The 144179-nt window shown below is 43.4% G+C and overlaps 1 protein-coding gene across 1 annotated transcript; it reads left to right on the top strand.

Annotated features, from left to right (window-relative positions):
- Positions 1-53369: 53369 nt before the first annotated feature.
- LOC124794167 (peptidoglycan-recognition protein SA-like) lies at positions 53370-124183 on the top strand. Its single transcript, XM_047258077.1, has 4 exons — positions 53370-53474; positions 79926-80133; positions 90450-90568; positions 122626-124183. The coding sequence occupies exons 1-4, from the start codon at positions 53423-53425 to the stop codon at positions 122808-122810; spliced, it is 564 nt and encodes a 187-aa protein (XP_047114033.1). The 5' UTR covers positions 53370-53422; the 3' UTR covers positions 122811-124183.
- Positions 124184-144179: the final 19996 nt, after the last annotated feature.

Raw genomic sequence — 144179 nt, 5'->3', positions numbered from 1 at the left:
GCGATGTGAGCGTAAAATCACGTGCGCATCCAAGAGTTGTTTCAAAAATATCTCATTTTACAAATCCGACAGCGCATCAAGGTCAGGAAAAAGAACTGTTTTAGACGATAAATTGACATGGTCCACTGCTTTGACACCGAAACTGTTAAAGGCCTGTATGCTGAAAATGTTAACAGCAGTAGAGGAGTGCACAACAAAGAGGGTTAGTGCACATTCGACGTTTTTGCACTGTCAGCGACAGTCCTCCAATGAGAAGGGTGGCCTTGCGGCAGTGAGGCACAACCTGGGTCTGTGCCCTTCGCAGCGATGGAGAGCTGAGCGGCCAGCGGGTGTCCTCGCTAATTAATGAGACGGCAGCGCCAGTGTCTGGCTGTAATTTCACGGACCGGCTGTTAAGTGTGAGTTCCAATGTAAGGTTCCGCAGCGGCGAGCAAGTCGCCTGCTGTGCAGTCGTGACGATGTGGACCGATGTGCTTGCCGCAGGCGCAACAGTCCGCTGCACGGTCCGGAATGCCGGCCGCCGCAGTCATGGCAGGACTGGAGTTTCTTCGACTTGAGTGAAGCGCGTCACAAGCCGAGAGGGAGGACGTTCCTGAAGCGTCCGGTTAACATTATACAAAATTTCACTCGATGCTGAGGGGGAGCAGAATGATTGATTACTTAAATCTCTCACAAGATGACAGCGATCCGGAGGGCTGTAAACTTGGATGAGACCGAGGCAGAAAAAGAAGATGATGAGTCATAATCATCCCCGATAGCTAAATGGTAGCCGGCACGGTAACTCAGCGTGTTCCGTCAGAGGGTTAGCTGCCGTCTGTAATTAAAAAAAAATGAGTTAATGGATCAACGACGAACTGAAACGGATGTCTTGCGACGTCCGCCCCGAGCAGATACAACGAACGAAAATGGGATAAAAAAAATCAGCGTAACGAACTCCGTCCTAAGGGGCCCGAGTTCGATTCCCGGCTGGGTCGGGCATTTTCTCCGCTCAGGGACTGGGTGTTGTCTTGTCTTCATCACTTCATCATCATTTTATACGCCGGCCAGGGTGGCCGAGCGGTTCTAGACGCTACAGTCTAGAACCGCGTGACAGCTACGGTCGCAGGTTCGAATCCTGCCGCGGGCATGGATGTGTGTGCTGTCCTTAGGTTAGTTAGGTTTAAGCAGTTCTAAGTTCTAGGGGACTGCTGACCTCAGATGTTAAGTCCCATAGTGCTCAGAGCCATTTGAACCATCATTTTATACCCATCCGGCGCGCAGGTCGCCCAATGTGACGTCGAATGTAATAAGACCTGCACCAAGGCGGCCGAACCTGCCCCGTAAGGGGCCTCATGGCCAATGACGCCAAACGTTCATTTCCATTTCCATCAGTTGACTGCTGCTTGTGATAGCGAAAAGCTATCTTCGAGCCCTGAACATCACTTGTGAAAGCACGTTAAGCTTCAGAAGCAACTCTGAAAGATTTAGCAGTTTTCATCGCTTCACTAAGACTAGGATCGGAAGTGGCCAAAACTTTCCCTGTCGGGGGCAAGGCACAAAATCACATTCTAAATCTATGATGCCGTATATAGCTCTGACCCTCCAAGTCGTCAGTCTCTTCTGCTGAAGACTATTTGTGCATGTTGTTTATGACACTGATTAAATTGGAGCTTAGTAGCAACAATGTGTGACTGAAGACCGCAGTGCCGGTAACTGTGGCCGAGCGGTTCCAGGCGCTTCAGTCCGGAACCGCGCTGCTGCTACGGTCGCAGGTTCGAATCCTGCCTCGGGCATGGATGTGTGTGATAGGTTTAAGTAGCTCTAAGTATAGGCGACTGATGAGCTCAGATGTTAAGTCCCATAGTGCTTAGAGCCTTCTTTTTTTTTTTTTTTTTTAAGACCGCAGTTTCGGTTATCAGAGCACATACTTCAAACAACTGGTGTTTGAGAGGGGTCGTAACTTTTGAAACACTTAGTACAAACACTACTAGGAGAGAAGAGTTGCTGCTTTGCAGAAATGCTATAAGCAAGACAGTCTAGTTCAAAACGTTGAATGTACACGTCGCAACTCTTTGAAGCCTCGGCAACACAAGTGAACGGCGGTAGAGGCGCAGCCGTGTCCTCTGATGACATTGTTGCTGCTGTTAATGTAAGAGACGCAGAAGAACGGCGTGTTTTCCCTGGTATTGCTACTGTTGCAGTGACAGCTGTCACTGGTACTGTACCTCTTGAGCTGAAGACTGTTGCTGTTGTTGTTGGAGGTACTACTGTCTAAGTTGCTGAAACTTGAGACACTGACGCTGAGTGCGAATGTCTCGCCAAAGCACAACAGAGTAAGACCTCCTCGCCACTTTTCTGTTGGTGCCTGATGCTAACATGTAACCCATCAACAAAATCAAGATCGTCGAGAGCAGAACACTGAATGAACACAATAACGAGAACAAGAAAGTCCAAGTAAAATTCACGGTCGAAATTCAATACGCAGAACGGCGTGGTTGATAGTAGCTCCTGCACAGATTGTACTAGACTTAATCACGGCTGGCTGCCTGACCCCCGCCTGCCCGTCTGCCTGCCTGGCTGACCCCTGAGCCTCGGCCCATGTGACACGCTGCGTACGCCTCTGCTCGCGAACGTCAGTCGCGATTTGTAGTGCCTCCGAGCTGCGATCGGTATCAGCCATTGATTGGGATATTAACGCCTTCATGTCGTTTTCTTACAGCTTTTGGTAGCAGCGTAACTGATAGGTCTTCAAAAGAAACATAGAACATTCAGGCATAAGGCAGCTGCCGGTACGATGGAAATAGGAAAACCAGGAAGAAGTGCATGTCGCCAGCTTCAGCTCTTGCAGATATCAGAAATGGGTCTTCCCTCTCCAAGGCACTGTTAATTCTACACAACGTAGTTGCATGATGTCTCAAATGTGTAATTTTGGTGGATGAATTCTAAGAGAATGTAGCTCATCTGTAAAGGAGACCACATGTAGAACACTCTTGCTAACGATTCTTGAGTACTGCTCGAGTGTCTGGGATCCTCACAGGGTCGTACTAAAGGAAAACATCCAAGCAATTCACAGGCGTGCAGCTACATTTCGGAAATCCTCCACGGACTCAAGTGGGAACCTATGGAGGGACGACGGCGTTTTTTCCGCGAAACGTTAGTGAGAATATTTAGAGAACCTGTATTTTCTACTGACTGTAGAATCGTTTTTCTGCTACCACCCTACATCTAGCTTAAGGAGCGCGAAGATGAGAGAAATCAGGGCTCGTACGGAGGCATATAGACCTTTGTCTTTCCCTCGCTCCATTTGCCAGTGGAACAGGTAAGGAAACGACCAGTACTGCCGCAAGGTACCATCCGCCAAGCACAGTATGACTGCCTGCAGGTATGTGTATATACGAGGTGCTGCAATAAAGTAAGAGACTGATGTGAAAAAAATGATGCTTACCGTTTTAGTCAAGTTCAGTGTTGTCTCCTTCAAAGTAGTTCCCTTCTGATTGCACGCACTTTTTCCAGCGCTTCTGCCATTGATGGTAACATTTCTTGAACTCATCTTCTGTAATATCCTCCAAGACCCTCGTCACAGCTTTTAGAACATCTTGTGTTGTTTGAAAATGGTGTCCCTTGACCACCGTTTTGACTCTCGGAAATAGAAAAAAGTCGCACGGAGCGATATCTGGTGAATAAGGTGGCTGTGGCAGTACTGAAATTTGTTTTGAGGTTAAAAATTGCTGTACTGACAGAGCAGTATGGGAAGACGCTTTATCGTGATGCAAAATCCAATTATCAGCATTGATGGCACGGACATGAACTCTTTTACGAAGTCTTTCTAAAATTTCTTTGTAGTAATATTGGTTAATTGTTTGTCCAGGAGGCACCCAATCTATATTGACAATTCCCTTGGTATCAAAGAAGCACACAAGCATGCATTTCACTTTCGACTTTGACATTCGAGCTTTTTTTTTTGTCTGGGTGATCCCTTTGATCACCATTGCCGACTTTGGCGTTTTGTCTCTGGATCGTACTGAAAAAAACAACTTTCACCACCAGTGATAACACGGCTCAACAATTCTGGATTGATTTCCGTTTGCTCTAATAGATCGGCTGCCACATTTTTCCGTGTTTCTCTTGTGGTGTGAGATTTTTGGGGACCATTTTTGCACAAATCTTTCTCATACCAAGATCATCAGTTATTATTAGACGAACCGTTTCTCAATTGATGTTTAGTTCTTCTGCAATCATTTCCATGGATAATCTTCGATCAGATCGAGTTCACGCACCCAGGCCAAGTTGACATCCGTCTGTGAGGTTGATGGTCGTCCAATGCGGTCTTCATCTTCAGCATTCGTTCTGCCTTCACTAAACATTTTATGCCAATGAAAAACTTGAGCTCTTGACATAACCTCCTCTCCAAAAATCTTCTGAAGCTTACCATAAGTTGTCTCGTTTTCACCAAATTTAACGCAAAAAGAAATGGCATACCGTTGCGCAATATTATGCGGTTCCATTTCCGTGACAAGAGACACAAACACGTGTTAACTTATTACAGCACAATTCACGACTGAGCAGTTGCATCGATGTGCCGCTTGAACTAGAAGCTGTTTATAGACCAAGGTCAAAGATATTGTGCCTCCGCAAGCCTGCAGGGTTGACACATCTTGCAAAGAAAATCAGTCTCATTACTTTATTGTCGCACCTCGTATGTAAATGCAGACTTAAAACTATGAGTAATGCTAACGATCGCAAGTAACTTAGCTAGACGAAAACTGTCATTCTGATATTGTCCTTAAACTTTTATTCAGAAAATAAGCATTATTGCATTTTTCCCACTCACGCATGTTCGCATCCGTTCAGACCTCTAACTTAGAATGAAAGCAGGCATGTGCGCTTCACAGATGAATCTCGTCTTGACTTGCGCAATGAATCTCTTACCACAGTCATCTAGAACAGAAGTAGTAACCATTACAACTTTAGCAACGCTGTGAAACGAGACTAGTTTTGTGAACTTTATTTGGGGAGTTATAGCGACTGATAGGCACGGGGAGCTTAACTTCACTGTTAGTGTTTGGGGGAATATTACGTATGCGTAGAGGGGGAGAGAGAGAGAGAGAGAGAGAGAGAGAGATATGAGTCACCACTACTTCTTACATAGAGGTACAACAGAATCCTTCATGGACGATAATGTACGTCTGTATTAAGATGAAGTGATCGATAAATTTCTCCTAGCTCAAAACATCTTCCGATAGACAGGCCAACAAGATCTTCAGATCAGAATTGTGTAGACCATATCTGGCAAATATTGAAGAGACGGCTCCATTCCGTAATTGGCAATTCATGATTTCTACAGATGTCCATATAGCCATTTTTATCAAAAACGGAATCGACTTCCAGTGAAGATCTTGAACAGTTATAGAAAGCATCATACATTGCTGCCAATCTTTTATGCTAACTTGGGAAATTATACCCCTGTTAACTGGTTTGCGATTATGTAAGAGAATTTGTACAAGGTTGTAAAAAGTGTCGACCATTTTGAGAGGTGGTATTACAAATAACAAATAATGTATGGGTACAGTCGTTACCACGGTGATCCGTCAACGGGGTTCATCACCGTATATGTCTCTCTGTGCCAACTTGTTCTCCTGTAAACGTCAGTCTGACCATTGAGTATGAACAAACAGTTGTGTTGTGTATGTTGTGTTGGAGGTACAGTAGTTCAGTCTTGTTAGTGTATGCTGCTGTGCAGTAAATTATTTACAGCGCGGGGTATGTATCGCTGTATCGCATTTACTTACAAGAATTGGTTAATTGTTAAGTTTACCGTTATTAAGATGTGTGTACTGCCCTGTGCGCGAACGGTTTGGTATATTTCCTTTTCTCTTCCTCATGTTAGCAGTGGAAGTGTACAACTCCACAAGTGATATGGCGGATAGGAAATGGAAGTAGCCTGGGAGCCCACGCCCTCTACTCGGAAAAAAAAAATCCTCATCACAGAAACCACCCGATAAGCTGTTCGGCAGACTTTCTCAGCGTCTTAAGGACACAAGTTCTCTAGCAACCCACAAGATGAACAGTGGACGGCCTATGTCAGTCGAAGAGCGTGTGCTACATTTACTGGTCGAAAGACTGGAACCAGTGTGCGGCCATTGACAGCAGCAGAAAGGGTGTCATCCTCATGTATGGGCGGTACTACGCGAACAACTTCACTATCCACATCATTTTCAGCGAGTCAAGCCACCTGTGCCAGAAGACAAAGAAGCAGACTGCAGTTCTGTCAATGATTCTTGCAGAAGTGTACCGCAGATCCACATTTTTGGTCGAAGATTTTATTTGCCGACGAGGCAGGATTCACAAGAGATAGCGTTGTGAACTTTCATAACCAGCATGTGAGGGCTGATGAAAATCCCTATGCAGTTGCAGAAGGAGGGCATTAGCAACGTTTCTACGTCAACGTGTGGTAGATGATAAATTACTAGGGCCATAATACGTCTTACCACAAACATTAAATGGAGGTCATTGTCCTGGATTTCTTGCTAACGTATTGCTTACCTTATTGGAGGATGTGTCATGTCAACAAAGACTACATAGGTGGTTTATGGACGATGGCGCACTAGCACATTTCCCCTGCCATGTGTGTGAACATCTGACGCTGACATTCCAGGACCGGTGGATTTTTTGTGAAGGTCCCATGCCTTGGCCTCCCCATTCCCCAGACTTCAATCCCATAGAATTTTAGACATTATTCTATGCCATCCCAATCAACGATATCCAGACACTACAGGATCGGGTCTTCAGTGCACGCCAACACTTACAACAACAACAATAACAACCGGCTGTATTTCAAAGAGTGCGTGATTCATTACGATGAAGAGCAGAGGAATACATTGCCATGGACGGATGTCACGTTGAGCACCTCCTACAGCAAGTGTCATGAATGTAAGTCGCCTTGGGCCTCTGCTGTGAATAAGTATACGGGTTGCAGAAAGTATGTGTTTCCCGACCCATGTTTTTTTCTTGATAAGTACTACCACCTCTCAAAATTGTCGACTCTTTTTTTTTGACAGCCTGTATCTTTGCTACTTTTTTTCAAATCTATGGCTTCGGTTGTAAAACATCTCCCTTGGATACTTCAGCATGTAATATATCTTGTGATGAAGCTGTATCTAGTTTTTCAACTCTTCCCATTGGTTGTCATTCACATTTCTTGGCGAAGCTTAACTTTTCGACACTAACTAGTGCAGAGATGTTTCTTCCGTAACCCTCCACGAAGTGACATCCTATCATAGTATGTTTGCTCGAATGATGTTGCTGTTTGTCATTGAGCTGGCTAAAGGCTGGATGCCCTATGTCGTGTCTATGATCTAAGGGGGAAAACGGCGCATCACAAAGGAATTATCCGAATGAGACTAATATCGGTAGATGAAATGTACATGTAGAAACAATAAAATAATTACAATTTCAGAAAAATTGGATCATTTATTCAAGAGTGATTGAGGAAGTCAGTAACGTGTTGACCCACCTCTGGCCCTTATGCAAGCAGATATTCGGGTTGGCATTCATTGACAGGGTCGTTGGACGTGCTCCTGAGGGATATCGTGCCAAATTCTGACCAATTTGCGCGTTAGATCGCCAAATGCACGATCTGGTTGAAGGGCACTGTCTATAATTTGTCAAAATTTTCAATCGGGGAGAGATCCTGCGACCTTGCTAGCCAATGTCATATTTGGAAAGCACGAAGACACGCATTAGAAACTCTCGCTATGTGTGGGTGGGCATTATCTGCTGAAATGTAGGCCCAGGACGGCTTGCCATGAAGGACAACAAAACGGGCATTACAGTATGGTCGAGGTACCGTTGTGACGTAAGGGTGTCGCGGATGACAGTCAAGGCGGTCCTGCTACGAAAAGAAATGCAACCCCATGCCATCGCTCGTGGTTGTCGGGCTTTGGGGACGGCGACACTCAGTTTGGTTCAAAAAATGGTTCATATGGCTCTGAGCACTATGGGACTCAACTGCTGAGGTCATTAGTCCCCTAGAACTTAGAACTAGTTAAACCTAACTAACCTAAGGACATCACAAACATCCATGCCCGAGGCAGGATTCGAACCTGCGACTGTAGTGGCCATGCGGTTCCAGACTGCAGCGCCTTTAACCGCACGGCCACTTCGGCCGGCACTCAGTTTGGTATCCCATCCCCGTCTGGGGCGTCTCCAGAGACGCCTTCGGCCTGAAATCTCATTGACTGGAGTAGAGTTGTCTTCACTGATGAGTCGCGCTCTGAACTAAGCCTCGATGATCAGCAAAGACATGTCTGGAGACGCCCCGGTCAACATGGGATACCAACCTGACTGTCGCCCGCCATACAGCCCCACAACAGGGAGTGATGGTCGGGGTTGCCATTTCTGTTCATAGCAGGACCCGTTTGGTTGTCATCCGCGGCACTCTTACAGCACAGCGGTATGTCGACGATATTCTACGCCCCATTTTGTTCCCTTCGCGGTAAGCCATCTTGGGCTTACATTTCAGCAAGGTAATGCCCGACTTCGCACGAGGAGAGTTTCTACTGATTGTCTTCGTGTGTGTCAAGTTCTACCGTGGGCAACAAGGTCGCCGGATCTCTCCCCGATTGAGAACGTTTGGAGGATATGGCAGGGCCGTCCAACAATCTCAGGATTCTGACACTCTAGCGCGCCAACTGGGCAGAATTTGGCACGACATCCCTCAGAAGGACTCTATCAATCAATGTCAAACGGAATAACTGCTTGCATAAGAGCCAGAGGTGGACCACACGTTATTGACTTGTTTAATTTATTAAGTTTTTTCTCTTGAATAAATCATCCCATATTTCTGAAATTGTAAGCCACTGTTTGTCTGTACACGTTACACGTACGTCACATTTACCGATTTCCGTCTCAATCGTTTTCTTTTTTGTCTTAGAGAATATTTGCTGCTGCACACTGAGCTGCGGGCAACGGCCTTGCCGCAATGGATGCACCAGTTCCCGTAAGATCACCGAAGTTTAAGCGCTGTCGGGCGTGGCCGGCACTTGGATGGGTGACCATCTGGGCTGCCATGCGTTGTTGCCATTTTTCGGGGTGCACTCAGCCTCGTGATGCCAACTGAGGAGCTACTCGACCGAATAGTAGCGGCTTCGGTCAAAGAAAACCATCAAAACAACCGGGAGTGCGCTGTGCTGACCACACGCCCACACGGCGGTCGGATGGTCCCGATGGGCCACTTGTGGCCTGAAGACGGAGTGTACACTGAGCTGCACCACGACAATCCCCTATTGTTCGCCATGCACCATGCTGTTAACTTCACCATAGGTAGCTTAGAAGTGGAGGTATGTGAGTACGGCTACAGACAATGATATAATCCCTGCGTCACAATGTAACGTCATACTCCGTCCAAGTCATTCGGGCAATTGAATGTAGTAAATTCAAGCTGGTATCTATAATGTGTCAAAATAAGGTCCGGCCTTCTCCCACTCACCCCTCTAGAGCAATTGAGCCACTAAAATTGGTGGTAAAATAAAGGTCACCCATTCACTCTGCCGGTATGAGCCCATTTTGAAGGTCATCCTCCGACTCCAAATGAGCTAGGCCAATAAGATGACTTAAAATAGCGAGAAAACTGTCCCTCCCTCCCCCTGCCACGACAAAGCTTCCTCTCTGCATAGGCCAATTGCGTGAGTTTCGTCACTCGAGATGTGTATGCCATAGCAAAAGTATCACCATGAAATGCCAGCAGCAGAGACCAGCCACCGCATCTGGCCAGAATAAGAAACAGCAGTTAAGTGGTTCCTTCCATTCACACCTCTAGGTGAACTGTAAGACAGAGTATTGTCCTACTTAAAAAAACAGTGGCAAATGTTGTATTAATTACCATAGTTAATAATCGAAAACGTCACCTTCAAGTTTTTATGTATTTATTTACATGTCAAGTTCTGTAGGACCAAACTGAGGAGCAAACCTCCAAGGTCATGGAACATGTCAGTACATAAAATTACACACATCAAAAAAAGTTCTGCATCACGTCGATTCCGAGAGTTCCGGAACCTGTACAGCAAACTGGACTAGAGATCAACATAAACATCATTTCCGCCCTTTTAATTGCTCATGAAAACCACACATTGCATGTTGTACCAGCATACAGCGAGACCTTCAGGGGCGGTGATCCAGACTGCTGTACACACCGGTACCTCTAATACCCAGTAGCACGTCCTCTTGCATTGATGCATGCCTGTATTCGTCGTAACATACTATCCACAAGTTCATGAAGGCACTGTTGGTCCAGATTGTCCCACTCCTCAACGGCGATTCGGCACAGATCCCTCAGAGTGGTTGGTGGGTCACGTCGTCCATAAACGGGCCTTTTCAATCTATCCCAGTCATGCTGGATAGGGTTCATGTCTGAACAACATGCTGGCCACTCTGGTCGAGCGATGTCGTTAACCTGAAGGAAGTAATTCACAAGATGTGCACGATAGGGACGCGAATTGTCGTCCATGAAGACGATGCGTCACCAATATGCTGCCAATATAGTGGCACTATCGGTCGGAGGATGGCATTCACGTATCGTACAGTGGTTAGGACGCCTTCCATGACCACCAGCGGCGTACATCGGCCCCATATAATGCCACTCCAAAACAACAGGGAAACTGCATATTGCTGCACTCACTGGACACTGTCTAAGGCGTTCAGCCTGACTGGGTTGCCTCCAAACACGTCTCCGACGATTCTCTGGTTGAAGGCATATGCGACACTCATCGCTGCAGAGCACGTGATGCCAGTCCTGAGCGGCCCAATCGGCATGTTGTTGGGCCCATCTGTACCGTGCAGCATGGTGTCGCGATTGCAAAGATGAACCTCGCCATGGACGTCGGGAGTAAAGTTGCGCATCATGCAGCCTATTGCACACAGTTTGAGTCGTAATACGACGTCCTGTGGCTGCACGAAAAGCGTTATTTAACATGGTGGCGTTGCTGTCAGGGTTCCTCCGAGCCGTAATCCGTAGGTAGCGGTCATCCGCTGCAGTAGTAACCCTTGGGCAGCCTGAACGAGGAATGTCATCGACAGTTCCTGTCTCTTTGTATCTCCTCCATGTCCGAACAACATCGCTTTGGGTCACTCCGAGACGTCTGGATACTTCCCTTGTTGAGAAACCTATCTGGCACAAAGTAAGAATGCGGACGCGATTGAACTGCGGTTTTGACCGTCTAGGCACAGTTGAACTACAGACAACACGAGCCGTGTACCTCCTTCCTGGTGGAATGATTGGAACTGATCGGCTGTCGGACCCCCTCCATCTAATAGGCGCCGCTAATGCATGGTGTTTACATCTTTGGGCGGGTTTAGTGACATCTCTGAACAGTCAAAAAGGGACTGTGTCTGTGATACAATATCCACAGCCAACTTCTATCTTCAGGAGTTCTGGGAACGGAGTGATGCAAAACTTTTTTGATGTGTGTACAACATAAAAGTAGTAACAGATAAAAATAAAATGTTTATGAGCCCGAAAAAAGTCACTTCATAAGTTTATGTAAACGCAATGAACAGTACAACAAGAATCAGCTTAACTTTTCAATTTCAGAATAGAAGGAGTGACCCATGAGAAAACTCTTCAGTTTTGATTTGAAAGCGCGTGGATTGCTGCTAAGATTTTTGAATTCGAGCGGTAGCTTATTGAAAATGGATGCAGCAGTATACAGCACACCTTTCTGCATAAAACTTAAGGAAGTCCGATCCAAATGCAGGTTTGATTTCTGCCGATTATTAACTGAGTGAAAGCTTCTTATTCTTGGGAATAAGCTAATATTGTTAACAAGGAATGACAGAAAGTAATATATGTATTGAGAGGTCAATGTAAAAATACCCAGACTCGCGAACAGGGTTCGACAAGAGGTTCGTGAACTGATACAACTTTATCGCCCGAACCATCCGTTTCTGAGCCAAAAATATCCTTTTAGAACGGGAAGAGTTACCCCAAAATATATCATCATACGATATAAGTGAATTAAAATAAGCAAAGTAGATTAATTTTCGTGTCGAACGATCGCTCACTTCAGATTCCGTTCGAATAGTAAAAATGGCAGCATTAAATCTTTGAACTAGATCCTGAACGTGGGCTTTCCATGACAGTTTACTATCTATCTCAACACCTAGAAATTTGAATTGTTCAGTTTCAGTAATCATATGCCCATTCTGTGAAATTAAACGTCGGATTTTGTTGAATTGTGTGTTAGTAACTGTAAAAATTGAGTCTTACGGTGATTTAGCGTTAGTTTATTTTCTACGAGCCATAAAGTTAGGTCATGAACTGCACTATTTGAAACTGGGCCAATGTTGCACACTACATCCTTTACTACCAAGCTAGTGTCGTCAGGAAACAGAAATATTTTAAAACTACTCATAAGGAATAGGATTGGTCCCAACATTGATCCCTGGGGCACCCCCCACTTGTCTGTACCCCACTCAGACCCCACATCACAGCCATTCTCAACATTGTGAATAATTACCTTTTGCTTTCTGTTGCTAAAGTAAGAGGTGAACCAGTTGTGAGCTACTCCCCGTATTCCATAATAGTCCAACTTCTGGAACAATATTTTGTTATCTTAAGTAGTATAATTAGCAGCAGCGTAATGGGTATTTTCCGTAACCACTCCAATGATGGCCAACTCCCATTGTTATTTAGAATTTTGGGAAAATTTGTTAATTTTTCCACCAATTTTGTCCCGTGTTTAAAGATTGTCAACCAAAGTCTCATGTAAATATCAGGCTTTAAGTGTTTAACAATTATCGTAGTGCACCATTGAAACAAATAGACCTAAGCTACATATCAAGTCTACATTTCACTATAAGGAAAATGCCAATACATTATTAATGTGTGATGTCTAAGTGTGTTAAAAACAATGGCATTTTCTGTAAGGACCCAAAGTATGACCACCTTCTATTGCTATTTACCGTTTTTAGTCGATTTTTTAAGTTTTTTGACCAAATATCAACGCTACATTCTAATGAACTTGCTCCTGTGTTATTAACGTATGATGTCATACATGTTAAAAAAATAATGTCACTACAAGACTGCCTTCGAGGAGTCTAACACTATAGGATTATAACAGACTTGTAAATAACCGTGGAAAATCAAATTATGTACACACACACGCACACACACCAAATTTACACTGTAAATAAATAACCCCAACCGTCATTTGATGCTAACCGATCACCACTGGCATAAAAATGGCTTCACAGCGCGTTAAAAACAACGATGTCGTTAGCAGGATGCGTTAGAGGAATCGGACACAATAGAATTATAGTATACTTGAAAATAACGGCGGGAAACTCCGAGTAGGAGCGTTTCTACAGACAAGAATTTTACCTTGAAAGAAGAAGATATTGCTAAACAGCACTGCAAACAATTTCTCCTGCTTTCTGTTACTGCCGTCATTGGCACTTGGTAGAAATGGTGTGAGCGTGGGATTGATCTGACATGTTATTCTGTGCAACGGATTAATCTGATATGTAACCTTTACCCTGTGGCTCCTGCAAGGTGCAATTTCCACCCCCACACTACTACAGAAGTCAGACAGACGCTCCTAACGTTCTAAAGAGAAATGCCTGAAAAACTTTCAGCAATAAATATCTTCTGGAGTCGTCCGCTGTAAGGAAATGACACAAAAATTCACAAAATTTCTTACGTAACTTATGGGATACTAGGGTACTGGAGCAATGCTAGTTAGTGTAAGAAAAACATGAAACTAACGCAAATTATTATTTATTTTGCAAAAATTCTGAGAAATCACAATGGCACTTTTAGTTACGAATTGAACAAGTTATATCCTGGTTCTTTTCGGAATGTGAAGTTACCTCTCAAGGATAAGATTCGCTAATGAAATTTCTTTACAAAGTTTAAGATTGTTATTGACTTGGCAGAATGGCTGAGAGCCACGCCTACTCAACTTGAATAATTATCCATTAGAATGTTGCTAAGTACGGTTGAGACTGTCGCGTGTGAAATGCAGTGAAGGGTACTGCTGTGGAGGAAATATGGGGCTTGTAATCACTGTAGCGCACAATACTGTAAGCTGCGATGACTGCTGTCTGCGCCGCTCGCTGCTGACAAATAAGATAACTCTCATTCTATCTGTATTTACCTTCGCAATCAAACTCTCCCTACACCTTGATGAAGTCAAGGACTTCTATTCGCCTCTAGTCTAACTATTGGCGTGGTACACTGGTCAGATAACCAGTCCACCGTGATGCCACTCAAAAATTCGCTCGCAGGCGTTTAATTATAACTCTGTCCATTCATACCACACAATAAGTGTAGCGGCCAACACGGTGAACAACGCTTAATCGCAAGGACTCAATATAGAGTCGCACTTCGATTTGCTCTCGACAGAGGTGCTCTCCCAGTGAAGTACAGAGGAGAGACTTGTTGCTCGCTGTTTGAGTACACGTACCAGCGCGCACGCTCTCGTTATGTATTCTCGCTCCAAGGGCAACAACGGAATGGCCCCTCTCCACGCCAGACGTGAAAGGGTATATCTTTCGGTCTCTTCCATTACTCCTTCAGCTCAAGGAGTCAGAAATATTGTCTACCAATCAATATTGCTCTTCTAAAACGGGAGAATGACGTTTCGTTTAAGGTGACCAATCCGGAAATCCGTAGCATGGCGTTTGGAGTTTGGTGTCTCCCTGTGAAAATGAGTGAAACTGCATGCTACGTGTAAAGAATGCATAAGCTGGTCGCTCCCACACAGCCGAACACAGGGTCGTTCCCCCTTTTCACTCAGGCCCACGCTGTCCACTCCACGGGCGGTCTGGAATGTATGTGTGTACGCCATTCTCGAGTTTTTCAACCCCGGTGCGCTTACTTGTTATTTGCATATCGTTTACATGAATTCATACAACATTGACTTTATCTTATCGAGTTTGGGTTCGAATGAAGCGTCTTGATGTGGGGAATATGATTGTGAGGGCGGAATATGTAAGCAATGAAGGTCAGGAGATCACGACGTCTTTCAACGGTAGCAGAGTGCTCTTTCTTTAAAACAAAAAATATCTTTCATTATCTGCTCCATAAGCGGGTGCAGCCTCTGCACTTTCTATTTGCACCGTTCTGCCAGGCTCGCGGTCTTTCGCTACAATGCTAGTTACGCTACTGGAGTGTGAATGGTCTGCCCTCTCTGTTACACAAGCAAAAGTGTCACACACACCTGCTAGATGATGGTGTTATAAAGTGAGAGAGGTGGATAATGGCTTCTTGGCTACTCTCTGTCATACTGACAAACGCATCTGAGACAGGCAACAGTCAAGATCTCAGTCACGTCAGGAGCCACCGAGCTGTAACTCACGCCTAAGCTGACCGGCCAGCAACGGACATACAAGCAAGCGTCCCACAAAACTTAGTTGATATATCTACTGGAGAGAGCGAGTGAGATGGTCTCCTGAGTGATCTCTGTCGCACCTACCATCAAAAACCATCCCTCATGATAGATAACAGCCAGTAGATTGTAACCCGAAAAGCAGCAGTAATCATGCTCCACTGCCCATATCAGAGAATACTGGCTGAGCCGTGATAAGAACAGCAACATGAGGATATACCACACAGCCAGTCTTAAAACGATCTATATGTTTTTGTTAGACGTCTTTCTAATCGATGAGATTAATTTCAGTAATGACTCGCTATTGACATTCTACTTACCAACGTAGTTGTCTAGTACATTAAACATTTTTTATGTTAACTGTGCTAAAAAAATTCTGGAACACTGGCAAAGACAGCTATGCTTATAATTTAGACTGGTTCAGATGGGTGTCCTAGGTACTGTTTGGCTGCTACCATTTCCAGCAGCTTATTGCCAATAGCGTAGTGAGACTGCAACATATTTCCACATATACCGCTGTGTATTTATTGTGTTAGATCAGTGAGGACTCTCACATACTCGTAGGTGTTTTAAGGCTGATAATATTTCTGATGGCTTATTGCCAGTAGCATAGCGGGACTACAGGACGTTTCCGCATATACTGTTGTGCAGTTCGCCTCGTTGGAGCAGTACGGATGCTGACGTATGAGTGAAGGTAGCATCTTACACACAAAAAAACCATCATGAATCAATCAATCATGTAATGTGATTTTATTAATGATGTCAATATATATGTTCTACATTTAGGAGTCATAACAGGAACTGACGCCATTATCATGTGACATTCTTAAGCCATTCATCATACAAATGTATTGAACAACTAGCTGAAAAACCAAGAAGAATCGCAAAAGTGCACAAACAGCGAAACAGGAAGAAGGCATGGTTTTATCTGTATGTGATTCAGGGGTATATAGGGTTTGCTTATGAAAACATACATTTAAAACTATTTATATCTGACTGTCGTTTATAGTATTTGATTATTTAGGCATTTAACTGCAGTATAATGTCTTGCGCAGAATTCGAGCAACCAAAATTAACTGGACAATGTCGTTCCTCACATACTTGTTCGTTTGACAGACGCTGGCGTCAACGGGGACGCAACTTGATCTTTTTCAATTTTGCTTTGAAATCTGAATTTTTACATTGAAATAGGTTTTCTAGCGGTTTGTGTCTAATAGCGAACTGCAGAAGATGGATGATTGCGAAAGGGATCTTGATGCAGACAAATGTAACGCATTGCGTATAAATAGGCAAAAAGGCCCACTATTGTTCTATTTTACTATTTACGATAAATCACAGGATATTTATAGGTGGAACTTTCCTACTCATGTTGTACACGCACACATACCACTTTTCTCCTCTCACACCCCACATCACTCCATTAGCAGACCTGTCATTATTTATCATTAGTAATGTTTATATATGATGCGTGTATATCGCTTTTTCCTTACCTTTCGTTTTAGGGAATCATTCCACTTTAGGTTGATTCGGATGATTGCTTAGAAATATTTACGGTTGCAAATACATACGGCTCACGGCTTTTAGGTACAAGGAAAGAATACCACAGCATCCAGAATTCGATCAGAGAATAAGTCACAAATCACACTTTGGTAATCTAACATCAGTAAAAAAAAACGACTCCAGGGAAGAGGACGTAGCACATGTCAGCAACTTTTCTGCCGTATTATTATCCAGAGAACTAGAATTTCTAGCACCTTAGCGAACAAATGGATGCTTACCAATTTATAGCACCACAGTAGAAGGATATAGCTAGGTACACATGGTAAATATTGCTGGGAGTTACGAAAAATCATAACATAACTTTTATATAATACTTGCATCGTCTTTGTTAACAATCTTTTGTTTCATGGGTATATAATTAAAACCATAAACAGACCTAGAATAATTTATAGCCTTTTCATGGTCTTATTTGCCTGAACGGTGTACTTCTATACCAAGCAGTTTTCGTGTGTCCTTATTACTCCACTAGACAAAATGCAGAATGATATCTTTAATAGTGAATGGTTTAAGTCTGCTTGACACTTTCTTTAAGCGTTGTGTGTCTCGATAGAGAATTTCGATGCATGCTCTATCACTAATGAAAAATATGACTCCCATCTTTAATAGAGTATTCATGTACTGTATAACACCTATGTCGTCTTCGCTGAAGACAGTGTTAGCAAAGATCTGCAGTATGCGCGTCAGCCCTTTGTTTTAGCAGAGTACCCTACAAGTTGAATTAGGTACCACTGTCAGTCCCCATTTTTTTTAGTAGAACACTGCTGTGTGGCATCGCCTACCATAATTAACAAATGCTCCATTAAAAACACAGTCTTCTAAGGCATAAACACTCCCAACTTCCATCCTCCTGATTTTGAAATGCAGTTTGCTTACGAAAAATATCCAATATTGCAACCGTAAATCGGATACGTAACACAGATTTCCATCAAGAGATAGCCTAAAATGTGGCTGTCTGTCCTCCGTTTGAGGTAGAGTATTGCTTTGTGGTGTTGCTTCCTGCCATTAAGAAAATGTTCCATTAAAAGTACAGTCTTTTGCTGCATGTACACCCACCAATGTCCATCCTCCTGATTTTGAAAAGCATTTTGCTTGCAAAAACAGTTGGTACTCTAGCAGAGCAACGGAATCAGATCTTTAACATAAATTTCCACAAAGTTAACAAACAAATAATTAAAACTATAGGCAGACGAAATGTCTCTCCACAAACAAGCTCCGCCGATGACGCATCACGGTCTGGATTGTGTACTATTTATAGGCCGCGAAGTACGAGGAGTAAGGACGTGGTCCAATTCGTATCGTAGCGCATTACCGCTGCTTTCAAGGAACAGTGCCAGTGCTCCACCATCCCGTTGCTGGCTGGTTGGTAAGTTGCGGTCAGATGATGTGCTGCGCCACAGAATTTGCCATCAGCGCGAAAAGTTCAGATTAAAACTGGCGCCCTCTGTCAGCTGTTACATGTAGCGAAAAACCAAATCGCGCGACCCATTTTGCCATAAATGCTGCTTCCATTGTCTCAGCAGAGGTATTATCGATCGGGACTGCTTCAGGCCAACGCGTGAATCTATCGATAATTGTTAAAAGGTATCGCTGTTCTTCTGATGGTGACAGGTGAATGTGGACGAATCAGTGATCTTCGGAAAGTCGCCGATGGGTGCATGCACGTGCCGCGTCATCTTGCTTCGTTGGCATGCTATGCAAGAGCGGGCCCACAAACGACAATCCTTTCGGATAACTGGCCAAACGTAACGGGAGGCGACGAGTTTCACCGACGCTCTGATGCCTGGGTGGCAGAGGTCGTGTAGGCTATGGAAAGTTAACTTGCGTACTCGCACTGACACGTATGGGCGGTTTCTTCCCGTGGAAGTGTCGCAACAGGTACACTGACAAGTTTCAGCTGTAGGCCAGTCTGTGTATCGTGCAGAAGGTTACGGAGTTCCTCATCGGTCTGTTGCGCGTCGCATGGATGTGAAAGATCGACAGTCTCTATAATTCCGCTAACCCGAGACAAGCAGTCAGCCACCATGTTTTGGCGCCTGAGACGTACTGTATGTCGGTCGAAAAGTGCGCTACGTATTTCAGCTGGCTACAATGCCTTGGCGAACACTTTTCGTTGTTTTGCCTGAGGGAATATCTGAACGGCTTGTTATGGGTGTATATGGTAAAGGTTCTTGCTTCCAGTTAGGTGCGGAAGTACTTTATTACTGCATACATGGCTAACAACTCGTGACGATACGCACTCCATCTTTACTGCGCTGGCGTCAGTTCACGCGAAAAGAATGCAAGAGGTTGCCATATGTCGCCGATATGTTGCTGAAATGTAGCTCCGGATGCTGTTTGACTGGCGTCAACTAATGCCACAGAGTTCAATATTGTGACTTCTTAGGCATGGAGTAAGAGTGCACGTCAGCGCCCCAGGTGGCGAGCGCGAACTTCTTTGGCGTAACTGGGCGATCAGCTGATCGCGCTGCAAAATACACGATGTCCGCCGTCACCACAAACCTTTTCCTGATCTTGATAACCTAGAAGGCGCACTTCTACACCAGTCAGTTTTCGTATGTTTGTATTTACTCAGTTGACTAATTACAGAACGTCAGTTGAGCTACAATAATGTTTTATACTGAAAGGTAGCCAGTCCTAATTCGGTAATATCCACATTTTTTATGGTATTGTGGAGAACAGTGTCCTGAACTAAGTTTTATTAATATGGCACTTGAGTCGTCTAAGGTGCTACTGATTTACTCATTTTAACATTGCCAGTTACACTTCGTAGCAAGAGCGTATTTGTTTTTACTTAAAGCGCTGCAGTAATTGTTAAACATTAAACCACAGGACGCCGACATATGCTCGCTGGCTGTCAGATGCATTGATGCCCTACCGAGTTAGTGACAGGAGCCTGACCCGTCACACAAGGGCATGACTGGGAAAGAGCAGTTGTTAATGATGTGCTATGGCGGGATTTAGATGGACCGTGGAGGAGACACCCAGCATTGTTGGCGTCTGCAAAGAAGTGACTTTAGGATTTGCAAATGTACTTGTCAATATAGTGTAAGCTGTGCAGAATATCCAAAACATCAACTTATCTTCTATATCCCTCATGTCCAATGTATCATGTAAACTAGTGTGCATATAGTAAACAGCATTGAATTTATAATTTTTACGCAAGTTTGCCAATGTGCGTTAACTTTCCTCCAAAATCAGTCCGTTTTATGTCAAAAGCAATATTGATACTGTCAAAGATACCAAGCAAAATATGACATTATGATAACTGACTTAAAATTAAGCAAACCCTGACCTACAGCTTTAGTTACTAATCCAAGTCATCGAGATGAATGTGGGCAACATGTGTGCAGTCATTGCAACCTAGCCAGTTAGGGGTAGTATCTATATTTTGTGTCAATTCATTTCCATCTGTTACCGTTTGATGCGTTATTTACGTAATAGGCGTACCCTTTTTCTTTTTGTATAATCTAGCACCGTACCAGCTGCCTCACAATTTCCGTAAATTTTTACAGCCCTTATGAGTGCATTTCATCTCCCCACTTGTGGGTAATACTCTAAGAGGAAAGTGACTACAATGTGCTTATCAGTATCAAGTTGTGTGAGTCACCCATCAGCCAAATTTCGCATATTTATCATATTTTCCATGTTTTTATATAATTTCTATATTTTTCATATTTTTCCATATCATATGTGTAAATGTGCAAGTCAATCAGTGCAAATCAATCAGTCAAATCTAAAGGCCGTAAATTCAACTAAATACCTAGGTATTACAATTACGAACAACTTAAATTGGAAGGAACACACAGAAAATATTGTGGGGAAGGCTAACCAAAGGCTGCGTTTAATTGCCACGACACTTAGAAAATATAACAGATCTCCTAAGGAGACTGCCTACACTACGCTTGTCCGTCCTATTTTAGAGTACTGCAGCGTGATGTGGAATTCTTACCACATAGGATTGATGGAGTACATCGAAAAAGTTTAAAAAAGGGCAGCACGTTTTGTATTATCGTGAAACAGGGGAGAGAGTGTCACTGCAATGATACAGGATTTGTGGTGGACATCGTTAAAACAAAGGCCTTTTTCGTTGCAACGGAATCTTCTCACGAAATTCCAATCACCAACTTTCTCCTCAGAATACAAATATATTTTGTTGACACGACATATATAGGGAGAAACGATCACCATGATTAAATAAGGAAAATCAGAGCTCGTACAGAAAGATATAGATGTTCGTTCTTACCGCGCGCTATACAAGATTGAAGGTCGTTCGATGAACACTCTGCCAGGCACTTAAATGTGATTTGCAGAGTATCCATGTAGATGTAGAAGAACATTCATGCTATTATTGTTTAACCTACCAAGTTTCTTTAGAATCAAACGGTGGTTCAGATTTATCACCACGCCAGAGACTCTCCAATGTGTCTGCAAGATCACTTCTTCCTCTTCTTCCAAATCCCCCCCCCCCTCCCCCCCCCCCTCCCCCCCAAGAAAAAAACTTTTGTCAATATACAATGTCAACTGCTAAATCCAATCCTTATATACGCTAAAACAAACATGGTTTGTGATGGAGTGCTGACTTTAGATATCTTAAATACAGCTTTCTGCCGACTGATTCTTAGAAAATCTCACTCTATGACCAGCTGGCAACGATGATATCAATTTGTATTTGTATTGTATTATATGGAACTGGGGACCCAGAAACGACGTAGGGGCTTCGTCCCCGCCGTAGCCCGCAATGGTACACAGCCCAACAACAGGCTACAGCAGTCCACTCACCCCACCGCCGCCCCACACCGTACCCAGGGTTACTGCGCGGTTCGGCCCTAGTGGACCCCACTCGGAACGTCTCACACCAGACGAGTGTAACCTCAATGTTTGTGTGGTAGAGTAATGATGGTGTACGTGAAGAAAGTGTTTGCGTAGCAATCGCCGACACAGTGTAACTGAGGCGGAATAAGGGGAACCTGCCCGCATTCGCCGAGGCAGACGGAAAACCGCCTTAAAAACTATCCACAGACTGGCCGGCACACCGGACCTCGACCTTAATCCGCCGGGCTGATTCGTGTCGGGGACCGGCACGCCTTCCCACCCGGAAAGCAATGCGTTAGACCGCACGGCTAACCGGGCGGGCCAATCTGTATTTAGTTGTATGTTAATAACACAGAATACAGTCCAGCTATGGCTGTGAAAGTTTAGTATATACTCTAAACAAACAAGATGTATGTAGCACACACAAATACGCATGTTATGGATCCAGGATGGACGTATCGGACCCCGGCAGTATGGAGCAAACGGGCAATGCAGAAGCCGCGTGCAGCCATGTAGCGAATAATGAAAGATATTTTTTGTTCGTTTTAATCCAGTGCATTCCTCTACCATTCCTACCGTCTGCTAATGGTGACGGTAAAAGCGCAAATGAGTAACTTTTTAAATGAAGTTTAGTGATGTTATATTTTTTTTAATGTAATATACTTGCCTGTACAAAAGTCCGTACTTAAATTTTCCCGCCATTATTTACAAGTATACTACAGTTTAATAGTGTCAGATTCCTCTAAGGCATCCTGCTAATGACATTGTTTTTAATCATTTTTATGCCGGTGGTGGTGGTTAGCAGCACAGCTGGGTTGGGGGTAATTGTTTACTAAATCGGTGGTATATATATATATATATATATATATATATATATATATATATATATATATATAGTGTGTGTGTGGACATACTTTGATTTACCACCGTTATTTACAAGTCTACTATAATCCTCTATTATCAGACTCCTCTAAGGCAGTCTTATAGTGACATAATTGTTTTTCTTACTTATTATGACATCACACATTAATAATGTAGGACAAATTCCTTACAGTATAATGTAGAGTTGGTATGTAGTAAGAGTTTATTTGCTTAAGTAACGCGCTGTGCAAATTGTTAAACAGCGCAAGTCTCAACTTTATATGCGTCTTTGGTTGACATTCTTGAAACGTAGGAGAAAACTGGTCGAGACATTTAACAGATTTCTCCAAATTGTAAATAGAAATTGGGGGAGGGGGGTTGGTCATACTTTGGGGTGCTTACAGAAAATGCCATTGGTGTAAAACAATAGAGTGTCATACATTAATAATGCAGGGATGTTTTCCTTACAGTGAAATGTAAACTGGGTTTGTAGCAATAATTTATTTGTTTCCATTGCATTGTGGTAATTGTTAAACACAAATTGTCCTGATCTTGAGAAGTGTGTATTTGGAACATTGAGGGGACAATTGCCTAAAAAAATTGACAAATTACCAAAAAATTATATAACGATGGGGCGTGGTCATACACCGGAGAGCTTACAAAAATGCTCATATCTTTTTTGCTAAATTGTAGTAATTAAGATAACATACTTGCAGGTGGCCATTTATGATCATAAATTAGGTTAATTAATATAATATTTGCCACCAATTTTTAAAGTGGGAATCCATCCTGTTACAAAATTCGGTTAGAAGAGTGGCTGGAGGGAACCACTTAACTACAGCTCTTTATTCCGTCTAGAGATAGTGGCTGAACTCTGCTGCTGGAAGTTCATGATGATCCTTTCACTACAGTGTACAGACATTGAATAATGATACAAAATTGACCTACAGAGAGAAGGTGAGGGAGAGGGAAGGGAGAGGTGGGACAATTTACCGTCTATATTAAGTCATCTTATTGGCCTAGCTTAATTGGAGAGGGAGGCTACCTTCAAAGTTGCTCGTACTGGCACAGTGAATAGACGACCTCGATTTTCACACCATTTTTAGTTGCACAATTCCCCTAGAGGCATGAACGGTGGAAGGAGAGACCTTATCTTACATGTGATAGCTATAATGTTACATAGTGATCCTGAATTTACCACGCTCAGTTGCCCGAGTGGCTCAACAGTGTATCAGGTTACATCGTGACCTTGAGGTTATATCGTTACCTGGTCCCGCACTTGCATTACCTCCACTACTCAACTTAACCCGAATAGAGTCACTCACAGATTGATGATTATATTATGATTATGATATTGGTTTCAGGGCACTTGGGCACATGGTTATCAGCACCCATGCAGATTACGAACTGGAAGCTTATGAGAATAAACTCTTTCCCCATAAGCTGTCTATTTGGGACAGTGTCCCATGGACAGTCTGACAATGAAAACACAGTGGTCGTTTATCAATAAATTAAAATGTATACCAAAAAAGATGTTCTGGCCGCCAGCAAATGAGTTAAGGTCTTTTACACTGCTTATTTTGTTTCTAATTGTAACACTATTACAAGCAAAAATATTAAGTTTTCAACTCTTTTCTTCAGCGAAAATTCGAAAACTGTGTGATAATTAAAATAAATAGATAAATGAAATTAAAATATTAAACTATAGATATATGAGAGGTTGGCTCACTCCCAACAAAATTGGAGCACGCCGTTGTGTGATATGTATTTTCATAAAGATGTATTTTGAATGAGAAAATGTAGAAATGGGTACGCTATCATTTGTAATACAGACAGATTTATTTCAGTAAGATATGCCGACGGCCAATAGGTACAACAGTATTCCTTAACGCTTTCAGTGACCAACTGTCCTACCTAGCATAACAATGAAATACATGTCAATACGTAGGCTTTGGGAATACTAATCACTGAAACTGCTGAATTTATTGTGTGTTTCTAAGTCATTCGTGAGTTATGGGCCGACGGTTAACTCAAAGACAGTGACAGTGAAACAATTACAATGTATAAAAACAGTAGCACATCTGTTTCTTAGTCCATCTCTTACATCGTAAGGAATAAAAACCCTGTTTACAAAGAGAAACTTCGCATCTCTGGAACACAATGTTGCTTCGGTTTTGTTTTTCTTTGGTGCTGTGGTAACCACACCTACACCATGTCCTACAATTAGAAACAATAGCCCCTTTTTGTATGGGTAGAGCAAATTAGTTGATCTAGTTTAGTTCTAAAATTCAAATGGGTAACAAGTTTTCGATTGCAAAGTTTGACTTTATGTGAATAAAAATGTAGCTGATGAGAGCTGAGGTATTCAGAAATTAATAAAATATGTTCATCCACGAGCATCTTGATCTCCAAGCTACTGATTATGAAGAATGCAGGTGGTCAAACAAATCAGTACCACCCATATATAGGTTGCAGCCTGTTATATTTTTGGGACACTGCACACATTCGCTTTGGCAATTTTATATCTTCTCAAGACATGACTTTTCTGTAGCATTACGCATGTTGTTGTCCACGTTCACGCACTTTGACCATCCGCTTTCCATTTTATGGCAGGGCTTAGTGAAGACATTCTTACAGACCTACAAGAAATATTCACGGATGACAGTATGATCCATCTAACTATAAAAATCAACTAAAAGTGAATGTGTAATATGCCTATTACATTCACGTGTCAGCATAAACTGTTTTCGTGTTGTTTATTTTCAGTAACCATCCTGTATGTGCACTGCCAGCGGAAATAATTTATATTATCTCAGTGGCAAACATTTTTTCGAGATCATTTGTGAAACAATATTATCTGAAATGTTCATTCTTCAAGAGAAGCAGCAAATCACAGCATATAATGTGTAAAATTGGATATAACTAGCAACTGTATTCACGACAATCAGTTTGTTTACACGTACGGCGCGGAAGAAAAATAGCTATAAATATGCACACACAAAACTTCCGTACTGATTTTGCACTTTAAACTATAGGAAATGTTACTATGAGTTAAACTTACCGTCGTATTTGTCAGAAGATGAGAAAATTGTAGCCCCACAGGCGACAAATGCTGGCGATGCTCAAAACCATCTCTAAAGACGAGTGCCTCAAAGGCCATTGGTAAATATTCGTACCATTACTCACTTGTTCGCTGTTATTTCAAGCCTACCAACATCGCACATGGCATTCGCACTTAGCACAGAAACTATTCACTGCATTTACACGCGTTATATTTTCCGAAAGACGAAAACCAAATTCGGGAAACCGTTTTTAGCTGTCGCGTTTACATGTTAAGGTTCGAAGCCGAGTTAAATATGGTGTCTGGAAAACAGCTGTTCCAATTTCCAGTTAGTCAACACAATCGCTGTTTCTCCTCACTTAATTTTTAGAAGTAGACCTTCATGCTCATTCACTGCACAAAAGTCACTCCAGCCATAACAGCCGAATATTTTGAGAACAAGATGTAACCTGACAACCCAAGTACACTTCAAAAACGATTATGCGTTTACGTGAGAGTGAAACTCGATTGCGGAATTGGAAACCCGACAACTAGAAGCGGATCTCCAGAATCGATTTTGAAGTGTTTAAATGACCACTCAGAAGCAGTAATGGAAATCGGTTTACGAAATCCGGTTGTGGGAGCCGCACGTAAAAAGGGTGGGTGTGAATATATTAACACAAATAAAGTCGACCGTTTTTAGTAAAGAAGGTAATAAACAGCATTTGAGACAAGCGGTATGTATATTTATCACTGACACTTAAGGGGTTAAATTTCAGCGCACAATAATATGAACTGCATCGCAAATGCTTTAAAATCACGTTTATAAAATACTGAATTTGCCACTGGTAAGTGCTCTGAGGAACTGTTGATTTATTCGTATTCTAAAAAGATTAAAAGATAAGAGGATTCGAACCTGCGACCGTAGCGATCGCGCGGTTCCAGACTGTAGCGCCTAGAACCGCTTTTTTTTTTTTTTTTTTTTTTTTTATTCACTAGAAACAGTAACAAAAATGACTACAATGAAACGACATAAATAAGGTGACAGATAATTGCAGTCATGAATTACAGCATTCAAAAAATGAGTCTTTAGTAGTAGCACAATTTAGCACCTTCACTGTCTCCTTCAACTGGTGGCAGTTCAGTACGCACATTTTCTTCTTCTGCAGCCGGTTCCTCATCATCATTTCCCAGACCCAAATTAATCATTCAGTAAATCCTTGATATGTGTTCTTTCCTGGGTAAATTACATGGACAGAAGAGAAGTCCCGAACAGCGACATCGCAAAATATTTCACTGCCTTGTTATTTTTGTCAGTTCCAGCCTTCTAAACGCATCTATAGAGAGTTCAAGATCTTCCTTTATATCAGACACCAGATGTTTCTCGCCATATTCTTGTATCTGCTGTACTGCTGATTTATTTTTCATGTGTGACTTGCAGGTGAGGTTAGGGTCGGGAACGTGACCCAATCCATTCCCTCTCTACTAGGAATCCAGTTCCTAACCTATACCCATTCGGTTGAAGACAATTCGGAGCATGTTACCATATTTCTTATTGTGATTCTGATATTTGAGTATTTTCTCGAATTCATTTTCCATATACCCCGGCCGGCTAACAAGACTTACTATAGAAGTAGCAAAAGCAAAATCACTTTCTGCACGGTGAATGCGTTACTATCTCCTACAAAAATGTTGTTAACGATTATAAATTACTTTATAGGAAGCTGCCATTGTGAATAATATGCATGCTTCTCAGCAGGGGTTGCTGAAACGTCATCGCCCAGATGTCGATAGAAGGGATCGTAAAGCAGCCTGGTTCAGATACTAATCGCCTTTTGGAAAGACGTTTTCCATTTCCATTTATTAAGCTGAATGGGTAGTTCTATTCTTCCTTTGCAATTACAAAACCGTCACAATTTAACGATGTACTCTCAGCTGTCAAGTTTTCTTCAGAATTTTAGGAGCGTTCATAAAGAGCGATATGCTGAAATACTCGGGAACCTGACCGTCTGTTACGCATACTGCTCACCGCACATCGTTAGAAAACGCTTTATCAATTCGAGGAATAAAATGGCATGCAATCATGAAGCTGATACTGCAAGTGTGAAACCACACAACTGTGGTCTCTCGCGAAAAGTTGCAACACATGAGCGACTGATAAATCTCTGCAATTTCCGTAGCTGCTAAACGATGACCTTTCGTGGTCAAAGTTGGGCTGTTTCGCAATAGTTTCTGTAATGCCACACTATTCACTCTTCCACGATTTTACCTTCTTCGAAGTCACTGCAGCCCCCTAGCGTTGTCTGCATATGGCTAATACATGTTGCGAGTTTTTTTCTCTTTTTAATGCGTGCGGTCAAACCTGTGGAAAAAGTTTCGACATTTTGCTGTAAACGGTACCTCTGCGGTAGAAGCGATACAACACACAACCATTACCTACCAGATTACAAATATGTTGGCTAAACCTAAATGAGATATAAATTACGCCTACTAGACAGAATATGATGTTTCCGGTCCGTGATCTTCACTATTCATGGCATAAAAGAGTCGAAATTTTAAGTGATGCCATGTGTATCAACAATGCAGAACAATAATCAAAAAAACTGTGAAACAAATGAATTCTCGAGAGATCTTATATTAAAAAGTATTATTAACAGACATGTAGGTATATTATACCTACATGTTAACAGACGTCCGTTCGCAGGCTACTTCGGATTTGGTCTGAAATTTCTGATAAGATTCAACGTCTCACTAATGTGAAGTCGTTAGACGTGCGTTGACTCATAACTCATCGTAATGTGATCTAAAACGGAGACGGGTTAATGTGCTAATGATCTCCACGTTTATGACGAACCTATTATGGAAATCACGAAATTAAAATTAGGCTATGTGAGCCATTATTCGCACATAATAAACATGTTAGTGTGTTTCCGTTAAGACAGCGAGCGGCTCAGTAATTTTTTTTCACGTTAATTCGAACGATATGTGGGAAGAGAAAACTACTGTCTCATCTTCCTTCTTCAATTGGATAATCAGAATTGCAGGACACTGGCTCTGTCAACGTTGTCTAAAGTTTCCTCTGAATCTACAAATGCTATTAACGTTTGTTTGTCTTCCTCTATTGTATCTACTACAATAAGCTGCTGGGTCAGTTTGGTCTCGCATGTTCCAACATTTCTCCGGAACCCAAACCGATGTTACCCGAGGTCAGTTTCTACCATTTTTCCATTCTTCTGTAAATACTTCCTGTAAGTATTTTGCAACCATGGAGAGACAGTTCAATACCTACGGTCTCTGGATCGGGAATTGTTACTTCTTTCTCGAAGTCTGACGGTATGGCCTGTCTAATATTTCTTGCATAGAAGGTGGAAGAGTTTTGTAATGGTTGGTTCTCCCAAGCACCTGATTATTTCTTAGGGAATGCCATCTACTGCAATGGACATGGTTCGACTTAGTTATTTCATTGCTTTATCAGATTCTTCTAGAGCATTATATACCCATCTAATTTTCATTTACTTCCTCTTATCATTGTAAAATACTGACTTCAAATTTGCTTCCCTTATTAATCGCTATGCCCGCAGAGAGACTGAGGCTCACCAATCAGATACGGTGATGTAAAAAGATAAAGCTGCCCTTAATGCGAACGATGGTTTCAACAATACAGCAGGTATCAAAACTACTAGAGACACCTATTGTTACGCCTTTGATTGCGAAATCCGGTTGTGTGACAAACTACTTACGATCAAATTATAAGAGCCGTACAGTCCAGAAACGGTATGCCTATCAGGCAAACTCACCGTGAGCCCATCGACATACCGGGTTGGAGTAGGCGTTTGGTATACCACCGTGTCCATGCTGCGTGAAGAAGTCCGTAACTGCCTTTTGCACATCCTCGTACAAGAGGAATCGTCGACTCTTCAAGGCCTGTTTTAAGGGACGGAACGCTTGATGATTGCATGGGGAGAGATCAGGGCTCTAGGGCAGGCGATCGAGTGCCTCCCACTTGATTTGCGTAACTTCTGCATTATGACATTTGTATTATGGGGACGTTCGTTATCATGACGCAGCTGCACCCCTTGTAACATCTTTCCACAGGGGTGGTGGTCGACAGACATGTTGCTACATACACATCCTTTATTCTTCGATGGATGTCTATCGGTGTTCGTCCTTCGGCAGCCTGGTCCTTTTTGGACGCATTTGATATTAACGTCGCCATAGTTTACAATTCCGCATTTACCGCACACACCTCGGAAAGCCACGAATGTACGAAGAAAACACTAATCCCTCGGCTACACGTCGGTGGTTATAGAGGGTGGTCCATTGATCGTGACCGGGCCAAATATCTCACGAAATAAGCGTCAAATGAAAAAACTACAAAGTACGAAACTTGTCTGGCTTGAAGGGGGAAACCAGATGGCGCTATGGTTGGCCCGCTAGATGGCGCTGCCATAGGTTAAACGGATACCAACTGCGGTTTTTTTTTAAAAATAGGAACCCCCATTTTTTATTACATATTCTTGTAGTACGTAAAGAAATATGAATGTTTTAGTTGGACCACTTTTTTCGCTTTGTGATAGATGGCGCTGTTATGGTCGCAAACATATGGCTCACAATTTTAGACGAACAGTTGGTAACAGGTAGGTTTTTTAAATTAAAATACAGAACGAAGGTACGTTTGAACATTTTATTTCGGTTGTTCCAATGTGATACATGTAGCTTTGTCGACTTGTCACTTCTGAGAACGCATGCTGTTAGAGCGTGATTACCTGTAAATACCACATTAATGCAATAAATGCTCAAAATGATCTCCGTCAACCTCAATGCATTTGGCAATACGTGTAACGACATTACTCCCAACAGCGAGTAGTTCGCGTTCCGTAATGTTCGCACATGCATTAACAATGCGCTGACGCATGTTGTCAGGCGTTGTAGGTGGATCACGATAGCAAATATCCTTCAACTTTCCTCACAGAAAGAAATCCGGGGACGTCAGATGCGGTGAACGTGCGGGCCACGGTATGGTGCTTCGACGACCAATTCACCTGTCATGAAATATGCTATTCAATACCGCTTCAACGGCACGCGAGCTATGTGCCGGACATCCATCATTTTGGAAGTACATCGCCATTCTGTCATGCAGAGAAACATCTTGTAGTAACATCGGTAGAAAATTACGTAGGAAATCATCATACATTGCACCATTTAGATTGCCATCTTTAAAATGGGGGTCAATTATCCTTCCCCCCATAATGCAGTGCCATACATTAACCCGCCAAAGTCGCCGATGTCCCACTTGTCGCAGCCATCGTGGATTTTCCGTTGCCCAATTGTGCATATTATGCCGATTTACGTTACCGCTGTTGGTGAATGACGCTTCGTCGCTAAACAGAACGCGTGCAAAAAAAAACTGTCATCGTCCCGTAAATTCTCTTGTGCCCAGTGGCAGAACTGTACACGACGTTCAAAGTCGTCGCCATGCAAATCCTGCTGCATAGAAATGTGGTACGGGTACAATCGACGTTGATGTAGCATTCTCAACACCGACGTTTTTGAGATTCCCGATTCTCGCGCAATTTATCTGCTACTGATGTGCGGATTAGCCGCGACAGCAACTAAAACACCTACTTGGGCATCATCATTTTTTGCAGGTTGACGTTTCACATATGGCTGAACACTTCCTGTTTTCTTCAATAACGTAACTATCCTGCGAACAGTCCGGACACTTGGATGATGTCGTCCAGGATACCGAGCAGCAGACATAGCACACGCCCGTTGGGCATTTTGATCACAGTAGCCATACATCAACACAATATCGACCTTTTCCACATTTTAAAGCGAGTAATATATCACGAAGCAAATACCGTCGGCACTGGCGGAATGTTACGTAATACCACGTACTTATACGTTTGTGGCTATTACAGCGCCATCTATCATAAAGCGAAAAAAGTGGTCCAATTAAACATTCATATTTCTTTAAGTGCTACACGAATATGTAATAAAAATGGGTGTTCCTATTTAAATAATGGAGTTGATATCTGTTTGACCTATGGCAGCACCATCTAGCGGGCCAACCATAGCGCCACCTGGTTTCCCCCTTGAAGCTAGACGATTTCGTCCTTTGTAGTTTTTTCGTATGATGTTTATTTCGTGAGATGTTTGGCCCGGTCACTATCAGTGGACCACCCTCTATACCTGCATCGGAGTCGCGCTTCGTTGCACATATACTTCGGCAACGCCCTAAAACGGAAATTTTTTGATAGCCCCCTTATATTACTATGCAAAGTTCTGAATGACTGAACTCATATTCAGTACAGAAAGTCTGTGGAAATGACGTCACAGCAGACAGTGCGCTAAAAGGTTATGGTTCAGACAATTTGAAGTGGCTGTGCTCCTTGCTGTAATCAAATTCAAGCAAAGCAAATGAAAATATCGTAACGAACGCTTAGTTTTTCACGCACCGTCAGGTAGCTTTCAGTATTTCTCGGAGAAACGCACGATGTAACAGTACTGTCGCTTTGTGGCAGGCGTTACTCTTGCTCAGACGCAGTCTCTTCTGCTGGCTATCACACAGTCTCTTTCGTTACGTTCTCTGTACAGTGACATAAAGGCTTTGTCTGAAATATTAGATAAGAACAGCTACTTAGCAGTAAAGAGGAGGGACAGTGGGTTCTTCCAAAGTAGCCCCTTTTCTGCTAACCATAGTCGCCCCACGGAGAGGAGAAGGGATGATGGAGAGAGGAAATTTGCGACTTCGTGAAAACTTGGTACATACTTTTCATTTAATACAGAATTATATCGAATTTCAAGAAATAAGTATCTACGACTCTGCTAAAGTGAAGGCATAGCAGTGCAGCGTAATTTAAGCCTCTTGTACATGAGCAACTTTCTTGCGTCGGTTGACAGCACGTGGCAAGCGAGTCTACTGCAGTGCCCCTGACACTTTATTCGTGTACCAAGTCACGCCTGTCACATGTGGACGTTTTGTTCACAAGTCAGCACCAAAACTATGAGGGCTGCCTCCAGCACAGTTCTACACCGGAAGAATGAAAGTGAGTTTATGAGAGACCATACTTTTTACGGAAAAATCGAAATACACTCCTGGAAATTGAAATAAGAACACCGTGAATTCATTGTCCCAGGAAGGGGAAACTTTATTGACACATTCCTGGGGTCAGATACATCACATGATCACACTGACAGAACCACAGGCACATAGACATTGGCAACAGAGCATGCACAATGTCGGCACTAGCACAGTGTATATCCACCTTTCGCAGCAATGCAGGCTGCTATTCTCCCATGGAGACGATCGTAGAGATGCTGGATGTAGTCCTGTGGAACGGCTTGCCATGCCATTTCCACCTGGCGCCTCAGTTGGACCAGCGTTCGTGCTGGACGTGCAGACCGCGTGAGACGACGCTTCATCCAGTCCCAAACATGCTCAATGGGGGACAGATCCGGAGATCTTGCTGGCCAGGGTAGTTGACTTACACCTTCTAGAGCACGTTGGGTGGCACGGGATACATGCGGACGTGCATTGTCCTGTTGGAACAGCAAGTTCCCTTGCCGGTCTAGGAATGGTAGAAAGATGGGTTCGATGACGGTTTGGATGTACCGTGCACTATTCAGTGTCCCCTCGACGATCACCAGTGGTGTACGGCCAGTGTAGGAGATCGCTCCCCACACCATGATGCCGGGTGTTGGCCCTGTGTGCCTCGGTCGTATGCAGTCCTGATTGTGGCGCTCACCTGCACGGCGCCAAACACGCATACGACCATCATTGGCACCAAGGCAGAAGCGACTCTCATCGCTGAAGACGACACGTCTCCATTCGTCCCTCCATTCACGCCTGTCGCGACACCACTGGAGGCGGGCTGCACGATGTTGGGGCGTGAGCGGAAGACGGCCTAACGGTGTGCGGGACCGTAGCCCAGCTTCATGGAGACGGTTGCGAATGGTCCTCGCCGATACCCCAGGAGCAACAGTGTCCCTAATTTGCTGGGAAGTGGCGCTGCGGTCCCCTACGGCACTGCGTAGGATCCTACGGTCTTGGCGTGCATCCGTGCGTCGCTGCGGTCCGGTCCCAGGTCGACGGGCACGTGCACCTTCCGCCGACCACTGGCGACAACATCGATGTACTGTGGAGACTTCACGCCCCACGTGTTGAGCAATTCGGCGGTACGTCCACCCGGCCTCCCGCATGCCCACTATACGCCCTCGCTCAAAGTCCGTCAACTGCACATACGGTTCACGTCCACGCTGTCGCGGCGTGCTACCAGTGTTAAAGACTGCGATGGAGCTCCGTATGCCACGGCAAACTGGCTGACACTGACGGCGGCGGTGCACAAATGCTGCGCAGCTAGCGCCATTCGACGGCCAACACCGCGGTTCCTGGCGTGTCCGCTGTGCCGTGCGTGTGATCATTGCTTGTACAGCCCTCTCGCAGTGTCCGGAGCAAGTATGGTGGGTCTGACACACCGGTGTCAATGTGTTCTTTTTTCCATTTCCAGGAGTGTATAATAACAAGACGTAGCAAAAACAACGATAATGGAGTTTATAGTGACCAAAGCAAAATTCGTAGTGGATGTTCTTGACATACGTCGCATGTTAAATTCTCCACACCTTTGAGAACTAGAAGAATAGAAAAATTCTCGTAGAAACCTGTCAAAACATGTAAAGTTACGTGCACGAGAAAATACGCTACTGGCCATTAAAATCGCTACACCACGAAAATACGTGCTATAGACGCGAAATTTAACCGACAGGAAGAAGTTGCTGTGATGTGCAAATGATTAGCTTTTCAGAGCATTCACACAAGGTTGGCGCCGGTGGCGACACCTACAACGTGCTGACATGAGCAAAGTTTCCAACCGATTTCTCATACACAAACAGCAGTTCACCGGCGTTGCCTGGTGAAACGTTGTTGTGATACCTCGTGTAAGGAGGAGAAATGCGTACCATCACGTTTCCGACTTTGATAAACGTCGGATTGTAGCCTATCGCGATTGCGGTTTATCGTATCGCGACATTGGTGCTCGCGTTGGTCGAGATCCAATGACTGTTAGCAGAATATGGAATCGGTGGGTTCAGGAGGGTAATACGGAACGCCGTTCTGGATCCCAACGGCCTCGTATCACTAGCAGTCGAGATGACAGGCACCTTATCCGCATGACTGTAACGGATGGTGCAGCCACGTCTCGATCCCCGAGTCAACAGATGGAGACGTTTGCAAGACAACAACCATCTGCACGAACAGTTCGACGACGTTTGCAGCAGCATGGACTATCAGCTAGGAGACCATGGCTGCGGTTACCCTTGACGCTGCATCACAGACAGGATCGCCTGCGATGGTGTACTCAACGACGAACCTAGGTGCACGAATGGCAGAACGTCATTTTTTCGGATGCATCCAGGTTCTGTTTACAGCAACATGACGGTCGCATCCGTGTATGGCGACATCGCAGTGAACGCACATTGGATGCGTGTATTCGTCATCACCATACTGGCGTACCACCCGGCGTGATGGTATGGGATGCCATTGGTTACACGTCTCGGTCACCTCTTGTTCGCATTGACGGCACATTGAACAGTGGACGTTACATTTCAGATGTGTTACGACCCGTGGCTCTACCCTTCATTCGATCCTTGCGAAACCCTACATTTCAGCAGGATAATGCACGACCGCATGTTGCAGGTCCTGTACGGGCCTTTCTGGATACAGAAAATGTTCGACTGCTGCCCTGGCTTGCACATTCTCCAGATATTTCATCAATTGAAAACGTCTGGTCAATGGTGGCCGAGCAACTGGCTCGTCACAATACACCAGTCACTACTCCTGATGAACTGTGGTATCGTGTTGAAGCTGCATGGGCAGCTGTACCTGTACACGCCATCCAAGCTCTGTTTGACTCAATGCCCAGGCGTATCAAGGCCGTTATTACGGCCAGAGGTGGTTGTTCTGGGTACTGATTTCTCAGTATCTATGCACCCAAATTGCGTGTAAATGTAATCACATGTCAGTTCTAGTATAATATATTTGTCCAATGAATACCAGTTTATCATCTGCATTTCTTCTTGGTGTAGCAATTTTAATGGCCAGTTTAAAAGAGATGGGGCCCTTCCACGCGCGCACCATCGTGGTGACCAAACCAAAAGTTCTACTGTCACCTCCGTAAACATGTTAGTTGTCTAGTAAGTGGATCACAGGATGCTGGGCTGTGATGTTGTCTGTGCGTCTGGGTAAGACTACGCATTAACACGGTCCATCAGGTGATAGATAGTGGACGAAACGCGAGTGATGGTAGCGATTTGAAGAGCAGAGGGAATAAAGTGCCATGGCTCGTTCCGTGGGAAAAAAACCTCTGCGACAGTGGGATGGGTAGTAAGAGCAGTAGTGGCTTACTAGCTGCGATAGCTCATGCAAAGTTGGATTTGTTAGTATAGGTATCATGCATCATTACCGTGACAAGCGATGGCGATGTGTCCCAGTTGCTGCAGCTGCTACATTCCTGGAACAATCAAGATTGTTATACAGTAGTGGGAGATCGGCCATAGATCATCTCACTGTGTGGGGGATGTGTGGAGCTTGTTTGCATGCAGTGTACGGTACGGCTTCCCTGTGTGGTGCCAGTTATTCGACAGTGTAATTCAGCTGGATATCCAGTAATGGCGTCTGATTAACAGGGGCTCGCCTGTGCCGTTATGTTTGCGTATGCTTGGCCATAGATGTTATGTCCTTACAAGTATGTCTTTTGGTCTTTTATGTTTCCATCTATGGTTGTGGTCGTAGTTCCCCAGATTCAGAATAAACGGGTTCTGCGAATGTCTGAGGTTTCTGTATAGTCTTGTGGTGAGTTTGTGGATTACCTCCGTGAGAGTCTCAAGTCGGTATTCCCGGTGAAGGTCCGCGATGCGTGTGGAGCATTGCTTATGATTTTGAGTACTTTGTTTTGTATGAGTTGCAGACGGCGCAGGCGTGTAGGCGCAGAGTATCCCCAGACAGGAGCTGCGTACGTCATCAGGGGTCGGATAAGTGTCATGTACATGGACCTCGACACCCTTCTGTTCAGTGTGCTACGCCTGTTGAGCATAGGATAGAGCTGTTTGAGCCTCGCGCTAGCTCGGTTGGTCATGTGTTGTATGTGGTCCCCCAAGAGTAATTTCCGGTCCAGCCAGACACCGAGGTATTTGACTTCCTCGCGGAAACGTATTGGACGTGCATGTAGAGTTATTGGTCTGCAGTAGCGGTGTTTGCGCAGTTGCTTCGGTCTTCTAGTGAACAGAACAGCTTCGCACTTGTCGATGTTTACTCTAACGCGCCATTTCTCCAACCAAGGCTCGGCCACTCTGAGTGCAGTCTGTAGGCGTGACGTAATGTTTGATGGTTTCCAATCTTGCGCAAGGATGGCTGTGTCATCCGCGTAGATTGCCATCATTGTGTTGTGTGTGGTTGGGAGATCGTTTATGTAGAGGTTAAACAGTAGGGGCCCTAGGATGCTTCCCTGGGGTACTCCCGCGTGTATATCGTGTAGTGTTGATTGTTTTCCCTGCACGTCAGTGTTGAAACTCCTGTCTGTGAGGTATGAGTGTATTAGACGCAGCAGCCCGTCGGGGAATCCCGCGTCGCTGAGTTTGCGGATGAGGCCGTTGTGCCATAGACGGTCGAAAGCCTTTTCGATGTCCAGGAACACTGCCCCTGTAGCTTTGTTTATGTTGAAGCCATGTGTTATATGTTCAACGACCCGTAGGAGTTGTTGTGTTGTGGAGTGGTGATTCCTGAAGCCGAATTGCTCCAGTCTCAGGATGTCATTTGTTATGCAGTGCCTAGTGATACGTTTGAGAATCACCTTCTCAACAATCTTACTGAACGAGCTCAGAAGGCTGATGGGTCGGTAATTTTGTGGGAGGCTGTGGTCTTTCCCAGGCTTCCTGAACATCAGGACCTTGGCCGTCTTCCAAAAGGCGGGGAAGTGTTGGTGTTTTAGTATGGCATTCGTTATGTGTGTTAGGTACTCAGTTGCTTTATCCGTGAACTCCTGGAGGACACGGTTTTGAATGCCATCATGACCAGGGGCTTTCCTAGCAGCGGAATGCATTATAAAATGGTTCAAATGGCTCTGAGCACTATGGGACTTAACATCTGTGGTCATCAGTCCCCTAGAACTTAGAACTACTTAAACCTAACTAACCTAAGGACATCACACACATCCATTCCCGAGGCAGGATTCGAACCTGCGACCGTAGCAGCCGCGCGGTTCCGGACTGCGCGCCTAGAACCGGTAGACCACCGCGGCCGGCGAATGCATTATAGCCCAGGAGACTTCGGCTGTGCTAGCATGTCGAATGTCGTCGCGCGATGGTTGGGCTAGAATGCGTGTAACCTCTTGGTCAGTAGCAAGTGTGAACACTGGATCTGATGGTACCAGGTTCGGTGTGAATGACGCTGCGAGTGTTCGAGCCATTAGTTCTGCTTTCTCTTCCGCTGAGTATGCAGGTCCGTCAGGCCCTTGAAGCCTTGGGGTGTATATTTTCTCCCTGGTGAAGTGTCGGGCTAGTTGCCACACGCCAGGTCGTGCGGTGTCCAGCCCTTCGAGTTTTTGATTCCACTGTTGTGTTCTATGTGTTTGTATTTTATCGTGTATGATGCCCTGTAGTCTGTTAATGTGCTGTTTGAAGTACGGACGCCTGGTGCGCTGCCATTGTCTCCTGAGGCGATTCCTCATTGAGATTAGGCCCAGGATTTCCTGGGGCAGGGCCGCACTGTGTTGTTGTGAGGTGCGATCAGGTATGGTGCCTGCCATTGCGTCCCGGACGGCGTTGGTGAGGGTTTCTACTGCCTCGTCAATTTGTCCTGTTTCGTTAATTTCGTGTATAGGTGGGATGTGACTATCAAGCGTTTGCTTGAACAATATCCAATTCGCACGCCCGCAGTCCAACATCTTGCGTTGTTCCATGTGCTGCAGTGTTTCCTCAATGTATAGTATTACAGGTTGGTGGTTTGAGGGCAGATCGTTTTCAACGGCAACGTTGAGTGTCGCTGTAATGCCCTTGATGAGGGCCATGTCTATCACGTCTGGCCTGTGTCCAGTAGTGTATAAACGGGCGCTGGACGAAAATGTGGGAACACTAAAAACACAACACATTATTATGCCTAACACCAGATAGCAAAACTATTGGCAATCAAAGCAGTTTCAAGTCGTCTCGGAATGGATAAAAACAGGTCCTGTGTGGCTTTCAAGGGAATCTTATACCTTTCTCCCAGCAAAATAGAGGCAAGTTTGGGTAACTATGATGGAGGTGGATAGCGGTCATGCACACTTCTGTCCAAATTATACCTCATACTGCGATCTGGTGACTGTGCTGACCATGGGGTATGCGACATTTGATCCTCAGAAGATGGAAACAATGTGAAATAAGACTCAAACGACCAAATGACCACCTTCTATTTCTCCTTAGTTCAAATTTTACAGCTTCGGCGCCACGTTTTCCTGTTGCGGGTATTCACATCCACGGTAGGCGATTTCGGAATTCCAGCTCGTCATGCAGTTCTCAGCTTGCGGAGCCCCTTTTATGTTGTTTTGCGTCTGACAGAGTTCGCGAGTGCGACATTCAGTTCTGCAGTGACTTTTGCAGCTGTCGTCCTCTAATTTTTCGTCACAATCCTCTTCAACGATCCTCCATCACCATCTCGCAAGACACACTTTCGTCCGCGTTGTGAGTTAAGGGATGATGTTCTCCAGCTTTCCCTGTATGTGGTAAAAGCCTTCAGTGCGGTGCCTTTTGGTATACCAAACGATTCGGGTACCTTGGTTATGGAAGCAACCACCATAAGAGCACCAACAATTTGCCCACGTTCGAATTCACTTAGGTCTGACATAATACACTCGCAACACACGGAACACTATTCTGACAACTGACACAGCAACGTATTAAAGACACTGCACAGGTGCCGTCTACAGTCAAGTACAACAGCGCAATATGCAGGCTTGGCTAGCACCTGCATTTATGTTCAGGCATCCATTTCTCGTGATATTTCCATATTTTGTCTCCCATCTGTACTTATAAAAACAGCAAACAAAATTCAGAAGGCAATGAACAACGCCTTTTGCTTTATCTTTCGTGTCTTGTCTACTTGTGCCAAACAACACCGAAGTGCACCCTGCCTGAGAAAAAATGTGAAGCAGCCAGAAGGGAGTAGAGGGTCAATAGGAGAGATGGCGCAAATTGCTGACTCACATCTGTCAGCACATTTTGATCAGTGTCATGTTGCTGAAGGTCATTGTCAACACAAGGCATGGTCACCCAAAGGACGAGAGTGGAGGGGGAGAAGAGGTGGTCATCCAATGTGAATCGAACTCCCTCCCGCCTCGCTCTCATCCTATAGGAACCATTTGGTGGTAAAAGGATCGTCACGAAGCACTGCTAGCAGAGATTAGTCAGAATGCAGTAGAAGAATGATTGTAAGTAATTACCCATCAGTTAGTAAAAATATTACGAGGGTAAGTCAAAAATTATCTACACTTTTGCCATAACATTTGTTACATTGTGCACATTGTCTTCCGTCCTCGCACATGTCATTGTTATACTGTTGTAGTAATTCTGTGACAGTTTTATCTTATTTCGGCCATTGTTCTTCCTTCTGTTGCAGATATGGCATGGCAAGCCCATTAGAAGTGTGCACCAAAGTGGAATAACGGGTGGCGATCCTATCCCTCTGGCTGGAGTGTGTCAGAGGGGCAGACATTCATCGCAGACTGTCATCGTAATATGGGAGAAGTGCACTATCATGTAAAACTGCGTTATTCTGGATAGAGAAGTTTAAAAGTGCTCGAACAAATATAACGCATGAAGAGGGAGCGGGAAGGCCATCAACCTCCACAACAGATGATATAATTCAGCAAGCTCGAGAGATGGTTCTGGCGAATAGGCGAATCACTGTCGATGAGGCAGCATCCACTTTGAACATCAGTCATAGCTCTGCCCATTACATCATCCACTACGAACTCAGTTTCCATAAGTCTGTGCATGGTGGATACCAAGAACGCTTACCGACGACTGCAAGATCACCAGTGTTAGGGTCTGTCAACGCTTACTCACTCGCTTCCGCAACGAAGGTGATGCATTTTTGAGCAGAATTGTCGCTGCGATGAAACATGGGTGCATAACTACGAGCCTGAGTCAAAGCGCCAGAGTATGCCGTGGAACCACCCTGGATCGCCGACGAGGACAGGGCCATCCGCAGAAAAGGTTATGCTAACGGTGTTTTGGGATTCACAGGGGCTCATACTGGCAGAGTTCATGGAAAAAGGAACAACTATCAGCAGTGCGGGATATAGTGAATTGATGGGAAAGGAGCTTCACACCAAACAACGAAGTTTTCTGTGGAAGAAACTGTTGTTGTTGCATGACAATGCACCGCCACACATGGCCCGTCACACTATTGAAACCATCAACAAGATAAAATTTGAGGTATTGGAACACCATCCCTACAGCCCAGATCTTGCTTCAAGTGACTTTCACTCGTCTGGGCTGCTTAGAGATGCTTTGCGTGGTCGCCGATTTATCTCAGATGTGGACGTGCGAAATGCGGTGCAAAGGTGGCTTCATGACCAACAGAAAACCTTGTATTTGGAAGAAATACGTAAGCTCGTTGATCGTTTGGCCAAGTGCGTTAGGAAGGAAGGAGATTAAGTAGAAAAATGATGTACGTTGTACACCCCTAGATTCATGTTAATAAACGGTATAATGGAAAGTGTAGATAATTTTTGACTCGTACAATTACTCATTTGCAAATATATTCATTTATACTTACTTTTCGTTTTTTTCATTTTTATTCCAGCAGCACAGCATGCACCAACGGAAGTGCTCGATGTGGGTACTCAAGTCTACAACATACCATCATCTATGCTGTCACAGCAGCAACAGCATCAGTTTGCAGTCGACTTTCCAGATTTACTGGACCTGCTATCATTCAACTATTCTGTATCATCACTGGAACTCCCTAACTCGTCAAGCCTCAGCTAAGTCCCACAAGTGTGCTATTATTCAGCAGTATATACCGTGTGATAGCTAGTGACTCTAAATGCGTGAATGACAGTGACTTTGGAATAGGTATGGAAGCAGAAAGCGTTCAACATGTTGGTGCTGAAGCTCAGTATACACAGTATGAGTGGGACGATATGTGTAGCATGAGAGAGTATGTAGAAAAGAAAATGATGACAGATTACTATTCGTTTTACACGCTTACTGATGTTCATACGTTTGGATAAAGTTTTCAGTAATTGATTTATATGGTGAAGCTGTCCTTGACTTAACTTCAGGAGACATGTACATTTACCTATAGCATTCAAATGTTCTGAATTTGTATGATTTATATGATACAGTAACAACTGCAGTGGATAGGCTAATACGGGATATCCATATATTAGAGCTTCATACTATGAGTTTGTACAGTATTTTTGTGTGAGTAGTGTAAATATAGTACAATAAGAACAGTAAACAAACACATGTATTCAACTGGTGACAAAGAACGTAAGTTTTGAGCTTGTAATTATAAATTCTATGGAGGCAGAATTTACTGACGGAAGACCTATGTATACAACTGCATCTGAAGACTAGAACACGATTCAGGCTGAATTCAAAGCGTATAGAAAACACTTATTTAAACAATATTGTAAAAACTGAATGATTTTGTGATGATGTGTATACAGATTATATGTGTGTGATAAATATAGAATAAAACGAAAATAAATTGTTTTTGTTGTTGCATATAAACATAGCACTGCTAGACAGATGATAGATTTCTTTTCTTTTTATTTACACCAACATAGAAAAGATGCACATTTGGAAAAATAATCACAGCTGTTTTTCAAATTAATTAGGGACTAGATTCTTTTACAAATAATAATAGAGATGTAACAAATGGTTTTTATTGACAATAATATTTTCATGCAGTTTTTATATATATATATATATATATATATATATATATATATATATATATATATTCATTTTTGGATATAAAAAGATGGTTTATAAATAGAAATGTTTTTAAAAAGAAGATGATCTATGTATACAATATCACAGAGGTGCATTTGTTGTTTTTTCATTAATAACGCTATAAATATTTTTCTGTATTTTTGTTGTACAAAGACTGAAAAAAATTGTTGTTCTGAGATGTGATGTTGTAATGATTATCGGGTGCATATCTAGATGTGTCGAATTTCTTGGGATTTATCTAATTAATTCATATGGATCAAGCCTTTCCCCCAGTAGATGAAACTATCTACATCCATATAAAGTAACTTATGCTTAGCAAAGTACTGCTGTACAAACGCCTAGTCTAACCAGTAGATGCGGAGGTTGGGGAGATCCAGAACATACTTATCAATATAGACAGGCTTAGTTAACTCCACTCAAACCTTAATCTTCTCCACAGCAACTAGTCTTTCATTGCTGATTGTGGCCCAGTTTAAATCTGGCCTGGATACGTAATCTCTTGTGCCATAACACCCATCCAAACAATAAACTAAATTAATTTCACGATGATTTCTAACATTTTCTATGGTTTTGCCAAAAACTGAATAATTGAAACTCACACTCACCGAGAGCCCTCTGTTCAGCATTAACATCAATGAATTCCTTCGAACCAGGTCACTGATCGAAGGACATGCCGAGGGTCATTCCAAGAAGTCACATTCCCGACCTGAGACAATGCTAGAGGTTTCTGTAGTGTAGAATGTATCTGTGCTTATTTTCCAGCGTTGTCGTCAATTTTGGGGCAGAACCACTTCGCAGGACTAGGCGCTCCGAACACAGCGATAAGTCACTGTGCTCGTCATGTAGTTCGGTGGAATATTCCAGGTTTGCCTCCAGGACGTATTCCATACTAGCATTAGCAGCCACATCAAGGATCTTATACTTCAATCCGATGGTTTCATCTTCGTACAGCCATCAGAACCCTCCAAATGGTACTCTTTGTTGCGTAGCATGTTCGTAGACATTACTTGCGTCCAAGTAAAAGATGTAATTTTTATCGTCAGATGGCTTGTAATCCTCCTCAGACTCACCGGCAAAGCCCTCGTGAATCCTTCTTTCAACATCTGTCGACATTGCGGAGAGTGGTTGTTAAAAATCGCATGTAGTCAGCGGAAGAAATCACTTGTCAGTTCCAAAGTAGTACCAGATATCCAACTACCAAAGTGACTGTGCACAGGGAGTCACACTGGTGGAGCAGCTCTACATAAGCGACACATATCTGTGATCGGTGCTAAGTGACATTTACTTCTATTTATGACGTTTATATCGTGTGTGTGTATGAGTGAGAGAGAGAGGGCCATAGAGCTGACGAGCTTTTTTTTTTTTTACTAGCTAACAGCTAGTACACCCGCCCCCTCCCCCCCCCCCAAAAAGTAAACTCGTCGGCTCTATCCCCCTCTCTCTCTACTGAATAAATTTATGTGCTTGACCATGTTTCTAAACTACATAGCTGAAGTAAACTAGGTAATTCCCATAATTATCAGTCTGATAGACTGATTATTTGTTGTTATTTATTTACGGAAGTGCCCAGTATTCACAATTTGTACAGAACCCAGACGGCAGTTATATGAGTCGAGGGGCAGAAAAGGGAAGCCTATCTCCTATGTTATTCTGTCTGTATATTGAGCAAGCAGTAGAGGAAACAAAAGACAAGTTTGGGTTAGCAATTAAAGCCCAGAGAGAAGAAATAAAAACTTTGAGTTTTGCCTGCGACATTCTAATTCTGTCAGACACAGCAAACGACTTTGAAGAGCAGTTGAATGGACAGTATCTTGAAAGGTGTATATAAAATGAACGTCAACAAAATCAAAAAGAATAACAGAATGTAATAGAATTATATCAGGTGATGCTGAGGGAATTAGATTATGAAATGAGATACTTAAAGCAGTAAATTAGTTTTGCTATTTGAGAAGCAAAATAACTGGTGATGGTCGAAGTAGGGAGGATATAAAATGTAGACTGGCAATGGCAAGAAAAGCGTTCCTGAGGGAGAGAGATTTATGTGTCAGGAAGTCCTTTCTGATAGTATTTGTCTGGTGCGTAGGCATGTATGGAAGTGAAACATGGACGATAAACAGTTAAGACGTGAAGAGAATAGAAGCTTTCGAAATGTGGTGCTACAGAAGAATGCTGAAGATTAGATGGGTAAATCACATAACTAATGAGGAGGTACTGAATAAAATTGGGGAGAAGAGAAATTTGTCGGGGAGATGCAGAGATCAACCTTATATGGTATGTATGTATCACACTTCACAAAATGGACATCGACGACATTCAAGAAATGTTCAAAACAAATCATTAACTTTCACCATGACCACCGAATGAAAAATGGCGCACCACTGTGATTACAAAGGTTCCCACCATTAGGATCGAAGGCGAACGCCTTGGGAGTTACAAATCACACAGGACGTTCAGCTAGGCTAGGTACCCACTCTTAGAGTGCGTATAGAATCATATTGGTGTAGCGGGGTGATGAGAACTGATGGAATTGACGGCTTGCAACAGAATACGAAACAGTCTATCTTGGAGCTTATCGTGAAACCGCGCATCCTTAAAAAAATTCGAAAGCTGAAATTGTCTGGTGGTTCCTGGTGGTCATACACTTTTCAGGAGGGATCGTTTGCTCTGAAGGAGTATGATTTTTATACGCAAACCGGAAATCAAACAAAAGCAAGTTATTTTGACCAGCTATTGGCCAAAAGCAGTACTCACACCGTAGTTGTAGTTCCCTGACGCTCATTTGCCGACTTTTGCTTGCTGTAAATATTCCCTACTGCCCTTGTAAGATCAGGTGCACGAGAAAGAATCATAGCGGACAGCGTACCTTCAACGTTTCGCAGAACAATAAATAACTTTCCATCCAGTTTATCATCCAGATTTACAGTCGGCATAATTGAATACGAATCCATTAAGGCATTGATGCTAGCTGATCTTGATACGACTCTCTTGGCATCTCTAACTTCCCTTTCAAATCCCAATTGCTCGGTGTTGAAAACAAATCCCTTACTGAATGATGGGATGAGTTTTTTTATCTTATCTACAAATTTTCTGGCCGGTTCCGTAGTTTTCTGTGCATCGTCGTCGTCGCTTTTCTTGAAATTTCGTTACCTTACGTCTTCCAAATCTGTAACATTGTTCGAGATTGAGCAACTACCCACTGTCTCCCTTGAAATCAGTGTAGTCTACGTCGCGCGGTTTGATGTGCATAACTTAGGTCACTTATATGCACATCTGTAAATTGTATCGAGCATTCTCGAAACACGCAAACACCAGTTTTTTGTAACAAGTGCGCGTTGTCCTCCCTTGAATATCGGTAGTTTTTCTTGTGAATTGCGCGGTCGTATTGGGACTCATTTGAAATCTGTTCATAGCTGTTTTTTTATGCTGCGGTTGGTCTACCATTTACGTAATTATGTTTAGGACCCTCTCCTTGTCCTTTAATACGTTTCACAGGAGATGGGGTTTGTGGCTCCCTGTCCGACAAAGATGGTGGACTACATGGCTCGACACCTGTTTCAGTATCACTTTCACTTGTTGATCACGTATCGTTATCAATGTGATTCTTATGTTCATTGCCCGCACAATCGAGCGTAAACGACACCCCACACTCCGCTGAGTCATCTTGCAATAACGCTGACATTTCATATCCGCTTCTTTCTCACTCTGCGAAATTCCTTGTGTTTCTTTCTGACGAAATGTCAACTTTGGCAACAGGTATTGTAGATATAACGCAATGTTTGCTTTGTTTATCGTTGGCATCGCTCTGCTTTGTTATCAGAACCACTAGCACTGTAGCACTGTTGTGAGTTACTCGTCGGCTAAGCAGTTCAACTACGCTCCATAACCTTATGCTGTGCTGACACGAGGATACCTCCAATCTCGTTCCCTATTGCCATTAGCAGACAATATTGTTGTTGCGTGGTAGACAGTATGTGGGGCGTCGAATGCCGTGAACATTATTGGTCTTTTGCGACTTCGCATTCAAGGTGTCCCCTGTGAGTATTTGGAAAGATAGTAACAAAAAAATGGTTCAAATGGCTCTGAGCAGTATGGGACATCTGAGGTCATCAGTCCCCTAGAACTTAGAATTACTTAAACCTAACTAACCTAAGGACATCACACACATCCATGCCCGAGGCAGGATTCGAATCTGCGACTGTAGCAGTTCCGGACTGAAGCGCCTAGAACCGCTCGGCCACAACGGCCGGCTAGTAACAAAAGCGACCAGAGATGAGGCATACTGTTATATCTTACCGGGAAGAAAAATGATTCATCATAATAATGAATCTGAAATTCATGGTTGGTTAGGAGACGGATAATGGCAAATCCACTTCATGATATAGAGAAAAACACAGAATATATCTGTGTTGTCTATTGGTAGTAAGAATGGTAGTGTGGCAACAGATGGTGAGTTGAAATATTCCTCTGCATCTTCTCGTGGTATGAAGACAGTAACTGTGGCACTCAACGCTTTTACACGTGAACTTTCGCTGTTGCTTGGTATGTGGTGAACTGTGCCTCAGTGCTCATCATAGATGGGTGCTATGTGGGGAACACGGGTTCGATTCCCGGTACTGCTAGGGAAGGACTGATACAAGGTGCAGTCAGCCTCGTGATGCAAGCGGAGGAGCTGCTTGATACAGCTCCAAGGTCTGGAAAGTCGGAAAAACGATCGGGAGAGCGGCGTACTGGCCACGTTGCTCTCCAAACTGAATCCGCATAACCCCTCGTGGCACAGGACGACACGGCGGACGGTCGATATTGTTTGAACCTTCAAGGCCTGTACGAGAAGCAGTTTCCTTCTTTCCTTTTTAGTACGTGATGATCTCAACTGCCCGAACAGATCACGCATGGGCATCTGTGCTTATGCAACAACGTTTAAACTCAATCGTGATGAAATGAAATGGAGCGGAACTCAAATTACGATCTTAATGGAAATCAAATGAAAGTGGATTGTATATGGACCAAGTATATGTATATACTATTGGCCATTAAAATTGCTACACCACTAAGGTGACGTGCTACAGACTCGAAATTTCACCGACAGGAAGAAGTGCTATGATATGCAAATGATTAGCTTTTCAGAGCATTCACACAAGGTTGGTGCCGGTGGCGACACCTACAACGTGCTGACATGAGGAAAGTTCCCAACCGATTTCTCATACACAAACAGCAGTTCGCCGGCGTCGCCTGGTGAAACGTTGTTGTGATGCCTCGTGTATGGAGGAGAAATGCGTACCATCACGTTTCCGACTTTGATAAACGTCGGATTGTAGCCTATCGCGATTGCGGTTTATAGTATCGCGACATTGCTGCTCGCGTTGGTCGAGATCCAATTACTGTTAGCAGAATATGGAATCGGTGGGTTCAGGAGGGTAATACGGAACGCCGTGCTGGATGCCAACGGCATCGTATCACTAGCAGTCGAGATGACAGGCATCTTATCCGCATGGCTGTAACGGATCATGCAGCCACGTCTCGATCTCTGAGTCAACGGATGGGGACGTTTGCAAGACGATAACCATCTCCACGAACAGTTCGACGACATTTGCAGCAGCATGGACTATCAGCTAGGAGGCCATGGCTGCGGTTACCCTTGTCGCTGCATCACAGACAGGAGCGCCTGCGATGGGGTGCAATTAACGACGAACCTGGGTGCACGAATGGCAAAATGTCATTTTTTCAGATGAATCCAGGTTCTGTTTACAACATCATGATGGTCGCATCCGTGTTTGGCGACATCACGGTGAGCGCACATTGGAAGCGTGTATTCGTCATCGCCATACTGGCGTATCACCCGGCGTGATGGTATGGGGTGCCATTGGTTACACATCTCGGTCGCCTCTTGTTTGTATTGACGGCACTTTGAACAGTGGACGTTACATTTCAGATGTGTTACGACCCGTGGCTCTACCCTTCATTCGATCCCTGCGAAACCCTACATTTCACCAGGATAATGCACGACCGCATGTTGCCGGTCATGCATTGGCCTTTCTGGATACAGAAAATGTTCGACTGCTGCCCTGGCCAGCACATTCTCCAGATCTCTCACCAACTGAAAATGTCTGGTCAATGGTGGCCGAGCAACTGGCTCGTCACAATACGCCAGTCACTACTCTTGATGAACTGTGGTATCTTGTTGAAGCTGCATGGGCAGCTGTACCTGTACACGCCGTCCAAGCTCTGTTTGAGTCAATGCCCAGGCGTATATATATATATATATATATAATTCTATGGATGAAAACTGCAACAAACGGAAAAGTCTAGTTGCGGCCGGTATTCAAAAATGAATATCAAATGGCAGATGATGGTGATGATTACAATGATGATAATGACGTATAACACATATGAAGATAAGTCAGGACTCCCACTGACGTGGCATATCAAGTGAGGTGTCCTGTGGCATGGCTCATACACGGCAGTGTCTTGGCATACGTGTGACTCAACACCAATAGAAGAGAGACGGCATTAGGAACGCGGCGCCACCTTTTCTTCAGACATGTTATTTTTGGTGTTCGAAAAGTTGCATGAGTACCTACCCCGAAAGATTTCAGTCATTTTACAGAATGAAGAGGGATAGGTTTGATTTATTGTGATGACAGAGTGGACTATCCTTTTCCATTGTTAGATGCTCAGTTAATGCAGAATCATTTGTACAGTACCATATAGACCGGATTGTTGCTACTCATTTGAACACTTTTTGACCCATTTTCGTTAGAAGATACCCCAGGTGTTTTCCTAAATTACACTGTAGGAAAATACTGCAACCAGCCACAAGCTTTCTTGAAATCATTTTATTATACCATTACTAGTTTAGAGCCTGAGTCCATCGTCAAATTATTGCGTTGACTTCTTGCAAGTCTGACATTTGTGTCTCCCTGAAAAGCCCTTCTTTACATAATACAAGACTGAGGTTTGGTTTTACGATCCATAATGATACATGAGTAGAACTCAGTTTAGTTCATTGACCAGTATCGATTGTAAAAGAAATCCGAACCTCTGTCTTATAGTGTGTAAAGGAGGGCTTCTCAGGAAGGCACAAATGTAAAACTTGTAAGAAGTCAACGCGACCATGTGACAGTAGGATCAGGCCTGAAACTAGTAATGATATAATACAATCGCTTCAAGAAAATTACGGCTGGTTGCAGTATTTCCTAAAGCGTAATTTGCTCATTTGAAATGCAGGAAACCAACAGAGACGTGCAAACAATACGATGGAGTTGAGATATCTATTTTGCAGTTTCTGTCTTAGCCCAGGTGGAAGTAATATCTTGTCAGAACAAATATATATAACTCCGTGTCGAAAGGACCTGATATTACACTACATTCAGCAAATTATTAAAAAGTTTCTCAGGCATGTTTTATAGAAAACCACATTGCATATATTTATTTAATTCTGTGTCTTCTTTGCATTTCGCAAATAATTTAAATGAATTTCCATTACCGTACGTGTCTGCGACATTTGACTAGTAATCTGTCCCACTGTGTGTCCTGAGCGTATTGAGCAGTACTGTGATCATGAATAGATGAATATTTCTGCGCAGTACAAAAAAAAAAAAAAAAGAAAAATAATGAATATTGCGTTCAGGATCGGTCTCATTTTTCTTGGTAAGAGAGAATAGCATAACACAGCAGAAGTATTAGTAAAGTGTCACTAGAACAGATGTGGGGCGTGCCTGTGGAATACGCAGCATTCACCCGGCAGTGGTGTGGCAGAGTATAAGACTCATATCACTTCAGTCCTGTAGGCGCTGCTCCATTCAGGCTGTGTTTGTTGCAAGTTGCAGACTGCATGCAAGTCTTTCGCCACAACACGCGTCACCTCACTTGCCACGCAACTTCGGTGGGCGCCCTGTCTGAAAAATGGTTCAAATGGCTGTAAGTACTATGGGACCTAACATCTGAGATCAGCAGTCCCCTAGACTTAGAACTACTTAAACGTAACTAACCCAAGGACATCACACACATCCACGCCCGAGGCAGGATTCGAACTTGCGACCGTAGCAGCAGCGCAGTTCCGGACTGAAGCGCGTAGAACCACTCGGCCACAGCGGCCGGCGCGCTGTCTGATAAAACTAAATTTTGATCTCTGCACTTTTCTGACCTATCAACGGAAAATTGTAAATAGAATCAAGAAAAGTTTTTTTTTCACGTGTCAAACCGACCGCTTAATGCTGCTGCAAACTAACAAATGTACGTTGTTTCGATTCGGGACTTCATAAACACATTACAATAATCCTGATAAACTACTCTGATGCTGTTTGACGTCTTTTCCCACTCTTAATTAAAAATCAACCATGATCTACCTGCATACAGCTGCAGCAGACAGAACCGCAATGCTTCGCTGTTGAGGATTTTTAAGTGGTATGGGCTACCTTGAATGATTTCAATTTGCTGCACTGGCTGTTCCGTTAGTATTAAACCATCCTTATATTCCACATTGTTCACTACTATGTAGTTTCGCCTGCCTGCATTACACATAAGGTATTACCTAATTAAAATACAAAGCATAAAGCAACCATTGGTTGTTTAGTTGACACAATAAAAAGGCAACTTACAGAATATAATCCTTTAAATGTATATAATTGGGCTTGAGTCAGTCCGTACTTATCTGCGTCACACAATTTTGGAAACAGAGCGTGGTGTGCCTCACATACGAGAAAGGTAACATAAATTAAGTAAAGTTAAATATGTTAAGTACACAGAAAGGGAAATACCGTCTCCTTCTTGCTTAGCGATTGTACCGATCTTATGCCTGATCTTGGTGCAGGCCTGAGATCTTGAGGTATGTGTGCAGGGCGTCAAGTCCCACCATCTCCTCGCTAACTAAAACCAACATTTGCCACTGTCGTTGGATATAAGAACTTGCCCATAGACGGCTTTCTTTCGTCTTGTCCGCTTTTTGTGCTACTCCATATGATTTACGAACTTCATCATTTGTGACTTGCTCTTCCAGTATTAATCCAGAGTCCACTTGAACATCTTTGTTTCCGTGACGCCAAGTCGTTGCTCCACTTCTTTTGTTGAACGGCAACATACAGTACAACTGAACGGATTACAGATCGCTATATTTTTGACATGAGCCTGCTTGGAATCTTTCGGTTCTAGAGTCCATCAGTTACCGAACGCCATTTCACCCGTGTGTGGCTCAGGCGGTTAGAGATTTCTGAGCCGAGAATTCCATCAGCAGCAGTTTTCGGGCTTAGGCAGTTACAAGTCCTTATTGTTGAGAGGTCAATCCATCGATCGATTTTGATTGTACGCGGGTCATTCAAATCTGTGATGAGACACTCCGTTTTCTTTGAGTCGTAGACCTACTTGAGCAAGGCTGTTGTTTCAGGCTTGGAATTAACACTGCAGGTCAGTGTTATCTTCAGAGGCTAACAGCACATCATCAGCATAGAGTAACGTCCAGGCTGCGGTTTTCTGCAGACCTCTTGTAACCTTATCTATGACTGTGATAAAGAGGGTCCGCAGCTCGTGGTCGTGCGGGAGCGTTCTCGCTTCCCATGCCCGGGTTCCCGGGTTCGATTCCCGGCGGGGTCAGGGATTTTCTCTGCCTCGTGGTGACTGGGTGTTGTGTGATGTCCTTAGGTTGGTTAGGTTTAAGTAGTTCTAAGTTCTAGGGGACTGATGACCATAGATGTTAAGTCCCATAGTGCTCAGAGCCATTTGAACCTTTGTGATAAAGAGGAGAGGCGAGAATGCAGATCCTTCATGTACTACTACAGAAAGAGCAAAATTGCCTTATAGTCCGGCACCTGGTTGCATCTGGCTCTTCGGCTCATGGCAGGACAGTCTGACTCGTCTTGTTTATTCTTCAGATTTTTAATAAGCAAGCGAGCAGCATGGATAGTTTCTATCATCCCACAGCCTTCACGGATCCACATTGACTGGTAGTAAGACATAACTGCCGGATCCCCTATCGATTATGAGCTCCAAGACGTGTGTGACGGAAGACATACTGGGCTACCCTTTTGCTTCCAAATTGGAACTGTTGTACTAGATATAATAAAATATTTAACTACGTAACTGGACATGAGAAATGTAGGTAAAACATAAAACATTACAGAAACAATAGTTACACAAATGCAAGGGAGTACTGAACTGTGCCAATGACATCTCGTGGCTGACTGGATGGATACGCTCTCTCTATAATCTTTGTTAACCACTGACATAGTAGTCTACTCGTTGCCACGCATACATTGTGCTTTCTTACTCATACAACATACTCTCTCAGGCTCGTGATCTGATGTATGCAGTGAGATACAGGGGGCTAATAGGCTGACGTGGACTCCACACATATTTCACAATTTGCCATTTTTCACGTCGAAAAGCCATTGCTAGAGGCGACAGAAGCGACAAGTGCAAAAGAGTCGTAGGTCTGACTAGATGTGCAACCCCCATACTTTAAATTTGTAGTCTGATTTTTTTTATTTTTTTATTTTATTTTATTTTTATTTTTTTTACCCACGTAGCCGTCGAACAGTACCTCAGAACCGTAAAAATTTGTAACAGCTGCCTACCAATGTTACCGCGAAATAGAGATGCCTACGTTTCTCAGATGCTTGCCTTGCCTTTATCTGCCAGGAAAAACTACAGAGCAAAGCGTCAGCAGATTTCTGCGAACGGCAGCATTGAGAAGCGACCGCAGCGCCGCGGCCGATGCAAGTGGAACTAGCTAACGGTGACATGAGGTCGCGCTGCGGGCTGGCGCTCAGTTTGGACGCGGAAACAGTGAGGCGAAAACATGGGTTACGTAGCGGCAATCCTCTTGGCTGTCTTCGCAGCGGCCAATGCCCGTGAGTACAAGCTCTTTACGCAGCGTCATGAGCAAAAGTGGTAACTAACTACTTTCTGATTAACAATCCAATGTTTATTTCAGTTATGCCGTGTTCTGTGGTATCAGTAGGCTGGCCGTACAAGTTCGATATTTTGATGTTAGTGTTGATTATTTTTGCATATGTCTGCAGCATTACAAACAAACCTAATTACCGCAGTACTTAAATAGAAACTAGAACTCTTTTGAAGAAGTAGTTATGTTTTTCATATCAATATTTTATTAAAAAAATAAAAAGTGACGCACTTGTAATGGTGCTCCGGTCCGTACTCAGAAAATGAAATAGCTCATTCTACGGCATGTTATGGGCAACGTTAATACGATTTACATTTAAATTTTTTAGTGCATTTTACCACATAGTTTCCAGTGAAATGCTTGCGGTGTCCTTACAAAATGTGCCTCTTCAGCATTTGAAAATTCATTGTTAAAGTTCCTAAAGAAGTCCAGGTATCGTCCATAGCCTGCTACAGCTTCGGATCTCAACTACACGTGGAGAAAGGCAAATTCTGAAAGCGTCCGAAAGGTTTTGTAAAATCTCTCAAGTCTTTTAGTAAACGATTTCTTTTACGCATACGCCACTGTTGGGGGAACTGTCCCCGGATCAACTGATTTTTATCCTTCTTGCATTTAACTTACTGTACTACGAAATAAGCAGGCTTATAGCATTTTCATCCACTAAACGAACCTGCGACGAAATTAGTACTTTGGTAGCGTGAAAGTAAATAAACCACACGAAAACGTTTTTACCACTTGCTTGTATGAGAACGGCTGTGTATTTACGATCAAGGGGAAGAGAAATGGAAGAACTAACATATGAAACGGAGAAAATAACTTCTGTGAAATAAAAACAAAACAATAACGATAAAAGCAGTCTATTCGAAAGTGCACATCTTTGCAGATCTGTGCTGGATAACATTGTTTCGTGTTGCTCCATAAAGTGCATTGTAACACGCCTCCATCTACCTCGGAGTGCTGTTCGCAATGTGATAGAGATGTTCCTACTGAAACCGGTCCTACGGTGGTGCTGTTCTGAAGTGTTGAGAATGCTGGTTTATGTTTAGCCCCATTACACAGGTGGCTTTATGTAGCGATTTCCTGCACACAAGAGTACTGAGAAAAAGATTTTAGCGAAAAAAAAGGCATACAAGAAATACGCAAGCCAAGAGGATAGTGAAATACTTTTTTGACGAGTTAATGTTGTTGTTACTAGAGCTCCTGTGTCAAAGAAACTTTTCATAATCTTCAAATCTTCAATTGACCAAACAAAACACTTGACTATATTACGGCTATCTCCTCGGCAGCAAAGTACGACCGAATATTTAGTTAGTTTGGATCTTGCGTGGATCATTTTGCACGATAACTAGTAAGGAAGTATATTACACTTATGGAAGTGTTTGTCTTGATAACTCATACGTGCATGATATAGTTTCGTACCGAGCAAAGTGATGTAGTAGTCAGCACACTGGATTCTCATTCCGGAGCGGGGATTTAAATCTCCGTTCAACTTTTGTAATTCAGGTTATTCATGATTTCCCTATTAAAAGTGAATGTCGGGATGGTTGATTTGGAAAGAACATGGCCGATTCCCTTCCACATTGTTCCGTTGTTGCGCGACCTAGACTAGTTGATCCTGGAAATGCTCGAAAAATTGTGTTGCGCCTATATTAGCTCCGTAATTTATTATGCATCTTTTTCAAGGACGTTTCGCCGAAGATATAATAGTACTGCAGGGTCGTACTTACAATTTCTCAGATAATGGGCACTATAAATCTTGCTATCTGATAATCTTCGTCTGAATTTTCTTTAGATGTTCATGTAATTGTTGATTGTGTTGCCACCTCGTGCAAAGACAATCATTAACTGCTTTGTCGCAATTTTCAGTAGTCTCTGAGACTCGAAATAGTTATTAATGAATTAAATTTCCACTTTCACTTAAGTTTCTCTCAAATTACTGATACTCGAACGTCGTATTTTTTGTAAAGTAAATCACGCAGATCTTTCTCACCAGACATTTCATTATTCGTTCAGAAACTCAGTTATAAGTTTCTAAGACCAGAGATACACTCTAGTAACATTTAGCTGTCGTATTTTGACTTCAGTTTTAACTTGTCTATTAAAGCTTCAGTGAGTATTTTGTTTTTAAGTTACTATGACTTCGTCCAGATGAAGTCTTCAATAAGAATTCAACACAAGACTACTGGGTAATGCTACACTTAATAAAATTTTACTGAATTATCACAATATACAGTCTACTGCCTCATAAGATTCTACATAATTGACAAATGTGCCTAAACAAGGGTGGGTAGAGAAGTACTGAACTAAACTCTTAAAACATTTTAGTAGCATGATACACACATATTTTTCTACAATAATAAACACCGGCGTCTTGACATAGCTGGAAGTATCTCCTCATGTCGCATGGCTGTCTTGGTCGCCCGTAAGTTGGTCCGGCGTTTCGAAGTCGACAAAACAGCTCCAGACAACCCCTCTACTGATGTGTGGTACATCGTACAAACATAAAACCAAACACATTTTGTAGCATTTGCGAAGTATGTTAATGTACTAAAAGATTGATAATTTATTGAACACAAGATGGTAAAATACTGTATCGTGTATTGCAATGGCAGCGTAATCTGTAGTGAAACAGCTTCAAAGTTGAACAGTAGAACACTTGTCCCATTCGGGCTTGTGTTAAATCTCAAATGACCCCGTCGTCAACCATAAGCTAAAACGTAACGTTCTTTCATGTCCTATGTATTTTCACACCCACAGTTCACCCAGTGAAAGTAGAACACTAAGTTATTTTCAGTATTAATGTGAGTGGGTGGCACGTTTTGTAACGAAGAGCAGGTAACAGTGACTTAAATGACAAGCAGTTACTGAAAGCAGGGATGCAGCACAGAATATGTGCAAACTCCTTTTCCGGCGTTCAGCCCATGATTGGCCAGGGCCTTGTCGACCACGTGTTCTCCCATCCTCTCCAGCCTTTCAAGTTCCGTACTCTCTGATCAGCCTCTACATCATCCAGCCATCACAGTCTTTGTTTCACCATTGAGCGGCTATCATCTGACTTTGCTGGTAACACCTTTGCTACTAGATATTCTTACATTCTCTGCACATAACCCAACCAATGTACACCTTCATACCTTTAGGTCTACGGTGTTTGATGGATTTTTATGAAGTTCATACAGTTCTGCATTGGCCCTAATCCTCCAAGCACCATTCTCATATACGGCATCATACCCAAGGCGGTCAGAAACAATCTGAAAAGCTCGTAAAGGTGTTGCGGATTAAGGTGCACTGAGAAATAAGTATTCAGAAAAAAATTCGGTAAGTTGCGCTGTTTCTGACTTAATTAGATTGAAGTTAGCGCTGAAGAAATTGCGCTCGCAGATTCAAGTGGCCCGCCAGATACATATACTGATGTTCTGTAGCGTAGATAATAGTGCAGGAGACTGCTCACCCTGTGGTTCCGTTTCAATCCTTGCTAGCGTCCCATGTCCAGTTTTTGTAACGCATCTCATTCGGATTCAGGAAACCAAGCGAAACACGCGTTTGGCAACACCGTTTCCAGACTAGTCGTCCTGTATCCTGCGCAGTACTTTGCATTCCCATGCATCCAAGGCATTTCTAACCTGTTGTCGTCGGGGTTTACGACTTGCGATCGGAGCGTTTTATACTAGTCCCGTTGAGCGTCTTCATGCTGACGCTGGTGAATTGCCACTCACCTACCGGCGCGATATACTGCTTTGTCGGTATGCCTGTCGGCTACTGGCAATGCCCGACCACCCGTCTTATCGTTCCTTTTTTGACGACTCTCTCGACCGTCAATACGGGTTGTATGTCTCTGCCCTGCTACCCCCTGGAGTTCGCTTTCGTCGCCTCCTTCAACACCTTAATTTTTCACTCCCTGCAACCTTTCGAGTGGGCGAGAGCCACACGCCACCTTGGCTCCAGGCTCACGTTCGCGTTCACCTTGACCTCAGCTCGCTCCCAAAGGAGGTTACCCCCGGTTCGGTCTACCACTCCCGTTTTGTCGAACTTCGTTCGAAGTTTATTAATATGACCTTCATTTATACAGATGGCTCTAAGACCAATGACGGGGTCGGATGTTCTTTTATTGTCGGGGCACAAAGTTTCAAATACCGGCTCCATGGCCATTGTTCGGTCTTCACAGCTGAGCTCTTTGCCCTCTACCAGGCTGTTCTTTACATCTGCCGCCACCGACATTCTGCTTATGTCATCTGCTCCGATTCCCTGAGCGCCATCCAGAGCCTCAGTGATCCGTACCCGGTTCACCCTTTCGTGCACCGGATCCAACGCTCTCTTCAGCAGCTGGTGGACGTCGGTTCTCCGGTTAGCTTTATGTGGGTTCCTGGCCATGTCGGTATCCCTGGGAACGAAGCTGCAGATGCTGCGGCCAAGGCTGCGGTCCTCCAGCCTCGGACAGCTTCTTGTTGTGTCCCTTCGTCAGATTGTAGCAGGGTCATTTGTCGGCGCATTTTATCGCTGTGGCATGCTGAATGGGCTGCACTTACAGACAACAAGCTTCGGGCCTTGAAACCACTTACCGCGGCTTGGACGTCCTCACGCCCTTCTCGGCGGGAGGAGGTAGTTTTGGCCCGGTTACGAATTGGACACTGCCGGTTCAGCCATCGCCATCTGCTGACGGCTGCGCCGGCGCCGTTCTGCCCATGTGGGCAATTGCTGACGGTCCGCCACATTTTAACGTCCTGTTCGGATTTTAACACACTGCGTCTTGATCTTGGCCTGCCATGTACTCTAGACGCCATTTTAGCGGATGACCCACGAGCAGCTGCTCGCGTTCTTCATTTTATCAACTTGACAAGGACATTTGATTATGCTGTTTTTTTAATCCTATGCCTGTCAGTCTGGCTTTTATCGTGTTTTCCGTTTCGTTGCTGTTTTAAACTTGACTCGCGGTGCATTCCTAACGTAGTCTGGGCGCTAATGACCGTTGAAGTAGTGCGCCCTAAAACCACAAAACCACAAAAAAAACCTGTTGTCGGTACTGCCCACGTTTAGGAGCCACATATAGCGACTGGTTTTTATATTCGTTTTGTAATCTGTCGTCTTCAGCTTTCTTGGATTGTGGGAGGATCGCAAAATAAGGAAATTGTAATAGCACGGATTACCTAGTCTTTATCTCTGTTCGGTACCATATTATCTTCCGTAACCACTCCCAAATATTTAAACTGATTTACTCTTTCAAACCCTTCAAACTGCCCAACGCCTCTCCACCTTGTTTTATTTCTGGTGTTGATCATATATCCTGTTTTTTCCCTTACTTATGACCAAGCCCAATGCAACAGCTTCGCGTTCCGAATCACATAGTTTTTCAACAAATATATTCTACTTCTCCCAAGCCTGGCAATGTCGTCAGCAAATGCCATATTCTGAACTATCCTGCTGAAAATAGTACCACCTGTTTTGCTTCGCAGTTTTCGCATGACAGCCTCCAAAGTCAAGTTCAATAACGTCGGAGATAGAGAAGCTTCTTGTTTGAGTTTTTTTGAAAGATCGGAAAATTGACATACTTGCCATTAGATTTTATTTTGCACTTGGGGTTGATTAGGGTCATTTTCACATGTCTCACGGCTTTGATGGTATACCCACGCTTACGTTACGCCTTAAAAAGATAGTTTCTGTTGACACCGTCTATGCACCGTCCATAAATGGACGTGGCCGTATGCAGGCACAGCCAACCAGATACAGCATGTGCTTGTCCAAAGATTTTAAGATCAGGACCACCATATGGCGATTGTCAACTAGAGGCAGAGGATATCAACAAAAATCTGTCAACATGTAGAAAGGGATGGAAAGTACAAAGGTATTCAGCTATCACCAATGAGTGGGAAAGAACAGGATTCGAGAGAAATGGGTGAAGGAATGTGAGAGATTGCCACTGAGGAGGACTGAAGCCCGAAGAGCAGTGGCAACTAATGGAAAGAACAAGACGACAGAAGTCAAATGGGAACTGGCAAACAGAGAAAAACGAAGTGAGTCGTATGATGAAAACTGAGAAAGATACTGAGGAATGAAATACCGCAAAGATGATGCTACATCTACATCTACATGAGTACTCCGCAAATCACATTTAAGTGCTTGGCAGAGGGTTCATCGAACCACAATCATACTATCTCTATCATTCCACTCCCGAACAGCGCGCGGGAAAAACGAACACCTAAACCTTTCTGTTCGAGCTCCAGCGAAATACACTGGCCGCCAGACAAAATTTTCAAGAAATGAGACGGAAAGTAAAAAACATTTGCAGAAAGAAAAAAAGCGAGAATTTGAGAAATATTTACTGAAAGACAGCAAGGAATGTAGAAGTGAAAAATACGTCAGGAGAGTGTTTACTGGAATAAGCGATAAAGCGAGGACGGCAGCTTCGGAAAACGATATGCGGGGATAACAAAGGAAAGTTAATTGGAGCGGAAACTAAAATCATAGAAATGTGTGAATAACGTTTTCAAGACTTATTGAAATAAAAGGAAATCCGGAAATTTGAAAGAGAAGCAAGTGGAGCAAACTGGTAGCAATGACGATGGACCAGTGCCGGAAGTGGTGACTGTAGCCGTTAAGGAGGTGAGGAACTACAGAGCTATGAAAGAAAATATGGTACCAAATGAAATGTTTGAGTACGGGTGGAGGAAAAAAACAAGCTGCAACACGTCCATAATTATACCAATACATAAGATGAGCGAAAAACTAAATTGATAATACCATAGAGGAATAGCACTGGAGAATGCTACCTTCAAAATATTTGCTAGGCTACTGAACAAGAAATTACGACCGTAAACAGAAGCCACTATTGGGGGATACCAGTGCGTCTTCAGTAAGGAAAGAGCAGAAACAGATCAGATGTTTGCACTTAGATTAATAATGGATTGGTTGGTTGATTCGGGGCAGGGAACCACACAGTGAGGTCATTAACCCTATCGGATTAGAGAAGGATGGGGAAAGAAGTCGACCGTGCCCTTTCATCCCGGCATTTACCTGAGCCGATTTAGGGAAATCACGGAAAACCTAAATCGGGATGGCTGGACGCGGGATTGAACCGCCATCCTCCCGAATGCGGGTCCAGTGTGCTAACCACTACGATTTATAATGGACAACTGTTAGTACACTACAACGAATTGTCACATCCGTTCATATTAACCCCGTCGGTTAAACTATACATCAACACCAAACAACAAAATTAGGTATCTCACGACAGGACATTAACGGAAAATAAATTGCGAATTTAATGAGATGTGTAATCACGTAGCAGATACTGTCATTGGTAAGCTGAAATGTCTTTGTGTAATGTTCTGAACAGTGCACGATTCGGGACGTTGTCCTGTGCGTATGTTGAGTAACATGTGTGTTGGGAGCTCTTCGCGTACCGCTATGCTGATGGCTGCCGTGTGACGTGTTGACACAAACAGATTCCGGTCGCGTGTCGTAAGTAGCGGCGAGCAAACAGCTGACTATGAGATGCGCAGTACGCTTGCAGAGAACTGCGAAATACGAACAGATGGACAGCCCAACTGTGAGGCAGGTTGCTGCAGCCAATTAGACCACTTTTAACCAAGAGTGTGTTTCGATGTGGAAGGTTTGTTGAAATCGTAAAAGGCGCGTGACTATTTAGTTTACGGAAGTGTGAGAAGGAATCATCCTCAGCCTGTTGATCTATTTCGCCTAAAGGATGAAATTTATTTATAACTAAAAGTGCGTTAAGCTAGTGCGAGGGTGGAAAGAATCCAGAGTCTTAACTGGTGCAACAACTTTTTCACACTGTGCTTGGACGACACTAGCCAAATCAAGCATATAGTACTCCGAAAACAGAAGTTAGAACTGAGAACTGAATGTTACAGGTAATACAGAGATTTGAACAGTAAACAATTATCACAATCTTCCATGACGCGATTCAAGCTTGTTACTGATCACGTGCGTATGTATTCTACATTCTTATTAAGTATTGTTAGCAGGATCGGAGTACTTGTGCGGTATGATTTTTGACAATGAAATTAGAAAAAAAACCGTGATTGTGCTAAGTCTGAATGGCAGGCATACCTCCAGCACCACGAAATTTCTGAAAAAGGTGCAGACGCGGAGAGACCACTTCCATGCTGAATGGTATACGCCGCACAGCGTAGTGTGACTTGCTCAGTACATAGAGGTAAGGAATCTGGAAATGCGTTGTAAAAAGAAGCGTTGTCACTTACTATTTATGGTTAGTATTTAACGATGTGGATGTTTATAAAGCAAGTACTAAGGAGTTCTTGACACTTATGATTGTGAAAATTGTGGAATGTTTCCAGTAAAGCTACGAAACTCGGAATTAGTCTTCCAAAATTTGTTGATGGGGTACACTACACGAATTTCTTCGTGCGTTAATAACCACTCAAAAATTAGACGCGTTCAAATAAACAATACTACAAGGTGTACAACTTTGCTTCCGCCGTTTCTTCCCCAACATTTGAGACTTTAATGAAACAAATTGGTTAAATATGTATCATTAAAAGTATTTTCCATCGCTGGCCACTACTTTCTACCATCTTTAGGGCAGTGTACGAATCCCAAGTCGAAAAAAATTGTTAGTCTTTTGAAGCGATCCACGAATCGATCCAATTTGTGACCTCTTCATGAGATCGGAAGTGTTGGTCAGCCAGGCCATGAGCCATTGATCTAAATAGGTGATAGTCAGAAGGGAACAATGTCTGGAGAATACGGCGGGTGGGGTAGGACTTCCCATTTTAACGTTTACAAGTACGTTTTGACCTTTTTTACAAAGTGAGGTCGATCGTTGTCGTGCTGCAAAATCACTTTATCGTGCCTCTCACTGTATTGCGGCCGTTTCTTTTAATGCTCTGCTCAAACGCTTTAATTGCGTTCGATAACGAGCACCTGTGATTGTTTCACTTGGTTTTAACACCTCATAATGCACGACGCCGAGCTGGTCCCACCAAATGCAGAGAGCCGTGAATATTCGGTTTGGCCGTTGACGTGGAAGCATGGCCGGGATATTCCCATGATTTTTTGCTGTTAGGATTATCGCAATGAACCCATTTTTCGTCCCCGGTCACAATGCGACGCAGGAATCCCTTCCGTTTTTGCCTCTGAAGCAACTGTTGAAACACACAAACGCCATTCAACGTCTCTTGGTTTTAGCTCACACTGGACCCAAGTTCCTTCTTTCAGAATCATGGCCATAGCCTTCAGACGTTTTGAAATGGCTTGCTGTGTCACTCCCACTAATCGTGCCAATTCTTCTTGAGGCTGATGCGAGTCGTCACTCAGCAATGTCTCCAATTCTGCATCTTCGAAAACATTCTCTTCCACCGCTATGCTGGTCCACGACGTTAAAATCACCGTTCTTGAAACTTTGAAACCACTCAAGACATGTTATTTCACCAATAGCGTCCTCAACACACGTACTTGAGAGCATTCGATGAGACTCAGCCGCTGTTTTCTTCATATTGAAACAGAACAGTAACACCTCGCGAAAATGACGAGAATTAGGCTCGTAGACTGACATTTTCAATCAAGAACAACTTTATGATGCAGACACAAATCGAATAATATTTGAATGAAGTTATGTTAACCGAGGTCCAAGTGAACTGCCTGACGTCTGCGATCTGTTACTTTCGACCGCTACTTCTCGTTGTCGCCACCTATCGGCAAATGGCGGAAGCAAAGTTGTACACCTTGTATGATAAGAAATATCAGAACCACACGCTAATAAAGCGCACTTCACAATTAATTCGTAGCTAATTACAAATAGTTCAAGCTGCTCTGAGCTGACATGTAAAATCCACGATTACTGCAAGGAGGTTATAACTAAGTGTCGATATAATTCTTTGTTCGCCTGAAAGTGAAAACTTAAAAGAAAATCATTCTCATAAAGTTGACTAATTGGGTTTTAAAACGTTTTACTTGCCCCGAGGGCTTATTTGGACGGCAAAAACAATAAACAGCCTGAGAGGCAATTAAAAAGTACGTGACAAAGCAACGTTGGAAGCCCAGTCGTGCCATTGTGTAATTCTGCGTCACAAACATACGCAAAGAAAAAATAGCATTGATTTACTCTCCACTCGATCCGTGATTAAATGTACAGAATACCTATGAAATAATGCTCATTTCGCGTCTTATATTCATGGATTTTTTTTCTTTAGTCTTCTGCAGGAACATGATTGAAGGTTCAGCGTTTCAAATGCTAAATGGCAACAGTTGTTGTAAGCATAATACACATTGGCTAAGGTTGCCATCTGTCCCGATATATCGGGACCATCACCGTTATGGACCTTCTTGCCCCAAAGGCTCGACAAGATCCAATTTTGTCCCGGTAGAGCTCGGCTCAAGGACTGCAGTAACGCCATCTGTTAGTGCAACATGTAAAGCCAGCATCTGTTTTATTTATGACAACAAGTTTATGTTGACAGGCTGTTTCACAGAAGACCTTGCGTGTTGCGTATCCTGTGTAGAGGATGCAAGCACCTTCTAGATCTAGTGCCATCATTCGAGAAAATGCCACACTTCTCCAGTAGCAGGGGCTGGAACTACTTTAGAAGCGCCACGCGGAAGAGTCGGGCAGTTTCCATTTGAATGGCGACCTGATAAGATGGTTCTTTCTAAAAGTAATACGAACGGAGATTCCGTGTCAGTAATTTCTGAAGTGGTTACTGAGAGTATGTAGGGTGTGAAGTGGACAGTGACTTGTACTTCGATGACTAAAGTCTTATTGTCTACTGATTATCGTTTAACAGACTTATCATAGCTTCGAAAATGCCTAAGGATGGAAAGATAGTCTCTTTTCGGATGATTGTGGTCTGTTGTCCAGAGAGGACGTAAGTTCAGAAAGCATTGCGAGGGATTTGTAGCAATATAAGCCACAAACACAACGCCACTGTGGAGAGTGATGTCGGCCCCGTGGGCTGATGAAAGAAATAGGCTGCTGCCAGGGACTGTGCCCCCCAGGGGGTCCACAACTCTTTCGTGGATACGTGCGTGGCGAGCACGGGGCCCCGAGCCATTGCAGCCTTCTTTCTCTCCCGGGCTGCATTTCCTTTCCCTTCCCCTCCTTTCCCCTCCATACCCGTTTCCCCTCGCCCTCTCCTCTCCCTCTATTGGTGTCCTTGCTTATGTTGGCCCCCGCTATCCTCCTGGTTCTGTTGGTTTTACACTCTGGCTTTGTTGCGTAATCATCTCCTCCTTTTGGCATTCCTTGGTCCCCCTCTGGGGTTTGACCTCCATTCCAAAATTTCTCTTCCGTAGTGTGAGCCATTTGGGGAAGAGCACCTTACCTAGTGTCTCCGACGTGTGCCCTCCTAGTATATTCCACCTTTTCTTCTACGTCGTTGTCTGATGCTAGGGTGCATAGCCAGCACGGTAGCCAGCCCGTGTGGTGGGGTCGCTATGTACCCTTTTGGTTGAGCCCCCTGAACACACAGGGATCACACTTCTGATACCTGAGCTGTGACCTCCTCATGCATGCCTTGGAGTGGTTGCTCGTCATCCTGGAGCATCGGAACTCCCGGCAATGGCCGCCGTGCCAGACGGCCCTTGCTGTGGCTGGGTGGCGCCCGTGAGGAGAGCCCCTGATCGGAGTGGGTGGTATCAGGGCGGACGCTATGCAGATGAAACGCATAAGGGTCCAAACCTCTGGCCGCTCTTCTGCGGCCGTCTCTCTGCGTGGTACTGATTCCTCAAGTGCTGCTTCTCTTGCCCCTTCGGCCTTCCCTTCCGTGGCTACCCCCTGGGAGGAGGGTCAGGCCCGTCGTCTAGGGGCAAAACCTTTCCCCCGTTATCTAGTTTGCACCAGGACTGATGGAGATACTTTCACCAGTGTCAAACCTTTATTCTTTGTGGAACACATTGAAGACAAGTTCGGCGAAGTGGACTCCCTGAGCAAGATGCGGTCGGGTTCGTTACTGATAAAAACTGCTTCGGCTGCCCAATCTGCGGCCCTTCGTGCCTGTACCCATCTTGGCACAATTCCCGTGTCCATTACCCCTCACCAGTCTCTAAATATGGTACAAGGTGTGATTTTTCACAGAGACCTCATCCTTCAAACTGATGAGGAACTTCGGGACAATCTCGGACGGCGGGGTGTTCACTTTGTTCGGCGTGTACAGAAGGGTCCTAAAGATAATCGTATTGATACTGGTGCCTTTATCCTGGCCTTTGAAGGGGATACCCTTCCTGAGAAAGTTAAGATTATGGTCTATCGCTGTGATGTGAAGCCGTACATCCCACCTCCTATGCGGTGTTTTAAGTGCTTGCGTTTTGGCCACATGTCTTCTCGCTGTACCCAGGACCCTCTCTGTGGTGACTGTGGACGTCCACTCCATGAGGGGAGTCCCTGTGTTCCCCCTCCTGTATGTGTAAATTGTCATGGTAGTCATTCTCCACGTTCAGCAGATTGCCCAGTCTATAAGAAAGAAAAAAAGATACAGGAGTATAAGTCCCTTGATCGTTTAAGCTACACAGAGGCCCGTAAGAAATATGCATGATTGCACCCTGTGTCCATGACATCTAGTTACGCCTTGGTTACATCTTCATCCCTTCCTCCCCCTTCCTTACCCCCGTCCCGGACCCCTCTCCTTCCCCCCTCCCCTGCGGCTCCCACACCTTCTCCTCTGGGCGCCGCTCCCCCTCCCCAGCCGGAGAAGTGTCCCACTCCTTCGGCGTCTGCCGGTCAAGGGCGCCTCTCCCGGGATGCCCCTTCCCGGCACCTTCCAGGTCAAAGGTCTGCTGCAGCGCGGCGACCGCGAGAGCCGCGGTCTATCGGCCCCTAGGTCGCCCGGTCTCTTTCTGTTCCTGATCTTGCTGCAGCTGGCTCCATTATGCCACACAGCCCTCCTCGATCTCAGCCTGAAAAGAAGAAGAAACATAAGTCCCGGGACAAAGTGCCTCTGGTGTCACCGGAGGTCCCTTCCCCGGCTTCACAACCGGATTCTGACCTGTCGTTTATGGATGTCGCCCCCTCCTTGTCGGTGACGGGTGGGGACCCGGCGGTATGACTGGATTTAGCGTGTTCAGCCCTCATTTAAACCATCGTTCTGTGGTTCTCCAATGGAATTGTAATGGCTACTATCGTCACCTTCCGGAATTGAAATCCCTTCTTTCGTCCTACTCAGCAGCTTGTGTGGTTCTCCAGGAATCTCATTTTACTGATGCTCACTCACCGACCCTCCGTGGGTTCCGTGTTTTCTGTCGAAATCGGGTCGGACCCTTGCGGGCTTCTGGTGGCGTTTGTACGTTGGTCCGTACAGACATTGCTAGCACGTGGATTCCTCTTCAAACTACATTGGAAGCAGTTGCTGTTAGGGTCCACTTAGACTCTGCAGTCACAGTATGCAATCTTTATCTCCCTCCTGACAGGACTCTTACACCTGCTGCTTTAACCACCCTTCTTCAGCAACTTCCTCCTCCCTTCCTCCTCCTTGGGGATTTTAATGCTCATCATCCTTTGTGGGGCAGTGCCTTTCCATCTAGACGAGGTCTTCTTATCGACCAATTTATTGCAGACCACGACCTGTGCCTTCTTAATGATGGCTCCCCTACTCATTTCAGTGCTGGTCATGGTACCTTTTCTGCCATTGATCTTTCTCTTTCTTCTCCCTCTCTCCTCCCTTCATTACACTGGTCGCCACACGACGACCTTTGTGATAGTGACCATTTCCCGTTGATTATCACGCTCCCTTCCCGCTCCCCGATGGAGAGGTTACCTCGTTGGTCTTTTCACCGCGCCGATTGGCCTCTATATACTGCACAGGTCGAGTTTTCTCCCTCTTTGTCGGGTTGTGTTGATGACGCCCTACGTGACGTGTCTGACGCGATTGTTCGCGCTGCTAACCTTGCTGTCCCGCGCTCATCTGGACAATTTCGTCGTCGGCAAGTCCCGTGGTGGAGTACGGCCATTGCCATTGCCATCCGTGATCGCCGTCGAGCTTTGCAACACTTTAAGAGGCACCCATCTGTAGCCAGCCTTTCTACCTTTAAGCGCCTTCGCGCTAAAGCCCGTTATTTAATCAAACAGAGCAAGCGGATATGTTGGGAACGATTCGTTTCTTCCCTTGGTTCCACTGTCCCTCTGTCACGGGTATGGGCTACACTTCGCTCTCTCCAAGGTTGCCATCGGCAGTCCACCCTCCCAGGCCTTCACCTCCCAGATGGCATTTGTACGGACCCATTAGTTCTTGCAGAACATCTTGCGACCCATTTTGCAGTGGCATCAGCGTCGGCCTCCTATCCAGCTGCTTTCCTTCATCAAAAACAGCAGGCTGAAGCTGTCACCTTATGTTTCACCACTTGTGAGTCAGAATCTTACAACGAACCTTTCACTGAATGGGAATTTCTTTCTGCTCTATCTGCTTCTCATGATACGGCTCCTGGCCCAGATTCCATTCATAACCAGCTGCTTCAACATCTCAGTGCTCCACAACGGCACCATCTTCTTCGGGTGTTTAACCGTATCTGGCTCCAGGGTGACTTCCCTTCTCAGTGGAGGGATAGCATTGTGGTTCCTGTCCTTAAGCCTGGTCAGAACCCCCTATCTGTTGACAGCTATCGGCCAATTAGTTTGACCAATGTTGGTTGTAAGTTACTTGAACGGCTGGTAGCCCGTCGGCTCACTTGGGTCCTCGAATCTCGGGATCTATTGTCCCCTTACCAGTGTGGCTTTCGAGAGGGACGATCTCCAATCGATCATTTGCTTCGCTTGGAATCCGCAGTTCGGCAGGCTTTTTCCCAGCGCCGCCATTTGGTTGCAGTGTTTTTTGACCTTCGCAAGGCCTATGACACGGCCTGGCGCCATCACATCTTACTAACCCTTCATCAGTGGGGTCTTCGGGGCCCACTCCCGATTTTTATCCGCCAGTTCCTGATCCATCGGTCATTCAGAGTTCGAGTTGGTACTGCTTTTAATTCTCCACGGACCCAGGAGACGGGCATCCCACAGGGTTCTGTCTTGAGTGTCCTTCTTTTCCTCATTGCTATCGATGGACTTGTGGCCTCTGTCGGTCCCTTGGTCGCCCCTGCCCTGTATGTGGATGATTTCTGCATTTGGGTTAGTTCCTCCTCGATGCCATCTGCAGAACGGCAGCTCCAGGTGGCTATACGGCGTGTCTCTGCATGGACCCTCTCCCACGGGTTTCAATTCTCTCCTTTAAAATCGCGGGTGGTCCACTTCTGTCGCCGTACTACGGTCCACCCTGATCCAGAGCTCTATCTCGCTGCACAAAGATTGCCTGTGGTTCCACAGTTTCGTTTCCTAGGTCTTCTTTTCGACAACAAGCTCACTTGGCTGCCCCATATCAGACTCCTGAAGGTAGGATGTTTCCGTAAACTCAATGTCCTTCGCTTCCTTGCCCACTCCTCCTGGGGTGCGGACCGTTCCCTCCTCCTCCGTCTTTATCGTGCTCTAGTTCTGTCACGTTTGGACTATGGTTGTCAAGTTTATGGTTCAGCTGCTCCTTCCACGCTGCACGTGCTGGATCCAGTCCACCATCGTGGTATCCGTTTGGCCACCGGTGCCTTCCCTACTAGCCCTGTTGATAGTCTCCTGGTTGAAGCTGGGATCCCCCCCCTTTCTGTTCGGCGGTCCCAGCTTCTGGTGTCTTATGCCCTTACTATCCGTTCTTCTCCCGCTCATCCTTCCTATTCTATCCTATTCCCAGACCATGGACGTCGCCCGCCTGACTCCCGCCCTCGGGCGGGTTTACCGGTTGGGCTGCGCCTTGCGTCTCTTACCCGTGATTTTCGGCTTCCTTCTTTGTCCTGTCTTCCTCGCTCCCTCCCCTCCACCCCTCCTTGGTTAGTTCCTCGGCCTCGACTTCGGATGGATCTCCGCCGCGGACCGAAAGATTCCATCCCCCCGGTGGTGTTCCGTACCTTTTTCCGCCAAATTTTATGGGAGTTTCGGGATGCTGTTATTTTTTACACTGATGGCTCTAAATCTGCTGATCATGTTGGGTATGCCTTCACATCCTCTGTTGGAACGGAAAATCATCTGCTGCCACCTACATGTGGGGTGTTTACTGCGGAATTGATGGCAATTTCCCGGGCCCTTACCTTTATTAAACAATCCCAACACAACCGCGTTTTGTTATGTACGGACTCGATGAGTGGCCTTCTTGCTATTGACCGGTGTTTTTCGCGCCATCCCTTGGTCTCTGCCATCCATGACCATCTCGCTGATCTTCACCGTGCTGCTTGTTCCATTGACTTCTTATGGGTCCCGGGCCATGTGGGTATCCCGGGTAATGAGCTCGCTGATCGTTTGGCTGGGGGAGCAGTTACTTACCCCCCGTTTTCCGTAACCCCTCCTGCAGCGGATTTACGGCTTCACATCAAATCCCACTTTGCACAGTCATGGGCCAATTCTTGGGAGGCTACTCCACTGTCTAATAAACTTCGTGCCATTAAGGTGAATACAGGCCCATGGCGTTCTTCCTTTAGCCTCTCCCGCAAGGACTCGACCACACTGTGTCGTCTCCGCATTGGCCATACCAGGCTGACCCATGGTTTCCTTTTGCGTGATGAGCCACCCCCGCTATGTGGTTGTGGAGCCTTCCAGTCAGTGGCCCACATTTTGGTTGAATGCCCCCTTCTTTTGGCTCTGCGTGCTAAGTACAGACTCCCCCACACTTTACCTTTGATGTTGGCTGACGATTCCCGGATGGTCTCTCTGGTTCTAGGTTTCCTCCGGGAGAGTGGTTTTTATTCTCAGTTTTAAAGTTTTTAATCTCCCTCTGGTGTTGGGGCAGGGCGGTGAGTGTTTGGGTGTCTCCCACTGTAGGCAGTGTTCAGAGATTCCCGATTCACCTCCCTGACCGGAATCCTCTTTTCTTTCCCTTTTACTCTGTTTTTACCCCTTCTTTTTAAGGCTTGGTTAGTTTTTCTATTCCCATACGTACTTTCTGCATTATAGCAGTTGTACCTTTTAAGTCCCAGGTGGTCTTGCCTATGCTGTTTCAGCATAGTGTTGGGTTCGTTCTCTTGCCAACTTCCCTCATTTGTTTTTACTAATGACAACGTGACTGCCCTTTTACGTTTCCCCTTTATCCGTTTTATTTTTCTGACTATACTGAGATGTCCCGTTAGCAGAATGGAGTCTATTTGAAACAAGGGACTGATGACCTTGCTGTTTGGTCCCTTTAACCTCAAACGACCAACCAACCAACCAACCAGGGACTGTGGAATCACAGTGAATGTTTTACAAGCTGACTTGCAGAGTGTTTCATAAATACGGAAAAGGGAAAAATGACTTGTTGAAAGACGTAAATCTTCTGAAAAATATGGTGAAGCAATTACTTCCGCCGCAACAAGTTCCATGTAATTGTGTTCTAAATAAAAAGTAATTAATTAAATTGTTTACTTCATTTCTTCACTCCCATCTGTGTGTCCCAACGGTGTCTCAGCTATATATAGAAACCCTGTCCTTGAGCCAACCGCGACCGGTCATATGAAGACGTATTCTAACTACCGTTATGTCTCCTTCGACGTAGCCAATATCTGACGATTTGTTTATTGACCTTTGTCTTGCGGTATAGGCACAGCCACTTGCCACCAGGTATAACAACGTGACAGACAAAAATTGGGTAATAAATCCACTCCTAGAGGAAATTTCCTAACGCTTTTGGAAAATAGCATAAATTTTGCTTTATATTTTAACACGTAAATGCAAAATCGCAAAGTACTTAAGCTATTTCACATGGCTGCGTATGCAAAATGTACTCCCTCGAAAAACATTGTGGTTGTTGGTAATTATTAACTAACCATGGGCTTCACCACTTGAAGTTATTTATGTAAGAACATGTACGGGCAGGCGTTAGGCCTACCCTAGCAGTACAAAACGGCTCGGAACTCTATTAATAAAAAAATTAAATTAGGTGGTTGTTTCGTTGCTTAAGGTGTTCTATATGTACTCTCCCCACTAGAGTACAATTTTTTAATATAGGATGGACCCCCTCCACGCTCACACCGACGTGGTGACCAAACCAAAAGTTCTACTGTCACCTCCGTATAACATGTTTTCGAATCAGGAGTCACAGGATGCGGGCTGTGATGTTGTCTATGCGTCTGGGTAGGATTACTCATTGACATGGTTCATCAGGAGACAAAGTGGACGAAAGCGATCGAAGGGTAGCGGTTTGTAAGGGCAGAGGGGGAAAAAAGTGCCAAGGCAAGCGCCAAGGGGAAAAACCTCTGAGACAGTAGGACGGGTAGTAAGGGCAGTAGTGGCTTGCTAGCTGCGACAGTGCATTGCAAGGTGACGTTATGTTAGTGCGTGGTATGGTGCATCGTTACCTTTGTCGCTGCGGGTGCAGATGGATCAGTCCGGGCGCTGCAGCTGGGCTCCTGTGAATTCTCCTGGACCTGCTGCAGCGGCTGCATCCCTGTAACAGTCAGAGGTCGTCATACATTAGTGGCCCATCGGCCACAGATCAGCTCACAGTGTAGGTGTGTGTGGCTGGTTTGTGTGTTGTGTACAGTACGGCTTCCCTACGACTGCCTGTTTTTCGGCGGGTCGAGAATCTGGGGTTGCCAGGAGTAGCTGTGTTGCAGCGGCTCGCCAGTACTGTTATGTTAGCATGCTGTCGGCCATAGATGTTTAGTTCCTTGCTAATAGTGTCTTTGGTCTATTGTTTCCACCTATGGTTGTGGTTGTAGTTCCCCAGAGAAAGAATAAACGGGTTACGCGAGTGTCTCGCGTTTCTGTGCAGTCGTGTGGAAAGTATCTGGAATACCTGCAAGAGGGTATCTAGCCGATATTCCTGGCGAAGATCCGCGGTGCGTGTGTAACGCGGAGCATTGCTTATGATTCTGAGTACTTTGTTCTGTATGAGTTGCAGACGGCGCAGGCGTGTGGGCGCAGCGTATCCCCAGACGGGAGCAGCATACTTCATCAGAGGTCTAATAAGTGTGGTGTACATGGACCTGGACACCCTCCTACTCAGTGTGCTACGCCTATTAAGAATAGGACAGAGTTGTTTGAGCCTCGCGTTTGCTTTGTTGGTCACGTGGTGAATGTGGTCCCACCAGAGTTGTTTCCGGTCCAGCCACAAACGGAGGTATCTGACCTTTTCACTGAAACATATTGGCCGTGCATGTACTGTTATTGGGTTGCAGCGTTGATGTTTGCGCAGTAGTTTTGGTCTTCTAGTGCACAGAACGGCTTCGTACTTGTCGACGTTTACTCTAACATGCCATTTCACCAATCAAGGCTCTGCCACTCTGAGTGCAGTCTGTAGTCGTTAGTTAGTGTTAGACGGTTTCCAATCTTGCACGAGGATGGCAGTGTCATCCGCGTAGATTGCTACCATCGTGTTGCGTGTAGCTGGAAGGTCATTAATGTAGAGGTTAAACAGTATGGACCCTAGGATGCTTCCTTGGGGTACTCCAGCCTGAATACCATGTCGTGTTGATTGATTGCCCTGCACGTCGGTGTTGAAACTCCTGTCCGTGAGATATGAGTGTATGAGACGTACGAACCCTTCGGGGAACCTTGCGTCGCTGAGTTTGCGTATGAGGCCGTTGTGCCACAGACGGTCGAAGGCCTTTTCGATTCTAGGAACACTGCCTCAGTTGCTTTGTTTGTGCTGTATCCGTGTTAAGTATTCAACGACGCGGAGGAGTTGTGTTGTCGAGTGGATAATCCTGAAGTCGAATTGGTCCGGCCTCAGGGTGTCGCTTGTAATGCAGTGCTAAGTGAGTCGTTTTAGTATTACCTTCTCAACTATCTTGCTGAGCGTGCTCATTAGGCTGATGGCTCGGTAATTTTGTGGGAGGGAGTGGTCTTTCTCCGGCCTCCTGAACATTAGGACCTTGGCCGTCTTCCAAAAGGCGGGGAAATGTTGGTGTTTAAGGAAGGCATTAGTGATGTCAGGAATTCTACTGCTTTATCCGTAAACTCCTGGAGGACACGGTTTTGAATGCCATCGTGACCAGAGGCCTTCCTAGCTGTGATATGCATGATGGCCCATTTGACTTCAGCTGTGCTAGCCTGTCGGATGTCGTTGCGCGATGGTTGGGCCAAGATGCGTGTAACCGCCTGGTCGGTCTCAAGTGTGAATGCTGGGTCTGAGGGATCCAGGTTCGGAGAGAATGACGCTGCAAGTGTGAGGGCCATCAGTTCCGCTTTTTCTTCCGCACAATATGCCGGTCCGCCGGGCTCTTGTAGCGTGGGTGTGCACAGTTTCTCCTTGAAGTGACTGGTCAGCTGCCACACGCCTGGTCGCGTGGTGTCCAGCCCTTCGAGTGTCTGGCTCCATTGTTGTGTTTTGAATGTTTGAATTTTGTCCCGGATTATTCCCTGGAGCCTGTTAATGTGCTGTTTGAAGTGCTTTCGCCAGGTACGCTGCCAGTGTCTCCTGAGGCGGTTCCTCATTGAGATAAGGCCCAGGATTTCCTGGGGCAGGGCTGCACTGTGATGTTGTGGTGTGCGAATTGGTATGGTGTCGGTTATTGCATCTTGGACCGCGCTAGTGAGGGTTTCGACAGCCTCATCAGTTTGAGCTGTCTCGTTAATCGCGTTGGTAGGTGGGATGCGACTGTCAAGCGCTTCCTTGAACAATGGTAAATTCGCGTGCCTGTAGTCTAACATCCTGCGTACTCGAGTACAACTGCGTACTCGAGTAAAACTCACAGGAAGTGCATATAACCATGTGAAACTGTCAGAGAAGTCCTTCTGCCTGATGTTCAACTCGCGAATCACATTCGCAATCTCTACGGTCTTGGCGATCCATCAGAGACCCAGTCTGCACTTTGTCCTTCTGTGGTAGGTTCTTACTGATAACATAGTCTTGTCAACCGGGACAATTTTTTCCAGAAAAGTGTCCGCGTTTTGGATTTCAATCAAGTCACGGCAGGCGTGCATAGGCAGTTTTTGTTGAGTGAAGTTGTGCGGGACAAACTTTACACATGCTTTTCTCTTCTTCATTCTGGAGAATGCTTTGAACACTTGATTTACAGATGTTGCTCCATTGCGATTAGTGACACAAATGCTTTGACACACTGCGGTCGCACGTCCACTACTTAACTCTAATGTGCCAACAATTTAAAGGAAATATAATTTTAAAAATTTTCGCAAAATTTGTCTTTATCATAGTAACTAATACCAGAAGAAATTGGAAAAAAGTAAAGTCAATTGTAAGGACGTGGTTTCACTTTGGAACTACCGGGGTGCACAGTTTTCAACCACCTGTCATCCTTGCATATGTTTGAAAGGAATTTCGCATTTTTTCCGAGGCACAGTCCTAACTCTCGAAACTTCCATGAACTCATAGTACCTAAAACAAATTTTAGTCCTAAATAACAAGCAAACAGGGCCGCAAAATTAAGAAATGTATGTCAAAAGTACACAATGTCTAAGTGGCTTCACTTCGAAATTACTCATACTAGTAGCACAAACTGGAAGTTACAAGAACGTACGATATGCTTTCACTGCCAATGTTCTCAATACGACCACTATAAAAAAACATGTCATAATTTCCTAGAATCAGCACAATACATTCGTAGAAACCTCAGTGTGCCACTAGGTGTCTGTTTTGCAGTAACATCGGTAGTTTCAAGCTAAAAGGAATGGTACTTCAAAACAAAAGGAATAAAATGTTTTGAGACGGAAACCACTGGGGGCTCAAAAGCCGCCTGATCAAAACTGATTGGTCGAATGCACATCTTTTGTTTACAGTAAGTTAGTTAAAGCTGGGTCTGTAGTTACTGCGCTGACGCCACTTATACGTCAAAAATCTGTCTCGTGACATTTTAGGCGAACGGAGGATTCGTAAGTCGAGCAGCGCGGGATTATCGAAGGTTAAACATATTACTTTGCATTTTATTGGTTAATAAACATTGTCAAGAATGGCTGAGTTCCCCATGAAAGTTGATAATTAACTGAAACGATGATGTTGACTACATTTCAAAGTTTCATTTTAATATGTGTACTATGTCAGTGACAGTTGTGGCTGCTCATACATGTTATAACTTAATTTTATAATCTGTAACATCATTAGTTCATTGCATTATTATGAATTAATAAAGGTTTAACAATGCCGATAAATAAATTAAATTTCAGAATAAAATTCAGTTGTCAGTCACTCAGTTATTTTTTTCACTTTACCTGTTTCAACAGAATGGTCTGTCGTTTTCAGAAGCCTACAATAGCTGGAATATTATAAATCATTCACACAAATGAATGGCAAGATCTAATGATTTATAATATTCTAAACTTTGTAGGCTCCTGAAGATGACATTAATCTGTTGAAACCGGTAGAGAGAAATAAAAATAATTGTGCAGTTGACGCCTGAATTTTATTCCGAAATATATACTAGTTGGGAAAATAACAGCTATGAATAAAATAATAAACATCTCGCAATTATTAAATATTTTACAGTGATTAAAACAGATTTAAAAATATCATAGTTCCCTAGTTTTTCGCAGCTACAAAATATACAATACAGCTCCAATTATGTTTCAAAGCATTAGTTTAATTATGACGATCAGAAAACGAATAAATTACTGCAGTGAAACCAAATCAAAATACCAAATTAACGGAACAAAGAAGAAAAATATTGCACAAGACGAGTTTCCGGAGAGGAGTGGTGGTTGAACAGTTTAGTGAGATGAGATCAAATAGATTTTTTATTATATTCATCGCCAGAGAGAAAATAATAGAATACAGGGACAAATAGATGCAACGCGTAGCTAAAATATATGAAGCTGGTATACCAAATTTACTTCCGAACTACAGACTAAAAGAAGGAAATCAGAAGGCTGGATAGCTTTATCGATGAGATATGATTTTTGTCGTCATAGCATAGATGCTTTGCTGATGAAAATATATGTATATATATTTTGAATGATCCTGAAGTTGAAGAAAGTATTGTATTTGCGTTGATAATGAGCAGAGTTCTATATCTGAAAAGAGGCCTAGGGATGCTAAAGACGCTAACTATTCCGAAGTTTTTCGCTAACAGCATGAGTATCAACAAGAAGTTACTGTAACCCAAATCCCTTTTTCCGATTTTCTAATAATTTTCCAAAAAGATCTGTAGCTTACAAAAACAAATGAGACCGATTGAACAGGTATTTAGACAGAATTTTCCTGCCAATCGACAACGAGAAACTTCAACCACAAAAAGATCTGTTGTGTGCAAATTTGGCTTATTGTAGACCTAAGAGGTTATCAGAGTTCTTTGTGAGACAGACCAGTAAGCATTAATATTTTCCAGGCTCTGACATTTCTATTTAGACGATTGACAAGTGTGTTTGAGTCGTTGAACAATTGTTCCGAAAAAATCCCTGGTAATTTCACAAAATTTTAAAGCGGTTAATTCCACAGCTCTAAAAATCTGTTAATTACTATATCATCATTGATAAACAAATTTTCACAACATATGAACCTCTTTTTATTTAAAGACTAACGGGAATCAACTGTTTTCCGTCGCCTTTCTCTCCAATGTATTGGTTATTCCCTCAGTATGTGTAAACGAGCTACTTCATTAGGCACAATCACCTAATAGTCAGGGGTATCCGCTTTCATTGCAACAGCCTTGGACATCGCGAGTTAAGAAAGGTCTGGGGACCATTAAGGCCGGCTATTTGACATTTCTGCAATCATAATGTTGATCATTAGCATTTAAGTGATTGGAACAGTAGTAAATCAAAAATAAATGTAGGAAAAAACTGTAGCTTCAGCCACGAAATGCATACAGTGACGTTTCGTTAAACGTATGCCTTCAGTTGCAACAATACCTAAATCATGAGTTTGTCGTTTTCCACAGACTAAAGCTTTCATCAGCAAAAGTTTCACTTACTGTATACATTGACGGAAATGGAATTATAGACAAAGAGCGATCGATTACAAATTTTGTACACAGTTATAAGAAGTACCAGAGCAACTTTTTTGGGAACGTGAAGGTGTGTGTTTTCATGAAATAGTTTAAGCTGCGGCGTACATAAATTGCCACAGATAGAAGTGAAGCGAAAGGAGCAAGCACATCCATCGTACAGAAGAATGGGACTTGCGCTCTGTGCTTCACACGTAATTCTGAAGATAATGGTAGGTGGTACCTGAATGTACCAAGAAATGCTCAATCATTCAACAAAAAAGTACACTGACTGTGAAAATTATAAACTTAAAAATACATAGCACTGAATTCTACCTACCACAAGTTAGGTAAGAATAGTTAGTAAATTTTGAGTGCAGCATATATAACATAAATATAGAGAAGACAGCGCAGAATTAAAGACCATTATGGCTTAATTTTAAATCTTATTTCATTCTGAGCCACGTCCATTTCAGGAAGCAGACACTTCTGCGATTCAGTCTGCTGCTGAATTGGGTCAGTGTTAAACTTCATTAGCGGCTGAATGAATTACCAAGTGATCAAAAGACAGTAACCTCAGATAGTGAGGGTGAAATGGTGGTACCGCAATAAATGGCATGTTATTGATGCGTCTGTACTCAATGTCAGCAATATCTACAGCGAAATTAATGCAGAAAATAGAATGCGCTTAAAAAAATTTACAGTTGCTGTCAGTACAACGTTTGTCGGGGCATCAATATGTCAGTCTCCACAAAGAAAATATGAGGTAGTGTTAGCCTCTGCATGAGCAGTAAAAAATGTTTTGAAGAGTACCAAAAAAGAAAAAAGAAATTAGAAATTGAACTATCCCCGTTTTATCTGTAATTCAATGTTTGATTGTCCCTGCGTTAAGCACATAATGCTGACAAAGATTTTACTCCTGGTAAATAAAGTATTAAACTGAGCAATATCTTTGGCCATTTCACTTACATTCTGTGTATTCGTCACATCGTGTTGCTCCTGAACATTTGCACAGTTTAGACTATTCAAATGTGTGTGAATTCCTACACCGAAGAGATGGCACGGCCGTAGCTCCGTTCATAGCATTCAACTTGATTACAGAGGATCACTACAGATGATTAATATGCTTCTTGGCTGTTAACAATGAGTATTCAAACGTATTTTAGAGAGGCCATTACTCTTTTCATTCATCACGAGGAATATCCTTGCGGAATGTGTACCACTTGTGCGTATTCAGTGACACTGAATAATGACACAAAACAGAAATAAAACATTGTTAAAATCAGTACTACTAACAACACGCACGTCTCTCTCCATGCACGTTCACCCTCGCACTGTCTAACCACCACTTACGTGTCACGCCGTATTAAAGAATTTATTCTCGAAAGGTGGCCAGTCAGAGGCCAGAAAATGGAATGCTTCTTCGGACGAGCGTGCTCTGGAAAGAAAAACTGGGGACTAGAAACGTATTTTTCAGTCGCTTCATATCTTTGAACACAAACCAGTGCGCGATCAGAGCGCAATAGTTGTAAAAATGAGGATACTTTGGAAATATAAATATTGTACGAAAGGTTCTAGACCTGTACCGTATTTATAGATCACATTGTGGGTAACATTGTGGTAATTTAAGATGTAAGGTATATTGTTTACAGCTACTTCATATCATCATAGGTGGTATTGTGTACATCATTCATACTTCCTTAATCTCATTCTTGGATACTCCGTGGCACCGTGCTGGATGATCTGTGGCGCTCTGTCAAAGTCGCAACATTGGTTTTCAGCTTGCTTCCAATTGTGAAACAAGAATTTTCACCTCCAAAGATTTGTCCTAATTTTATATGAAGAGGTCCATTCATTTTTTTGGCGAGTTAAAACCAGGCAGAGCCTTCCATGGGTTGTTGACACTGACGTTCTGCTATTCGTCCGGTAACTATTTTGTCATGAATTATGTCGGCAGAAGTTGAGGATACTGTATTTAGCAACTGTTGGCATAAGCCAATGTCTACTTTAGACTGACACAGATGCAGTGGTACTCATGAGTAGTTGATGTCCTCGAACCTGAACTAAGTGATCAGTGTTTGAAGAGGTCCATTCGTCAATTCCAGGTCTGCTCAACGTTGTAATTTGGTTTGATGACTTTCTCATCAAGCTTCAGTGATGGGTTCTTGGATTTGTCTCTTTTTTTTCTGGCGGCTGAAGTGCCCATATGAGGGCAGGTGAGTGTTACAGCGACGTTTCTACCATTGTGTTAGCAGAGTTCTTTTTGTCTTCGGCTGAGGAAGGTGGATGCTTGATAACACTGGCAACCATTTCAGAGGTGTCAATTTGGTGGTCCCTGGTACTGTCCTGGGTGTCATCTTTAGCAGTATGTACACTGTTGATCCACAGAGCACCGTAGTATTGCGCAACTGGGTAGAGCAAGGCAAGGGCTGATGCAACGACATTACGCTTCCCGTATAGTGCATTATTTGACTGAATGTCTCCCAATAGACTAACATCATGTTACAGAATTGGCAAGTCTTAGAATAGTGCCAGTTATCCTAAAATATTACAGTATGGCGTGTGTTTGTTGTAGAGAACAACTGCCCCAACATTGTGGCGCGGCGAGGCTGGGGAGCACGTCCGGCGAAGCAAGTGGAGTACATCATCAAGCCAGTGCAGTATGTCGTCATCCAGCACACCGTCTCGCCCATCTGCACCTCCATGAACGCCTGCGCCGAGCGCGTGCGCAGCATCCAGGCGCAGCACATGACCAACCTCAAGTTCGAGGACATCGGCTACTCGTGAGTACCATTGCAGCTATGCCATTCTAAAGTAGACACCGACTTCCGCCAACATTTGCTAAGCATGATATCTTCAACTCCTTCAGCCATAATTCATGACGAAATGGTATCAAACGACCGCAATTTTTCAGCAAGCGACCACATTGCTATCATAAAGTGTCGAGAACAACCACTTCAGGTCTCTCTTTCCTATACACCAGTAAAGTCACTTGGCGATGGGAACTGCTGCTAGTTTATTGGATCGTACCTTACGCTACGGCCCATTGGTGCGTGGCTCCTGGGCAATCACTTTGTCAGCGCACCTCATGATGGCAACGTGGTCGCTTTCCGAAATAATGTGGCCGGTGGGCGCTGACTTCGCGCTGTTCCCCTGTGAAACATTTCGTCTGTATGACAAGCTATCTAGCGGATTTGATAGACAGCTCTACAGATGTGCTCCATCTTGGCACCTATTTATGCATAAAATGAAGCAAAAAATGAATAAAATGTTGTCCGCTTTATTTGAACGCGCAATGGGTACAAATTCGGTAGAGGCTAATAATTTCATGCATGACGACAGCTTCAGGCTGGCTACGGTTACACAAAGAATGAACACTGTGATACACTGCAAATCAGTGAATAAAATTAAAGTCCATCGTATTGCTATTAGGAAGTCACCTGCTATCAAACGCCGAACACAGTCCAACCTCGCAGCATAGTTTATCAACAAGAGGGCAGTAAACGCGCATGTTGTCAGCATGTAGACTGACAAGAGAGCCTTGAAACTTTTTTATTTTAATGATTCTCTGTGCTTATATTGCTGAATGACTGAGAAGAAGAAACTTCTACTTTTTTTATGCTGAAGCTGGTGAGTGAAACTGAACGTGCTGAGCGTACTTTCTCTTTACTTGTTCTTATCCTGTCAACACTGACCTACAATATCCTGGCGCAACGCAATCTGACTGCTCAAAAAAAAAAAACCTTACTTCAAATAATTCAAAAGAATGGACCTGACTAAAAAGAAGTCCTAACAATAACCTATACATTCCATTAATCACTTACCTCACAAAAATCTTCATTACGCGAACTACTGCAATACAGCGAGTGCCAATACTGCCAGCTAAATAAGATTCCGACTACTGAAGTCACTAACTACTAATAGGCATACGGTTAGCAAAGAAAAGATTTTGTTGCAAACCAAATAATGTATTTTTTTACCTTAATGATGTCACATCCAGTTGAAACACGAATATGAATCGTCATTGACATCCAGTACAAAGGTATATAATCATGAATAATAGACAGTCTCCAAGTCAGATACTTCCAGATTGTTAGCTTACGCTAATACTTCAGACCTCTACCCTTCATCAATATAACTTCTCACATCTGACATCCATCACCGCTGGCTGTTCACCTCGAACTGCCCAACACTACTGGCCATTAACTTCCAACAGAGTCCAACCAGCCATAGTCTCTTACAAAGAAAGAGCAGTCAGAGATCCAAGGCAAAGCGATACACAGCGCTGCCAATACAGAAGCAGCCCACTTACAACCTTACGGTCTCGGAAATTCAGTGCAGGATGAGACTTCGCAGGTTAGTAGTACACCTCAAGGAGTTATCATGAAAGCTGTAAAGCGCACTAGTCAGTAGATTGAGAGGAAAAGACCTCTAAAGTTTTACGTGCAGCACGTATGCCAGTCAATATATAGGCTATGGCAGTACAGCAAAATCGCTGTCTCTCTAGCGACTCGCTTGCTAGAGGTTAGATCTTGCTGTCGGGTAACATTTTGTTCCTTTTAATTGTTTTGAAAATTAAAACTTTATTTAAAAGTTAATGACCTAAAATATTATTTTCGAAAGCTGGGAAGCTAACAACGGAACTGACAATCGACGTTCTCAACCGTTGCTTAAAGGCTCAAACAGGAAAAGAAATGATACATGTTTTGGGTGACACAAAGTCTTAGTCGCAAAATTCAGGAGACGTACGCTCCAAGAAGACTGAGAAAGATGATTTTCTCGTGCATATATATAAAAAATAACTAAGAACTTGATCTTACAAACTACCTTAAGCCTTGTCGAGCACTGACGGCGAGTGGAATGTAAAGAACGTAAAACGAATCTTACATCCTCCACCATCCAACTGTGGTAACTCGGGCCCTGCTGGTGTTGACGTAACTGTTCATGCAACTCTGACGACGCCGACAAAAGCAATCAATCAACCTCACGCATCCATTTGACCAGTAGTGGTTATAGACAGGCAATATCTGATCGGATGTTTCCAGACACGTGTTAGTGGACATTCAAATGGGGTGTATCCAACCTTCTCCTTTATGATGGGTTCAATTCTTCTGGAGATACTTTCAGTGAGGTGTCTGAATGTCCGTGGAGGAATGGCAGCCCACTCTTCCTGAAGAGCCGAAACGAGAGAGGGTATCTGTTTGGTGGGTCTGGAATAAAGTCTACATTTGGACTCATTCCAGAGCTGTTCCATTGGGTGCAGGTCCGGATTTTGGGCAAGCCAGTCCATTTCAGGGAAATTACAGTCCACAAAGCATTGCCTGCTGCTTTAACAGAGGGCATTGACATGCTGATGTGACCAGTCGTCGTCGTCTCCGAACTGTTCCTCTACTGTACGCAGCACACAATGCTGTAAAATGTGTTCAAACCTTTCTACATGCAGCGTTTCCTTAAGCGCAGAAAGAATACTACATCCTCTCCACGAGAAACAGCCTCATACATTAGAAACACCACATCTGTAGCTCACTGCTAGCACTACAAGTGATGGCAGGTAACATTCTCCAGGCTTTCGCCGAACTGAAACGCTTCCATCGGATTGCCACAGGCCTGAGTCATCACTTCTAGTCTTCCACTGTCCAGTGCGCGCCGCTCATTACACCACCTCAAGTGAAGCTTTAGCATTGTCTACAGGAATGGCTTATGACGAGCTCCTCGACCATTGTAGCCCATTTTTTAAAACTCCCTACGCACAGAAACTGTGCTAGATTGGACTGGCGGTGTCGCTTTGGAACACAAGAGGGCTTCCTTCAGTTGATTTCATGCGATTTACTTATAACCACATTTCGCCACAATGCTCGACGGTCCCTGTCCATAAGCACATGAGATCTGCTTGGGCTTGATGCAGGTAAGATTGGCCTTCACGTTTCCACTTCACAATTCCATCACCAACAGTCGACTTAGGCAGCTTAAGTTGATCCATAATGTCCCAGAGAATTATGTTACTCAGGTAGTATCCAATGAGTAGTTCACGTTAGAGGTCAATGGACACTCCTAATCGACCGATTATGCAGTTACATATGAGAAAAAGTACCATCACAGCTGTATCTTGAGAATGTATTTGTCTCAAACGACTATTTTCGACGGCACATTATCACCATCCCATGTGTGCTAGTAACAAGGACTCCACACTAAATGCGCCAAGGATATCTAATATTCTTTTGGCAGTGGTGGATCCTGAGAATGGCAACAATGTGCCTCCGAAAATAGTCGTGAGACAATAAAAACATTCTCAAGATACAGCTGTGGTGGCACTTTCTCTCATATATATCAGCTGAAGTCCCTCGTCCATGCAGTAGGCTGGATATACATAGATTCTGCTTCTACTGCTTCGCTACAGACAGCAAAATACTCCCCGGCTCCTGGGACATCTAATGGTAAATTACGCAACAAATATGGGTGTCCGCATCCATCTGATCAGATATGGTACACTGGTGATTAAGTGATAGGATATGGTTGTTTTCGTCTTAACGGCACTCTCGCGAGCACTGTTGGAAGTACAGCATTTTTTCATCCCTGCAACTTTTCAGATGAATGGATAGCGTTACATAGCTATCTGTCGAATCAAAATAAATACGTTCTCTTGATCCACTGGAAACAAATTTTATCCTGCATACGAACCAATATCCTGAGAACAAGCTATCTTTTGCGTTCTAATCTTCATTTCGGATGTGGTCTTCGAGGTTTTTACAAAAACAAAACAAAAACACTGCAAAATGAGTTGTACAAAAAGTATCTCGAAAAATTACGTTTAAAAATTATTCACTTTTGCGTACATCCACAACAATTACGGAAACAGTTTTTCCCGTTCTGATTTCAGCACTTCAATGAAACAGTTCTGGCAAAATTCTACTGCACCTTGAGGTGGTTATAATCGTTGCCCATGCATTTTTTGTTTGGCACAAGGGACAAACAGAAATCGTTAACAGGCAAATTAATGTCTTTCTCCGCCAAATACATTGCGATCAAAAGCATTCTGACAGCCCCAAAGACATGTTTTCATATTAGGTGCATTGTGCTGCCACCTACTGCCAGGTACTCCATATCAGTTACTCAGTCGTCATTAGACATCGTGAGAGAGCAGAATAGGACGCTCCGCGGAACTCACGGACCTCGAACTTGGCGGACCACATCAAACCAGTCAGAACACTGACTTAAAAAAGTCCTAAAGGCATGAAAGTGGCCTAAATTCATCGTCATATCAGTGAAGTGGATGGAGAAAACATAAAAAGTGATGATATGGTACGGAAAAGGGCGAAAGCGTTTAAAAATGGCCTTACGAATGTGCGTGATAAGGAACGAAGAGGGCGACCTTCATCTACATCTACGTGATTACTCTATTCACAATAAAGTGCCTGGAAGAGGATTCAATGTACCACCTTCAAGCTGTCTGTCTACCGTTCCACTCTCGAACGGCGCGCGGGAAATACGAGCTCTTAAATTTTTCTGTGCGAACCCTGATTTCTCTTATTTTATCGTAATCATCATTTCTCCCTATGTATGTGGGTGCCAACAATGTTTTTGCTATCGGAGGAGAAAGATGGTGATTGAAATTTCATGAGAAGATCCCGTCGCAACGAAAAACGCCTTTGCCACTCCAGTTGACGTATCATGTCTGTGGCACTATGTCCCTTATTTCGCGATAGTACAAAACGAGTTGCCCTTCTTTGAACTTATTGTCATCCGTCAGTCACACCTGATGCGGATCCCACACCGCTCAGCAGTACTCTAGAATAGGGCGGACAAGCGTAGTGTAAGCAGTCTCTTTAGTAGACCTGTTGCACCTTCTAAGTGTTCTGCCAATGAATCGCAGTTTTTGGTCGGCTCTACACACATCATCATCTGTGATCGTTCCAGTTTAGGGTATTTTTAATTGTAATCCCCAAGTATTTAGTTGAATTTAGAGCCTTCAGATTTGTGTGATTTGTCGCGTAATCGAAATTTAGAGGATTTCTTCTAGTACTCACGTGAATAACTTCACACTTTTCTTTATTCAGGGTCAACTGCCACTTTTTGCACCATACAGATATCTTGTCTAAATCATTTTGCAATTCGTGGATCATCTGATGAATTTACAAGACGGTAAATGACAGCATCATCTGCAAACAATCTAAGACGGCTACTAAGATTGTCTCCTATGCCGTTAATATAGATCAGGAACAGTGGTGGTGCTACGGAAGAGTGTCGAGGAGTAGATAGGTAGATCGATTAACTAATGGGCAGATAGTGAACCGAAGTGGGGAGAAAGAAATTTATGGCTCAATCCGACTAAAAGGAGGAGTCAGTCGATAGGACACACATCCTGCAGCATCAGATAATAAATTTGATAATGGAGAGAAGTGTGGGGGAAGGGAACAAAGGTTCAACTACAGTAAGGAGATTAAAATAGAAGTAGGTTGTAGCAGTTATGGAGAGCTAAAGAGGATTGCAAAGGATCCACTAACATGGAGGGCTGCAACAAGTCAATCATTTTCAAATAACTTCCGGGAATTCAGCCAGGTAACACTTTCAGCGACCGCCGATATTTCGGCGGGAGAACACCCCGCCATTTTCAAGGCAGTTTGCCTTGAAAATGGCGGGGTGTTCTCCCGCCGAAATATTGGCGGTCGCTGAAAGTGTTACCTGGCTGAATTCCCGGAAGTTATTTGAAAGTTGTATACGCCAGGAGAAACTCAGGTCTCAAGTCAATCATTGACTTGAAGATAACAATGACAGTTCGTAAAAACTTAAATGGGCGACAGTGGGTCAATATAACATAATAATTATCCGGCGACCACCAACTAACATTGTAAGGTTCAACGCGCTTCCGTAACTCACTAGACTTACATCTGTGTGGTTCCAGTACGGCAGATACCGCGCGGGTAACTGTAAATAAGCGGTTCTCGTCGTGTGCCGTACGCATCCACGTAAGTGAACGCCCACAGCGTTGCGTCTGCAGCAGCGGGAACTCCTGGTTCGGCAGCTGCCTTGACGGCACAAACATCCGGCTCCATTCAGCCTCTTGCAGCTCACTGGCCTAGCCACTTCCTGCTCTTCGTGTAAAAAGTATTTGTGTCTTGAGTCGCTTCTGTTGTGCTCTATAAATCTTTTTCTTCTACACCATCCATTAATCTATCTTCCTCTACCCTATGTAATACTTTTAAAGATTCCTCGATGCTGCTGTTGTTGTGACTGTAGTTTCGTAGATATGCACTAAATGAGAATTTAGTTCTAGTTTGTTTTTGTGCTCTCTGAATCTGGAGGAGAGACATCTACCTGTTTGTCCTACTTTGAAAGTTTCACATTCTCCATATTTGATTTTATAGATTCCTGATAGTGCAAATGGTTTTGTTTTGTGGCTGGTGTGTCTGACTGTTGTCCCTACTTTGCTGTTAGTGTGGAACCCGATTCGTACTTTTATTTTTACGATAATTGTAGGTTGTTCAGTCTGATATGGCATCATAATAAAGTACAGAAATGTATTTTGTTTTTTCTCGGTCTGCTCCTCGTGTTAATGTTATTTTTTATCTCTATTGTCGTTGTTGCTCGGTAATTTAGTGTACATTTTGTCTACCATTTTATTACTACCCTTTATTTGTTGCTACATGTTTTAGTATTCATAACTCCTCGGTAATTTTGTTCTGTTCTTATGGGTATTAATGCGCCTGAGTGACACGGACTGTTTTGGATTATGCTCTCATTAAAGTTTATAAGCTGCTTTGGGATGATAACGAATATTGCAAAGAAAATTGAAACTTAACTCTGGTTTTCGTTTGGCAGAGTTTATCTGTACAGGAAAACAAAATAAATTTATCATCAATGTGCATACGTCACCCTACTGGTAGTGAGCTTCTTTCGGCTCCAGTTGGGGATGCTGTTCACATGGAACAGACTTGCATAAAAATAAAATGTTGTTTTTGCCAGTTCACAACAAAATATAAAACAAACATTGTTGTGGAATCTTAATTCTGTGCAGTGTTACAAGTAACTCTGGCGTTCTAGAAGAGGACTGCTTGAAAACTAAGATGTGCACAAAGTAGCCACGTCAATGGCTGCGGCTACATATAAGTTTATAAGTAGCATTAAAGCTTTCAGTGTAGACACCACTTGTCACTACAGGGGGAAGAACATGTGTGTGCAATTTGCACTTTGGGAAATCTGTTGATTGGCATGCCTAGTGTGAGGTTTTGTTTGAGCTGTTTAGCATACCGCCTAAGAAGTTATAAGCCTGCCTGATCCCCGGCGTCCTACATGGAAAGGAAGCTCCCCATCAGATCACTCAAATTTTTAGAGAAACAATGCCACGCAACGGATAAAGTCTGAGTGAAAACTACTAAGGGTGGCCTAGTTAAGAATGGACATAAGAGTACCACACATCACAGATACATTAATGAAGGGGCTCATCTAACTACCAATGAAACTTGCAGTTCCTATAACAATTTCATTTATCATAAGACATCAAATAAAATTCTTTACCCGCCGAATCGAGCATATAAACATTTAATAAATGGACAATCTTGTAATCATGTACTATAGACTTGGCACAGGTGGATAGGCACATGAAAGCTTAAGGATGTGGTCAATGACCGCAGAAATGGTTAGTGAAGTGAAGAAAAATGGTTCAAATGGCTCTGAGCACTATGGGACTTAACAGCTGTGGTCATCAGTTCCCTAAACTTAGAACTACTTGAACCTAACTAACCTAAGGACATCACACACGTCCATGCTTGAGGCAGAATTCGAACCCAGCAGTGCGGTTCCGGACTTCAAGCGCCTCGAACCGCTCGGCCACAGCGGCCGGCTCTTGCGAAATCAGACCACTAATAATTTTATAAACAATTTTAACAAATTCCTATTCTTGGGTTTTTGTCATGGTTAACCAATAACGGTGTGATACAGGAAAGGAGATAAAAAGCTTTCCCACCATATCACAGGCTTCTAACCCCCAGCCAAGCCGAAACGTTTTCATGCAGACACGCACAGGAAAATGTGCATTCCGCCAAAATAATTACTGTGGGCCAGCTGGAGTCCTTCTCACTGGAATTTAAACGGACATTCCTTCATGGAAATACTGTGAACAATAGGGAGGTCACCTGGCTCTGATATCTTTCTTGTCAAAAAGGGCCCCTTTCAGCGTCTCATCCAATGCAGTTTTATGGAACGCAGGCTGCCCTCCTACACCTGCTGTGCAGAGATGGGACATCGTAACTTCCCCGTTCTTTACCTGCTCGGTGTTGCTTTAAGTGCTGAATATATTTGACACCTTGGTCCTTTTACGTTAACGTTCCTATCTTGAACCAGCTAAAGAAAGCACCCAGCACTACAGAAAAATCAATCCCCTTTACCATGATAAAAAGAAAGGAGAAACAGAGTAATTGACTGTGCACTCATTGGTAGCAGTGAATAATGTTTGCAGTTCTTATCCGACGTTAAAGACTAGATTACGACTATTGGTTTGTGCAGATTTAATTATCAAATAGGTTGCATGACAGTTTCGGTATAAACTGCTACGAAACACTATCTATAGGCACCATCAAATTCTATGCGAAAATACAAAACGGATCAGTCGTGTAAGTGTTCTGACACTGTAAGACGTGTATATTTCAATTGTCAAACCACAATTTATGAAAGATGTTTATATTTTATTAATAGGATTAAATAGGAATAATGAATATTTGTCATGTTGGAAATAATTGTGGTAGCAGGGAATGTCTGCACCAAAATATTGTTGGCAAGAGAGACCGCAAATTGATATAATTTTAAAAAGGGCGGGAGAGACAGCGTATGGATACATTTTAGAAAAGAGCGGGAAAGACCGCGCATTGATACATGTTGTAATGGTAGCAGGGATTGTCTGCACCGGAAAGCATTGTTGGCAGGAGAGACCGCACTTTAGCGTTCGTAGGAAGTCAGTAGTAAGCGAGATGTGAAGCGAGTTGGTAGCAGGTCTGAAGCGAGAGGTTGAGACGAGCAGTGTGCCTGCCAGCCACCAGCTATGATTTACAAGAGATTATAAACGGATGTACAAAGACATCAGCTAACTATTATCATAAGCGGAACTAATATTATTGAATTATTTTCTTTGCGAAACTCAAGACTACTGAAGGTATGTTTGCGCAATGCTAGTTGTAAGATTATTGTAAAAAGTAAGTCCCATTTGAACGTTTGTAAAATCATGTCATTACCAGCAGTAAATATTTGAAGAAACGTTTTCAGAATATAATTAATTTTTGCCAGCAATGTTGCATTACTGATTATAATCCATCCCAAAAACCATCAACGTAAAACTTTGCAAACATTTTATTGTTGTCAAGAAAAAGTGTAACTGTGAATTACGTAACTTCAGACAAATTAATTAAAGAATGTCAGCTCTGCTATTAAAGAATGTCAGCTTTGGTAATAAATACAGCCACTTATTATGACAGCCCACCAGCTGTTAATAGAGTATAGTAAACCAGAGTAAGTATATTCATGTCGCAGTTCGATGTAGCAGCCAGATGGCGATCCAGTAACAGTAAAAAAGGTAAGGAACAGTTTTGGGTTATTGCAGATAACGACTGAGGGCCACGACGACGACACATTCTATGTTTCGTCGAAATAATCAGAAAATCTCTTTTAATAATAGCAATTAAATTTATATGCGAAGATTGAGAAAGACAATAAATTTCAAAGGGAAGATTTCATTTGTTATTATTAAGCAAGAGATAGAAATGCTAAGGAAAGGTTTCATAGGTTATTGTAGAAGGGAAGGTTGAGTAACAAAAGAGACATATAGAGGAGACGGGAAGGTTTCAGCACACCTGTCCACTAGCGTAGCTGTGCCACAGTGCATATTACACATCGAAACTTGAGACGCTGTAGCCACTGGTACATGTTTTTCTGTACGTCTTAGTTTTCATGCAGTTGTCTTCTGAAAGCCTGGAGGTGCTCGCAAATAACCCTGTACTTCAGTTTTTAATATGCATTACAGCTTTTGCCTCTGTTTGTACAATAGCAGTTGTGGCATTAACTTGGCTCGCCGGCCAGTTGGCGCTTGGTACTGAGAGGTACGGCCGTGTTGCAGGTTCCTGGTGGGAGGCGACGGCAACGTGTACGAGGGGCGAGGCTGGCACAAGCAGGGCGCGCACACGCGCGGCTACAACAAGAACTCCATCGGCATCGCCGTCATCGGCGACTTCACAGGTGAGCCGGCGCGGCGCCTCCAGCTACTGTCTCCCGCTGCACCAAAAAATCAAATGTTCAAATGTGTGTGAAATTTTATGGGACTTAACTGCTAAGGTCATCAGTCCCTAAGCTTACACACTACTTTACCTAAATTATCCTAAGGACAAGCACACACACCCATGCCCGAGGGAGGACTCCAACCTCCGCCGGGACTAGCCGCACAGCCAATGACTGCAGCGCCTCAGACCGCTCGGCTAATGCCGCGCGGCCCCACTGTACCCTCGACTGCGTTGGTGCCGTGTGTTGACTCGAGGGAACGAACTTCTATGACCTCTGACGTGTTGAACACAAGTGCCATCACTCGCTTCCCCAGAAACCCCTCTCTTTGGAAGAGGAATCAAAATAAACGAGCATGTATCTCGGCTTGTTGGTAGATACTCAACTGTTTCTGAAAAAAAGTCGGTTTTTGAGGCATTTTCGAGGTACTTCATGTGCCCTTTGTCGAGCAATATCGTCAGACTAAGTTGTGGAGAGACATAGATTTTTCTTTAAATTTTGCCCATTATTAGGTTTATTTTGCTTTTAATTTTCCCTTTATTATCTTTTTGTTTTTCATTTATAAATGGTTCAAATGGCTCCTGACTAGGGAACCTCCCCATTGCACCCCCCTCAACTTTAGTTATAAGTTCGCACAGTGGATAGGCCTTGAAAAACTGAACACAGATCAATCGAGAAAATAGGAAGAAGTTATGTGGAACTATGAAAAAATAAGCAAAATATACAAACTGAGTAGTTTACGCGCAAGATAGGCAACATCAAGGATAGCGTCAATTCAGGAGCGCCGTGGTCCCGTGGTTAGCGTAGGTAGCTGCGGAACGAGAGGTCCTTGGTTCATATCTTCCCTCAAGTGAAAAGTTTAATTTTTTATTTTCAGACAATTATCAAAGTTCAAGCACTCACACATAATCATCTTCGCTCTCCAAAATTCCAGGACATGTTCAGATTTTCTTGGACATATGCAGGATTTGACGGTCTACACACGGAAAAATTTGAAAACGTTAAAAACATAAGTTTTGACAGAGCACAGGGAAAACTGTACGGCTGTGAAACTGTTGCATTCATTTGTTGCAGTTTGTGACACTCTTATGTTTTCATTACTTTTTTGGGAGTGATTATCACATCCACAAGAAAACCTAAATAGGGCAAGGTAGAAGAATCTTTCTACCCATTCGCCAAGTGTGCAAGTTAGGTGGGTCGACAACATATTCCTGTCATGTGACGCACATGCCGTTACCAGTGTCGTATAGAATATATCAGACGTGTTTTCCTGTGAAGGAATCGGTTGACCTATGACCTTGCGAGCAAATGTTTTCGGTTCCCATTGGAGGGGCACGTCCTTTCGTTTACTAATCGCACGATTTTGCGGTGCGGTCACAAAACAGACACTAAACTTATTACAGCGAACAGAAACGTCAATGAACGAACGGACAGATCATAACTTTGCGAAAAAAGGAAAGTAAACTTTACACTCCAGGGAAGACCTCTCGCTCCGCAGCTGCTCACGCTAACCACGAGACCACGGCACTCCTAAATTGACGCTATCCTTGATGTTGCCTATCTTGCGCATGGACTACTGTTTGTATATTTTATTTTTTTCATAGTTCCACACAACGTCTTCCTCCTTTCTCGATTGACATGTGTTCAGTTTTTCAAGGCCTATCCACTGTGCCAACTTATAGCTAAATCTGAGGGGGGTGTGATGGGGAGGGTCCCTTGTGAGCACTATGGGACTTAACATCTGAGGTCATCAGTCCCCTAAAACTTAGAACTACGTAAACCTAACTAACCTAAGGACATCACATATATCCATGCCCGAGGCAGGATCGAACTGCGACTGTAGCAGTCGCGTGGTTCCGGACTGAAGCGCCTAGAACGCACAGCCACACCGGCCGACCTATCATTTATACTGGGTGGTTATAATTAAACTTTCAAACCGCTGTAGAAACACCACTGGTCAAGATGACTTCAAATTTCAACGGAATATTATTGGAGAAGGGAAGAAACGTACGGCAGAAGAAAAATATAGTTACAAAATGTATCAATAGATGGCGCTGTAACCATCATAATTTAATAGTAGTCGACTACAAAGACAAACGAATTATACAACGATGCCTAAGGTGTAAGTTTGTACGTTTGACGTTGAACTAACTGTACTACTCAATGTGCATGGGTGTACAGGTGTCATCCTATTAGTTACGTAAGCCCATCCACGACTGCAACGTCCCGAGGCCAAAAACCGCATAAAGCATCACTCACATCGGTTTTTAATTGTCGTGCGGCCAGACACCGCATAAAAAGCATAAGTAAAAATGAAATCGGATTATTAATTTCCGGTGACTGGCGCAAAACATGTTAAATATCTTGTCCACAGTTTCCTGCAACAAGATGAAATCGAGAAACAGCATGTTCTACAATTAATCGAACTGTTTCCGGGGTCCGTTCAGAACCTTTTGCGCAATGTGTGCCTTCAATGCAGCTAACTTTGCAATCGGAACACTATATTTCAGATAGCACCACAACCAGAAGTCACACGGATTAAGATCAGGTGATCGGGAGGGCCAGGCTGTAGGGAAATGGCGGCTGATAATTCTAGCAGTTTCGAAATGGCGCTTCAGTAGCTGCTTAACTGGATTTGCAGGGTGCAGAGGTGCGCCATTTTGCATAAAAATGATCCCATCCACAAATCCACGCTGTTGGATAGCTTGGATGACGTGGTTGCGCAAAAGACACTCGTAGCGCTTACCAGTGACGGTAGAGGTAACAGGACCGGAAGCACCTGTCTCTTCGAAAAAATATGGCCCTGTGATAAATGATTCCGTAAACCTACACCACACAGTGACCTTTTCAGGATGAAGTGATACTGGTTATTTTCGAGTGGCTTTTCCGTTGCTCATTCGACAATTCTGTGTATTGCCATATCCTGTCAGATGGAAGTGGGCTTCGTCTGTCCACAAAATCTTCCACGTCCAATCATTGTCCACTTCCATGCGAGCAAGAAATACTAAATCAAAGGTCTCTCTTGCTGGCAGGTCAGCAGGAAGCAACTGGTGCACATGGGTAATTTTGAATGAATAGGAAAAAGCAGGATGTTTCGTAGGATTTTACGCATCGTGGTCACGGGTATGTCCAATGTTCGGGCAATTCTCCGTGCACTACACGTTTCCACACCACCACTCGTCTCCTCCTACACTGCTGTGGCCACTGCTGAATCAATTCGTTTCCTCCCTCTACCATGTTTCACACCAAAAGAACCCGTCTTTCCGAATTTCCGAATCATTTTCTCCAGACCCTTGGCAATCATCGGACCAACGCCTTTAATTCAAACCCTTCAGTGTGCGGAACTCCTGCAGAGTGGCTTGTGCACAGTCATCAATCTTGTAATACAGCTTTATACGTAGAGCGCGATCCTGCAATGAGACAGTCACGGCTAGAGGAGGAAAAGCCGTGTACCCAGCAAGTAATACCAACTTCAGTGGGTCGTGCCCATGACAGGTGTTTTCATTTAGATATTCTGACACATACAGCGCCGTCTATTGATCAATTTTCACACTATTTTTCTTCTTCTACCATACTGTTTCCCTCTTCTCCGATAATATTCCGTTGCAATTTGACGTCAATCTGACCAGTGGTATTATTTCCACAGCGTTTTGAAAGTAGAATTATAATCACCCAGTGTATCTGTCCGTGGAAGATTGCTGCACTAATGTTTTCCTGTATATACTGACATAACGGTGCCCTTACTCATCTACTAATGTCAGATGAATGAATTAAAAAAAAATTATTTCAAATTATTTTCGGTGAAATTCCTGTAGTGTATCTTGATTCATAATCAACTGCAAGCAACAGTTTTCAGAAAAGTGATCCGTTATGCATGGTTTGGCGCGAAATGCTCACCAGTGTTAAAGACGTTTCTTTCCCGATTGAGATTCGTGCGAGGAAATGTCCCTACGGCAAACCTGCTTTCACGCGATGGTTGTGGTGTTCGGAAAATCTGTGCTTCGAATGTTTCTATGGCCAGTATCATCCACGGAAATGCACCAGATCTTCCTGAAGAATAAACATATGAATAAACTGTAAGAATTAACATAAGAAATGATGCAAGGATCAAATAGCCGAGTATAAGAATTTCAAAAGATTGTAGCCCCCAACATACCACATACAAATATATTGTACAGTAAATGTCTGACACTGTGAAATGCAGTTGTAATTTTACAATTAATATAACGCCATTGTATCATCTATTTTGATAAGAAACATTCATGTAATAACCTTCTACGGACATGGGTACGTATAACAATAAAAATGAAATAAAATAAATGAAATTAATCGGTTTTCCAACACTGGTCACTAAATTAAGAATCCACGATGCTGATCACTGGCCCACCCTTTCGCCCGAGGATATCGCGCTGTATCTATGGATAAGCCGAGAAACGAATAAGCGTATTTTGGCTCCTCTTCCAATGAATGAACTTCCTGGGCGATCGGGTGATGGCACTTGGTGTGTTCTCATGAATGGCGGCGCAGTACTGTCTGCCCCAAGGAAGCGAAATAGGATCGCCAGTGCTTTAATTTCTCGTAAACGATTTGAGAGAGAGGATGAACAACACTACAGGATGCTGAGTATGTGTTGTGTGCAGAAAATTATTCTCGTTGGACGATATTAACGTATAGCAGAAACATAAAATTTTGATGCAGAGTAAATAATGGCAGCTCTCTTAGAGAGGCACCTAGATGAGAACAGGTACATTAATTATCTGATTAAATGCAGCCGAACACCTATTAGTGGACATTAATGTGGAGTGTGTCCACCCTTCACCTTTGTGACGGCTTTAACTCTGCTGGCGACACGTTTAGTGAGTTCGTTGAATGTCTGTGGAGGAATGGTAGTCCATTTTTCCTCAAGAGCCAAAAGCAGCGAAGGTTGGATGCTGTGGTCTAAAGTGAAGTCGACATTCGTACTAATCCCAAAGGTGACACATTGGGCTCTGGTCGGGATTCTTCTCAAGCCAGTCTATTTCATGAATGTTATATTCCACAAAGCATTGCTTGTTGCTTTATGGAAGGGTGCACTGACATGCTGATACGAACAATCATCCTCTACGAATTGTTCATCTCCTGTATGCAGTACACAATGCTAGAAACTGTGGTCGTATTTTTACGTATTTAGTGTTTCCTTTCGCTCAATAAGGTGAACACAGGCTAAACACGAAAACATGCCCATACAATAACACCCCAATCTGCAAACTTCAATATTTGCGTTATACATTACGGCAGGTAATTTTCTGAAGGCATTCGCCAGTGTCAAACAGTTCCAACGCATTGCCACAAGGTACAGCCTGATTTATCACTCAGTCAATCGCTTCCAGCCTTGCAGTGCCCAGTCTCCCTGGTCTTGATTTAGCTATGGTTGTTCCGTGGAACTTCCATTTCACAATTGTATCACAAACAGTCAATGTGGGTAGCTTTAAAAGGGTTGAAATGCCGCTGATGGAACTTTCACTGGGGTGACATCTAATAACTAGTCCAAGTTTGAATTCTCTGAACTCTCCTCGCCTACCCATTCTGGTCTTCCTGCTTTTGTACTGACAACACTATACTCTCCACCTCCTCTTACACTGGCGCCCGTGATGCCTAGTGGCCAGTTCTACATTGATAAGATTAGTATTTTCGCCCCATACTTTGAGAATACGTAACTCTCGATCTCTAGCTCCTAGGACGTGACAATTTTGTGTCATCACTGAGTAACGTTTGTTAAAGCAGTAATAGAATTTGCATTTATTTGTGATAGTTAAATCGTTAAAACTATTTGTCTACGACATGTATTTTGAATGCACATTTAGATTTCGATACTGTTAATTAGGGCATCATGCGCGTAATATTACTCATTGTTTCATGCGTCTTTCAAGATCCATGTAAACATTCAGAAGAGAAATGAGGTCCACGAAAGAATTGCTCTAGTGGGGCCGAAACCTATAGATATGTGACGTACGTATACAAACAAATGATTAAAGCTTCGGAAAAACTGAGTGATTTATTCAAGAGTAAGAACTTCATTAACTGAGCAAGCCAATAACGCGGTGGTCCACCTCTGGCCCCTATGTAAACAGTTATTCGGCTTGACGTTGACTGATTGAGCAACTGGAGGTCTTCCTGAGGAATAACATGCCAAACCCTGTGCAATTGGCGCGTTAGATCGTCATAAGCGACAGATGATTGGAGGCCGTGCCCATAATGCTCTGAACGTTCTAACAATACCACCACTTGCAAAGTAAGTTAGAAATCAGATTAATAATGTTGCTCACGCAGCATATGTTCGCTTTATCGGGCAACAACAAAGTTATTGACTGTGGCTGGTATCGTCAGAATGGAAATAATGAAGTCACTGTAAAAGTCATTAATTTTGGCACTTATCTTGAATGGATTCCCACGTAGATTTCGTCGAAGTTATGGCTCATCTTGTTGATTATAGGGTGACTCCACTTTGACTGCTAAAAGGTCCAGATATGTATTTTAGCACCGGAAAATGTCTGACACGCAGTGAAGTAAGGTTTAAACCTAATTTCAAATTATTTCTCCTGGACTCCTACTCCACTGGCGAATTTGTACGTAATAACCTGGTAATCAGTAGAAAAAGTTTAGTTTTCAAATTCAGTTGCATGAGTAGGAATAAAATGATAATGTTTGTTAATGTGAACACTAATCGTGCATATATATTATGGAAACTGACTCGTTCCATATAATTTCGATAAAAAAGTCGTTCAAATTATCTATGGAATATTTAACTAACTGCGGCACAACTTGACTGAAAGAAGGGATCGGTTGGTAGGACACACTCTGAGGCATGTAAAAATGGTCAGTTTGTGAATGGGCGAAGTGTGGGGACAGGCTCTAATACAGGAAGCGGGTTCAACAGGATAGTGTGGGCTGGAAAACTGCATCAAACCAGTCTCCGGACCGGAGACAACAACTACTGTGGAAAGGACATTGCTAGGTATTCTTGTTTTATGAGACGCTCTGCATCCTTGAGGATCTTCTCGTAATAAAACTGTGGATCAAAAAGTATGTCTAATCTACTCTGAATCTCGGCGCTGAGTCACGTGACGAATGGGAAACGTGGTATTTGTCACGGAAGGCTGCGCTGCCAGGCACGCAGCTGCGACCCGCGCCATCAGTAGTGTAACCAGCAGCCGTGGAATGCGAGACGCGAGACACCGTCGCTGCAGCCGGGACTTCACCCGGAGCGGGGTCTGCCTGACCTCAGCGGGAAACACGCCGGCGCGTCAGCGGCCGCTCGTTACAAGGACGCCGCGAGGCCCCTGACCGCTCCGCCGTTAAGGCCGCATCAGCTCCAATAACTACGGGCGCTAATGGCAGTGGCGTACCGCCGCCCTACCGTCGACGGAACGTTGGGCGCGCAACGTTGTGAAGCGACCAGCTACACGAGGACAGTCACCGTGAATAAATCACGCCTTTGACAATGTCTTCTTCAGTATATCTGATCAAAAAGATCCGGACACCTGTTAGTGGACATTGTGGGATGCGTCCACCCGTCGCCTTTTCCACGGTTTGAACTCCGATGGGGACACTTTCACTGAAGTGTCAATGTTTGCGGCGGAACGGCAACCCCCTCTTCCCCAAGAGCCGAAACCACACAATGTAGTGACATTGCACGCTGGGATCTCGACTGAAGTAGTCGTTCTGACTCGTCCCAAAATTGTTCCACTGGGTTCGGGTAGGGACTCTCGGGTAGGCCAATCCATTTCAGGAATGTTAATTTCAACGAAGCGTTACCTCGCAGCTGCTACTTTGACACAGTGCTTTGCCACACTGACACAATCATCGTCTGCAAACTGCTCCTTCACTCTATACTGTGCATAATGTTGCAAAATTTATTCATATCCGCTACGGTCGCAGGTTCGAATCCTGCCTCGGGCATGGATGTTTGTGATGTCCTTAGGTTAGTTAGGTTTAACTAGTTCTAAGTTCTAGGGGACTAATGACCTCAGCAGTTGAGTCCCATAGTGCTCAGAGCCATTTCAACCATTTCCATTTTATTCATATCCTTACGTATTTAGCGATTTCGTAAGCACAATAAGGGAACCACGCAACAATCTATAACGTTAATCCACCTTCTCCGTTGCTCTGTTGGCCTTTTCGGCAGGTGACGTTCTCCGGGCATTCACCAAATCCTAACGCTTCCATTGGATTGCCAAAAGATATTTCGTTATTCATCGCTTGAAATCACTCGTTTAGTCATCCACTGTCAAGTGCCGTCGCTCTTCACAACACCTCGCTGACTACAGAAATCTGTCGCTTAAGAGGAGCTACTCGGGCATTGTACCTCATTCATTTTAGTCCTCTGCAAGTGGTCTCGCTGTCGCATTCTCGCTTCCCGAGCACGGGGTCCTGGCTTCGATTCCCAGCGGGGTGAGGGATTTTCATCTGCCTCGAGATGACTGGGTGTTTGTGTTTCCCTCATCATTTAATCATGGTTCATGAAAGTGGCACGACTGAGCAAAGGTTAGGAGTTTGTACGGGCGCTGATAACGGCGCAGTTGAGCGCCCCACAAACCAATAATCATCATCATTCATTTTAACTCCCTATCCGCCCCATTCATTGCGCTAGCTAAGCTGTGGGTAGCGCTTTGGAACTCGCGAGTGATCCCTTCCGCTCATTTCATGCAACTTTTGTCCCACCCCCTGCAACCCTTCAACGCTCATTGGCTCCCCCTGTCCGTCAGTTGGAGGTCTCCCTGGCCTGGGTTTTCATCTGGTTATTCCTTTGCATTTACACCTCAGTCACGTCACCGACAGTCAACTTGGGTAGCTTTAGGGTTGACATGTCCCTAGTCGATTTGTTACTCAGGTGACATCCAATGAATACTCCACGTTCGAAGCCGCTGAGCGCTCTGCTGTTACTGCTTCTCTGACAACGCAGTGCTCCCTGCCTCCTTTCATAGTGCCGGGTCCGTCTCTCCTGACACCTAGTGCTCAGTTCCTCATAGTGTGTTCGCATCCCCGTATGCTTCCGTGCAGAGAGTTAATAAGAGATCGCAATTTTTTCCTTCCGACGAAACGATGTCACCTAAAGTGTAACTGTATAGTCGTTACCTCAAATTTGTTAGAGCCAATGGGTCATTTTCCTACCAACTCTAGTTTTTAGACAGAGGCGCAATCATATTCCAGTCGATTTGAAAACGCAACACTGGCAGGTGCAGAAGCACGCTGGTTTCGGAAGCGTGTCATGTACGTTTTGTCATGTACCACGATTAAGACCAAAGCCATGGGATTCATCCACAGACACTTAAAACATCTCCTCTTACTGCAATATGCGGAGTAAACACCATTTGCTACACATCCCCAAGGAACACAGATGCCATAGTTACACCAAGCACCATGACCATCGCCACCTTGAAAACTAAAACTTAACCACAGACTATTGATTCTACATTTTGCATCATAGCTGTTGTCATCTATTCGGGCACATGAATTACTTACATTTATGCTGTGAAGTGATGATAGTCTGTATCAGATCCTTACGAATCGAGCCATCAATGATTTATGTGCTTGAACATAAACTAAAAGGTTCCTGTAATAGTCACGAAGGAAGCCTGACGGTTGGTTTTTCAGAATTTGACGAACTGTCTCGGGATTTCTAGGTCTTCAAAATTAAGTTGTCTTTCACTTCACATTAACATTGATTGCAGTGGATCTGGGCACACCACTACTTGAACTTTCTTTCCAATACTGGTTCTCCCCAAGAACTGCTCTCTCCTTTGACTCGTCCTGACATTAACGAACCCTCTGTTGGTGTTACATTCCGTCTGTAAACATCTGCTTTCGAATTACTTTCCCAACCAGCACGTTCAGTAGTTGTCTAACAACGTTACACAACTTGTACTTAGACTTTTCTTCCTAGCTGTATCAAAGTTATTCTATTCCGGAGGCAGAGATCTTTGTTCAAATGCATAATGATAGAAATGGAAATGCCGTGTGGCTAGGGCCTCCCGTCGGGTAGACTGTTCGCCTGGTGCAAGTCTTTGGAATTGACGCCACTTCGGCGACTTGCGTGTCGATGGGGATGAAATAAGGACAACACAACACCCAGTCCCTGAGTAGAGAAAATCTCCGACGCAGACGGGATTCGAACCCGGCCCGTTAGGCATGACATTCCGTCGCGCTGACCACTCAGCTACCAGGGACGGACAATAATCAAGATCATCGTATATTTAGACGGTCGGAGACATCGTAGGAGAAGCATTTTTTTCTCTCATCAGCGATTGCTCATAGCCACCACCACCACCACCACCATCACCACCATCACCACCATCACCATCTTCTCCAGGTCGCTTCAGAGCCGTATGAGACTTCGGACGGCAAAAATAGTTTTGTTATCCATTTCATAATTTTAGATCAGTGGCTTAGTAATAAGGGGCCAGGTTATGCACAAAAAAGTCCTCGGCTCGAGCTCCAGTAATTTTGCACTGTTTCACCGGTAGCAATGTTCGTTAAAGTGAAAAATACAACGCTGCACCGTCGTTCGGAATCCGTGTTAACCTGTCGGTGACCCTTCAAATGACTGGGCAAGCTAGTTCAAAGAATGGACAAAGGCAACAGCATACCACATACAATAGGACGACGCTTATTAGAGCACTTATATTAGATCTACTATTTGTCGTATGCATCAATAGTGAGAACCCAAGGCTGTGTAACATGTCAGAAAATAGGAGTATAAAATATGTACACCGATGAGCCAAAACGATTATGGCCAACTTTTTAATAGTGCGCTGTTCCACTTTTCAAACACAGTACATCCCATGTTCTGCTTTGCATCGTGTCTACAGGTCCTTGAAAGGATTCAAGAAGAATGTGGCACTAGATGTTACACACAGATCAAGCAGTTCGCGCAGATTACGGGATGGTGGTTTACGGTCACGCAGCTGGCTCCCGATGTGTGTTCCAATGGGCGTAGATCAGGCTCATTTGCGGGCCAAGACATCAATGGGAGTTCACTGTAATAGACCCTCAAAACACTGCATCAGATTCTGACACTGCAACACGGAAAGTTATCATGCTGGAAAATGTCATCGCCGCAGGGATTGTGTTCAAGCATGAAGCTATGCAGGTGGTCCGAAATATGTTCATGTAGTCCACTGCTGTTATGATTCCTTCGATTACCACCACAGATGCCGTGGAAGCCCAACTCATTGTACCGCCATAGCATAATTCTGCCCTTACCGGCCTGCGTTTATGGCGCGGTGCATGTTTCGTACAGCGATTTGCCTGGATGACTGCCTCTGACAGTCATCGACCTGGTATAACAAGAAATGCGATTCATTCGACAGGCGACACGTTTCTATTGCTCCACGGTGGAAACTCAGTTATGCTGTGCCCACTGCAATCATAACTGACGATGTCGTCGGGTCAGTACAGGGACACGTAGGGGTCGCGTGTTGTGGAGCTCAGTGTTGAACAATGGCTTTGAACGGTGTGCTCAGGAACACTTGTGCCTTCACCAGCATTGTACTCTGTCGTCAGATCTGCCACAGATAGCTGCCTATCCTGGATTACACAGTGGGGATCCTCCGACCCGTACGTTTTGTGATGAAACCTTACGGCCTACTAGTGGTTTCACTGTCCTTCAACCACTTTCCATTGGTACTCACGCAATACAGCAGGCGTCCAGCTTCACCGTTTGAGATTCTCGTTACGAGCCGAAGCGCCACATCAATGTCCCCTTTGTCAAAACCGCTTGCATCAATGGATGTCTGCATTTGCGGCCCGTATCTTCGCTGTAATGACCGCCCATTCGTCTCCCTTCTGCTTGCTTTTTTCCTTACTGGGTCACGTGGCCGCACCACCACCAGGAGGCATTCAACCTCGGAGTGTTCATAATGTTTCGGCTTGTCAGTGCGCTTACAAAGAAAAAAAAGATAAGTTGTTGCACCCTCCGCAGATCCCAGGTGAAATATTCATCTTGCATGTGGGATACGTCAGGAAATCTTAACCATATTTGCATTTAAAAGGTAACAACAAACTTGCAAACCATTTAAATTTCCCAAAGGCGAATGAGATAATTTTTAAAGGAAAGTATGTTTCCAACACTTACGTTACTGCGCTGAACAAGTTCAAAAGTCGATTTTATGTGATACATTATGTGATACACCCCGAGCTGTGCTGTATGCGCCATGGCATAGTCGCTTGCTGACGTCCGCGGGTCCTCACTTCAAATCCGATCAACACCAAATATTTATTTATTACTTGCCATACCTGGAAAGTTCTCGAACTTTATGTTGTAATGATGCATATTCTCGAATGTTAATGTTTGCATGAATGGTAGCGCCTTCCTTCTGTACATCGTTTTCCGTGATGAAACGTGCTTGCAGTGCGAACAAGGGAACCATGCGAACTTCCCCTCACCGTTAGATTCATATTGACAGGGTGTGTAGGACATTACTAGGACTTAAACGTATCAAAACAGGAAGACACAACTCTCAACCGTTTTCGAAAAGATAGTTTCAAAATTGTAAGTGTGCTTATGTACTTTTGAGGACAGCTAGTACTCAGACAGCAGCCGACCGAGTAAATGTTTTATAAGCGCAGGGTCTCTGATTCGAATCGCGCTGTCGGCAGTTTCTTTTTTAATTCTCACGTACTTCTAACAGATTTATTGTGACCGTGCAAATTATCAATATTTAATTATTCATTTATTATTTTCCTAATCTTCGTCCTGAAAAAAAAAGGAATTGGACGTGAAAAAAGGATAAACAAAAATGTCCGATAAAATCACTATAATCATTTCATTCATATTATTATATCTAAATTTGTAACAAATATAATGTGTAACCTATGCAACACTGCACGAATCTGGATGAGACTGATCGCAGAAACTTGTAGAACAGTTTAAGAATTGCGACATACGGCACATGTAATCAGGCGAATTTTTGCAGGTGGATGCTTTTTTCATTGTTTCTATTATATAACAGACTTCGTTTACATTCGTACATAGTTCTCGGTCGCCACACATTTTAAGGGCGTATCACGCATGTCGAAGCATATTACAGAATATTGCTACAGACAGCTCACAAAAAATACACTCCTGGAAATTGAAATAAGAACTCCGTGAATTCATTGTCCCAGGAAGGGGAAACTTTATTGACACATTCCTGGGGTCAGATACATCACATGATCACACTGACAGAACCACAGGCACATAGACACAGGCAACAGAGCATGCACAATGTCGGCACTAGTACAGTGTATATCCACCTTTCGCAGCAATGCAGGCTGCTATTCTCCCATGGAGACGATCGTAGAGATGCTGGATGTAGTCCTGTGGAACGGCTTGCCATGCCATTTCCACCTGGCGCCTCAGTTGGACCAGCGTTCGTGCTGGACGTGCAGACCGCGTGAGACGACGCTTCATCCAGTCCCAAACATGCTCAATGGGGGACAGATCCGGAGATCTTGCTGGCCAGGGTAGTTGACTTACACCTTCTAGAGCACGTTGGGTGGCACGGGATACATGCGGACGTGCATTGTCCTGTTGGAACAGCAAGTTCCCTTGCCGGTCTAGGAATGGTAGAACGATGGGTTCGATGACGGTTTGGATGTACCGTGCACTATTCAGTGTCCCCTCGACGATCACCAGTGGTGTACGGCCAGTGTAGGAGATCGCTCCCCACACCATGATGCCGGGTGTTGGCCCTGTGTGCCTCGGTCGTATGCAGTCCTGATTGTGGCGCTCACCTGCACGGCGCCAAACACGCATACGACCATCATTGGCACCAAGGCAGAAGCGACTCTCATTGCTGAAGACGACACGTCTCCATTCGACCCCTCCATTCATGCCTGTCGCGACACCACTGGAGGCGGGCTGCACGATGTTGGGGCGTGAGCGGAAGACGGCCTAACGGTGTGCGGAACCGCAGCCCAGCTTCATGGAGACGGTTGCGAATGGTTCTCGCCGATACCCCAGGAGCAACAGTGTCCCTAATTTGCTGGGAAGTGACGGTGCGGTCCCCTACGGCACTGCGTAGGATCCTACGGTCTTGGCGTGCATCCGTGCGTCGCTGCGGTCCGGTCCCAGGTCGACGGGCACGTGCACCTTCCGCCGACCACTGGCGACAACATCGATGTACTGTGGAGACCTCACGCCCCACGTGTTGAGCAATTCGGCGGTACGTCCACCCGGCCTCCCGCATGCCCACTATACGCCCTCGCTCAAAGTCCGTCAACTGCACATACGGTTCACGTCCACGCTGTCGCGGCATGCTACCAGTGTTAAAGACTGCGATGGAGCTCCGTATGCCACGGCAAACTGGCTGACACTGACGGCGGCGGTGCACAAATGCTGCGCAGCTAGCGCCATTCGACGGCCAACACCGCGGTTCCTGGTGTGTCCGCTGTGCCGTGCGTGTGATCATTGCTTGTACAGCCCTCTCGCAGTGTCCGGAGCAAGTATGGTGGGTCTGACACACCGGTGTCAATGTGTTCTTTTTTCCATTTCCAGGAGTGTAGTAGTACCGCAAGCGAGATTCAATCGTGCTTATGAACTATGCGCTAACTTGCTCGGCTGCGGGCCCTTGTAGAACACGAACGAAATTTTCAAATTCGATTCTCTCGAAAATGATTAACTATTGCGTCTTCCCTTTTTACGCGCATTGAAATCCTAGTCATTCCCCACACACCCTGTCCATATGAATCAAATCGGCGATGGGAAGTTCTTACTGTCCCTAGTAAGTGTTGTGCTTCATCATCGATCCTGCTTTGGTATTTAATTCGTGTTTGTGTTTACAGCGTGAAATGTTGTTAACCCTTACATATTACAAATTCCTTCCCCGTGAACCATGCACTTAGCCGTACCGTAGGTGCAATCACAACGGCAGGGTATCTGTTGAGAGGCCAGACGAACGTATGGTTCCTGAAGAGGGGCAGCAGTCTTTTCAGTAGTTGCAAGGGCAGCAGTCGGGATAATTGACTGATGTGGCCATGTAAAACTAACCAAAACGGCCTTGCTGTGCTGGTACTGCGAGTGGCTGAAAGCAAGGGGGAAACGAAAACAGTAATTTTTCCCGAGGGCATGCAGCTCTACTATATGGTTAAATGATGGCATCCCGTTGGGTAAAATATTCTGGAGATAAAGTAGTCACCCATTCGGATCTCAAGGAGATGTCTACTCAAATTATTTAGAAAATTTTAAAAGGAAATGGATAGCTTTACAGCTAGATATTTTGGAAATTAGTGAAGTTTGGTGGTCAAGTGAATATAGTGTTATAAATACAAAAATACAAAATGCAGGCTTAGGTTTAACAATGCTTCAGAAAACAGGAATGCGGGCTGGATACCATGAACAGCATAGTGAACGCGTTATTGCAGCCAAGACAGACACGAAGGCCTCACCCACCAAGCAGTACCAGCTTATATGCTAACTAGCTCCGCAGATGAAGAGACTGAAGAGATGTATTAGGAGATAATTCAGATAGTTAACGGAGATGAAAATTTAATGTAATTGGTGACTGGAACTAGATAGTAGGAAAAGGAAGAGAAGGAAAAATAGATGAGTGTGGACTGGAGGAAAGGAATGAAAGAGGAAGCCACCTGGTAGAATATCGCACAGAGCACAATTTAACTATCGCTAACACCTGGTTTAAGAATCGTGGTAAAAGATTGTGTACTTGGAAGAGACCCGAAGGCACCGGAAGGTTTCAGATTGATTATTTAATGGTAAGGCAGTGATTTCTTCAGAACAATATCTTAAATTGTAAGATATTTCCAGTTGCATATGTGGTCTCTGACCACAATGTATTGGTTATGATCTGCAGATTTAAACTGAAGAAATTGGAAGAGGGTAGAAAATTAAAGAGAGGGGACATTGGGAAAGGAATACAGTGGAAGACGAATCGGTAGCTTTGAGATACGAAATAGTGAAAACAACAAAGGATCAAATAGGTAAAAAGACAAGCCAAGTAGAAATCTTTGAAAACACAGGAGAGATTGAAATTGACTGATGAAAGGAGAAAATATAAAAGTGCTCCTTATGAAGCAGGCGAAACGGAATACAAACGCCTACAAAATGAGATAGACAGGAAGTGCAAAATGGCTAAGCAGGAATGCCTAGAGGACAAATGTAACGGTTAAGAAGCATGTATCATCAGGGCGAAGACAGATACCGCCTACAGGAAAATTAGAGGCCTGTAGCGAAAAGAGAAGCTGCTGCATGAATATAAGCAGTTCGGGTGGAAAACCAGTACTAGGCAAAGAAGGGAAAGCTGAAAGCTAAAAGATGGAAGGAGTATTAAAGGGTATCTACAAGGGGGATAAAATTGAAGGCAATATAATAGAAAGGAAAGAAAACGTAGATGAATATGAAATGAAATGGGAGATACGATACTACGAGAAGAATTTGACATTGCATTGAAAGACCTAAGTTGAAATAAGACCCCTAGAGTAGATGAAATCCTGTCAGAGCTACTGTTTGCCTATGAGAACCAGTCACGACAAAACTCTTCCGTCTGGAGTGCAAGATGTAAGAGACAGGAGAAATACCTTCAGACTTCAAGAACAACATAACTCCAATTCCAAGAAAGCAGGTGGTGACCGAACTATGTTTAATAAGTCATGGTTGCTAAATAATAACACGAATTGTTTACAAAAGAATGGAAAGGCTGATAGAAGCCGACATCGTAGAAGATTAGTTTCGATACCGTAGAAATGTAGGAAGACGCGAAGCAATACTGACCCTACGATTTCTCTTAGAAGATCGGGTAAGGCAAGGCAAACCTACGTAAGCGTAAGTTTAAGTAGTTTGTAGGTTTAGGGACCGATGACCTAAGTAGTTTGGTCCCACAAGAACTTGCTACAAATTTCCAATTTGAACTGCTGGTTTGTAAAAGAGATTATTATGACAAATGCAATTAAGGAATAAATATATTTGGAAGCAGTAGTTAGTATTCTAAGTATCCTGAAGACGCTTCTGCACGTCGCTTTGAATTCACAACACATTGAAGTTCAAACGAGTCTTGGCCCTGATGAGCGCTTCACTTCCTTACCCGTAAATCAGTGTAGTTATAGATGGAGATAGATGTACAAACAGCAAGTCCCAGACACTACAGACTGCGGGAAAGTGCAAGCGTAGAGTTGCCGTCATAGCTTGTACTGGGTGTGGACGGCAGTGGGTGACGCAGCAATCTCCCCTGCTGCCACATGCACTCCGACGGCTACGTCATGGACACAGGCGAGAGTCCGGCAGCGCGGCAGTGGGCGCTAATGCAAGCGCGGAAGTTCTTGGTAGACGCCGGAAGACGCCGTCGACTGTACTCCACCGCCGCGGTTTCCGACGGGCGCTCTTTATCCGGGAAGTGCATGGCAAGTGGTTAAGGGGAGCCGGAGGTGCCTATGCTGCCCATGTTAAAATCATTAAGTTTGAGGAACATTTATGAATAGAAACATTTGAATTTTTTTTACATATAGAGTGGTTTAGTATTGCAGTTATGATAGAGGGATTTTGGAGTATCTTTTCTAGTTTCCTTCCAATTATTTTTTTTTATTAATGACCGAAATTTTTTTACAAATAATTTCTTTATAACTAAACTGAAATGAAACTACTGAACATATTGCCAAATGGCTGTGTTACAATGTAAGTTTGACCACTAGGAGTGCTGTATAAAAATTTCATCTCTCTAGCTTGAGTAGATTTTGAGAAAATGTTCCTTATATTCGAAAAATTCTAATTTACGGGGAATGGCTATCAAAGTTTCTCAATACATTCCTGCACTATAGGATGGATTATCAGGGTCTTCTTCTTCATCCTCCGAAAGCTTCCTCTTCTGTCTTCTTTTCTGGCCTGTTGTTCCATCATACTTCATATTCCTTTCTCTTCTTTCTGCTCCTCTTATCCTTTCTCTGTCAATATTTCCTAGTGGTCGTACAGTGTTCACCCCAGCTGTAAATCCTAATGCCTTCAGAACTTCACGCTTCACACTCTTCCCTTGGTTGTAGGTTGCTATTGCATCATAAATGCCAAAGTGCAGTGTTTTTATGCTTACAAACACCCTTTTAGGAATCACTTTCCAAATCAAATTGTTTACGGTCTCATTAGGATTCTGCGTCTTTCCGTGTAGACATTTGTGTAACAATTCTGGCTGTGCTAAGTCATGAAAAATGGGTTTTATTGTTCCCTCCTGATTCTTGTACATACTGCATATTACCCGCTTTACACAATAAGTATAATACTACCAACAACAGGCGCAACACTGAACTAATTCGAAACGGTAAACAGCAAAGAGACGATGTTCCGCGCTCTTATTCATTGCAGTATCGCAACTTGGTATTAGTGTAAATTTTTTCCCTACGTTCTTCCTCTTCTTATGTACACGGTTACTAAAACGTGGCATCGTAACCAGAACAAAAGTGTACGACAATATTAAATGGAGCAAGATATTCGAAATTCTGAGGAAAATAGGAGTACGCTGTAAGGAAATACGGGTAATATTTGTCACAGAAAACAATGTAGCCAACCTTGCACACTCGCTGCATGCGTAACATGAGGCGCTGTATGCGCAACAGGCCGAGAAAATCCCAAGCAGTTCGCCAGGAAGTCACGAGAGGGTTTTAGATGCATTCAGCGGCTGCCCATTTCCTCTGCAGGCGTGGGGGAAAATGGTAATAACTCCACTTCTATGGCGAGTAGAACAATAATTCAAAGTTTACATTAAAGAGGAATGTTCCAATTAATTTTCGGTAGCAAAAAATCGTAATTTTTTGGATTTGACCACCTCCGGCTCCCCTTAAGTGCAGCAGCCGGTAGCCAGAAACCGCAAAACCCATTTTCTCTCAGACGATAGCGTCAGCCGCGTGAGCGATTGACTGTGAGGGACGGGTGGAGATGCGACTATCTTCCACATGCTCACATATTTGTTTTCGTAGGCGAGACGAGTCGTGGAAGACTTAACATAGTTGTCTTAAGGGATGAAACTACCTGTTTCACTAGAGCAACGACATACTTGAGCATAAAGACCATTACATCTACACTCCGCAAGTCATCTTTCTGAGGAAGAGTACTTTGTGTACCAGTTCCACTTCGTGTTTGTCATCTATGGTTTACGGGAAGAAAGTATGCTGTCAAGTCTCCGTGTGAGCTCGATTCTTTCTAATTTTATCTTGGTGGTGTTTTCGCGAGATACAAGTAGGAGAAAGCAATATGTTGGTTGATTCATCTGGGAATGTACATTCCTACATTACCAGGAGACCACACCGTGATTAAGAACCCCTCTCTTGCAGCATCGGCCACGAGTTGGCTGTGGGTTCTCCAGGACGCTTTCGCGCTAACTAATTTAACCTGTGCTACTCTTCTTTAGATTTCTCTATTAATTCTGTCTGGAACGGATCCCAGACTGACGAACAATATTAAAGTATTCGTTGAACGAGTGTTCATAAAGCGCCCTTTTGTTGGTGGACAAGATTTCATGAGGATCCTTCCAGTGAATCTGTCTGATATCTGACCTACCCGCGGTTACTTTTATGTGATCGTTACAATTTAAATCGTTCTGTGAGCAAAAACCTAGATATTTTGTGGAAGTACTGCTTCCAGTGATTGTTCTCCATTCGTGTACTCGTGCAGTAAAGGGTTTGTCTGGCCATATATTCGTATTACGTTAAATTTGTCTCTGTTTAGGGTCAATTGCCACTCCCATCACCAAGCGTCTATCTGGTGCAGATCCTTTTGCATTTCGGTACAATTCTGCAGAGCGGCGACTTCTCTGTGTACAACAGCATCTGCGAAAACCTCGTGGTACTCCGATGTTATTTACTAGAGTGTTTATACACATTGTGAAAAGTCTCTTGGGACATGCCCGAAGTTACTTTTACTTCTGAAGACTTCTCTTCGTTCAAAATGATATGCTGTGTTGTGTTGGTAACTCTCTCTTCGATCTGGTCACACAGTGCGTCTGAAAATTCCGTGGCTCGTATTTTGTTGTTCAGGCGGAAGTGGTGACCTGCAGCGAACGTTTTACGGAAGTCAAGAAACACGGCATGTACGTGAGTGCGACATCTACTGCCTTCCGGGACTCGTGGACGAACAGAGCGGGCCGGGTTTCACACGATCGTTGTTTTCAGAACTCATACTTGGTTCCTACAGAGGAGATTTTTAGTCTTCAGAAATACCACAATATGCTAGCATAAAACGTGTTCCAAAATTCTACCATAGACCGCGGAGGAAATCTCCGACCTGGTCGGGAGTCGAACCCGGATCCGCTGCATGGCCGTCAGACGCGCTGACCACTCAGCCAATGCGCGGGCGAGAGACATACTCTGCACTGCTGCTAGGAGGCGGCGAAGTTGTTTCACATATTCTGTGTAGAATCGAATTGGTACCCCGACATGTCCAATAGCCTTTCCTCTGTTGAGCGATTTTCTCTTAGTCACTTACTTCGATATACTATTTTGTCATTCGTGCAACTGTTTAAAGGAGAAAGTACAAGGCGATATTCCTCTGTGCAACAGTTTTCCGAAAAGACGTTTACCATTTCAGCCTTTTCTGCGTCACCCTCTATTTCAACGCTTCGATCCGTTTACTGATTTAACGTAAGACCTAAATTTTTAGGATTTTCTGTCAAGTCGGTAGATAGAATTTTGTTTTAGAATTCGTTCAAAGTTTCACGCACAGTGCTGCTTCGGCTAATTCTGGCTTCGTTTAGATTTTTTTGTCTGTGAGGATTGGCTACGTTTAAATTTGCAGTGAAGCTGTCTTTATTTTCGTAGCATTTTCTTAACACTGTTGTCGAATCACAGTGGTCTTTCCAATCCCGCACAATTTTGTTCGCCACATACTTGTCTAAGTGTACTCTATGATGATCTTCAACTTTGACCATTGAGGCTCAACATTGTCAGCGCTGGAACTCAATTTTCATGTTGACCTGTCAGATATTCTGGACCTCTTTCTTGTCACTGTTGCTAAACAGAAATGTCTTTCTGCATTTCTTTGTATTCCTATTTACAGCCGTTTTCAGTTACGTTGTGACGGCCTTATGATCACTAATTCCATATTCTATGCCGAGTCGACAAGTTGGGTTATGTTTGTCACAAGCAGATTAAAGAATGTTATTTTCACGAGTCGGTTCTCTGATTAAATACTCAAAGTAATTATGGAATCACACACTTAGAACAATTCCACTCTATTCTTTATCCCTACCACCCATCCTAAATACACGAGTCTCCCTATCTGTGGCTGGTACAATCTCCACCTAAAATTACAACTTGACTAGGAAATTTACGCGAAATGTTCTCAAATTTTCCTCTCATATGTTCCGCCACTAAAACTGCTGCTGAGACGAGGGATCTGTAAAAGCGTAAGCACTTTTCACCAGATTTATTTCCACATTCTGAATATGTACTAATCTCACTAGATTTCATCGTATTTCTTATATACACACCTCCACTACCAGCGTTCAGCCTTTCTTTGCGATTTACATCCCGGAGGAAGAGGAAGAGATTAGTGTTTGACGCCCAGTCGACAGCGAAGTCATTAGAGATTAAGCACAAGCTCGGATTAGGGAAGGATGGAGAAGGAAATCGGCCGTGCCCTTTCGAAGGAACCATCCCGGCATTTGCCTGAAGCGATTTAGGGAAATCACGGAAAACCTAAATCAGGATGGCCGGACGCGGGTTTCAACTATTGTCCTCCCGGATGCAAATCCAGTATGCTAACCACTGCTCCGCCTCGCTCGGTGATAGACATTCCAGTCAGAATTTAGAATTTAACTGCTATTGAAATCTGCTTTCAGCCTGTTTTCTGTCACTAATACTATGTGGCCATTTTACCGTGTATAAGCGAGACATTTCCTGAGACGCTCCTGCAGTTAACTAATACTATATAAACATTTTCTTTCTCTGATCTCTTATGACCACTGCTACCCTGTCTGGACTCAGTATGCGTCTTATCGAGCCTGGGACTTCTCTATCCTAATAAATTAAATAAATGAAACTCACACATGTGCACGCCTCACGTATTCTGCTACCCTAGTAGCTGTTTCCTATGTAGCGCCCACCTGACATGTTAAGTGGGTTTCCCACATTTCTCCACCTGATAGTGGACGTCGAAAAAATCTGCATCCGGGACAGTCGCAGAATCGTCTGGGCCTCTGGTTAGGCCTTCCATTCTGCTGGAAACCAGAGAACCACGATCGATTGTGGGAACGACGCTGCAAAACGACGGCTCTGCTCCCACCCTGCGCGAGGCGAGCTGTATTCAGCCCATCAGCCAGCTGCTCATAGGAACCGAGGACGGCCTCTGAATCCAGGCGGCGGGCGTCATTCGTGCCGGCATGAGCCACGATTTGCAGCCGGGTCTACCCAGTGCTCTCGGTCGCTGCCTCCACATCTTAGAGACGACTTCTCCTCCCATCCCCTCCCCCCTCCCACTCTCCCCCCTCCCACACTCCCCTCCCATACTCCCCTCCCACCCTCCCCCCTCCCACCCTCCCCTCCCCTCCCACCCTCCCCTCCCCTCCCACCCTCCCCTCCCCTCCCACCCTACCCTCCCCTCCCACCCTACCCTCCCCTCCCACCCTACCCTCCCCTCCCCTCCCACCCTCCCCTCCCCTCCCACCCTCCCCTCCCCTCCCACCCTCCCCTCCCCTCCCACCCTCCCCTCCCCTCCCACCCTCCCCTCCCCTCCCCTGCCACCCTCCCCTCCCCTCCCCTGCCACCCTCCCCTCCCCTCCCCTCCCCTCCCCTGCCACCCTCCCCTCCCCTCCCCTGCCACCCTCCCCTGCCACCCTCCCCTCCCCTCCCCTCCCCTCCCCTGCCACCCTCCCCTCCCCTCCCCTCCCCTCCCTTGCCACCATCCCCTCCCCTCCCCTCCCCTCCCCTGCCACCCTCCCCTCCCCTCCCCTCCCCTCCCCTGCCACCCTCCCCTCCCCTCCCCCCCCCTCCCCTGCCACCCTCCCCTCCCCTGCCACCCTCCCCTCCCCTGCCACCCTCCCCTCCCCTCCCCTCCCCTGCCACCCTCCCCTCCCCTGCCACCCTCCCCTCCCCTGCCACCCTCCCCTCCCCTCCCCTCCCCTGCCACCCTCCCCTCCCCTGCCACCCTCCCCTCCCCTCCCCTCCCCTGCCACCCTCCCCTCCCCTCCCCTCCCCTCCCCTCCCCTGCCACCCTCCCCTCCCCTCCCCTGCCACCCTCCCCTCCCCTCCCCTCCCCTGCCACCCTCCCCTCCCCTCCCCTCCCCTGCCACCCTCCCCTCCCCTCCCCTCCCCTGCCACCCTCCCCTCCCCTCCCCTCCCCTGCCACCCTCCCCTCCCCTCCCCTCCCCTGCCACCCTCCCCTCCCCTCCCCTCCCCTGCCACCCTCCCCTCCCCTCCCCCCCTGCCACCCTCCCCTCCCCTCCCCCCCTGCCACCCTCCCCTCCCCTCCCCCCCTGCCACCCTCCCCTCCCCTCCCCCCCTGCCACCCTCCCCTCCCCTCCCCCCCCCCTGCCACCCTCCCCTCCCCTCCCCCCCCCCCTGCCACCCTCCCCTCCCCTCCCCCCCTGCCACCCTCCCCTCCCCCCCCCTGCCACCCTCCCCTCCCCCCCCTGCCACCCTCACCTCCCCTCCCCTCCCCTGCCACCCTCCCCTCTCCCCCCTCCCCTGCCACCCTCCCCTCCCCTCCCCTCCCCTCCCCTCCCTTGCCACCCTCCCCTCCCCTCCCCTCCCTTGCCACCCTCCCCTCCCCTCCCCTCGCCTGCCACCCTCCCCTCGCCTCCCCTCGCCTGCCACCCTCCCCTCCCCTCCCCTCGCCTGCCACCCTCCCCTCCCCTCCCCTCGCCTGCCACCCTCCCCTCCCCTCCCCTCCCCTCGCCTGCCACCCTCCCCTCCCCTCCCCTCCCCTCGCCTGCCACCCTCCCCTCCCCTCCCCTCCCCTCGCCTGCCACCCTCCCCTCCCCTCCCCTCCCCTCGCCTGCCACCCTCCCCTCCCCTCCCCTCCCCTCGCCTGCCACCCTCCCCTCCCCTCCCCTCCCCTCGCCTGCCACCCTCCCCTCCCCTCCCCTGCCACCCTCCCCTCCCCTCCCCTCCCCTGCCACCCTCCCCTCCCCTCCCCTCCCCTGCCACCCTCCCCTCCCCTCCCCTGCCACCCTCCCCTCCCCTCCCCTGCCACCCTCCCCTCCCCTGCCACCCTCCCCTCCCCTGCCACCCTCCCCTCCCCTGCCACCCGCCCCTCCCCTCCCACCCGCCCCTCCCCTCCCACCCTCCCCTCCCCTCCCACCCTCCCCTCCCCTCCCACCCTCCCCACACTCCCCACACTCCCCACACTCCCCACACTCCCCACACTCCCCACACTCCCCACACTCCCCTCCCCACACTCCCCTCCCCACACTCCCCTCCCCACACTCCCCTCCCCACACTCCCCTCTCTCCCCTCCCTCACCGCCCTCCCCTGTAAGCAAATAATGGTCAGTATCGTTTTCCGGCCTACCCGCAATGTCCATGAGGGGCTCCGCCGGAGTAACTTTGGAGCTCCCGATGACAAGAAATCCCTTCCTCTGCCTTATCCGCGCATCTCTGGCCACAGTTCCAACAGCAGATGCCTGTGCTGGCTCAGATGCACTTTCAACAGCGGGCAATCCCTCAAGCCTGTTTTTGAGACGTAAGGCGACAACTGTGCGGCCTTTACGCTTTTGTGCTGTACTTGTCCCTTCACGTTTACACTTCACTACAACATCGGACACAGAGGACCTTGGGATGTTTAAGAGTGTGGAAATCTCACGTACCGACATGTGACACAAGTGGCACCCAATCACCTGACCATGTTCCGTGAGTTCCGCGGAGCGCCCCATTCTGCTCTCTCTCTGTCTACTGACTACTGAGGCCGCTGATACGGAGTACCTGGCAGTAGGTGGCAGCTCAATGCACCTAATATGAAAAACGTATGTTTTTTGGGGTGTCCGTATACTTTTGATCACTTAGTGCATGTTCAGAAAACCATTCATACATCTCGAGCCCGATGAACTTCTCTGTTGTCTTGATGTGCGTATGTGAATAATGGCGTCTTGCTAGGTGACAGACTCCAAACGTTTATTGTAGGCAGTTCCCATCTGACGGCAGGTAGAGAGAGAGAGAGAGAGAGAGAGAGAGAGAGAGAGAGAGAGAGAGAGAGAGAGAGGCGGGGGGGGAGGGAGAGAGAGAGATGTGTGTATGGTAAACCCCTTTACTCAAAAATATTTCTCTTCTTCATTCCTCCTGTGTTACCACAGATGAAATGTCACAAGATCTCATTTGTACTAATATTGCAGTACACAGGAAATGCCTATTTGTTTCACCGCCCTGAGTGGAGTGCTTAAGTTCTAATACATGTTCACCAACCTGCTGTCTTCTATAGTACGTGTTCCCTGTGCAGAAAACAGCATGTAGGTCGTGAATCTGTTACGTTGAGGATATAAGAAACTTAGCGAGAAACTGTTACTTTAGAAATAATTAAATCTCCAATTGGTTGCCACTCGGTTTTTATCAACAGAATACGAGACTGTACAATTACATTTCATTTTAGAGTCACAAATAATTTCTGTTCTTCAACAAATAAATGAACTGCGTATTTTCTTCATTGCAGCACTCACATGTACAAACTACACATTGTAAGTTAAGTCTTAACTGACACCGCGGCAGACGACATGAGACTGCGAACCAACTCTGATATTTACAAACCATAGATTACTAATAGTCTTAACTGACACCGATCGCGGCATAGAACGTGTCTGTCCTCTGACATTGTCGAACCAACTATGATCTTACAGCCGAACCATTTCACCCGCCATGCAAGTTAGGCACAATTCGAAGATCACCGAAGTGCATCGTCTGCCTTTTCATTTATCAGTTATGTATTATTCTGCTGATTATTAATACTTATGAAATAATGGAACCATATTGAGAGATGCTTTAGTTTCAACTGCAAGCAAATACACTGTTTAGTTTGTCTAATATTAACAGAATAGCCAATCGTGGAGAAGGGCCACGATTTAGGCGGTCTTTCTCATGATACCCGTGCCGAACAAACCATCTGTTATCGGTACCTCATACCACATTTCGTCATTTTGTCACTACTGCCTTCTGAAATGCTCTAAGAGCAGCTTCTTGGACCTCAACATGATGGCTGAAAAGCCAGAAATATTTCAGCTGTTCTCTCGCTAACAGGATGATACGGAAGTTCATTCACTGCCTGCAGCAATTAGATTTGTAAGCGATTTTGATTCAAAAGCCTTGAAACGCGTCTTTGACTCCACTGAGGAACTCTTTCCGACCATAATTCTGACGTGTTTCGCGGCCTGCTGGCCGCTTGGTGTGGCTGAACGGTTGTAGGTGCTTCAGTCTGCACTACGGTCGCAGGTTCGAATCCTGCATCGGGCATGGATGTGTGTGATGTCCTTAGGTTAGTTCGGTTTAAGTAGTTCTAAGTTCTAGGGGACTGATGGCCTCAGATGTTAAGTCTCATAATGCTCAGAGCCATTTGAACCATTTAGTTTCGCGGCCAAGTGGTTTACACCATTGCTGGTAGGCACTCTGAACAGTCTGCCTTAAATCACCAACAGATCCAACAGCTTCACACACCGTATGGCAATGGGCACGGCCAAAAGCAACTGCCCCTTTTTGAGATTCTTGTCACGCTCTTACATTCACCCATGTTTACGTACAATGTCCGTTTGAGACACGAACACCTCACTTGTCGCTGCTGCCCTGTGCTCATGCAGAGCCAGTGCACGCGTGATTAAGCGCACGACTCGAGCACTGCGCCATCAGTAAAGCCTTAACGATCCATCTATGCTTAATTTTTTGTATGATGAGCTTATACATCAGTGTTACAAAATTGGAAACGTTATAACACTACGTGTGATTGTTTTTTCTCCTCATTAATTTCTATTAGTATTTACTGGCTCATACCTCATGGTAAACATAAAATGACTAATAAATTGCGCTAGTTTATTTCCTGCTATTGCCAAGCATTGCACACTGACATGTATTTCTTTATGCTGAAAAGAACTTTTGTTCCTTAAAGGGCTAAACGAGGATTCGTCCTCTACTAATCTAGCATGCAAGAACACAGGGAAAAAATATCAGTCACTTAAGAGTGCTCTGGCTGCTTTGGTGCGCTGTAGAGCCGGTCGGTAGTTTGGAATATGCATAGCAAGATGGGTCGACGTGGAAACTTGACAGAATGCCAGCAAGGAACCATCATGTTCGGGTATGGCCATGACCACACCTCAAACTAAGTTCACCTATCTGTTGTAACACTGCGGACTGTCCAGCGTATTTTAACAGATGGTGTATCGCTCACAGCCATGCAACACTGCCTACGAATAGTAGTGCATATAATTGAGGATGTAGGTTGCAAGTGCTACTCTGAGATGAAAAGGTTGTTATAGGTTCGGAATTCATGGTCGTTCAGGAGTCTGATAACTCAAGAGTTGATGCTGTAAATTTCCGTCCAAAAATTGCGAAGGAAATTTTGTGCAGTGGTCATTTGGAATCGGGTATCTCGCTCTAGGGCAATACCCACAGAGGCCACAAATCTACACGTCGTAACTGAGCAGAACATCGCCGGAACCGGACAGCAGGTGACTAGAGGCGTGTAGTGCGATCTGCTGACAATGCAAAGTGTCAAGTGCACAGACAGCCCACTGAGGCGTTAGTCCACAGTGGGTGCAAGGTGTAACAAAGGCTGAATGTGGTTCTGTGACGAATGTACTTTGCAAACTGCTCGAAAGATGGTCAGCTTCAGATTATGTTGGGTACTCGAATCTTGGGGCCTTTTGTCCCCGTATCGATGTGACTTCCGGGCAGGGCAATCTCCAACTGACCATTTATTCTGACTAAAATCAGTGATCCGACAGGTTTTTACTCACTGTCGGCACCTTGTCGCGGTCTTCTTTGACCTACATAAGGTGTATGACATAGCTTGGCGCCATCACAATTTAGCTACCCTCTACAACTGGGGCTTTTGTGGTCCCCTTCAGATTTTTGTCTGTGAGATTTTATATCGCTGCTCTTCTGGGCTGGAGTTGCCACTTCACTCAGCGCTCCTCAGATTCAGGAGAATGGCATTCCACAGGGCTCTGTGCTAAGTGTTACACTCTTACTCATTGCTATCAATGGGCTTGTGACCTCCGTTGGGCCTCTGGTTACCTCGGCGTTGTACATCGATTTTTTGCTAAAATTGTAAGCATGTCATTTGGCCTGGACAGACACAGGACGTTGAACAAGAGGAAGAACTCAAATCAGTTGACTAGGCTTGAAATGAATGATGGAAACACAAGATCCTTGAATGAATATAAAAGTATTTAAGAATCTTCCAAAGAAGACAGCTGTTGCCTAAAACCATAAACCAGTATATCAAAATTACATACATTGACAGAACTTGCTCTATTTTGGAATGTGAAGTAAATGGAAAAATACCATTAATAAATATGTAGTTCCAGTGCTAACTTACACTTCTTATCTCATTAGCTGGACAAAACAGGCCCTGAAATACAGAAGTAAATTTTGTAAGTTGTTCTGTGGGATTTTTAAAACTCTGGTAACAATGCTTCAGGATTCACTAAGGGCTCCATTTACCTACTGTCTAGTCCCTTAATTGACATACATGTAGGTAGTATGTTCTGCTTCAGAGATGTTGGCAAAGTTTCAGTTGTCAGTGAATTTTTGAGATATTTCTCCTGATACCCTTAGTTTGTTGCTGTTCAAAATATGTTAAGTCCAAAAGAATCACTCCCCAGATTAAGTAGTGCACTAAATCTGTCTTCTCAGTAGTTAAAGATACAGTGTGCATATAAATGGTGGAAAAATCGAAATTTCTTATGACTTCATTAAATTCTATAGTCTTCCCTGATTATATTGATATATACATTATAGGGTTTCATATGAAAAATGACTTACATGTACCAAATTTTGAAGTTAGTCTTGTATGCTGCCATGCCCCATTATTTCCGATACAGAAACCAGTATTATTTCGAAAAGAACTATGAACTTAGTTTTCAGTGAATATATGTGTGATACATTGTGTATGTTGGTAACTATGCAGGTGTCTAGTCTCTGTAAATGATTATCTTTGCTAGTATTTACTTTTGTTTCTCTGAAGCAGGTTTTTGATGTTTTACTGAATGTTTATTGCCCAAGTACATATCCTGTAGTGTGCAATAAATACGAACTATACCACCATCAATATAGTCAATAAAAGGAAATTCTTTGGTAACCAGTTCACAAACAAAGCCAGCCACACTGTTGTAAGTAACGAATGTATCAGTTCTTCAGGGAAGACACTCCCACATGGCACACCTCCTGGTGATTCAAACTTTTGTGTGACAATGACTGTTTGTCCACGGATTTGTTGTTTGTTGATGTGGGCATCTTATCTTCTTCGATAAAGTGGCAGAATGTAAACAATGTAATGGTGTAGGCTGTCTCAAAATAACTGAACAACAAAGTAGCAGGAAGGGTTTAGCTTCAAAATTAGTTGTTCTGTTTAGATCTTGCAATAAATCTACCTCGAAAATGACTTGGAACATTCTGCACAATTCACATGATGTGAATTTGAAGTTAGTGTATGCAATAGGAAAAAGAAAAAAGGCTGCTAATGTTTTGTGGTTTGATGGATCCTCCTCCCAGTAGGTTCAGCAAGTACACAAAAATACTTCTATGTGCCTTGACAGTTGTGTCTAAAGCATCTATCAAATGAAATGTGCAGTAGAAGAAACTGTAAATATTAGTGGAACCAGCAACATTGCTGTTGCATTTGATGGTACATAACAATGTCGAGGACATTGTTCCATGAATGGTGTCTTAAGTGCTACTTCTCTGGAGAATGGAAAAGTTGTTGATGTTGAGTGATTATCTAAGTACTGACACACCTGCCATGGTAGCACTGAAGGACATATTGAACATCTGTGTTCTAAGAATTAAGATGGTTACAGTGGAGGTATGGAGTGTGATGGAGTTCTAGAAATATTTCAGGGGTCATTGCCCACTTATGTTATATATACGAAGTACCTAGGCAATGGGACTCTTAAAGCTTTCAATAAAATTGAGTTCAATGTTTATGTTGATACATTAGTAACAAAACTGGAATAATGTGAACATAAGCAAAAGAGGATGGGTGCTAGACTGAGGAAGCTACAAAGAGAAATTAAAGGAAAGTTGCTATCTGATGGAAAATCTCTGTCTGGCTGAGGCAGATTGACATAAACTGAAATAGATCTTCTTCAGGAGTTACTATGAACTGGTCATTAGATGAACTGCACCTCTGAATGATACAGCAATGAGAAAAGCTGTGTGGGCCACCAACTTTAAGTTGTCCACAAATGACCACCCTGTTCAGACTTTGCCCTAAAGGAGCAGATTATTGGTGTGGTTACCAAAAAGCAACAGAACGTGGTGAAATATGCCATCATAAGCATCCTCTTCCTGAGCCTGTTATGAATTAAATAAAACCAATTTTTAGAGACCTGGGTGACCCTGTTTTGCTTTGTAAATGTCTTCATGGGGGCACTCAGAATACCAATGAAAGTTTCAACCATTGCATATGGGAAAGATGACCCAAGAATGTTTTTGTAGGACTAAATACATTAAATGTTGGTGTACTAGATGCAGTAATGTGTATAAGTGATGGAGTGATAGGAAGGTTGGAAGTCTTGAGAAATTTAGGCATAAAATGTGGCTCCAATATGGAAGGTAAGTTGCTTGCATTTGACTGACAACAGGTGCATGAAGCTAAAAGATTTGCTCTCAAAGTTACCAAAGAAGCAAGAAGTGCTAAAAGGAATGCCAAGTGGAAGCTTGAAGATGAAGAAATTCTGCGGACGAAGGCTGTGCGTCAGGAATGTTCTGAGCCACAGTATAATTGCACTCTTCATCCACAATTTCCTGCAAGTTGTATTTTTCACAAATCAGGTACAAATAATTTGTAAAGTTTCCAAAGCATTGCTCTTAATTTTTTTCTGTAACTTGTTATAGTCCATGCTTATGTATTATACCAAAGCATTATTGCAGAATCAACTAAATTATAGAAAAATAACATTTTATTAGGGAAAATTATAAAAATTAAAATGTAAGATGTGATATTTTTTAGTCTTGTAATATACATAGTAGGTGGAATTAAATAGGTCTAGTACCTCAGCTGTCATTTCATGCATATCTGGTAAAAATAAAGTCTCCTTCAAATGTGTAGCCTAACATTGGATTAAATTGTACCTCAAATTGAGGAAGCATTTTGGAAAAAAATTGCATCAATTTCTTTGTAGTTTTTTTTAATAACACTAAGCAGGTTCAAAAATATTCAAAATACTTCTAACTTGTCTGATGTGTAAGTTATCATACTGAATTGCACAGTCAGTCGTCATCTTAAATGAACCTTCAGGTGTGAGACAATCTTGGCTTTTCATTTGTATCAATCTACAGCACTTAAAATGATACCCATACATTCATAAGCATAGTTGTAAAGCTTGGTCAACATTATTTGGCATACTTTGGTATACATCACTGAACTCCACACTAGTAATCTTCCATACTCCAAGAATATCCTCTATTTTTGGTAAGATTGAATAACTGAGGTGTGTGTTTTGTTCCAAAACCACAATCTGCCCTTTCTAGCAGAAATGGTGGCACTTTCAGTGACTGATTTCTAAGAAGAATCTTCTCGAATATCTTACACATGTAGAAAAAGACAGTACACATCTGTGTCTCATAGTTTCAGATGGATTATTGCCTGTCCTTCAGAGAGCTGTCACTCAAGATTTTCTTAAAGTTGGGTGTGTGTTTCTGGGCAGTAGCACACTAATCTCCTAAGCAAATGATGGGGACTGCCACTAATCTTACCACTTGGCACTAAACTCAGTCCATTCACAAGCATCAATGCCAGGTGTTATGTACTCTGCATTTGACTTTGGTCTGTGCGTGACAATCTGACTGAATCCTCAGCTATGTCTCTCTTGGGCTTTCCAAAGCAGTATATCAAGAAGTGTATGGCTACTGTTGTGACGTTGTGTTGTGTTGCAGATACTTTACCACCACGGGCACAACTGGAGGCACTGAAGAAGCTGCTGGAGTGTGGCGTGCAGTTGGGAGAGCTGTCAGAGGACTACAAGCTGTTGGCAGCACGCCAGGTAGTGGCCACACAGAGTCCTGGATTGGCCCTCTACCAGGAACTGCAGACATGGCCTGCCTGGGTTGAGCAGCCCTGAAGCTGCTGGATTGACTTTGATTCCATCTATCTCAGTGCCACACCTGTATATGATGTATTGGAAACATCTGCTGAATGAAAGTTTTATTGATTATTGGGGAATCTGACATCTTATCAACCTCAATGAGAAGTTTTCTCCACTTGGTACAAAAAGCTTTGAGTGATATGTTACTTTATTATCTGAGAAACACAAATTAGATGAAATTTGTTACTCTGAGGATATGGAGTTTTGTATGAAAGATAAAAAATTGTAAATTATTAATAATTCTTCCTCTTCCCTCCCCCCCCCCCCCCCCCCCATCAACTTCTCTCCCCTTCTTCACATACACACAATGATTCATATATAAATAACATAAGAAAATGCAGATAATCCACAAAATGTATATCAGATTTATAGAAAAATATTAGATATATCATTATCGTTTTTTACCCTTAAGAAAGTAAAAATACAAAATGCTGTAGTCCATAGTAATTTGTAATGGTACAGAATGTTAAAAACTGAATTGATAGGATTTTTCCTAATTTTACTAATTGTAAAAAGTGCAAGCAAAAGTAGAATTAATGTTTTAGTTCTATCTTACAAACGAAACCATTTTGACTTAAAATTCTTTAAACCTATATATCTGAGGGTAAACTAACACCCCAAAAAATATACCTTTGAAGAAAAGAGAATAATAATGTGAATTGAATAGAAATGCAGTCTGACAGAACCTATACCTCAGTTATCATTAACGTGTCAACACCTTTAAAATTTAGTTCTAAACTGGTCCTAATCTTATTAATTGTCAAAAACACATGACATTAATGAATAATAAACTTCTGGTTATTTCATTATAAGGCCAGTTTGAAATTAATAAAGGTTAAGAGTAATTCAGACTGACCTACTTTACACACTGTTGCAATACATTGGTTCCTAAAAAAAAGATACTGAGAAAATAGAATGTTGTACAAGAAATTATTTAATGTGACAAATTGTGCATACTTGCATATTCACAGTAAATAAAATTTCCAAAAGTAACCCTATCTTCCTTGGTTTTAACTAAGATTGTATTGCACTATATTTCATCAGTTTCATTTTAATTTTGAAAAACTCTGAAGATCCTACGCAAAGAAATAGAAGCTAGCAGAAAAGAAATTATGTAATTGACTCTTTAATGTCACAGTTTACCCCATGAGATATTTAACATGCTTTAGTTAGTTCTTGAAAATTATGTAGTCAAGTATCCAACTTCTAGAGAGTACCAGTGTGTGTTTCACTGCTTCTACTGTAATCATTCTTTGTAATACAATCTGTTATATTATTATGATTACGTATTATGATTATGGTGTTTACGTTCCTTCGGATGTTTCAAGAAAATACAAGATTTCCCATAACTTGCTGGTGTGTCTATCTCATCTCTAAGAAATTTCACACAATGATTTCATGATGCAGCTGAACAAAACCTTTATTAAGTTCAGGTTGAGGACTTTCTAATTCGAACATAGATGTATTTACTGCAATAGTATATAGTAATCTGTGATTTTGAGTATACTATTTGTTGCAGCATAAATAAATAGGGTGGATATAAACTTATTTACTTCTTAAAAATGAAATATGGGAATAATTTAGTTATTTATATAACATAAAATGGCAAATGAAAAAATAAGATGCTATTAATGTAAGAAAAACTTCACATGGAAAAAAAAACTGGAAAAAAGAGGTTCATGCTACATAAAATCCACTTCACTAATTTGCTCTCAGCTATTTTAGTCATTCACATTATATGGCTTCCATCAGCTCTAACATTTTACTATTAGCATGCGAGTTTGTTAAAGCCATTTTTGTTTTTTATTTAGTCAGTTTACCAGTGCATCTTCTCAACATATTGCAATATTATGAGAAGGAAAGTTGCCACTCACCATATAGGAGAAATGTTGGTTCTCAGATAGGCACGACAAAAAGATTTTAACACTTAAAGCTTTCGGCAAATGGCCTTTGTCAACAAAACACATGCACGTGCGCACACACCATCTGTGGCTCTGCATCTCTATCTGGTGACTGACAACTTTCCTTCTCATAATATTGTTACATTCCATCCTGGATTTTTCATAACATGTTGCGTCATTCAAGAATAAGTTTTTTCTGTGGAAAAGTGCTAAAACACACATTCTTGACTGTAGGTCAGCCTTTTTTTTTTTGGGGGGGGGGGGGGGGGGGGGAGGAGGAGGAGGGAGGAGGAGGAGAGGAGGAGGAGGAGGAGGAGGAAAATCAAGTACTTTCAATGTATATAATTCTGAATCCATTAAGTCACTCAAGATTATGAATGAGGTCTGCTCAGATTAATTTCAGCTATTTAGTTAATTGTGTGTTTCACTGATCAATCTCATGGTAACCATTATGATGGGGGATGTGTCAAGTGCATAAGAAATGCATATATTATAGCCATAGATTTATTCGTATCCAATACATCAATGGTATAGAAAGATTGTCAGAGATATGATTTTAATTTATTTTGAAAACTATTACTGCTGTCTGGCAGTCATTTTATTTAATCTGCTAATTTATTGAAAAGTTTTATAGCAGTATATTTTACCTCTTTCAGTGTCAAAGATAGCTTAAGTAGAGGACAGTGTAAGTCTGTCTTTCTACTGGTGTTATAATCATGAATGTCACTGTTTTTAAACTGATCCATTTTATTGACAACAAATTTTCTGACTGAGTAAATATACTGTGAGGCTGTTGTAAGAATTTCTAACCTTTTGAACAGATGCCTACAAGATGTGCAACTACATGCCCCACTCATTATTCTAACCACTTTCTTTTCTGCAGTGATTACTTTTTGCCTGGGTGTCGAGTTACTCCAAAATATTATTCTGTATGACATCAGAGTGAAAGTAAGCAAAGAATGTTAGCTTACTAATTTCTATACAATTGAAATTGGCAATAATTATGATTGCAAAAGTTGCTGAACCTCATTAGAGATTCAGAATATGAATTTTCCAATTAAGATTCTCATCTATATGTACACCCCAAAAACTTAGTACACTCTATCCTGGCTACTGACTTACAGTGATGTATTATATTTATTGAAGGAATTCTACTCCATGCAGTAGAAAATTGGTTGTACTGTATTTTTTCAAAGTTCAGAGCAAACGCATTTGCAGAGAACCAATCAATAATTTTTCCAGAGACATTATTTGTATCATTTTCTGTTGGAATTTCTTTTACTGGGTTAATAATTATGCTTGTATCATCAGCTAACAGTGTAAGTTTAGCTTCTTGTTCCAGATAAGAAGGGAGATCATTCACATATATCAAGAAGAGAAGGGGCTCATGTTCGAACTCTGTGGAACACACAATGCAATTTCACCACAGTTAGATGGAGGAGGAAACGTGCTTAAATCACTTAAACCTTATAAAGAAACTTTTTGCTTCCTATTCTGTAGATACAACGTAAGCCATTCATATGCTGTTCCATTTGTTTAAGGACTCTATTATGTGGGCAGTGAAAATATATATGGCTGTCTCAGTGGAAAAGCATTTTTGAAATCTGAACTGTCATTTATTAAGTATCCTATTACTGTTGAGATCACTAACCAATACTGAGTACATTACTTTCCTGACAATTTTTGAAAATGCTGTAAGCAAAGATACTGGCTGAAATTGACATCTTTGGTGTCCCCTTGTTTGTAGGGTGGCTTGACAATGGCATATTTTAACCTGTCAGGGAAAACACCTAGACTTATTAATGCATTACATATGTGAGTCAGAACATTAGCTGTAACTACTCCACATTGTTTTAATATCTTGTTAGACTTGTCATCTACTCCAACAGAACATTTACTTTTCACAGATTTAAAAATGTTCCTTATTTTGCAAGAGGTTGTTAGGTGAAAATTAATCTGATTAGGATTTCTTGAAACTGACTCTTCCATGGACTGCTTGGCTTTTCTTTTCAACCATTCTCACCATTTTTTTCATCTACACTTGAGAAATGGTTGTTAAATACATTGGCAACTTGTGTACTGTTGGTTAAGATGGTCTCATTCTCTTTAACAGTGATACTACCTACCCCAGTGGTTACTTTTCCTGTCTCTCTTCTGACAACACTACATACTGATATGATTTTATTGCCAGAGTTGTTAATTTCATCTCTAATATACATATTTCTTGATTTTTTTGACAACTTTCTCAGTATGTTACAATAATTTTTATGGTGTAAAATTACTTCTGGATCTTTACAATTCTTACTGTCTCATACAGTTTTTTTTCTTTCTGAAGACATTGTAGTATCTGTAGTAATCCAAGGTTTATTTGAAAACTGTTTGGTGTTACTTTTAGAAACTTTTTGTGTTCAAAAAGGGATATAAATTCATCAAGATATACGTTGCATTACACATCTCCCCAATTTACATTTCTTAAACTTTCTCTGAAGTACTCTACAGATACTTGGTTGGCCAGCCTTACACTTTTACTTAATGGTTTCTGAACTGTACACCTTGTTATGTTTTCTTAAGTTAATCAGTTGTGCATCATGGCCTGATAATCTATTTATCACAAGGAAAGTATGTGTTGGTCGTACATACTCTTGCTGCACAAATACATTAACTAATAGAGTGCAACTGTCTTGAGCTGTACATGTAGGGAAACTGACCACTGATTCTAAGTTATGTGACATTAATGACACTTCTAATTCAATTTTATTATCAGAATTCCAGGTAGAGATCTATCTTTAGATGAATGACTGATTCTTTGAAGGGGATAATTGTCATTTAGACAATATATAAAGAATAAAAGGAATAAATATGGCATCAAATTGTACATGCCAAATAATCCAGATGGTTTCATAAATACATGTGTGTGTACATGGGGATGCGTGGTGGTGATACGGGAGAAAAAGGGCATGCTGAAAAGATAGTATTACATTTGTTGAAAGAGAAGCTGCATGTTGGCCGTCACATTTACATGGACAATTTTTACAACAGCTTTGCTTTAGCTAAAACCCTGTTGAATGCAAAAACACATTGCACCGGGATACTAAGGGAAATAGAGAAATACCCCTAAAGACATGGTATGTGCAAAGCTGGGGAAAGCACTATTTCATGATATTCGGACAGCATAATGATCGGCAATTGGAAGGATAGATGAGAGGTGTCCTATATTTCCACAGAATATCCTAATACAATGGGACATGTGCCAAATGCATGACCACAAAGTGTCTTGAAATTACTGCCGATTATCAAATATAATAGTTGCATGTCTGGGACTGATAGGCAGGACCAGATGTTGTATTATTTATGTGTATCAAAGACTGTCCATTGGCCAAAGAAACTATTCTTCCACGTAGTTGACAGGCTAATGTTCAATTCACGTTACCTATATAATAAATATTCAGGACATAAAATGATGTGTGATTATGGAATACAAATAATAAAGGGAGTCCTTCCACCAATGGACATTACACAAGATGTGCAAAACAAATATCATAAAGACAAACACGTTGTGCAAAAGTAGGACACAACTGAAAGGAAGAAGCAAGTTATGAGAAATTGATGTACAGCGTGTGCGGAAAAGGGCAAGCATGCGGATACACCATACATGTGCATAATGTGTCTAAACAAACCTGGATTGTTTGAACTGTCGCACAATTACTCATCCATAATGTAATTGGATGTCGTATCTTCATCTGTTTGTGCTTGCTTTGTGAAGTGTTTGTATTTGTTTTATTTGATAGCCAATTAAAATGTTGTTACATCACTTGAAGAAGAAAAAAACAAAACCTTGCAAATTTGTTTGTTATATGGGATTGGGTTTCCATAGCACCACATTGCAGATGAGTCCTGTTTATTTTTCTCCGTTTGATAAATCTTATGGTGTTTTCAGACTCTCATTCTTTCTCAATGGAGTGGATTTATCACTTGTTTGAATCACATTTTATTTCCAGTTTGCAATAAAATCAATAAATCAGAAGCATTGTAGAAGTGTTTGCAATAAATACATATGAAGCTTGTAAGTGTCAGACAGCATGCAGCATTTATCACATGATTGGCATGCAGCTAAAGCGCATTTGTATTCTATATCTAGCACCACCTCTTGCGCTGATGTTATGTTCACTGTCAGTATTATGTACATATGTATGTACACAACATGAACTTACGGGTTTTGCAGGGGTATGATTTCAGCTCTCAGCTCACGTGCGCTTACAAGCATCCGCCTAGAGCATTAGTGGCTCGCGCTGGTGACCGTAGTGAACATGTTAAACAATGGAAAATCCAAGAATTGTAATTTCCATAATAATAATAATAATAATAATAATAATATAATAATAATAATAATATAATAATAATAATAATTATTATTATTATTATTATTATTATTATTATTATTATTATTATTATTATTATTATTATTATTATTATTATTATTTCTTTCCTTTCTCAGACATTGTGTCTGGTTAAAAATGGAAAGTGGCGTGGACCTTGATCAAGCGTGACTTCCTTTTAACTGTACGGTATATGTTACATTGCATTTAGGAACTTTCGGGTAATTGAACATGTATCAATAATTACAGATTTCTGTAGTTGTATATATATGTTTGGATGTAGCTGTATTGCGTTGATGTACTGGTGGATACTGTGTGGTATGACTCATGTAGTTGATAGCTTAATTGGTATAATGTCAACTTTATCCTGATGCCACATGTCCTTGACTTCCTCAGCCAGTTGGATGTATTTTTCAATTTTTTCTCCTGTTTTCTTCTGTATATTTGTTGTATTGGGTATGGATATTTCGATTAGTTGTGTTAATTTCTTCTTTTTATTGGTGAGTATGATGTCAGGTTTGTTATGTGGTGTTGTTTTATCTGATATAATGGTTCTGTTCCAGTATAATTTGTATTCATCATTCTCCAGTACATTTTGTGGTGCATACTTGTATGTGGGAACGTGTTGTTTTATAAGTTTATGTTGTATGGCAAGTTGTTGATGTATTATTTTTGCTACATTGTCATGTCTTCTGGTGTATTCTGTATTTGCTAGTATTGTACATCCGCTTGTGATGTGATCTACTGTTTCTATTTGTTGTTTGCAAAGTCTGCGTTTATCTGTTGTGGTATTGGGATCTTTAATAATATGCTTGCTGTAATATCTGGTGCTTATTGTTTGATCTGGTATTGCAATCATGAATCCTTCCATCTCACTGTATATATTGCCTTTTCTTAGCCATGTGTTGGATGCGTCTTGATCGATGTGTGGCTGTGTTAGATGATACGAGTGTTTGCCATGTAGTGTTATCATTTTCCAATTTACTTTCTTTGTATCTGTTGATGTTAAGTGATCTCAAGGGTTGTAGAATTGGTTATGAAATTGCAATGGTGTGGCCGATGTATTTATATGAGTGATTGCTTTGTGTATTTTGCTTGTTTCTGCTCGTTCTATAAAGAATTTTCTTAAATTGTTTACCTGTCCATAATGTAGGTTTTTATGTCGATAAATCCCCTTCCTCCTTCCTTTCTGCTTAATGTGAATCTTTCTGTTGCTGAATGTATGTGATGTATTCTATATTTGTGGCATTGTGATCGTGTAAGTGTATTGAGTGCTTCTGGGTCTGTGTTGCTCCATTTCACTACTCCAAATGAGTAGGTCAATATTGGTATAGTGTAAGTATTTATAGCTTTTTGTCTTGTTTCTTGCTGTCAATTCTGTTTTCAGTATTTTTGTTAGCTTCGTCTATATTTTTCTTTTAGTTCTTCTTTAATATTTGTATTATCTATTCCTATTTTTTGTCTGTATCCTAGATATTTATAGGCATCTGTTTTTTCCATTGCTTCTATGCAGTCGCTGTGGTTATCCAATATGTAATCTTCTTGTTTAGTGTTTTTTCCCTTGACTATGCTATTTTTTCTTACATTTGTCTGTTCCAAAAGCCATATTTATATCATTGCTGAATACTTCTGTTATCTTTAGTAATTAGTTGAGTTGTTGATTTGTTGCTGCCAGTAGTTTTAGATCATCCATGTATAGCAAATGTGTGATTTTGTGTGGGTATGTTCCAGTAATATTATATCCATAATTTGTATTATTTAGCATGTTGGATAGTGGGTTCAGGGCAAGGCAGAACCAGAAAGGACTTAATGAGTCTTATTATTATTATTACTACTACTACTACTACAATCGTCATACCTACTAGTTGCATATGTGGCAGCAACGTCGCTGTTCCTTAGATATCCTTGTGAACTTGTGTACTTGCTCTAGAGTCTAGTATCCCAGTGTATAGACACAGTGTATTCGAGGTGTCATCATCGGAGCTTCTGATAATTTTAAAGCAAGTGTAAAGAGCTCATTTTTGATCCCTAATCCTTACTTACAAACCATTATAACGTGTTTAAAAGTGGGCTTCCCAGTGTGTTACTGTTTATTCCTATTTGAGTTGTTCATACAGTAGCATGTTGAAAGGCCTATGTACTTGAAGTAATTAAACTTATTTGCACAGGCCATATGGCACCAATATATAGGAAACTGTAGTATATTTCTAAATTCCTCACTGAATATTGTTCCTTGAATATGCTGCATTTGTGAGATAGACATAAACTATCTTAGTATCTACTAGTCTAGGTTTTTCATATTTTCAGTGACACTGTGCCATGGCTCTGGTACAATTGGTACTGCTCTTCTTTGTATATGTTCAATGTCCCCTTTTGGTAGTATATTGTACAGGTAATACGTACTTCAGCAGTAGTCAGTAGTCAGTTGTCGGTCATTCACCTGCTTTGTAAGCAATACCCATTGTAGATTCTCAAAATCCTATCCAAGAACTGGTGTCAGAGACCTGATTTATTTACTACTGAGTCCAGTAGGACCTTGTTAATGTGGTGTGCCTGGGGATCTGTCAATGCTGGATTATCAAATATAACAGATTATCAAGTTCAGTTCTAAAAATTTGGCTCAGTCACAAGCAAAATATGTAATTTTCATGGAAGTAACTATTGCATATTAAACACAACAGGAGATATAACAGTTTAAAAAAATTAAAAGCATGTACTAATTTTCTGTAAAAACAAAACTAAATTAAAGGTCTAATGCTGTACTGCTCTATTAAATCAGTTTAAGGCTCAAAGTTGTAGCCAGTTCCAATATTTAAAAATAACTTTTTCCATTAATTTGAAAAATCAAGAGCAAGCTAATTAACAAAAATTGTTCCAAAGATTTTGGTGCAGTTCAGTTGAGATCACTGTCTTTAGAAATGGCACAGACATGCTATCTACCACTGATTGTTTAGCAAATTCTTTCTTGGATTGAGCTGTTTCATGACAAAAATTATGTACTATATTGTAAAACTTTGTAACTTCAGCTATGTGTTGTTGGCTACTCTCAGAAAATTTTACAAAAGTGTTTAAGGCTTCTGAAGCCTCAGCTAAAGAAATGCAGGTTCTAGACGTTTCTTCTTTGTCACTCTGTTTATGGTGCCTTCTGTGGGTTGAAAACCTTTTGTAATGTCACATTGTCAGTCCTCTCTTCTTTGATAACTGAATTTCTGTCAATGTTGATCCACTTGTCAACTTCTTCTATTGAAAACGCACTCAGTTCATTAGTGGATGCAAAATTGATCATTTGTACAATTTTAGAGTGATCAGTTGTGGACTCATCAGCATTTAAATCACTCACCATCTCAGGTTTTCATCAAACAGCTTATGTGATACTCTTCACCAGGCACTGTGCAATGTAGTTTTTTTCATAGAGGTCCAAGAAATTAAAGCTGTGGGAACAGTGGTGAAAATTCATTGAAACTCTGACACTGTAATCTCATATTAGCAGCTTTTACACTAACATTCCTCTCTACCAGCCCTTAAATTCTATATGACCCCTTGGTCCAGGGGTTGAATTAGTGACATATCATTGGCAGGAAGTTTGGTATAAAAAATATTACCTGACACAAACTCCAATTCTGGAGGGTAAGCTTGAAACTGTGAAAGATGAGAGGAAACTTAGAATTTGTAGATACACTCCTGGAAATGGAAAAAGAACACATAGACACCGGTGTGTCAGACCCACCATACTTGCTCCGGACACTGCGAGAGGGCTGTACAAGCAATGATCACATGCACGGCACAGCGGACACACCAGGAACCGCGGTGTTGGCCGTCGAATGGCGCTAGCTGCGCAGCATTTGTGCACCGCCGCCGTCAGTGTCAGCCAGTTTGCCGTGGCATACGGAGCTCCATCGCAGTCTTTAACACTGGTAGCATGCTGCGACAGCGTGGACGTGAACCGTATGTGCAGTTGACAGACTTTGAGCGAGGGCGTATAGTGGGCATGCGGGAGGCCGGGTGGACGTACCGCCGAATTGCTCAACACGTGGGGCGTGAGGTCTCCACAGTACATCGATGTTGTCGCCAGTGGTTGGCGGAAGGTGCATGTGCCCGTCGACCGGACCGCAGCGACGCACAGATGCACGCCAAGACCGTAGGATCCTACGCAGTGCCGTAGGGGACCACACCGCCACTTCCCAGCAAATTAGGGACACTGTTGCTCCTGGGGTATCGGCGAGGACCATTCGCAACCATCTCCATGAAGCTGGGCTACGGTCCCGCACACCGTTAGGCCGTCTTCCGCTCACGCCCCAACATTGTGCAGCCCGCCTCCAGTGGTGTCGCGACAGGCGTGAATGGAGGGACGAATGGAGACGTGTCATCTTCAGCGATGAGAGTCGCTTCTGCCTTGGTGCCAATGATGGTCGTATGCGTGTTTGGCGCCGTGCAGGTGAGCGCCACAATCAGGACTGCATACGACCGAGGCACACAGGGCCAACACCCGGCATCATGGTGTGGGGAGCGATCTCCTACACTGGCCGTACACCACTGGTAATCGTCGAAGGGACACTGAATAGTGCACGGTACATCCAAACCGTCATCGAACCCATCGTTCTACCATTCCTAGACCGGCAAGGGAACTTGGGCTGTTCCAACAGGACAATGCACGTCCGCATGTATCCTGTGCCACCCAACGTGCTCTAGAAGGTGCAAGTCAACTACCCTGGCCAGCAAGATCTCCGGATCTGTCCCCCATTGAGCATGTTTGGGACTGGATGAAGCGTCGTCTCACGCGGTCTGCACGTCCAGCACGAACGCTGGTCCAACTGAGGCGCTAGGTGGAAATGGCATGGCAAGCCGTTCCACAGGACTACATCCAGCATCTCTACAATCGTCTCCATGGGAGAATAGCAGCCTGCATTGCTGCGAAAGGTGGATATACACTGTACTAGTGCCGACATTGTGCATGCTCTGTTGCCTGTGTCTATGTGCCTGTGGTTCTGTCAGTGTGATCATGTGATGTATCTGACCCCAGGAATGTGTCAATAAAGTTTCCCCTTCCTGGGACAATGAATTCACGGTGTTCTTATTTCAATTTCCAGGAGTGTAGTTCTGTTTTCTTGAAATTTTCTTTCACAGGTGGAACAAAACTGTGGAAGAACCCATCTGTGAAGAGCTCAGCTTTCATTTATGCATTAGTCTGTGCACCATAAATAACAGAGCTAAAAATATTGGAAAATTTCTGATACATGCTGGACTATCAGATCTACTAGATTATCAAGTGCCAGGTTATCGTGGTCTTACTGTATATGACAGCACATCGTTTTGTATTTCTACAAACTGTTACTCCCAGGTATTTATACAATTTGACTAACAGATATTGCAGTCTTATGTTGTTATGCTGGCTTTGTCTTTTGAACATCACAATTTTCATTTAATGGCAAGTTCCCAATCTTTGCATCATTCTGAAATGTTATCAAGATCAATTTCCTTCCAATATCACTCCCGTATAGATAACTGCATCATCTGCAAAATGTCTGATGTTACTGTTTGTTGTTTCTCAGGTCATTAATATACAGTATGAAGAGCAAATACTGGCATACTTCCCAGGAACACACTTGACTTCTAGTGACTTGAAGTTATTTCTACAACTATCTGTGACTCTTCAATAAAGATGACACGCTGCTTCTTTCTCTCCTCAAGAATCCTTAGTTCAGTATTAAATGTTGTGTGATGCCTTCATGATCATACTTTTGTCAATTGTTACTGTAATACTAAGCTGAATGTATTTTTGGAAAGCATGAAACAGTGCACTAATGCATTGATCCTTGGTTGTAAACTTTGAATCTGGTTTAACAAGACAGATGTTTTTGCAATTTGTGCTGGCCAACATGGAGGAGGTTATTCTGTTAGAGATACCTAATTATGTTTGAGCTCAAAATATGCTCTAAGCTTTTACAGCAGGCAGATATCAATGACATGTAGGCCACTTACACTGCCCTTCTCGTAGAATTGTGTGAGGTGCTTTTTTGCAACAACCGGGTACAGTTATTTGTCCGTGGGATCTATGGTTTATTATGATTGAAAGAGAGACTAACTCAACTGCGGTCCCCTAGGTCATCTGAATCATTCTTTCATCGAAATGGTGTGGAATGAATCAGTTTACACAATGTGTAAGCTTGCTAACATTAATGAACACTTAAATTTTTAGTTCTACTCGTGCAACTATACTTATTAAAACTAGATTTAGTACTTATCAGACATGTTATGTTAGTGGGCAAATGATCAGAAATTTTTGTTGCTGCGTATTTAACTCCTTTGACCAGTGACAGTTTCAACAATGGGTAACAAAGGTCATTTTTTCCTAGGGGTGTAGGGGTGGACATCACTATTCTTCTAACGGAATTTCATTGGTGAATATAAATGGTCCAGTCACACTGTGATAACTATCTATGTTAGACATCAATGTACAATAATCAGTTACAGATTGGGAGCACTGGCTGTGGAGGGTCCCATATATGAAGTGCGTCAGAGATGCAGAAAACAGTGCAGGTATTGTAATGTGGAAACAGCCATTTATTTATCTGATGCCCAAAAAGGGCATGATCATTGGCTTTTGGACCAAGAGTGGAAATGTTTCCAAAAAAGCCAAGTTTAACTGTTCAAATGCTGCCATGGTTAAAGCTTACTTTTGCATCAGACAGATGGCCATTGGTGTAAACAGTATGAAATGGCTGAAAGCAAACACATTGCAACAGTTGTCAGAAGGGACCAAGATGGAGAAGGGAGCATTATGGTCTGGAAAATGGTTTTTGTGGCATTCCCTGGGTGATCTCATCATTTTGGAAGGCACACTGTATCAGCACAAGTATGCATCTACCCTTGGGGACCATGTCCACCCCTTCATGCAGTTTGTTTTTCCTCATCATGGTGTCTACCAGCAGTACAGTGCAACATGTCACACAGTGTGTGTTTTGTTTGAAGAGCACAGGGATGAGTTTACTGTACTCTCCTGGACATCAAACTTCCCAGATTTAAATCCAATCAATAATGCATGGCCCAACCTTGATTGGGCTGTTTGTGCCTTGGATCCTCTACCAAGAAATGTAGCACAGCTGGCCATGGTACTGTAGTTGACATGGCTCTACATCTACATTGGTACTCCACAAACAACCATACGGTGCATTGTGGATGGTACCCTGTGCCACTACTAGTCATTTTCTTTCCTGATCAACTTGCAAATAGAATGAGAGAGAAAAGACTATCCATATGCGTCCACATGTGCCCTAATTTCTTGTATCTTATCTTCATGGCCCTTATACAAAACGTATGTAGGAAGCAACAGGAGAGCTCTGCAATAAACTTCAGATGCCAGTGCCCTAAATTTCCTCAGTAGCATTCCGTGAAAGAAAGTTGCCTCCCCTCCAGGGATTCTCATTTGAGTTCCCAAAACATCTCTATAACACTTTTTTTTTTTAACCTAGCAGTAACAAATCTAACAGCCTGCCTCTGAACTGTTTTGATGCCTTCCTTTAATCTCACTTACTATGGATCCCAAACACTTTAAGCAGCACTCAAGAGTAGGTCACACTAGCATCCTATCTGTGGTCTTCTTTATAGATGGACCACACTTTCCTAGAACTCTCCCAGTGAACTGAAGTCAAAAATTTGTCTTTCCTACCACAATCCTCACATGTCCATTCCATTTAATATTGCTGCAAGACATTATGCCCAGATATTTAAATGACTTTACTGTATCGAGCAGGACACTGTAAATGCTGTATTCAAACATTACAGGTTTTTTTTCTTACTAATCTGTATTAGCTTATTTTTCTACATTTAGAGGCAGCTGCCATTCACCACACTAACTAAAAATTTTGTTTATCATCTTGTACATTCCTACAACTTTGACACCTTATGTACACCACAGCATCATGAGGAAACAAGTGCAGATAGCAGTCCTATCACACTTCACTGGGGCACTCCTGATGATATCCTCATCTGTGACGAGCACTCACTATTGAGGACAACATACTGGTTTCTATAACTTATGAAGCCTTCAAGACACTGACATATCTGTGATCCTATTCCATATACTCACACCTTCATTAACAGTCTACAGTGGGGCACCTTGTCAAATGCTTTTCAGAAATCTAGAAATATGGAATCTGCCTGTTTCCCTTCATCCATGTTTTGAAGTATATCATGTGAGAAAAGGGCACACTGAGTTTCGCATGAGTGATGCTTCCTAAAACCATGCTGATTTCTGGACATAAGCTTTTCAGTCTCAAGAAAATTTATTTATTCTGAGAATATGTTAAAGGATTATGCTGCAAATTGATGTTAGGGCTACTGGTCTGTAATTTTAAGAGTCCATTATTTTACATCTTTTTGTACACAGGAGTCACCTGCACTTTCTTCCAGTCATTTGAGACTTTGCACTGGGTTAGAGATTCACGATAAATGTGAGCTAAGTAAGAGGCCAATGCTGTAGGGTACTCTTTTTAACAACTGAACTGAGGTTCCATCTGGACCAGGTGACTTATTTGTTTTCAACTTCTTCAGCTGTTTCTCTACACCAGGGATACTTATTACTATGTCATCCATATGGGAGTCTGTCTGGTGGTCAAGCAATGGTACATTTTTTACATTTTTATGATTCTCCTGCATGAATGATTTCTTGAATGTGAAATTTAAAACTTTGGCTTTCATTTTGCTATTTTCAAGTGCCACACTAGATTGGTTAACAAGAGACTGGATGGAGGCCTTAGACCCACTCAGCAATTTTACATAGGACCAGAATTTTCTAATGTTCTCTGCCAGATCTTATGTTAAGGTATGACGGTGGTGGTAGCTGTATGCTTTGCGCATGGATCTTTTCACAGATCCACAAATCTTTGCTAACCTTTGCTTGTTGTCATTTGCGCATTCTGTTTTGACTGAGAGTGCAACAGCCTCTGCTTCCTCAGCATTTTTTCCATATCTTGTTATTAAACCATGGTGGGTCTTTTCCATCCTTAATCCATTTATTAGGCGCACAATTCTCCAGACCAATATTTCCAATCTGCTTAAACTTTGCCCGTAACTCCTCCACATCCATCTTACTGGAACCAAGTGATGTTGATTCACTGTCTAAGTGAGATGCTAACAACTGCTTGTCTGCTGTTTCTAGCAGAAACCTCTCCTATCCTTTTTAACTGATTTCTTAACCACCACAGTTGCTATAATGACAGTATCACTAATCCTTGTTTCTATACTGACATTGTCAATAAAGTCCAGCCTATTTGTAGCTACAAGGTCTAAGATATTTTAGTGGCTTGTGGGATGCCGAACAACTGCCCAAGACAGCTTTTCAGAAAAAGTCTTCAAAAATACTTTGCCTGACTGTGTATACCTCCTGCAATGAATCCATAGACATTCTAGTCTATACTCAGGAGGTTACTCAGCTCCACCTAGTAAAGCATGAACTGAATATTTACATGCTACTGACTAGACTCATTCTTTGAATGAGTCTAGCTCCAAGATTAGGCATCCCTGTTGATACCTTCCAGAACATCATTGAACCTCTTCATGCACATCTTGCTGTGGTCCACACTGTAAAAGATAGTTATTCAGGCTTTTGACAGGTGGTCACATTGTGTTGTGATGGTGCAGTTAAAATGCCTCCATGAAAAAGGCACCTGCTTGATGACCATGGGTGAACACCACACATTATTCTTTCTGCTCACTTTTGTGCAATCAATACTTTCTTCTTGAGTGATGAGCTGCCCATAAAATAATTCCATACGATATTGTTGAGTTGAAATATGCAAGTGTGTCTTGAGAGTGATTTGTTTGTCTCAAAGACTAGCAATTATACAAAGATAAAAAGTAACTAAATGTAATTGTTTGAGAAACTCAGTTATATTCTGTATGGGCTCTGATTAGATTTCCATCAGCCCCTGAATGAGCCTCAGGGGCTGATGGAAATCTAATCAGAACCCATACAGAATATTACTGAGTTTTTGCAAATTTTAGCAAATTCAGCCATTTCTCAATAACACTGGCACAGATATCTACTTCACACACCTTCACTGTAGTGCAAGAATTAATCTGGTGCAGTACATCTGTTATCTTTCTTCATAAAGTAACATTAGAAAATGGGTGTTAAATTTTACTGTATGTGGTGACACAGGAGAACCTTGGCTTTTGATTTGCTGACCTTTATTTTAGTTAACTGTTACAAAAAATTAAAGTTTTTGCAGTAATGTGCAAAAATAAAAACAAAGTATGGAGTCCCACAAGAGTCAGTTTTGGGACCTGTCCTATTTCTGGAGTTTGTAAATGACTTTGCTATAAAATACATGATGGAACCGGATGACACTAATAGTCTAATTAAATCACACAGGAAAATATGCAGGAAACGGCAACATTGGTTATGCATAGTTTGGCACAGTAATTCAGGAACAATAAGCTCATCATAATTTCAGAAAAAACTGTGGCAGTTAACTTCAACACCACACAGAACCTCCATTCTGCAATCTTTGTTTCTACCGTTGAAGGAAAAATGTCTCAAATGTGAGTCATAAAAAACATTTAGGCTTATCTGTTCTTGAGGATTTGGAGTTTGAGAAGCACATTAACAACCTAATTAAAAAGCTAAATAACTGTTGTTCACTTTTAGGATTCTCACTCAAAATACGTTCTGCTCATTGATGTTGACACTATACCATGGTAATAGTCATTACTGATGTATGGAATTATTTAAAATACAGAAAAAGATTACAGAAAAAGATTTTCAGGGTGATAAAGTTAACAGCTTTGCTCAGTCATTCTTGGAAGTAATTGGTACAGTGCAGCATTTCATTTAGTGTTGTGGTGTGGCATTTTCCTCTAAGTACAACTCTCTTCAGTTCATAACAATCACTGTGTCCACACTGTTTACACTTCACTATGGTAGGAAGGACAAGTCTAGTAATTTGTTTGCTCAAGAAAACGCAGTTTAGCAATCTAGCACCACAAACCTCTAAAACCAAATTGGTATGACAGAAGAGAGAGATCAGAATTCGCAACATATATTATTTATTATGCAATCACATAATGGACAATTACTGTAAATTTGCTATGAAAATTACTCTGCCATACAGAAAGAATTTAAAGATTTAGCTGGGAATGAACGAGAGAAAAATTTTAAGGACTGCTGGATGGGACTCGTTGTTTACAACAAGCAGTTAGTGCTGAATTGGCAGGCATGGAGCATATGAAAAAAACTGGTGATATGAACAGTAAAATTTTGGAAGCAGTACACATTATTCCATTGTCATTTGCAAACAGTTTTTGATGGAAATAAACAAGGAGTATGAAAACTATGTGAATATGATGCTGCAAAATATAGGGTGTATCAGAAAGAATCATCAAATTTGAAAAAAAAGTTACTATTATCTTATCTGAGAGATGTGTGTGAGGAATATACTATTGGAAAGAGAAAACTCTTGTGTTTTACATGGCTGCCTGTGGGTAGCAGCAGTGTCCACTTCAGAGCTAGTAAAAATGGTGTTGGGACAACAGAAAATGTTTTGTGTTCTGCATTTTGTGCAGGGCTTGTGAGTAATAACTGCTCAGCATGACTTTCATATTAGGTGTGATGTGCATCCTCCTACAGTGCAGAGTGTTAGATGATTGCATGAAAAATTCCAAGAAACAGGTTGTTTGTGTAAAGGCAAATTGCTGGGAGGTCCCAGACTGTCTGACACAGACAATGAATGCATCCACCATAATTTCACAAGGAGTCCGCAGAAATCTGTTTGTCGTGCAGCTCAACTGCTCAACATGCCCCTGATGTCCATCTGGCATATGTTGAGTTGATGTTCACACATGAAATAATACAAAATTCAGCTACTACAATCTCTTTGTGAAGATGACAATAAACAACTTTTGGAGTTCTGTAATTTCATTCTTGGAAAGGTGGAGGATGACAGTTTTATTACACGCTTAGTGTTTAGTGACAAGACAACATTCCATTTAAATGAAAAGGTGAACCATCATAATGTGAGAATATGGGGGTACAGAACAACCACTCAATGCTGTACAACATGAGTGGCTCTCCAAAATTAAATGTATTTTGTGCAGTTTTATGGGAAAGGTATGTGGTCCATTTTTCTTTGTCAAGAATACTGTTACAGGAATCACATATCTCAATATGCTTGAGAACATTCTTTTCCCGCAGTTGGAGACTGATTCAAATGACTTCATTTACCAACTGGATGAGGCACTGCACCACTGGTTTCTGGAAGTGTGGGAATTTTTAAACCAAAGGATTACTGAATGATGGATCAGTCATACTGTACCAAATAATTCAGCCTTACATTACTGGCCCTCGAGGCCACCAGACCTGACTGTATGTGATTATTTCTTGTGGGCTGATAAATAAGACTTTGTGCTTCCATCACCAACAACAATGAATTAACTGAGAATGCATAACAGCAGTTGTGGAAGCTGTAACTCAAGACATGCTCGCTGTAGTGTGGGAACAATTTGAATACCGCATTGACATATGCCATGCATCTCAAGGAGGGTGTACTGAACACCTATGAAAACCCTCCCAGGGGGCTCACCACTCTTTGGCAGGTTTGTGCTTGGCTGCCATGAGGCCTCAGCCTTGGCAGCATTTTTTCGCTTCTGTGCTGCATGTCTATCCTCTTGCTATTATTTTTCCTCTCCTTTGGGGAACATGTTATTGGGAATCTTATGCATTGTCTGTCACAGATGCAAGAACAGTCTCATCTTTGTTTTTCACTTCCTCTTCCTTTCTTTGTTTCCCTTCTTCTCTTGTTCCTCCATTCTGGTGTTTGAGTTTCCTCTTTTTCTTCTTCCTCCCTGTGTGCTCCTGAAGGCTGGCCTATGAATCTGACGTGTAACAGATGACTGGGTAACATGTAATTCCCACCCCCGGGGCAAACAGGTATGGTTTGCATGTACACCCTGGTAAAAGCCAGACCCAGGGAGGGGTGATTATCTGAGCTGCAACCTTCCCATATTACTGACTGGTCCCTCTGTCAGGTGTTCAGGAGGTGTGACTTGAGGTGTGAACAATCACCTGTGAAGGGGGCCCCCAGTTGGAAGGAGTGTGTCATTGGAGACACTGGCAGTCAGGAGAAATTTTCTCACAATCGGCTTCTGTGAAATGTAAATGTAATGAGGCTAATGATTCAAAGAACCGTTTCACTGCACCACGGTTCCTTGTGGTCTCAAGTACTGAAGACAGCAATCCTTCGTGGTAAATCCATTTATTATTCGGAAAGGTGTTGATGCAATTGTTGGTCCTGTGAAATCCTGCTCTCATTTACGGAATGACACATTGCATTTGGAGACTACTGCTGATTCTCAAGCACAACAACTGTTTGCTGCCTTGCTTCTCCATAGCTACCCGGTTTGTGTTGAGGCCCATAGAATTCAGAATTCTTCCTGTGGTGCAATTTACTTCAGGCTGCTTGATGGTCTAACCGAGGCCAAAATTCAGTCTTACCTCTCTGATCAAGGTGTCCTTGACATCTGTCATGTTGTAACCACGACTGGAACAGTCGTGGGGTGGCCGTGAATGAAAGCGCGGCAGGACCAAATGGGAGCAGCCTGCGAACAAACAAGATGGACAAAGGGAAAGGATGGACACGCACAACAACAGAAAACTGAACAAGACACCAAGAACAAAACACAATAAGCAACAGGGTCACAAGCAAAAACCTCAGGAGATCAACAATGTACACTAGCATACAGAAATAAGCAAAGTAAGGAATATGTCCGTAAGCAAGATATCGAGAGACTCGCACAAATATCAGTCCTTCACTGAGTGAGAGGCAGGCACTTAAATACATGATAGGGTACGTCGCTATTGGCCGCTGGGACCATGTGCTCCACAGTGGCGCCATCACATTATACGTAGGCTAGGAGACCTTGCCTGGTGACCCTCACACACAGTTCACCCGTGGACCAGCCGGTCAACATCCCATCAATGCTGGGCCAACACACATGCTGGCAAGCCAAAACTGTTATGTGGGACATACCCCAGTGCCCACAGTGTAACAAACTGAGCACTTGATGCCGCAAATCAGGAGGGATGATCACCCGATGGGCATCCGACTCCATGGCCAACAGCAGGACATCATCAATCATGGAAAGCCTGTGGGACATGTGGCACCAGGGGCTGAAGTCGGTCCGCATCCAATGAGTAATATAGGAGAGCCACCTGTGGACGACATGGCACAGAACCTGCCACAACATAGGGTCTCGGTGTGTAGCTGTGGCAATGTGAGCAGCTATAAGAGGCAGACCATCCAGTGCATCCCGGCGGGCAGAATTAATGTGAAAGCAGAGAACCTCCTGTTGGTCAAACACAGGATCGGGGCCTGCTGGGAGATGTGACAAAAGCATACGAATTAGCACGGTGAGTGGTGGGCTTATACTAGATGGTGTAAGTATAATTCCATAAAAATAATGCCCAGCACTGGAGAAATTGAGCCGTTCACTCAGGAAGATGAGAGTGGGATCCGAAAAGCATAACTAAGGGTTTATGGTCAGTCAGGAGGGTGAACTTTGCCCCAAAGAGAAAGGTGTGAAATTTTTGGACGGTGAACACTATCGCTAGGGTCTCCTTTTCAATCTGGGAGTAGTTCCATTGTGCTGGGGTCAACGTCTTAGATGCATAAGCGATGGGCTGTTCTGAGCCATCAGCATTCTGATGAATGAGGACAGCCCCAATGCCGTATGCTGACGCATCAGCCGCCACAACCAAGTGGCGGTCTGGAGAGAATGGAGTAAGAAAGGGGCAGTCTTCACCATCACCTTTAAATGAAGAAATGCCTGGTCACAGACAGGAGTCCCATCAAAAGGTACTGCTTTGCGATACTAGTGATTGAGGGGTTGAGCAATGGAGGCAGCCTGGGGTAAGAACTTTAAGTAATAAGTAACCTTGCCCAAAATCATCTGGAGTTCAGGTAAGTCCTTGGAACAAGGAAGGGCTTCAATGGCCGCGACATTATGATCCGAAGCGCGAACACCATCTTTACTATGCCAGTGGCCTAAGTATTCCACTTCCGGTTGAAAAAACA

Source organism: Schistocerca piceifrons, chromosome 1 (assembly GCF_021461385.2).
Source record: "Schistocerca piceifrons isolate TAMUIC-IGC-003096 chromosome 1, iqSchPice1.1, whole genome shotgun sequence".
NCBI lineage: Eukaryota > Metazoa > Arthropoda > Insecta > Orthoptera > Acrididae > Schistocerca > Schistocerca piceifrons.
Note: the sequence above shows the minus strand (reverse complement) of the source record. Positions and strands in the feature narration are given on the sequence as shown.

What these genes read in the sequence shown, in the direction of transcription:
- LOC124794167 (XM_047258077.1), top strand. Translation starts at nt 53,423, where the DNA reads ATGGGTTACGTAGCGGCAATCCTCTTGGCTGTCTTCGCAGCGGCCAAT. An exon ending in CTTCGCAGCGGCCAATGCCC is followed by an intron (nt 53,475 to 79,925) that starts GTGAGTACAAGC and finishes TGTTTGTTGTAG; the next exon opens with AGAACAACTGCCCCAACATT. An exon ending in CGTCATCGGCGACTTCACAG is followed by an intron (nt 90,569 to 122,625) that starts GTGAGCCGGCGC and finishes GTTGTGTTGCAG; the next exon opens with ATACTTTACCACCACGGGCA.